General features: G+C 36.6%; 1 protein-coding gene and 1 long non-coding RNA gene across 4 annotated transcripts; one reads left to right on the plus strand and one right to left on the minus strand.

The window, feature by feature from the left end:
* Window positions 1–51429: 51429 nt before the first annotated feature.
* Window positions 51430–100572, plus strand: LOC147393162 (RNA methyltransferase family protein). Of its 3 annotated transcripts, XM_086455551.1 has the most exons (12): window positions 51430–51832; window positions 76684–76926; window positions 77076–77243; window positions 81397–81506; window positions 81782–81890; window positions 82481–82636; window positions 83013–83128; window positions 83219–83385; window positions 96418–96548; window positions 96641–96966; window positions 98358–98437; window positions 99694–100572. In XM_086455551.1, the coding sequence occupies exons 1-10, from the start codon at window positions 51509–51511 to the stop codon at window positions 96746–96748; spliced, it is 1632 nt and encodes a 543-aa protein (XP_086311677.1). In that variant the 5' UTR covers window positions 51430–51508; the 3' UTR covers window positions 96749–96966; window positions 98358–98437; window positions 99694–100572. The 3 variants fall into 3 exon arrangements, with proteins under 3 accessions (XP_086311677.1, XP_086311676.1, XP_086311678.1); XM_086455550.1 differs by lacking the exon at window positions 99694–100572 and having other exon boundaries at window positions 98358–98572; XM_086455552.1 differs by lacking the exons at window positions 98358–98437; window positions 99694–100572 and adding an exon at window positions 97913–98337.
* LOC147393163 (uncharacterized) lies at window positions 64188–65494 on the minus strand. The gene is made up of 2 exons (XR_015182005.1): window positions 64744–65494; window positions 64188–64428 (listed from the first exon to the last, which is right to left on the minus strand). It is a non-coding gene; the product is annotated as an uncharacterized LOC147393163 (long non-coding RNA).
* Window positions 100573–144179: the final 43607 nt, after the last annotated feature.

Here is a 144179-nt window from a genome sequence, read left to right on the forward strand (position 1 = left end):
TCGAAGCATCCAGATCCCAGAAAGAGACACCTTGCCTCGGAAATCAGAAATCAGATCCGGAGACAAAGCGAAGCAAGGAGTACGGTACAAGGAACTGTTTTTCAGATCTGAGGGAATAGTACTTTTGCAGATCGAAGGTAAGGTTTTTTATTATTTTTTTAAATCTAGGTTTTATCATTAGCGATGTAGTTATATTTGGTATAAGTAGAGACCGCATTGGCCGGGCGGGGTTGGTGCCTAACACCTTCCAACCCCGTAACATGATCTCCGGATTCAGATTTCTATAGTAGACTAGTTCTTTTTTTCCAGTGTAGGGTCAGTTTGGTTCCTAGACCATAATAACTAGGTGGCGACTCCCAAACCTCAAGGGTCAAAAGCGGATCCGCGCACCCCGCGGATCGAGGGCGCTTTCAGTGGCGACTCCACTAGGGACATTGAGGATCAGACTTGAAAAACCCCAAGTATGGGAGCATTGCCAACGACCTAGTTTTTTGTTTTAGTTTATTTTACTTAATTCTTAGTTAGTTTCTTTTTATTATTTGTTTATTATTTTTTTTAGTACATCATTAATTATCTGATTCTACTCGGAGCACTTTGATTTAACATGTTAATCTTTATGATTTAATCAAAGGCCATTCAGAATGATCCTAAATAGTGTGATATTTCAAGATGGATGGTTGTATCACGGATGGGAGGATAATGATGATGGATAAATGAATTTTTTTTATTTTATATTTCTTTTTAGATGCTTGTGTAGATATTTTTTAGAAAAAAAAAAAAGATTTTCCTTTTATTGTGTGCAATCTGTCTTTCGACAATATTTTGAGGGAGGGTATGATTTACCTTTCAACAATATTTGTTTTAAAGAAACAATAAATAATAAAATCTTTGGTGTTTGATCGGTTGACTGATTGTTTTTTTAGACAAGTCGTGCTGTCCATTGACAGCAAGAAAGGAAAATAAATAAATAAAAGTTTTTCTAACAGCAACAATGTGCTATTTTGGTTGGTGTGCCGCGAAAAATTTCTTCTTAAAAAATTTTCACACCACCTTAACAGCAACAATGTGCTGGTGGGATCGGTGTGCCACAAATAAAATCAATTTCTTTATTTTTTTACACCATCTTCTTAAAAGGTTTTTTTTTTTTTTTCTTCTACACTTGGTTTCATCGTTTTAACAGAGACCGATTCGGTCTCTATCTTCAATCGGTTGAAGTCGGCTCAGATCGACTTAAAACTTCACCAAAGCGTCGATTTCATTTCAGTGTAGAACCGTTATCCATTCTTGAAATCAATTCGAGTTGAAACAATTTTGCCGAGAGAAAATCGACTTTGTTTCTTTCTGTCGAAGAGAGATGCAAAGATTCATAATAAACTGGCATGATCTTGTTTGAAGAAGAGAGAAAGAGAGAGATCGGTGATCAGTACAGCCTTTATTGGAGGATTGTACATATGATTATAAGAATGATTTGCTAAGCAAATTAATCCTTTACAAGACCCACTAATTGGAACCTCGAAGGCGAAGGCTTAAATGGTGAATTAACGAGATGAGTGACTACATCATAAGTCTTGTAATCTGCTATAACATAGAATTCAGATGTGAACAAGCTTTGAAGTATGAGACAAAGGTTTTGATTTCGAGAAGATTGAATGAAGTCTGATCTGAAATCAGTAATGGGTGATTCGATTTGAATTTTTTTTCTCCTCAAATACTTTTTCCTCGATCTGAACTTTTTGAGTTTTTTGAACGATTATCGATGCTCGTGTTTGTTTTTAGGATCTAGATCTCATCTATTGTGTGGTTTTAAACTTCAAATATACCGTTGTGAAACCCGATCAGTCTAACAAAGATGCAATTCCAAGCAACGAAATTGAAAGTCTTAGAACACATCCGTGGTTTCCAAAAAGGAAAACCCGAATATTTCAAATTTTCATATCACTAGAATTGTTCGAAAAAAATTGGCTCATTCTTAATCTCGTTTTTCTCAATCTGATTTCAAATTAAGTGTTGCAATGTCAGAATAGGTTGGACGCCAATCAACATTTTAAATCGAAGTTTTTTTCGATGAGATTTTAATTTGAGTGCTGTAAGGACAGCACAAGTTGTTTGGACTTTTGGATCATTTCGGAGTGCTTCGTTTTTTTCCTTGATGAATTCCGAGAGAAGATATGTTGATCATTGTCAATCTCAGCAATTTTTTTTTTCGTTGGGGAATTCGGATTACAATCGCTGGATTTTTTTACTCAGTCTTTTAAAAAAAAAAATTTGGATGTATGTTATGACAGCAACATAAAACAAGAAAAATAAAAATCTAAAATGTGTGTTGCTAGCAATAATGTACACATAAAATTCTTGAAGTGCTGTATTGGCAACATGTGTGGGGTTGCAACATGACGATCTAAAATAGAGTGGTGTGTTGGTTGTGTGCTGGAAATTGAGGTACATGGTGTGCTGGCAGCAAAGAAAAATTGTGTTACATAATGTCACTTTCATTTTCTTTGTTGTGCTGCCAGCAATGTATAAATTTCTTTTTATTGTGTAATGGTAGCAACATATTAAAAACATGCTAATTGGGGTTTGCGTGTGGTTGGCAGCAACATGAAAATCAAATTTTAAATTTTTTTTTATGAGCTAATCTTACTAGCTTAGTAAGATTTCCTTCTTACTAAGAGTCATTGACTTCGCCACGTGGCATCCAAAAGTGATCCAATGCCACGTGCTTGTGGCGGATGAAATTCTAAAACTTTTTTTTTTTAAATTTCCAAAGTTAATTTTTATTTTGAATTTTGAATTAAAATTTGATTTTATAGCCACTCATTTTCAAAACATTGGATCAAAGTAAGAAAAAAAATGTGTGAATTTCACTTTTAGATCCGAGTTTTTCCATTAAAGTCTAGAAAGCTATGGTATTGGATTACCGATGAAATGACCACGTTGGCCTAGTGATCCTTAGTAAATTTTGAAATCTCTTTGTGTTGGCCAAATTAAATTATTTTTCAATTTAAAAAAAAAAAAAAAAGGGATTTTTCTTGTGATATGTCATTAATGTGCATGCCTAAATCTTGATCTTGATGCTTTCGATGATTGATATTCTTTTTAGTGCAATCCTGATTGATTGATCATCTGTATTCTCTTTTGCACTGCCTTGATCGATTACCTATCTGATATCATGGCCTTAATTGATATATATTTTGATGTGCATGCCTTATTTTTGATCTTGATGTTATGGATATTTATGCTTTATGATTGTGTTTTTTCTAATATCCATATTGTGATAGTGTGATCAGGCCTATGGGCCCATTTGTTCAAAAAAAAGAAAGGGCCCCGGGCACACCCCACCCTGTTTTGCACACACCACATGCACGTTTACTGTTTTGAGCACTTACACGTCCCATTTAGCCAACGTGGCACTAGTGCGTGGCCCGGTCTCTTCGAAGATGCGACGTCATTCATGAAAACCACAACTCCAGTCACGTACCTTAGGGTATATCAAACTGGGGGCATCAATACCGTCTGATCAGGTGATTCTGAGAGGTATATTGATGCACCCAGGCTGGAGCGACCTGAGCCTTTGACCTATTGTGAGCCACACAGTCACATGTCCCGATTGCCAACGTAGTACTAGTACGTAGTCGGTCCCCTCGTGGGATGCCAAACCATTTATGAAAGCTACACCCTTGACTCGTACCCGTAGGTATAAAAGATAATCTAAGTGTATCAATTGCACTTCTTGGTCAAAACCGGTGCCTAAGCAGATCTTGCCCCGCTGTACCCTACTGTACGAGGGGGATAGACTATGTCTATTCTAGACGAGAGGTATTTAAGTGGGCCCTTGCTCAGCATTGTGCGCCACCTCTCAACTGGAGATCAAACTGGCTGTTTTTGGCTTCAGAGAAGTGAATTGAGGTTTTAGATTATCACCTATACGGTATATCAAACCAAGTCACCACGTATCGAAAGGTATATAGGTGTGCTTGGGCAAGGGTGGCCAGATAAAAATGCATTGCACGTAGTAAGCTTAGAATCTAGAAACCTTCCCAGTAGGTCACGACTCGAACATATCGTGGGTGTTCCCGGGTTGTTCATTGAATGGAATCTTATGAGACTTTGTGATTGATATGAATGTATGTGAATGATGAGATCAGAATGCATGTGAATGATGAATGGATGTATGTGAATGATAAGATCAGAGTGTATGATTGTCCTCAAGGATAAAAAATGTTATTTTTGAAAATCAAAATGGATGCACCGACCCAATAAAAAATCCATCTCTTGCAAATGACCCAGCCCAACTCGATCCAACAATCCTGATGGACCGGGCCATTTAAATCGAAATAGAAATCAAATTTTCAAAGAAGAAAAATAGTTTACAAAGGGAAAGTAATTTCCAGAAAAAATATTTTCCAAAAGAAGTATTTTCCAAAAAAAGTATTATTCTCTAAAAAAAATGTTTTCTAAGAAAAAACGTTTTCCAAAAAATATTTTCCAAAAGAAGATACTTTCCAAATAAAAAACTATTTTCCAGAAAAAAAATATATTCTAGAAGAAAATGTTTTCCAAAAGAAAAGAAAAAGAAGGAAAAATAATTTGCAAAAGATCTATTTTTGCATGAAAAGTTTTTATGGACCTTGGAAAACTACCAAAAAAATGTTGCAAAAAAATAATCAGATTTGTGAAATAAAAACATTATTTTCCAATATTTTTCAAGAGTGCAACATAATTATTTTTCTTCTGAATAATCATTGAATGGATGAATTTTTTAATGGATTGGTGCACAAAATTCAATAAAATCTCAGGGTTCATTTAAAATGTTATCAAGGGGGTGACACTGAAATTAGTTAAATTCACCTTCAAAGAGGTTTAAGGGTTACCATTGTATCTAAGCTCAATCGTCTATCGTCTAGCTAGGGCTGTAAATCCGGTCAGTTAGAGTAAACGTCAATATCAAGTCAAACAGTCAGAAATGACCTCAAAATTTCTCACATCGTCCAGTTGTTCTTTAAAGATCATAGTGCTTCAATCCTACCGGTTATAAGCAATATCTCAGTCCTCAGTCCTAATGAAACTCGTGTGGGTACTTGTCTTGAGTTTTCATGAGTCATTTGGGTTAACTCGAGTCCTTTTTTCCAGCAAGGTCATGTCTTCCTTAGATTGAGTCTACTCTTTCCTATTGAGTCAGGTTAGTTCATCGAGTCTATAGAGGTGTCTGTTGCCCCATCTGAAATTGATCGGATAAAAGAAATTTTTGAATACCTCGAGCACATTAACGAATTAACTAATAATTCGATAGATTTCGTTTCTGAACAAGAAGATAAGAGTCGGGCTCAACCTTTAATCGAGAAAGGAAAGGTCTTTGATCTCGAAACAAAAAAAATAATTCCTAAAGAGATTCAAATAGAAACCGTCTTATCCCGAAAGGAACACGAGGGGATAATGAATTTACTCAGAAATTTCAAAAGACGTGTTCGCGTGGTCTTATGAGGATATGCGGGGAATAAGCATAGACATTATTCAACATCGGATTTCGTTATATCCAGATGCTCGACCCATTAAACAGAAACTTCGACGTATGAAGCCGGAATGGACTCTGAAAATAAAAGAAGAAGTTACGAAGCAGATTAACGCTGGGTTCTTGGAAGTAGTAGAATACCCTGAGTGGATTGCCAATGTCGTCCCGGTGCCGAAGAAGGATGGAAAAGTCAGGATGTGTGTGGACTTTAGAGATCTAAACAAAGCAAGCCCAAAGGATAGTTTTTCTTTACCACACATAGATGTTCTAGTATATAGTACAGCAGGGCACGCTTTATTGTCCTTCATGGATGGTTTTTCGGGGTACAATCAGATAAAAATGGATCCTCGGGATATGCAAAAGACGTCGTTTATCACACAGTGGGGAACCTTTTGCTACAAGGTTATGCCTTTTGGTCTGAAGAATGCCGGAGCCACTTATCAAAGAGCAGCCACGACTCTACTACATGACATGATACACAAGGAAGTCGAAGTCTATGTAGATGATATGATAGTCAAGTCAAAAGAACGACTGGAGCATGTTGCTGCGTTAGAAAAATTTCTCACAAGGATTCAAAAGTACAAACTCCGTCTCAACCCGTAGAAATGTGTGTTTGGAGTAACTTCTGGAAAATTGTTGGGATTTGTGGTCAGTCAAAGAGGGATCGAAGTAGACCCTGTGAAGATTAAAGCTATCCAAGAGATGCCACCGCCAGAAACCGAAAAGCAAATTCGAGGTTTTTTAGGCAGAATCCAGTATGTCAGCAGATTTATTGCTCAACTCACCAACGTCTGCGAACCTATTTTCAAGCTTCTCAAGAAGAATGAACCAACAGTTTGGAATGAGCAATGTCAAAAGGCCTTCGACCAAGTCAAGGAGTATCTCTTGAACCCACCTATTTTGGTTCCACCCACACCGGGTGAACCACTTCTTCTTTATCTGTCAGTCACAGAAGAAGCTATGGGATGCATGCTGGCACAGTATGACAAAGATACTCGCAAAGAAAGGGCTATCTACTACATCAGTAAGAAGATGTTAGAGTATGAACGAAAGTATTCAGCCCTGGAAAAAACTTGCTTGGCACTAGTATGGTCTACTCAGAGACTTCGACACTATATGCTATCTCATTCAATTATCTTGTTATCTAAGATGGATCCTCTCAAGTATCTTTTCGAGAAACCGGCACTAACAGGGAGAACTGCACGATGGTTATTGTTATTATCAGAGTTTGACATCACGCACGTTACGTAGAAATCTATCAAGGGGAGAGCTGTAGTAGAATACTTGGCAGATCACCCAGTAGCAGAAGGATTAAGGCCTATTGATCAGTTCCCAGATGAGAACATCTTACATGTTGAAGAAGAGCCTCAGAATCAAGCATGGCAGTTGTATTTCGATGGAGCCGCCAATCAGAATGGGTATGGAATAGGGGCAGTCCTGTTTTCTCCGGAAGGATGCCACATTCCGATCGCTATTAAGTTAGCCTTCTCTAATACCAATAACACAGCCGAATATGAGGCATGCATCGCTGGACTTGAAGCTGCTTTGAATCTGGGCATTACAGAAATCGAAGTTTTTGGGGATTCAGCCTTGGTCATACACCAATCATCGAAAGAATGGAAGACTAGGGATGAAAAGCTGAAGCCTTATCATGAATATCTGTTAAACTTAGTGAGTAAGTTTGAAGCTATTCTGTTCCAACACGTGTCAAGGGAAGATAATAGATTTGCTGACTCGTTAGCCACTCTATCTTCAATGATCCATTTGCCCCCTAGCATGGAATTGAGGCCGATCACTGTTGAAGTCAAAGACAAACCTGCATATTGCTGTCAGATCAATATTGCAACTCGACTACCCGATGGAAAGCCGTGGTACACGGATATTAAAAAGGTTTTGGAAAGACAAGAATTTCCAGAAGAAGCATCGAGGAGGAACGGCAAACCCTTTTAAGATTAGCATCTCAATTCATCCTATGCGCAGGAAGTTTGTACAAAAGGTCTTATGATGGGATTCATTTGTCGTGCGTCGATGAAGATCAAGCTGAACAGATAATGGTTGAACTACATTCAGGAGAATGCGGCCCTCACATGAGTGGGAAAATATTAGCTAAGAAAATTATGAGACAAGGGTACTACTGGCCTACGATGGAAACAGATTGTCATCACATGGTCAAGACCTGCTTCAAATGCCAAATACATGCAAATCTCATACATGTACACCTTCTCGATTAGTTGGTCTAACTTCACCATGGCCATTCTCAGTTTGGGGAATCGACATTATTGGTAAAATATCGCCTAAAGCATCAAATGGGCATGAATACATTTTGGGTTCTATCGATTATTTTACTAAGTGGGTCGAAGCTGCCTCTTATGCTGTTCTCACTGCGTCTCGAGTTGCAAAATTTATCCAAACGAACATCGTTAGCCGATACGGGGTACCTTCAGAACTGATTTCTGATAACGGATCACATTTCAAAGCTGAGGTTATTACTTTGTGTTCACAGTTCAAAATCTCACACCACAAATCATCTCCTTACCACCCTCAGACTAATGGAGCAGTCGAAGCAGCTAATAAGAATCTTAAGACTATCATTAGGAAAATGTGTCAATCACATAGAGATTGGTCTGAAAAACTGCCATTTGCACTATGGGCATATCGAACTTCAATTCGATCCTCTACTAGAGCTACTCCCTACTCCTTAGTGTATGGCATGGAAGCAGTCTTGCCAGTTGAAATGGAAATTCCATCTCTGAGGGTCTTGTTGGAAACTCAGTTGTCAGAAACAGATTGGGTTCGCCAGCGGTATGAAGAATTGAATTTGATTGAAGAAAAACGACTGAGAGCTTTGTATCACGTGCAAGCTTATCAAAGAAGAGTTGCCCGTGCATTTGATAAAAAGATCAAGGTTCGTCACTTACAGGTCGGGGATTTAGTACTCAAAGAGAATCGGGCACCTATCTTTGACCCTAGAGGGAAGTTCAAACCAAATTGGGGAGGTCCGTACATCATCAAGGAGATACTACCAGGAAAAGCTGTCAGGCTTCAAGATCATGATGGAATCGAGTTACCAGAACCAACCAACCTTGACCAAATTAAACGGTACTACATTTAAGGAGGCCATTTTTGGACGAATCAATTTTCCTATTACCTAATTCTTTATCTCATTTCTCAACCCCTTTGCAGCCTGTTCAAAAAGAGAAAAATTGTACCTTTTATTTCTTAGCCTGATCACCTAACCTAGGGGAGGGAAAAATCCGAACTACGTTTTGCTCTGATCCCAAAAATTTGGGGTACGTAGGCAACCTGAGAAGTTACTTCAGGCCCGACCACACCAAAAAATATATATAGATTCCCCGACAAAGGAAAAATCTAAAAAGAAAAAAATTCAAAAGAAAAAGAAATATCATCCAAAATGGGGAAGAAAGTTCAAGAAAAAAATTTTAAATAAAATGCCACACAAGGGGCATTTGGGTTTTTGAACCTCAAAATTCCTTTCTTTTTATGCCTAGTCCCAAGCCTACCTATAAAAGTCCTCCTAAGTACCGTGTGAAAAAGTCAAGGAGGGTAGTATAACATGATCAGACAGTGATTCTAGAAGGTCAGAGGAAAAGAAAAAAGATTAAAAAAAAATGATGAAGCCTGCTAAGTTGAAAACCCGAAAAGGGCGACTTAGGCAAAAATTAAGGCAAGCTCGCAAAGTTGAAAATCTGAAATGACAACTTTGGCAACAATCAGAGCCAAGAAAAAAAAAGAAAAAGCTCGCTAGATTGAAAACCTGAAAAGGCGATCTAGGCAAAAGTTAGAGCAAGCTCGATAGATTGAAAACCTGGAAAGGCGATCTAGGCAAAAATTAGAGCAAGAAAAAAAAACAGAAGAAAATCCCAAGCTGAGAGCAGTTCGAGCCGAAACGCCAGAAATCCGAATAATCAAGTTCAATACTCAGCTTAAACCAGGCATAGATTCAGAAGCCACAAGTATCTTGTCTACGATCGATCTGAAAATTCTTACTTCCCCAAGTAAACCAATGGAGAGAATGGTGAATTCTATGATGAGTCTCAAAAGGAAATATTTTGTTCTCTTGAGCCTGACTCAAAATCTTTAATCAAATTAAAAGTTGGATCTTTATTGCGCTTGTGGTAATCAAATATTTCAAACCTTCATACAAAGGGGCATTTTTTCTTTCTCCTCTAGATATGTAATTTCCCCCCTTTATACTAGGGGCATTTTTTAATGATGTGTTCAATTATTTTCAATGCCATGTTTATTGTCAAACTAGGGACATTTTGTTTTTGAGCAATGTTAATCCTAAAATGAGAACTCCAAACCTAAGGTTACCCTTTTGATAGCAGTTTTTCAAAAAACTCTTAAGGTTCAAACTCAGGTTTTAAATTTACAAAACTTTTTTGATAAAACCTTGAGGTTCAAACAAATGCATTCTGAATCTCACATAGGAGATAGGACATCCATTCTGTCCCAAATCTATTCATGCCCAGATTCAACCACTCTTCTCCAGACTCATTTTTGATCGTTTCTCTCCCAGATTTATTTCTTTGTTCTCAGTTTTACTCAGTCAGTCTCTACCAAGGGTTATCTTGGATTTTGCTCAGTTGCCGCCAAGGATTATCTTGGATTTTGCTCAGTCTCCGCCAAGGGTTATCTTGGATTTTGCTCAGTTTCCGCCAAGGGTTATCTTGGATTTTGCTCAGTTTCTGCCAAGGGTTAACTTGGATTTTGCTCAATTTCCGCCAAGGGTTATCTTGGATTTTGCTCAGTTGCCGCCAAGGGTTATCTTGGATTTTGCTCAGTTTCCGCCAAGGGTTAACTTGGATTTTGCTCAGTTTCCGCCAAGGGTTATCTTGGATTTCGCTCAGTTTCCGCCAAGGGTTAACTTGGATTTTGTTCAGTTTCCGCCAAGGGTTATCTTGGATTTTGCTCAGTCTCCGCCAAGGGTTATCTTGGATTTTGCTCAGATGCCGCCAAGGGTTATCTTGGATTTTGCTCAGTTGCCGCCAAGGGTTAACTTGGATTTTGTTCAGTTCCCGCCAAGGGTTATCTAGGATTTTGCTCAGTTTCCGCCAAGGGTTATCTTGGATTTTGCTCAGTCTCCGCCAAGGGTTATCTTGGATTTTGCTCAGATGCCGCCAAGGGTTATCTTGGATTTTGCTCAGTTTCCGCCAAGGGTTATCTTGGATTTTGCTCAGATGCCACCAAGGGTTATCTTGGATTTTGCTCAGATGCCGCCAAGGGTTATCTTGGATTTTGCTCAGTCTCCGCCAAGGGTTATCTTGGATTTTGCTCAGATGCCGCCAAGGGTTATCTTGGATTTTGCTCAGATGCCGCCAAGGGTTATCTTGGACTTTGCTCAGTTTCCGCCAATGGTTATCTTGGATCTTGCTCAGTTGCCGCCAAGGGTTATCTTGGACCTTGCTCGGTTGTCGCCAAGGGTTTTCTTGGATTTATGCTCAGTTTACACTCAGTTTAAATTTACTTCATTTTGACTCATTTCCAACTCAAACTCTTTGAAATCTATCTCAGATTTTGAGCCCACACACTTGCACAGTTGTTATATCAGTCAAGGAGAATTTTTTAAAATTCAAGGATCTGACACTGCCAGTGAGAGCTCGCGCTCAAGGACCTGACATTTTTCTAGTTCGGGGAGAGTTTCATGCTCAATGATCCGAATACCCCGACGCTTAGGAAAACCCACTCAAACACATAAAACAATAAATCGAAACCAAGTAAACCACTTCGCCAATTTTCACAAAATTTGACAAAATTATGAAAATACCCCTCATAAAGTTCACGATCATTTCATACAAAAAACTTTATAAATGATAAAAACCAACACTCCCATTGAATTCCTTACGAAAAACTGATTCCAAAATATCTTGGAACATTGAAAAACGACTTAAAACGTAAAAAATCCTCTCCGAGGGCAAAACGGTAATTTCACAATTTTCATAATTAAAAATTTTGAAATTAGTAAATAAAACATTAAATAATTAAAGTGAAACATTAATGAAATTAATTTAAAAAGTTGAACCTAAAAAATCGATTAATTGGACTCTCAGGCAAAATTGTTGAGGGTTCGTGGGATATTTCTTTAAGGACCCCTCCATTTGGGGGTCCAAAGAATTAAAGATATAATAGAAAGGGGTTCTCCAAAAATTTAAAATCAATCAAGCAAGACTAAAGTCAAGATATTAAAGTCAATCAAATAAGACCAAAGTCAAAATAAAAGTAAATCAAGCAAGACTGAAGTCAAGGTCAATCAAGTGAGACTGAAGTCAAAATTAAAGTCAATCAAGCAAGACTGAAGTCAAAATTAAAGTCAATCTCATAAGACTTAAGTCAAAACCCTAAATTAAAACCCTAATCTAAACTAATCAAGTCAATCTCATAAGACTAAGGTCAAAACCCTAAATCCAAACCCTAATCTAAAACTAATCAAGTCAATCTCATAAGACTAAAGTCAAAATCCTAAAACCCTAAAGACTAAGTCAAAACCCAAATTGAAACCCTAAAAGAAACCCTAATCAAACCCTAATGCTTCTAAAAACTGTATAAATAGGAGCCTCCACACCCTATTTTCGTATCAAAGAAAAAACCCTAGGAAAAGTAGGTGAAGAAGCCCCCACAACCCCTCCAAAACCCTAATTTTGGAGTCCCAACTCCTTTCCTAACACCCATACTCCGATTTTAGCCTAAAAAATATCCAAAAACCTTTCAAAAACACCCCAAAAATCCACCACAAATTCGAAGCATCCAGATCCCAGAAAGAGACACCTTGCCTCGGAGATCAGAAATCAGATCCGGAGACAAAGCGAAGCAAGGAGTACGGTACAAGGAACTGTTTTTCAGATCTGAGGGAATAGTACTTTTACAGATCGAAGGTAAGGTTTTTTATTATTTTTTTTAAATCTAGGTTTTATCATTAGCGATGTAGTTATATTTGGTATAAGTAGAGACCGGCATTGGCCGGGCGGGGTTGGTGCTTAACACCTTCCAACCCCGTAACATGATCTCCGGATTCAGATTTCTATAGTAGACTAGTTCTTTTTTATCCAGTGTAGGGTCAGTTTGGTTCCTAGACCATAATAACTAGGTGGCGACTCCCAAACCTCAAGGGTCAAAAGCGGATCCGCGCACCCCGCGGATCGAGGGCGCTTTCACTTGGCCTCAGGTATATCTATTGTTCTCGAAAACACGAAGTTTTGTCGGATGAGTCCTAGATTTGTCATCATTGGCCAAAATAGTAGTTTTGAAATGCAATTTTGATAAATGTCTTTATCAAATGAGTACGATAGATCCAGAGTTGTAAAATCTTCGATTATGATGATTTTGGTGTTTTTGCCAAACATGGGGGATATAAATGTCAATCGTTCTTTTGATCCCTTTAAAGTCATCCCCAGTGCCTTGGCATTCTGAAGGCTATCCTCTATTTGGGTCTCGGGATTTTGGATGGATTTCTCCATTCACAGTTTATACTCTTGCGGGCCAGGAGTTTTTTTTGTTTTGTTTTGTTTTTATTTTTTTTTTATTCACCTTTATTGCCCCTGGTGCCAGTTACGATTTTCATCGAACCCAGTTTCCACATTTTTACTCATCGATGTCCTTTTTGGGATTTCATTATGCCGGTGGTTTTGATCTTGCCATAGTCTGATTCTTTTACTCATAATGCCCTTTAAGGTTTTCATTATGCCTTTTCAGACTATGCTTGTATTTTTTGGATTTTTTTTTCATTACAATTCAGTTCGGAGTCTCTGTGGCTTTGTGACTCAAGTTGAGCTACAAGATCGGTGACTCTACTCTTGTAGTGGCACTCTTTCTTGAGTAATCAATCTAGATTTTCCTCTCGAGTTTGCTGACGACTATTCGTGGTTCGGCAACTCAAGTTGAGTCGCGAGATCGACTACTCTACACTTCGAGTACTCTTTTTTTTTTTAATATCTGACCTGGATTCCCCTCTCGAGTCTTCCAACGACTAATTAGACTTTGAGGTCCGGACCAAGTCGCAAAATCATTGGTGCTTCCATTGTCATTGTGTTGCCCTAAAACTTTCCCTGATCAAAAAGGACTTTTGTTAGGACGAAGCGTTGGCTTAGGCTTATGGTAGTAGAAAGTTACAAAAAGGTTATGGTCTGGAGGTATTTAGAGTGACTTAGACATGGGGCTTATCTATTTTTGTTTCAAAAAGATGATCTATGTCTCCTCCCAGCGTCTCTCAAACTTGTTTAGGCTGGAGATTTGGGTTGAGCTTAGATCAATTGTCCGAGTTTTTGACTTTTTTGATTTTTTTGTATTTTTAGCCATTCACAGTTTATCTTCATGCGGGCCAAGAGTATTTTGACGTATTTGCTTTGATTTTCTTTTGTCTCCCTTTTTTTTAATTTCTTTTTTTTTGTATTGTTTTGTAGTTGTTGACTTGCCCCAGTCTTAGGTTAAGAAATGAACGTGATGGCTCAAAAGGGCTGACTAGGGTTTGACAGTTTGTTTGGGATAGCAAAGATGGCCTTTTGTCATCTCAGGGTCACATCTCAGGTATAATATTTCTTGACAGTGTCAGCATTGATCGGTTGCGGGAATACTTGTCCATCCATCTCCGTAAGGATCAGAGCTCCTCCTGTCATCACCTTTTTTTATGATAAATGGTCCCTCATAATTCGGTCAAAATTTTCCTCTAGCATCTTCTTGGATCGGCAAGATCTTCTTCAGTACAAGGTCTCCTGATGAAAAATCCCTAGGTTTGACCTTCTTATTATAGGCGTAAGCTATTCGTCGTTGGTAGATCTATCCGTGGCAGATGGCTGCGAGTCGTTTCTCTTCAATTAGATTCAGTTGATCAAATCGATCTTGAATCCATTCAGTTTCATCTAACTCTGCTTCTTTTAAGATCCGGAGGGAGGGAATCTCAATCTCTACGGGTAAGACTGCTTCCATTCCGTAGACCAATGAATACGGAGTTGTCCTAGTCGAAGTTCTGAACGAGGTTCGATAGGCGTGAAGTGCAAAAGGCAACATGTCGTGCCAATCTTTATGCATAACCACCATCTTCTCGATGATTTTCTTGATATTCTTGTTGGCTGCCTCGACTGCTCCATTCATCTTAGGTCTGTAGGGTACAGAGTTATGGTGAGTAATCTAGAAATCTTCGCACATCTTGATCATATCTCTGTTCTTAAAGTTCTTGGCATTATCCGTTACTAGCCCGCTGGGAAGCCCATATTTGCAAATAATGCTGTTTTTGACAAATTTCAGGACGTTACTTTTTGTGACGTTGGCATACGAGGCAGCTTCTACCCATTTGGTGAAGTAGTCGATAGCCACTAAGATGAAGCGATGCCCATTCGCAGCCTTAGGTGAGATTGACCCGATGACGTCCATTCCCAGAACGAGAAAGGCCAAGGTGTAGTCATATTATGTAATTCTGATGGCGGAGCATTGATCTTATTGGTGTATATCTGGCATAGATGGCATTTGTGAACATGCTGATAGCAGTCACTTTCCATTGTCGACCAATAATACCCCATCCTCATAATCTTCTTGGCTAGCATGTGTCCATTCATGTGGGGCCCACAGACTCCACCATGTACAGTCTTGATTAATCGTTTTTCCTCTGCTTCTGCCACGCATTGGAACAAAATCTCGTGATGCGATTTCTTGTACAGGATGTCGTTACTTATGAAGAATTGCCCTGCCAATTTTTGGATAGTCCTTCTGTCATTAGGCGTTGCATCTGAGGGAAGGGTTCGATCATCGATATATGCCTTGATATCCGAATACCATGACTTTTCTTCAAATTCTTCAACTTCTATGGGTAGACAATAGGCTGGCTCGTCTTGAATCCCGATCTCAATTGGGTCGATGACTAGATCTTCTGAAATACTGATCATGGAAGCAAGCGTAGCTAGTGCGTCGGCGAACTGGTTCTTAGCTCTTGACATGTATGTGAATGAAATTCTGTCAAAGTGTGAGCTTAGTTCCTCTAGATACACTTGGTAAGGGACCAGTCTCTGTTCCCGAGTCTTCTATTCTCCAGTTGTCTGATAGACTACCAGACTTGAATCTCCAAAAACATCAATCTCCTCTACCTCAAGATCTAGTGTTGCTTTCAACCCTACTATGCATGCTTCGTATTCAACCTCGTTGTTAGAGCATTGGAACCTCAACCTGATTGCGATCGATACATGGGACCCATCTGGTTTAATCAAGACTGCCCCTATTCCATTTCCTTTCTGATTGGCTGCTCCTTCGAAGTACATCTTCCAGCCTGGTTCTTCGTCATCATCATCGTTTTCAATATCGGCAAATAGTATGGTTTCATCCGGGAAATTCGTCTTTAGCGGCTCGTAATCAGACAAAGGGTGTTCGGCGAGGTGGTCAGCGATGGCCTGTCCTTTGATGGCCTTTTGAGTGACATTGGTGATGTCGAACTCGGATAACAATAACTGCCATTTCGCTGTGTGGCCTTTTAGTGCTGGTTTTTCGAATAGGTATTTCAGGGGGTCCATCCTGGCGATAAGCATAGTCGAATAGCTGAACAAATAATGACGCAGTCGTTGAGATGCCCAGACTAATGCACAGCAAGTCTTCTCAAGTGTTGAGTATTTCACTTCGTAATCGGTGAATTTCTTGTTGAGATAGTAGATGGCCTGTTCCTTCCGTCCTGATTCATCATGCTGCCCTAGCACATACCCCATAGATGTTTCTTGTACTGAGATGTACATCAGCAGAGGTCGCCCTGGAGTAGGAGGGACTAAGACTGGTGGATTGAGCAAATATTGCTTGATCTTATCGAATGCTTATTAACAGTCTTTGTTCCATTTCTTCGACGTATCTTTCCTCAGTAGCTTGAAGATCGGTTCACAGATAGGCGTCAGTTGTGCTATAAACCGGCTGATATACTGTATTCTCCCCAGAAAGCCCCGAACGTCTTTTTCTGAAACAGGTGCCTTCATTTCAAGGATATATTTAGTCTTTGTTGGATCTATTTCAATACCTCTTCAGCTGACTATGAACCCTAGTAGCATGCCTGATGTTGTCCCGAACACGCACTTTGCCGGATTTAGCCTCAAGTTGTATTTTCTGAGTCTGTCAAACAACTTTTTCAGATTTACCAGATGGTCTTCTTCAATACCAGATTTAGCAATCATATCGTCTATGTAGACCTCCATTTCCTTATGGATCATGTCGTGGAATAAGGCGGTCATTGCCCGTTGGTAAGTCGCCCCAGCATTCTTCAATCCAAATGGCATGACTTTGTAGTGGAAAGTACCCCATGGTATGATGAATGCAGTCTTTTCCTGGTCTTCTTCAACCATTTTTATCTGATTATAGCCTGAGAAGCCATCCATGAACGAGAACATGCCGTGCCCCGCTGTACTATCAACTAGAGTGTCGATGTGTGGAAGTGAAAAATCGTCCTTAGGACTGGCTTTGTTCAAGTCTTGGTAATCAACACGCATGCGCACCTTCCCATCTTTCTTGGGTACTGGGACGACATTAGCCAACCACTCAAGGTACGTAGAAACTGCAAGAATTCCAGCTTCGAATTGTTTCATGACCTCGTCTTTGACCTTAAGTGTCCATTCTGATTTCAATCTTCTCAGTTTCTGCTTGATTGGCTTACTTCTGGAAGCAATTGGCAACTTGTGAACAAAGAGATCTGTATCTAATCCAGGCATATCTCTGTATGACCATGCGAAGACGTCCTGATAGTTTCGTAATAGTTCGACCATTTCTTCTTTTTGCTGTGATGTTAATAAAGTTCCGATCTTGACGACTCGTGGGTCCTCTTGAGTACCAAGATTAATTGAGTCTGTATCCTCGATGTTTGACTGAACACCTCTCTCATGACGTTCTACCAAATCTTTGATTTCTTTGGGTGGGTATTCTATTTCGTCTTCAGACTCTTCTTCTATCCCCATGAGGTCGAAGTTGAGTTCAAGATCGAAATCATACTCGTCCCTTTCAAATTCTGTTTTATCTGGGTACTCATTTGATGAAGACAGATCCCTTGAAAACTTTTTTTTTGGTTTTTGAAAAATATCTATTTTTTTATAATTTTGAAAGTTTTTTTATTTTTTTGATTTTTGAGAAATTTTTGATTTTTTTGTTTTTTGAGAAATGTTTGTTTTTTGTGATTTTTTGGATACCTGAAATAAGAAGAACAATCATGCAAACTTGTTAATAAAGATAAGGAGCCCCCAAAATAGTCTTTACCCTAGGACGAGGGCTCGTTATGATCCTCGGGCAAATTGATATCGCTTAACGGCATTTTTTTTTGAGGTCTCAACAGCCTCAAGAGTTAATGGGAACTCTTCCCAGTTGTGCAATGTCTCCCCTTCTCTGAGGGGGCGGATGAGATGAGCAAGTGATTCATTGGATGATTTGGATGGTAGTTCAAAGATGACCATGATCTCCGATTGATTGTTGTCAGATTGGGGCATAGTCCCTCCCAAGCTCGTGGGGATGATGACTGATGCTCAGTCAATGCCCGTTAAAAAATGTGAGTCTTCTTTTTGGTTGGTAGTGATTTCTACTTTGGTGGATTCTTGAGCTGTCTCTGATAGACTTTTGTTGGAATCCCCATTGAATAGAACATCAATGCCTTCTACGAAGGAGGATTGGGACTCAACAACTGAGTCTTTTTTAATGTGTACTGGTGCGAAATTGACCCTTTTCGACCTTTTTGCTGGTTGTGATAAATTGTCGGGTCTGGCATGTGATCTTGGGAAGCTAACACTGATGTGAGGGACTCGACCCAGATTCCAGATGTTCGATTCACGGTTTTGCCTTCTCGCTAGTCGAAGTTCTTTCTTCTTTTCGTTCATTTCTGCTATATCCCTTTTTGTGGGCCTAAACCCCAAACCAAAATAAGGATTATGCCTTTTTGCTTCGATTGGTGTAGCTCTTCCTCTTCCTCCCGGTCCTAATCCTTGCTTGGGTCGATAGCCTGCCATTTTCATGATCCGACCAATCATCAGACTTGTTCTTGATAGCTTTGCCTTTATCTTCTCCTCTCCTTTCTCGATGTGATTGACAGCAGCGAATTGGTATGAATGGTAGAGTGCCTTTTCATTTGTCATTTCAATATCGATGAATGGCACGTCTGGAGCTCTTTCAGCTGGGATCAAGTTCTCTGCCAGTATCGATATCATTCTCTGCCCCATGATGAATTTGACTCTCTGGTGTAGAAAAGAGGGTACAGCTCCGGCTATATGGATCCAAGGTCTGCCCAATAACAAGTTGAATGTCGTTGGTATCTCCATGACTTCAAATGTTACTTCGAAGGTGCAAGGACCTATCGTGATAGGTAAATCCACTTCGCCCAACGAATCTCTTCTTGAGCTATCAAAACCTCGTACAACCTTGTTGTTGGGTTTCACATGCGACCAATAGGCGTTGAGTTTTTGGAAGGTTTCAAGCGGACAGACGTTAAGCGCTGAGCCATTATCAATCAGTACTCTGACGACCATCATGCCCTTGCATATGACCATGATGTTCAATGGTTCGACGTGCCCCATTCCTTCAAGCATAAATTCGTTCTCTGTGAAGATAATAGGATTGGGGGCCATGATCTGGCCGACCATTTGCTCCAGCTATGCTGGTGAGGTAGTTACAGGTACATGTGATTTTCCCAGAACTCTCAGGAATGCCTCTTGGTGCTCTTCCGATTTTTGCATCAGTCCCAGGATACTGATTTGAGCTTGCTGTTTGTTTAATCTGTCCACTATATTATGCTCACTCTTGAAAATGAGCTTAACAAAGTCTACGGCTTCCTTGTCTGTAACTTTCACCTTTTCTTCCGTCTTCTCATCCTTATACAGCTTACCTTTTCCCTTCGTTTTCCTTTTTTCTTCATCTGTTTCCTCTTTTACTATCTCTTTGGTTTCTTCCTTAATATTTATCCCATTTTCTGGTAATTTTTGACATTTTCCTGCCCTTGTCATATGACCAATATCAGCCACTATTGTTTATTTTATTGCTTTGACCCCCGTGGTTGTGGTGATAGTGGTCTCATAGCTCCAAGGAATTGCCTGATCGGAGCTATAAGGGAATGGTTTAGGCGAGCGTATGGTTATTGGAGGTGGATCAGGTTTCATGTTGAGGATGAGAGGTGGTAGTGGCGATTTGGAGGTAGTGGTAGTATGAGGAGTTGTGTGAGGGGCTGATGGAGTATATGGAATGACAAGTGGTGGACGTGAGGACAAGGTGTATGGTATATGAAGGGGAGGTCGGGTTGATCCTTGAGGATTCGACGATGCGTATGGTATAACAAGGGGAGGCCGGGTCAAATTTTGATGATGGGGTGATCTGTAAGGTATGACTAAAGGTGGTCGGGTAGTAGTATTTTGATGAGTGGGATGGATGGTGATGTCGGCCAATCTGAGTGGTGGTAGTGAATTTTGGGATGGGTTTGTTGCATAATGGTTGACTGTATTAACCGTTGGCATCCTCGATTTCTGGGTTAAGTGGACCCTGATTTTCGTCCCAATAGGTGCTATCAGATCCGAAGGGTTAAAGTCGAGTTCTCCGCAGATGACATTTACCCTGTACCCACTCCCTTCCCCATTTTGAGTAGGTAGAGGATTTTGATTGATATTCTGTTATTGGGACGGGTTAGCAGGCCCATCTAGGATGAGAGCCTTCTTATCGATCAAGTTCTGTACTTGATGCTTGAGCTGCCAGCATTGGTCTGTAGAGTGTCCTGGTGCACCAATGTGGAATTCGCAAAATAAATTGGGGTTGTATCCTGGCCCTTTGACAGCCTCAGGATTTGGCGGACGTTTTGTAAGATACTCACCCCTGAGTAAGATTGGCAATAATTCCGATAGTGTCATGGGTAACCTGGTAAACACTCTGTTTACTCTGTTGGGTCGTGCCTGCTAGTTTTGCCCTTATAGTGGAGCCTACTGTGCAATCGGTGGAGGATTTGCCCTAAATTGGTTTTGCGGTGGAGGGTTCCATGTTGGCAGTGCTGGTGCCCATGATGTTGACGATGCTTGTGGTCTCAGTGCTGGTGAAGGGATGAAGAGGGGGCTGTTCGTTATTGACCTGAGTTTCTTCCCTCTTTTTTTTTGGAGACACTGACTTTCTCTGAGAAAGGATTCCTGTTGTTGTCCCTAGGCTCGTGAAATCGAAGATCAGACCGATTCGGATCCCGTCCTCGACCCGATCCGCCACTTGCACCAGGTTCAAGAATGTGCCTGTGGTGTGCCCTACTAGATGAGTATAGAAGGCGTGCCCTAGTGTCGAGATAAACGTAGTGTTCATCTCTTGCTCTGTCATTGCAGGCCTTACTTGTGAGGCGGACTCTCGCCATCTCTGTGCATACTCTTTCACCGTTTCCCGTTGTTTTCTTGTCATTTTGGCCATGTCGTTTCGATCTAGCCCCACATTAGTGTTGAACCGGTAATTTTGCCAGAACATTTCGGCTAAGTCTTGCTAGTTCTTAATGAGTGAGTGATCCAGTCCAGAAAACCATTTGAGTGCCGGCCCTGTTAAGCTCCTTTGAAACAACTGCACCAATAACCTGTCATCCTCGCCATACTGACATATGGATCCACAATACAACTTCAAATGCAACAGCGGATACCCCACTCCGTTATATTTTTCAAATTCTGGACACTTGAACTTGGCTGGTAATTGAGCATTGGGGTAGAAGCACAGATCCTTGAATCGGGTTCCGCTCATAGTGTTGAGGCCCTTCATCCTCCTCATTTCTTCTTGTAGAGATTCGATCTGCTAAGCCAATTTTTCATCTGTTGCATTTTTGGCTTCCATAGCCCTGTACTCATATTCATCGTCGGGAATGACCACGGGGGGTGGTCGATTCTGTGGAATATAGAGCGAAGGCCCCTGGTATTCAGGCACTGTAGGCGGTATTGTGGTCTATGGTCCCTGTGGAGGTTGCTCAGGTAACTCTTGATTCGACTCGGATGCGTGCTGCTGTATCATTTGAGCTTGTAGGATGCTGGCATTGGCTAACACAGTACTAACTATCTTTTCTTGCCTTTCGATTATTTTTAATAGTGCTGTTATTTGCGGGTCGATACCTGACACTTCAGTCACTAGAGGTTGTGTTAGTTCAGAAGAGCTCATGGTGACGATAGACAATCTGAGAAAATAGGGAGGCACTTCTGGCTGCTTGTATTTCTTTCGTTTGGCCACCTGTGGGTATAGACAACCAAGTGTTATTATCTTATTTACAAAAAGGAAGATGCATGATGTTTTATTAAGTCAGGTAAAGTTTGTTTATTACGAGTTTCAGTAAAAAGGTAATTTCTCGGCGTGGAGCCGGCATTAACACAGAGTTAGTAAAAATGTTTTACAAAAGAATTACATCAGCACGGAGCTAGCATCGACACGGAGTCGACATCAACACGGGGTTGGCATCCGCACGGAGCTGGCATCGACACGGAGTCGAGAAAACATTTTGAAAGAGTAATTTCATCAGCACGGAGTTGGCATCAACACGAGGTCAGGAAAACATTTTGAAAAGTAATTTCATCAGCACGGAGCTGGCATCAACACGGAGTCGAAAAAACATTTTGAAAGGGTAATTTCATCAGCAGGGAGCTGGCATAGACACGGAGTCGGGAGAACATTTGAAAAATAATTTCATTAGCACGAAGCTGGCATCGACACGGAGTCAGGAAAGCATTTTGAAAATATAACTTCATCAGCACGAAGCTGGCATCGACACGGAGTCGGGAAAATATTTAAAAAAGGTAGTTTCATCAACACGGAGCTGGCATCGACATGGAGTCGGGAAAATATTTTGAAAAAGGTAGTTTCATTAGCACGGAGCTGTCATCGACCCGGAGTCGAGAAAACACTTTGAAAAAGGTAGTTTCTGAGGTAGATCGAGTTGGAACAACCTATGTTTTTGGTGACCTCTAATTCAGTTATTTGAAATCACCGCCGGCCAGGCAGATCTCCAAGGAAGAGGTGGCGCACAATGGCACTCTTAAATCACCTTGTTTCCTAAATAGACGTAGTCTATCCCCCTCGTATCAAAAGGGTAAGATCTTTCTAGGCACCGACTTTGATCAAGGACTGTAATTGGTGCTTTTTGAAATCTGGTTTTGTTTTTTCTTTTTTTGAAAAATGATTGAATTCCCTTGGACCGATTGATTGGTTGTTTTCTCTGTTAGATCATGGACTTGGTTTGAAGTTCGATATAGATTCGGCTTATAGTGGATCTGGGACATGGACCTAGGCGAAACGGATCTAGGTCGTAACCCTGTTAAATATGGATCTGGGTCGTAGACCCAATTGAAACGGATCTGAGTCCTAAACCCAGTTGGAAGTGGATCTGGGTCATGGACCCAGTCGAAAATGGATATGGGTCGTGGACCCAGTTGGATCGGATCTGTGTCATGGACTCAGTTGGAAATGGATCTGGGTCGTGGACCTAATTGGATTGGACTTGGGTCGTAACCTAGTTGATAATGGATCTGGGTCGTAGACCCAGTCGAAAATGGATCTGAGTCGTGGACCAAGTCGGAACTGGATCTGGGTCATGGACCCAGTTGGAAATGGATCTGGGTTGTGGACCCAGTTGGATTGGACCTGGGTCGTAATCTAGTTGACAATGGATCTGGGTCGTGGACCCAGTTGGAAATGGATCTAGGTCGTAACCCAATTGGATTGGATCTGGGTCGTAACCCAGTTGGGAATGGATCTGGGTTGTTGACCCTATCTAGGTCTGATCTAGGTTGTGGACCCATTTGGACTGGATCTGGGTCGTGGACCCAGTTGAAAAATGGATCTGGGTCTTAACCCAGTTGGGTTGGCGTGGACCTGATTTAAATGGATGCAAGTGGGGGCTCGATTCACAACATTGTTTTAGGTCGGAAAATCCGCAAATTCGTCCCCCTTTTTTTTTTTTTTTTTTTTTGGTGGTACTTTGTCGAAAACATTGATTAATAACCATTTCACATGATTTTTTTTTTAAATTTAGGATTTTCCAAAAAGGATGCTTCCAATATTTGGTCAATGGTAAAGGGGGTGGCTCAAAAATGAACTGTCGAGCTCATATTGTAGGGTCGAGTTCACTCTGGTCCGTGTTAATGGCACGGATGAGGTCTACTTTCTGTCATCCGTGTTTTGGGCACGGATGAGGCTTTCACTGTTTCAATCGTGTTTCAAACACGGATAAGGCATATTCTATCTCAACCGTGTTTGGAACACGGATGACGTACATTTTGGTCTATCCGTGCCATGGACACGGACCAGAATGAAATCCAATTTCTGAAATTTCACAGAACTGTTTCTTTGCCCCTGTTTTCCATGCCTCCCCTCACTGTTTTTGCTTTTTCACTCCCTATTTTCTCTTTTTCTTTTGTTTGTGCACATGTATGATGCAACACACTTCCCTTTTCTTACCTAAGGGAAGGAAAATGAGAAAAATAAAAGCATCCTACGATCTATACAACCATGCCTTCTTGGGCTTACACTGTGGGCTCCGAGGCCCGACAACAATAATTGCATAAAACCTTGTTATGGGGATCGATGTAACATCAAAAACTTGTGTCCTAACTCATCTAGCCGGGCACATGCATGAGTTTAATAGGTGGCTTCAAGACTACCCGATCTTCAAACCTCGATGCATACCGAAGTACACACGTCGTCGATTGGTGATCGGATTTGATGTGTTCATTCCCAACACTTGAAATAACGATCTCAAGCCGTAGAACTACTAAGCATCGGGGCTATGTATATTGAGGGTAGGGTGGCTTGGAAGTGAGGCTATGTTCGCAAGTTCACATGTGCATTTTTTTCATTTCTTTTCATCGACCCCCTTACAAATACATCATACAAGCAACAAAAAATAAATAAATATTACAATGGACCTTGAAACAAAATAGAAAAGGAACATAAGAAACCACAAACAAATCATGTTAGTAAATACAAATCTATGCCCTTTTTTTTTTTTCAAAATGACCGAGTTGTCACGAGGGATGAGCCATGGGTCTCTAGTGGAGTCGCCAGCTGTACATATGTAGTTTTCATCATTACGACGACCACATCTACAATGATTTGGAGTCGCCACCATTCAAGTTGTAAGTGGGTATGAATGGTCACCCGATGTACATTTTTTGTAAAAAGTGACATTTTTGGCGTTAGTGACTCACAATGGATAAGGATTGATCGAACATAAAGATTCGGGTAAGTGGTTCGATTGGAGAAAAGGGAAGGTGTTAGGCACCCATTTCTCCTCGTCAAGTGGCGGTAACCTCAACATAATTCTGTCATTTTGATTTTAAGGAACATCGAAAAATAAAATGCCACGTGTGTGTATTTTGTTCCCTAGATAGGGATTCATTTTTGGCTCGATCATAGGGTCATTTCATTGATGGAAATGACCATTATGAACCTTTAGCCTTGGGGTCCACTCATTTAAAATAAAAATGAAAGAGAATGAGGGATGTTAGAAGAGGGAGAAGGAGAGGGTAAAGAGAAAGAGGGGGGAGTGTGCTTCGAACCCACCTTGTATCTTTGATCTCCTTTTCTTCTTCTTCTTCTTCTTCTTCTCCTTCTTCTTCTCTTGAGTCCTTAGTGAGTTATGAGAATGTAACTCATTTTAAATTGGTATGAGGAAGTAGTGAAGAGATGAGTAGAAAATGAAGAATAGAGAGTAGAGTAATTTTTGTGAGACTTTTTAAGAGGTTTTTTTTAGTGAGAATTGGGAACCATTTTTGGGATGAGGGGAGGGGTATTTATAGTGTTTGGAGGATGGTTTGAGAGGTATAATGGGGTTAAAGGTTGAGAGAAGAGAAAATGGCATGGATTTTAGAAGTGAAGGGTATGAAATTTGAAGTGGGATTGAGGGTAATTTTGTAATGAGTAAAAATGGGTGAGGTTTTGATCCAAATGATTTGGATCTTACTCAAACCATTTGGGTGAAGTGTTTGGTGAGATGAGATGATGGGTGTTTAAGAGAGTGGTTGATTGATTGAGTGGTGTTTGGTTTAAGAGAATGGAGGGTGTAAGAAGGTGGTCGAGAGGGTGAGGGAGATGGTGACATGTGGCAAGATGTGTGGATTTTAGGGGTTTAGATTTAATTGATGGAGAGATTGATTGTTTGATTTGAGAGAATGGGTATAGGTTTAGGTTGTAGAGATGGGTTTATAGGAGATGATGATGGTAGATTAGGGAGAAGTATGATGATGGTAGGTTAGGGGGAGGTGTGGGTTGGAGGTGTTTGATTTGAGAGAATAGGGGTTAGGGAGTTATGAGGGTAGGTTAGGGGAGGGTGTGGGTTGATGTGTTGATTTGAGAAAAAATGTGATGGGTTGATGTGTGGGTAGATGAGGTTTAAAGAGAATTAATGGGGTAGGTAGTTGGATGAGGGAGGTGAGATTGGGTGATGACATGTGTCATCTTTTGATGATAAAAGAGTGATTGGTTGATGTGGGTTGTGGTTTATGGGTTAGGGTTGTGGGTTGGATAATGAATTGGATATGGTTAATGATTTATGGGCTTTGTAGTATTGGGCTTGGGTTTTAGAAATGATTTTGGATTTTAGGGATTGGTTGATGGTTATTTTAGAATAGATTTGGAGGGTGTAGGTTGGTTTTAGATTTTAGGTGGTGTGGGATTAGGTTTAGGTTAGGGTTAAGATGAGGAAGATAGATTTTGAAGAATTGAGGGTTTATGGGCCTTAGGTGGGCTTAGGTTTTTTTTCGGATTCGAAGATGGAGCGGTGAAGGGATAGGTGTGGTAGGCGTCCCAAGTCTCGTTTTTTTTTTTTTTTTTTATTTTTTTGTGATTTTTGAACTCATTGATTTGATCAGAAATGTCACGTGTTGGCAAATCGAGCTTTTTGGGCCCGTTGAAGGATTTTATCGATTTTTTTGGATGTAAGCGTGGAGCGGTGAAGGTTGGGTCATCATAAGATGGGTCTGATCCCTTTGGTGGGTCCCTTAGACCATTGGGTGGTCTTGGGGACCTTGGTTCAATGAAATTGTCACTTTTTCTCTTTGGGTCTTTGAGGCCCGTTGGCCTATTTTGTTGGAAGATCGGTATTTCGAATGGAGCGGAGCATGCCGAGCTTTTGGTGGACCTACTAACCCATTGAGAGGTATTAGAGGCTTTGATTTATCAAAAATGTCAAATTTTAATGCTTCGGGCCATCGAGGCCCGTTGGCCAAATTTATCGAAAAATCACTGTTTTAGGGCCCTTTCGAGTGAGGGCCCGTTCAAATTGGGGTGTCTACAGCTGCCATGTTTGATTCTGCGGTTCTTCTTCAACATGCAAGATATTCTCATCTGGGAACTGATCAACAAGCCTTATTCATTCTACTACTGGATGATCCACCAAGTATTCTGCCACAACTCTCCCCTTGATAGATTTCTGTGTAACATGCGTGATCCCAAATTTTAATAACAACAACAGCCATCGTGAGGTTCTCCCTGTGTGTGTCGATTTCTCGAAGAGATATTTGAAAGGATCCATCCAAGATAACAAGATAACTGAATGAGATAGCATATAGTGCCGGAGTCTCTGAGTAACCTATTCCAGTGCCAAACAAATTTTTTCTAGGACTGAATACTTTTGTTCATACTCTAACATCTTTTTACTAATATAATAGATAGCCCTTTCTTTGTGATTACCTTTGTCATATTGTGCAAGCATGCATCCCATAACTTCTTCTGTGACTGACAGATAAAGAAGAAGTGGTTCACCCGATGTAGGTAGAACTAAAATAGACGGGTTCAAAAGACATTCCTTGACTTGATCGAAAGCCTTCTGACATTGTTCATTCCAAACTATTGGTTCATTCTTCTTGAGAAGCTTGAAAATAGGTTCGCAGATGTTAGTGAGTTGAGCAATGAATCTACTGACATACTGGATTCTACCTAAAAAATCTCGAATCTGCTTTTCAGTCTCAGGCAATGGCATTTCTTGGATGGCTTTAATCTTCACAAGGTCTACTTCAATCCCTCTTTAACTAACCATAAATCCCACAATTTTTCAGAAGTTACTCCAAATACACATTTCTGAGGGTTGAGACGGAGTTGGTACTTTTGAATCCTTGTGAGAAACTTTTCTAATATAGCAACGTGCCACATTCGTTCCTTAGATTTGACTATCATATCATCTACATAAACTTCGACTTCCTTGTGTATCATGTCGTGCAGTAAAATCGTGGCTGCTCTTTGATAGGTGGCTCCCGCGTTCTTCAAACTAAAAGGCATAACCTTGTAGCAAAAGGTTCCCCATTGTGTGATGAAGGACATTTTATGCATATCCCGATGATCAATTTTTATCTGATTGTACCCTGAAAAACCATCCATGAAAGACAACAAAGCGTGCCCTACCGTACTATCTACTAGAACATCTATGTGTGGTAAAGGAAAACTATCTTTTGGACTCACTTTGTTTAGGTCTCTAAAGTCCACACACATTCTGACTTTTTCATCATTTTTAGGCACTACGACGACATTAGCAATCCACTCAGGGTATTCTATTACTTCCAAAAATTCGGCATTAATCTACTTCGTAACTTCTTCTTTAATCTTTAGAGTCCATTCCGACTTCAAACGTCGAAGTTTCTATTTGATTGGTCGAGCATCAGGATATAATGGAATCCGATGTTGAAAAATATATGTGCTTACTCCTAGTATGTCCTCGTAAGACCACGCGAATACATCTTTGAATTTTCTGAGCAAGTCTACTATCCCTTTGCGTTCATCGGGAGATAAGGTAATCCCAATCTGAATCTCTTGAGGAATTTCTTTTGTTCTGAGGTTGATAACCTCCACTTCCTCTATTAGAAGTTGAGTCCGACGTTCATTTTCTTGTTCAAGTAATTTGATTATTTCAGGGGAAGGTTCTTCATTAGAAAACTCTCCCTCCGAAGTCAGATTATTAGTTAAATTATCACTGCGCTCAAGGTAATCAAAAATTTCTTTCATTTCATTAAAAAGATATGGGGTAACAGGACTCATTACAGACTTAATGGACTCACTTGACTCAGTAGGAAAAAAAGACTCACTAGAAATAACAGACTCACTTGACTCAGCAGAAACAACTAACTTATTTGACTCAACAGAAATAAAGGACTTACCAGACATGTCAGACTGAATAGGACTAATAGGACTGACAGAACCAGTCTAGACATGTAACACATGACTCATTACATGATAATTAGCCAGAAACCCAACCGCGGGTTTGATTACAGACTTAGGGGTTTGAGGTCCCCTTCGCAACTGACACCACTAAGATACTATGATCTTCAATAAATAATTGATCAATGTTGAGGGAGTTCAGGTTGAGTTGCCAATCTTCCGTTTCCTTTTCTTCCGCTCCTATGCTTGTTTCCTTTTCAGGCCAATCCATACCAAAGAAGATTTCAAAACCCGGCAAACGAGTACCCGTGATGTGATCAGTAAATGGCTCTGGGAACCCATAGTAACGGAAGTCTTCCCTTTCTTTCACAAAATATCCATTAAGAGTCTTACGATAAGGCTTCATTTTAATCAGATCCGTGGTGTGCCCTTGCCTCTCTGCACTTGCCCTGTCTCGCTTTGTTTTCCAATAACGGACCCAATCTTCCTTAGTAGGTTCATACCCTAACCCGAATGTGCCGATGATTTCTCTGATCACTGGAGCCTCTTTAATACCTTGGGTCTTGCGACCTAAGCCCATACTTGAAAAAAAATCTCATTTTCTTGAACATGTTAGCCATACAGCAATTGGAAGTATTCTCAATAAGAAATGTTCTTTCATAAAGTGATCCCATTGAACTGAGCAGATCTTCTCAAATTCAAACCCGCTAAGCTCTATCCCCTGTTGTTCTACCTGAATGTCAAGCAACGGCTCACTCTTAGCTTCAGTATTGTTTACAATTCTCACAATTTCAGCATCTCCATGAAGAGTAATCACTAGCCCATTTTTGATAAATTTGATCTTTTGGTGCAGTGTGGAAGGTATGGCTTTGATCTGGTGTAGCCATGGTCTTCCTAATAACAGATTAAAAGAAGACTAGATGTCTATGACCTTAAATTCTATAGGAAATTCAGTTATGCCCGTGGACAATCGGAGGTGTAAAATTTCCAGTACGTCCCTTTTGGTGTTATCATATGCCCTGACCCCTTGATTAGTGGGCTTGAGATCTTCAGCTTTAAACCCAAGGCAAGTAGCAGTCTTCAAAGGGCAAACATTCAGTGCACTCCCATTATCAATTAAAACCAGAGGTACCCTCATCCCGTTGCAGTCAACTTAATGTGTAACGGTTTAGTGTTGTTTGCTCCTTCTTTTGGGAGATCTGAGTCTGAGAAAGACAGTATACTCTCCACATAAGTTGCCCCTACTATACTGGCCAGCTGATAAAAAAAAGTATCGAGTGAAACTTGAGCTGTACTTAGCGCTTTGAGAACAGCCTCCCTATAGGCAGTGAAAGCCATGAGCAAACCCCAAACTGAGATATTGGCCCATGATCTCTTCAATTGCTTGATCACAGAGTCATTTTCTTCGATATTCTCTTTAATGGGATCTATTTCTTTTCTCACCAAGACTGTAGGATTGTCAACACATAGTTCTGGTGGCTTAAAGAATCTTTTCCCTCGGGTCATATGTCTAACTTTATCGTAGGAGACGGAGAAAGACCCATCTTCTTCAGTCAACAAGTATGGATTTTCATCTATCAAAGAGATAGGGCTTTTTGGATTCATTTGACCTAATAGCTAACTAGTGAATGTGGGACTACTGTAACGAGGTGGGGATAAATGGTATGTATCGTCTGAGGTTAGATCGAAGGGCTCGTAACTTGTGGTGAAGACTTTATCGGTGAAAGTTATTTTGACGATGGGGTAACTGGGTAGTTCGATTTGGATAGGATGGATGAAAAATACAGGGTCAAATGGTAATTGGGCATTGGAAACTATATTCAGGGTTGGTGGAGGTTGATAAGCAGGATGTTGGGCTAGGGATTGTGACCTTTTATTGTTAATAAGGTTTTGAATGGCATGGCGCAAGGTGATACATCGATCAGTGTAATGGCTAGGATTTTGATGAAATTCACAAAATAAGTTTAGGTTATGTCTGGCTGGCAAGAGATTTGGCAAAGATCGAGGTTGGATCGGGGTAAGAAGCCCTTTTTTCAACAGTTTTTGAAAGGCTACAGTAAGAGTCATCCCTAGATTAGTAAATTGACGTGGAGTTCGGGGTTGACTTGGGTGAGTTTGATTATTGGTCCGGACTGGAGGCTGAACTGGGGTAGCTGATGTGTTGGCTATATAAACATGGTTGGTACTAGGTTTAGGAATATAGGGTTTCTTAGACTTATTGTCCAAGGGGTTAGAAAGAACCCTAGAGGCAAAAGCATCATTGAGTTGGCTTCCGACTTACAATAGGGACTCAAAGGTAAGGAGATATTGGGCCACTAAATGCTAAGCATATCCTTGTGTGAAGTTCTTTAGGATAATCACTAGTTGTTCCTTCTCTGAGAGTCTATCCCACATTTGGGCATCTTTGGCTTTCCAGCAACCGATGAAATCAGTGATTGTTTCCCTTTTTTCTGTTTAGTTGACTCCAAATCCCTTCTAGAAGTCTCAATCTCGGTACTGTATTTATACTGATGCCAGAAAGCTTTTGACATATTTTCCTATATACCTACTACAGTTGGATCTTGAGACATCAACCATCGTAGAGCTGATCCCGATAGAATTTGCTGAAATAGCAATGTCATCTGTTCATCACTGAGCCCTATAGTGCGCATATTAGTAACATACACCTTAAGATGCATTTTTGCACAACCTACCCCATTGAACTTGTCCATTTTAGGCATTACAAATTTTTTTAGCAAATGAATTCTAGGGATATGGTTCAGAGCTTCAATGCCTGCTGTAATTTCATCGACACCCTTTATACTCTTCATAACTGACTCTAACTGAGACATTCTATTGGCTAACACTGGATTTTCATCGAAATATTTTTCATCTCCATCAAATTCAAAAACCTCATGCGTACGTCTCGTTGTATTTTCTTCTACCTTTTTTCCTTTTGGATCATCAAGGGGATTGCCCGTTCATTCTGAAATCTATTCTAAAAGTTCCACTTTGCCTTTTATACTATTGATATCATTGGCAAAAGTTGCCAAAATCTTACGGATTTCTATAAGCTCAGATTCTAAAGCCATTTGTGTTTGTTGACTTAGTGATGTCGTTCGTTCTAACCGACTGGACTTACGACTCCAACTAAGAGGTAGACGCTTGAGTTTGGGAGCAATGATAATCCTATACACTCTATCAAAGATAAATTTAATCAATTTCAATGTTACCCCCTTGATAACATTTTAATGAGTCCTTGAAGTTGTGCACCAATCCATTAAATAATCCATTTATGCAATGTCATCCAAAAGAAGAATAAATATTTATTCAAAAGGAAAAAATAACTTTATTGAAAATTATTGACAAAGAAATGTTCTCATTATAACATCTTTTAACAAATCTGACTTAAATTATTTTTTACATGGACGCTTGGCTTTGTCTTGATGGTCATCAGAATTACTATCAGACTTAATCATTTTGGCTCTAACAACTGGCTCTTTGAATTCTGCTGGTCCATCTGGATATCCTAAGGTGTGTTTGTTCCAAACCTTCTCAATGAGATGCACTAACTTTTCAGTCAATGGCTCGGGAGGGAAGAAAACTTTGTGTTGAGGTAAAGATAACTCTATATGTACGTCGTACTGCTCTAGGATCAATGTAAGTTTGTAAAAAGATGTTTCTTCTAGTCCGATCAAACGCATATAATAGGATCTTTTGGTTCTTAGAACAAGGGGATCAGTCATCCACCAAGGGCATCTTAACCCGATATGACGGGCAAGGCGAGAATCCAACCATTGGCTCCAAGCCTTGACTAAGTTGTGACGCACTAACAGGTTTCTTATGAAAAAGTGTTCTGGCCTATACTCGAGGTTTGAAGGGACATCTACAATTTTAAAACAGTCACAAAATCACATATAAAGTATGTGTGGACTTCCTTTGAAGCTTTCCTTCTCATCATTTTTTATGGCATTTAGACCTGAAAAAGTTTCAGCTAAGATAAGAGGTGCAGGGTTGGCTTTCCTTGAGAGTTGGGAGGCTATGTCTATGAAGGACTCAGGGATAGTCTGACCATCACTTTTGGAGGTCAATATGTATTGGGCTAGGATTCCTAGGCACATCGATAGTCCCTAGTGGCTCGCTAGGCTTCGGGTTTTACATTGACGGGATGACTACGGAAGTGATACGGGTCCAGTAAAGCTACTAAGTCCAATCTCCCGTTATGGACTAGGGCCTTGGCTTCTTCTTTTGAAATGTTTAGTCTTGTGGCGAGGTCACCAGAATATATCCTGTCTTCAATGAGGACCTGACTAGAGGTCCTGAAGTAGGTATCCCCATAATGCCACAATAATCCTCATTAGTGGGGCATAAGTGCATACGCTCAATATGGAATATGTGAAGGTAGGGGCTCCAGCGCTTAGCCATAGCACATAATAAGTTCTAGTCTATTTCAAACTCGTGGAAGTAGAGAACACATCTCAACATGAATTTTTCAAAGTTGATCTTCTCTACAGGGTGCATCCCTATGATGGTTGTTTTGACTAACTGGTCGATCGAGTTATTACCTGCGATTAACATCCTGGTTTGACACAAAAGGGTATCGTAGTACACTTCCAAAGTCCATGTAAAATATCTTTGTAAGTCATCTTTCAAACAAATCATTTTGTAAAGTTTTTCCTTTGGAAAACATTTTCTTTTGGAAAAGCATTCTTTTGGGAAAATATTTTTTCTAAAGAATACTTTTTCTGGAAAATGCTTTTATTTAGAGAACATTTTTTCTGGAAAATACTTTCCTTTTGGAAAACATTTTCTTCTTTTAAGATGGGTTGAAACTTGAATTAGAAAAGACTTTGATCTCCATTTTGATTTAAATGGCCTAACCCATCATAATCGTTGGATCAAGATGGACTTGGGTCATTATGAATTATTGCTAAAAATGGATTCTTTATTGGGTCAGTGCATCTATTTTAATTTCAAGTCAGGTTAGATAAAAATTTTGATTCTCGAGGACAACCATACATTCTGATCTCATCATTTACATATATACATTTATCATTCACAAGCTCCCATTTAATAAACAACCTGGGAACACCCACAATAAGTTTGAATCGTGACCTACAGGGGAGATTTCTAGACTCTAAGCTTAATACGTGCAATGCATTTTTATCTGGCCACCCTTGCCCAAGTACACCTATATACCTCTCGAGCGTAGACGGTACGTGGTGACTTGGTTTGATATACCGTATAGGTGATAATCTAAAACTTTAACCCACTTCTCTGAAACCAAAAGTAGCCAGTTTAATCCCCAGATCAGAGGTGGTCCACGATGCTTGAGCGAAGGCACTTTTAAATCACCTCTTTTCTAAAATAGATGTAGTCTATCCTTTTAGTACCATAGTACATCGGAGCAGGATCTCGCTTAGGCACTAGTTTTGATCAAGAAGTACAATTGATGTACTTATATTATCTTTGATATACATATGGGTACGAGTCAAGAGTTGTAGCTTTTAAAAATGGTTTGGCATCCCACAAGGGGACCGATCACGTACTAGTACTACATTAGCAAATGAGACATGAGACTGCGTGACTTACATAAGGTCAAAGGCTCAGGTCGCTCCAGCCTGGGTGCATTGATATACCTTTCAGAGTCACCTGATTAGACGGTATTGATGCCCTAGTTTAATATACCCTAAGGTACGTGACTGGAGTTGTGATTTTCATGAATGACGTCGCATCTCCGAAAAGACCGGACCACACACTAGTGCCACATTGGCTATATTGGGACATGCAAGCTTGCAAAACCGTAAACATGCTTGTGGTGCGTGCAACACAGGATGGGGTGTGCCCGGAGCCTTTTTCAAACAAATGGGCCCATGGGCCAGATCAAACAAATCAAAATATGGACATCACATAAAATCCATAGCATCGAGATCCATATCAAGACATGCACATCAAAGTGTATAATAATCAGGATCATGGCATATCTAATAGCAATTAATTAGGGAAGTGAAACAAAGAGCAATGATGATCAATCAATTAGAATAGCATGGAAATAATATCAATCATTTATCAAACATTGAGATGGGCACAAAAAATTTTCTTGTGGTCCAATCGGGGGATGACTCAAAATAATTTGAGATTTCTGTGAATATTGAATTGAGGGTAGGATGATAATTGTTGAGGTGAGGAGTGATATTTTTTTTTAACTAAAAAAAATCTTTTAAAAAAAAATACTAAGAAAAAAATAAAATCCTAAAAAAAATCATGAAAAGTGAGTCGCTATTGCCATACTACCTTTTACTAATGCCACACCAATTTTTATGTAAATCACTAAGTAATTGCCCACAATTGATGTAAAGTTAGAAAAAGTTGGTGTGCCAATTGTAACTCTCAAACAAAGAAAATGAACATTTTTTTATAAAAAAAAACTAGTACTAATCATAAAAAACTAAAAAAACAAAGTCCTCTAAAAAACTACTAATCACTAAATAATTGCACAAAATTGATGTAGCGTTAGAAAAAATTGGTGTGCCAATTGCAACCCTCAATCAACAAAGATGTTCTCTTTAGCAAGGAAACAACAGAGTGGTCTGTCATATATGTCTCTTACAAAAATTGACACATCCATTATTTACTTACAATACACCAATTCTTTCAAAAATAAATAGTTGTTTATGTGTAGAATGGTGCATTATAAGTAAAGATTGGTGTGTTAATAATAACTCCCAAAGTCTTTCATCAATAACCTTCCTATCCCTTTTTTAAAGATTCCATCAATCGAAGAAATTTTGCAAAGAAAAAAGATTATTTCTTTAGGGCTTTAATAGGAAAACATCATCTTCATCTTTGTTAGATAAACAAATTTGCGATTCAACAATATAATCAACTCATTGGCTGCTAGAGAAACCCCAAAACGAATTAAAAACCCATTTTTTATATTAGAAATCTGAATGCAATCTGATCACCTAGCATTACCATGCTGGTTTTTCTTACCCAAAGCGAGAAATTGGCCAACAATTCAATTGCCTGAAAGCCAGACTTGGCGGCAAATCGTCAGCTTGCTTTGATCGTGGATTTGATTTCGGTGATGAAATAATTGATGCCTTCCATAACAGATCCACCATAAAAACTACTTGAAAACCAGCGAACACATTGATCTAACCTCTGTTGTTGACTAAACTCACACACCTCCTACTAAATAAGTTCCTCTTTTGCGATGATGATCCTTCATTTTTCAATTATTCCTACTTTTTATCCACGTATAGAAAGAAGTTACAGCTATGAGAGAGAGAGAGAGAGAGAGAGAAAGAGGAAGAAGGAAACATTTTTCCTTCTTGGTGTCTTCTTTGGACGTTTGGAGAAGAAGATAGAAAGGGAAAAAATTTAAAATGCTAACAGCAAACCACCCACCATATTAAACACATTAGGTGTTTGACCATTAAAAATAGATTTTTACTGGGGAGACACTACCCTAAAAACAATTAAAACAAGGGGTTGCTGCTAACAGAACCTCAAAAGCCATTTTTTTTATTTTTGTTTTCCTTCTTACTATTAATGGGCAGCACGACTTGTCTAAAAAATTATTTTCTTTTTGAAAAAAAATCAACCAATAGATTAAACACACACTAAAAAAAAAAATTTAAAACTCAAAAAAAAAAAAAATGTTGTTGAAAGATATATCGCACACACCTAAAAAAACATTTTTATTTAAAAAAAAACATCTACACACGTTTCTTAAGAAAAATAAATAAAAATAAAAATTTCATAGTCCAACCATCATCATCCCATCTTCAATAAAACCATCCCTTTGAAAACTCACATTATTTAGGATCATTCTAAATGGCCCTTGATTAAACCATAGAAAATAATATGTTGGATGAAGGTACTCTAAGTAGAACCGAATGATTAATGATTGGAACAACAAGAATAAAAAAATCGATAAACAAACAATAAAAAGAAACTAACTAAAAATTAAATAAAAAAACTAGGTCATTAGCAATATTCTCATACTTGGGGCTTTTTAAGTCTGATCCTCAATAGTCCCTAGTGGAGTTGCCACTAAAAGCGTCCTCTATCTGCGGGGTGTGCGGATCCGCTTTTGACTTTGAGGTTTGGGAGTCGCCACCTAATTATTACGGTCTAGGAACCGAAAATCGACTCTAAACAGATAAGAAAAACTAATCTACAAAAGAAACTAGGTTCGATGATCATGTTACAGGGTTGGAAGGTGTTAGGCACCAACCCCGCCCGGTAAGTGCCAGTCTCTACTACTTCCCAAAAACGATTACATTTCAAAATAGACAAAAAACAACAAATAATAATAATAATAATAATAAAATAAAGTTACCTTGCCGATTACAACGATTCCCTCAGCATCAACGGAGAGTATCCTCGTATGTATTTCCTTGTTATTCTCCTGTCATCAGATCTGATTCTGATCTCCAAGTTGATGTATCTTCTTCTTAGATCTGTGAGTTTTCTGATCTTTTTATGGATTTCTAGGTGTTTTGGAATGATTTTTAGGAGTTTTTTGAACAAAAGTTTGGGGTTGGATGATAGGTAAGGGGTTAGGACTTCAAAATTAGGATTTTGGGAAGGTTGAGGAGGCTCATTAACCTACTTTTTCTAGGGTTTTCTCTTGGATACGAGATTAGGGTGTGGAGACCCCTTTTTATAGATTTTTTTAAGAGCGTTTTAGATAGAGTTAGAGTTAGATTATGTTTCTTTTAGATAGTTTTAGAGTTTAATTAGAATTCTTTTAGGATTAGGGTTTGAATTTGATCTTATTAGATTGATTAGGATTTTGACTTAAGTATCACTTGATTGACTAGAATTTAGGATTTTGACTTAAGTCTTACTTGACTCACTTGATTTTAGGGTTTTGACTTAAGTCTCACTTAATTTACTAGATTTTAGGATTTTGACTTAAGTCTCACTTGATTGACTAGATTTAAAAAAAAAATTAATTTTAATTAGGATTTCACTTTACATTAATTAATGCTTTAATTATTAATTTCAGAATTTTTTATTATTAAAATTATAAAATTACCGTTTTACCCTCGGAGAGGACTTTTTGCATTTTAAGTCGTTTTTCAATGTTCCAAGATGTTTCAGAATCAATTTTTCATAAGATATTCAATGGCAATATCGATTTGTGTTATTTATGAAATTTTTTGTAAGAAATGGTCGTGAATTTTATGAGGGGCATTTTCGTAATTTTGTCAAATTTTGTGAAAATTGACGAAATGATTTATTTGATTTCGATTTGTTGTTTTATGTGTTTGAAAGGATTTTCCTAAGCATAATGTAGGCTCTAGGGATGTTTTGAGATTAGGGGTACTTTGGTAATTTGATCATTTTTTAGTGATTTTTATTGTAAAACTTCTTTTTGTCTGAAAAATGGTGATTTCTAGGCTTTTGGGGTTATATTTTCCTGGCGTAGCGTGGTTTCTACTATTTTGTTAGTTTAAGATACCTCATCTGTGAAATCGCCTCGACCCCCGCGGCCGTCCGCTAAATAGCGGATTAGGGGTCCGATCTACGTATCTCGGGGATTTTTAAGAGAAAATGGAGTCGCCACCTAGTTTAGGTCTAGGAACCAAAATTAACTCCAAATGGATATGGGTCGGTCCGTGGATCATAGAGATGGGTAAGGGGTCAGGTTACGGATTTCGGAAGGTGTTAGGCACCGAACCCGCCTGATCAAGATGATCAGTCTCTACTCTGCGATCCAAAAATATCCTACGATCAACATTTAAAGACTAAAAGTCAAACTAGGGTCCAATCATCATCAATTGCATCGGATTTATTAAACAAATCCTACGGTTAAAATAATTACATGATTTAATGAGGCATTCATGACACCAAAAAATAATGGATCAACTCGATCATACTTTGAATAATAGAAAATTGATTTTCAATGCCACGTACATGAAATTAATGAATTGGCTCATTGATGATATTTATCAAAGAAATTTGATTTCTGAGTCGTCACGTGCATTAAATTCAGTGGGTTAACTCGCAAATTTTGAGTTGCCACATGTATTAAATCGGTGAGTTAACCACGTGCTTAAAAATAAAATCGATTCAAATTTTCAATGTCCCAAAAATCAGCGGGTAGACTCGCAATTTGTTAATCAAAAGGAACCTAATTTTTTTTTAAAAATTCGATTCGCATTCTCAATTCTCCAAAATCAGCGAGTCGACTCGCAATTTTTATATCATAATAATTTTTTTTTTTTTTGAATCGCCACGTGTATTAAATTGACGATTTAACCCACGTGCACAATTTCTAAAAAAAATTGAACCAAATTTCCAATGTACAAAAAATCAGCGAATCGATTCGCAATTTGTTAATCAAAATAATCTTTGATTATTTTTTTAAAATCGCCACATGTGTTAAATATGTGATTTAACTCACGTGCACAATTTCTAAAAAAAATCGAATCAAATTTCTAATGTACCAAAAATCAGCGAGTTGACTCGCAATTTGTTAATCAAAATAATCTTTGATTATTTTTAAAAATTGCCACATGTGTTAAATATGTGATTTAACCCACGTGCACAATTTCTAAAAAAAATTCGATTCGCATTCTCAATGGTCCCAAAATCAGCGAGTCGACTCACAATTTTTATCATAAGAATCCTTTTTTTTTTTTGAATCGCCACGTGTATTAAATCGGTGATTTAACCCACGTGTCTAATTTTTTAAAAACAATTCGATTCGCATTTTCAATGGCCCCAAAATCAGCGAGTCAACTCACCAATCTTGATAAGCAAAAAAAATCGATTTCTTTACCCTACACGTGTACCAAAATTCATGAATTAATCCACATATTAGTGAGTTGATTAATATCAATGTTAGCGGGTTGGCCCAATAACATCATAAATCGACAAATCGACCGGATAAATATCAACAATGAGCCGGTTCACTATCTTGATATTAACAAGTTGATTCAATCAATCTATCAACCAAAAAATGAGCGAATCGATCCACTAACATTTCGACAATTTCGAAAATTTAAAAGTGGCCATTAGTGCCATGTATACCCCGAAAAATCGATGAATTAATTTATGCATGAAATTACGCAATCAAGAGTAAAAATAAATAAATAAATAAACAAAAATAAAAATAAATAAATAAGAAAAAGAAAAATTACCTTCGCTTAATGATTTTGGAATCTTGGATTCCTTCAAAAAGAAACTCGAAATAGCGTGTTGCGCCAAAAGGTGTAGGAAGAAAATGATGACCGCTATGCGATGTTGCTGTTATGGGACAAGATGGAAAATTAAAACGGGATGGCTGAGGCCGTTTTGGACGTTCAAGAGAAGATGGGTGTAATGTTATGGTGGTAAAAAGTTGGGCGAGAATGGCGTTGCTGCTGTTAGGAATTGGAGGAGAAGGCCAAGATCGAAGATGGCCGAACCGTGGGGCGTTCAAAAGGAGAAAATGAAAACGGGTGAGGCTACGCTGTAGGGGCGTTTAGAAATAATAATGGAAGTGAGGCTACTGCTCTTTAATGATGAAGAAAGTGATGGGGAATGGTATGGCTGTGGAGGACATTAATGGAGGAGCTTGGTTGAGAAAAACGTTATAAATGGATTAAGGTTTAATGGAGATGAGAAGAAAAAAAAAACACAGCAAAGGGCCTTGATGGGACTGTTTTTGGTTGAGCATTAAAGAGAAGAACAAGTGGGAGAAGAAGTGGGACGTTTTTTTTTTATAGTTAAGAGCATGAGAGATAGAAGCAGTTGAGATAGTGGATAGTTATGGAGAGATGGGAGAAGAAGTGGGGAAGAAAGAGGGGGTAGTTGCTGTCCAACGTGAACATGGGAGAGAGAGAGAGATAGAGAAAAGGAGAGAGATAGAGAGAGACAATCATGAGGTAATGGAAGAGGGGGTGCGTTGGAGTGGAGAGGTATTAGAGAAGAAGAAGAGAACGTGGGGTAAGGGTGTGCGTTGGAGAAGAAGAATAAAAACGTGATTTTGTATTTTTATTTCTTATTTTATTTTTTTATTAAAAAAAAAATGAGAGAGGGGGATCTCACGCTACTCGGACTACGGTAATTCTCCGTCAATGAGTCGTAATTGGTCGGTTTAATTTTCCTTCCGATTGGTTGATTTCGAATTTTTTTTTTTAATTATTTTAGTCGATGTTTTGATTTAAAATTTAATTTGATGTTTTAAATTACATTTGAATTTGTATTTTATTTTAATTTTGAATTTCGATTAGAATTTAATTTGAATTTTGATATTAAATTTGGTTGTTGGTTGATTTGATTTCGTTTTTTTGATTGATTGATCGTTCGTTTTACATTTTAATTGGTTGGGTGATTCGATCTTAATTTGAGTTTTAATTGTTTAACTTGAATTTAATTTTTAATTTACATTTTGAATGGATTAATTAATTTGCATTTTAATTTGAAATTTAAATTGATTTCAATTTTTAATTGGTCGGTTGATTGGATTTCGATTTAAATGTGATCGAATGGATTTTGATTTGTTAATTACATTTTTGGTTGATTTGGTTGATTGATTTAAAATTTTAATTCAATTTTGCATTTTAATTGGTTGAGTGATTTTTAAATTGATTTTCAATTTGATTTTAATTTTGATTTTGTATTTTAATCGGTTTCTTGAAAATGTAATTTTTATTTTGTATTAAAATTTGATTTTACGATTTTAAATTAATTTTAAATTTTGGATTTTAGTTTAATTTTCAATTTAAATTTTATTTTGGTTTAATTTTTTTATTTTGAGTTTTATTTTCCTAGGGATCAAGGTCTCTATGTTAGGATTAGATGTTAAGGGGCGTTTTGGTCATTTTTACGATTTATGACGATTTTTCTTAAATTTCTCTGTTTTCATCGATTTGGATCCCGTTAGACTCGAAATCACGTTCTGAGTGTAATGGAGGTACTTTCGAGACTTTTCGGACATCCAAAATTTATGAGGGGTATTTTCGTCATTTTGATGATTTTTTACAAATTTTTACAAATTTCTCTGTTTTCATCGATTTGGGTCCCGTTAGACTCGAAATCATGTTTTGAATGCAATGGGGGTACTTTTGAGACTTTTCGGACATCAGAAATTTATGAAGGGTATTTTCGTCATTTTGATGATTTCTACAAATTTTTAGGAATTTCTGCGTGAGATTTCTTTCAGTCCCTGTGTGTTTGTTTCTAATCTAAATCAAATCCATATTTTCCTAGCGTAGCGAGGTCTCTAAATTATCGAAATGTGTAGCGAACCTATGTGTACGTGCTTGTTAAGTCGGGTGTAAGATGTAGCGATCCTAAGCGTGCGTAAATTTCTAGGTCAAGTCGTGATGAGTAGGGAGGATGAAAAGAAACTAGAAACAGAAGGAACCAAGCAGTACTCACAAGCCTTCGAGTTCTTTTATATTCATCATTAGGAATCCACCAAAATCGGGTGACGAATTGTCGAATTAGGCAAATGCAATAATGGGGTGTCTACAATCTGAATTTCTGAAACATATCTAGTAACAAATAAAGCATAGGAATAATCATCCATCATTGGGAATCGTCGCGATCAGGTTGACGAGTTGATTAATCAGGCGAGTGCAAAAATAGGGTGTCTACACCACGGTATTTACCTTTTAAGTGGGCTACATCAATCGATATAATGCCTCTTATGTTATTTTTGTAACTCTTAATACAATGACCAAAACTCCAAAAAAAATTTCGCAAGCTTTTCTTCCTCTCTACATACAAGTACAATGACGGCATCAAGATCAACACGCATTAACTCTACACAATATGATGGTAATATATGATATGACTCATCCTATGAACCAACCAACTCCAATATTGCAAACTCTTTTGCCCTGTACACCTTACGATATGAAATTGTAGCACCAAAGTATTTTTGAATATACGTGATAATTTGAGCACGTGTCATGTTGAGGTGATCCTTAAGAGTCGCCTTCACTCAAACTGCAATTTAACGACTACTGACCTGCTTATGGTCAAGACCACGTGTTGATAATGCACACATATGATTGGAGATTAACTTATTTATTTCAAAAGTTGGAACCCCATGGAGTTTAGCAGCATGAATGCGTTATGAACAACTTTAGACAACACACTTGGCTGAGATCATTGTGTGACAAATCCTTATGGGTTTAATTTGGAAGTTTGACAACATCACATACCCTTTCAAAGCTACTTGAAACAAATTTTTTGAACTATAAGTATTTTCAACTTTTAATTATATCCGTCTTCTAAAATGATTTTCAAGAGAAAACTTAAGAACTTCATCCTCGAAATATGGGTTATCGTATCCTTTATCATAATCTTTTCCCCACATACTATCAGATTCAACATCATCAGATCCTTTGTCAGAATCTAATCTCATGTCTACGTTGCAACTAAACTCCTCTTTTGGGTTGGAAATACGGCATGAACTATTTTCCGAGACTTTCTTTACGAATGAATTACATGACTCAAAGAATTTTTTTTTATGGGTCCAAACATCCTCATCCATATCAATATCCTCGCCATCAAATAGACAATTCATTATAGGAAAAAAATTGTACCTGAATATAGACGTGTTAAGTTTATAAACATTTCTAAGAGGATTAATTGAATAAAGTAACACGGGTAGACATACATAGGAGTTGAACGAAATATCGACGTGTAGGTCTGGATTGGGGGATCTGAATCTTGAACATTTCGCTATGCAGTTGGATAAACTGATCTCCAAACTTTACTGTAGACATGACAAAATGAATCAAAAAATCAAAGAAAAAATATATATGATTTTTTTAGATTCGAATCACCCTAGCGTATGCCTAGTTTCATATACAAACCTAATAGGTGATGAATTTGAAACTCATCTAGTATCATTGCATCCCTTGGTTGGGTTTGTTGAAATAGGATCATCTTGATCAATCATTTGTAAATGGGATTTAAAGAATAATTAGAGATGAATCGCATCGATATAACTTAAACTATAACTAGTTATTAACTTAAAATAAAATTAAAAAAGAACAAACCTTGTTGCACATCTTTCTATTTTTAACAACTTCGAACGGACCACACTCAGCTTTAACATTTTTTTTCATTCTGTATGTGTAAAATCGTAAATCATTCGAATCAATCACAAACAAAACATAACAAATAAATTTCTTACTATGATAGATACGAGTTCATGATGTCCCATACCTATTTTCAAACATATTCTGTGCATGCATATGATTGGTATCATTTTCCATTTCAACAAGGCGTCGAGATTTCGTGATGAAAACGTATATGGTTTGAATTCCAACTCTCTAATTCCACTACTCCACCATTGTGTATTATTTATCTATTGTCTTATTTTGGATTATAAAATGAAAAGCATCTTTACTATTTCAATTTTATCAATTAGATTCGTATAAAAAGAAAATGTTATAATGAGTATTGTTGATTGATGTAATGTGAAATGTTAATTATTTAGTTACTCATCCCTGGCTATATGTACTAGTTAATCATAGTTCATTCTGTAAAATGTTACATGTATTAAAATAATTCAAAATGCTTACTCATTTATGCTAGGATAAGGTTATTGGCAAGAATTATTTATTTTCCTACTAGATAATCATTGTTACTCACCATTCCTTCTCATTTTTTAATTTCAAGTTATGCACTTGACGAGGCTAATGTAGATTAGTATTAACAAGTGAGGATCACCTAGGTTGTCAAATAAACGACTAAATCTCGTTACTTAGAGAGTACTGGGGCTATACCCCCTAGTGGCATTAGTTCATTCATGTGGTATTATAGATTTTGGGTTAAGCATAAGGACTTTTGTTAGAGTGAGGAGTTTTTGTATAATTCTATATATTAATTTCTTCTTTCGCATTTTGATCTATCGTACGTAATAGATGTATATAGATAGACTTTCGCTATTATTCTATTTTGTATATATATACAGGATGTTATGTATATTGTTTATCAGGTGAAACAGGTTGAGTGCCTTGGAATACCAACATAAATAAAGGAAACCTTGCTTAAATTTCGAGACGCTACCTAGTGCCTTAAGATCTGATATGGGACTTTGTGTTAGTGTTTCGAGGGTGTTACACTGTACCTCTCAATTGTAGAAATCTCTTCAACTTTTTACCCACAAATGTCTTTCTCATCCATTTTCTTCAATATCTTGTAGAAGAAAATCTTTGATTTTCTTCACAAAATCTTTCTCTCTCTTCTCTCTAAATTTTGTAGTCTCCAATCTCCTGTAAAGAACTTTTGATTTTTCTTCCTTGTTTATGAATTACAATAATTTAAGATATTTGTTAACTATTTGTGTTCTTTAAGTTCATATTTTAACCTTGATAATTTGTTCTAATTATCTTAAATCTTTCTTTTCTTTTCTTATTAAATTTTGAGACTTTGCAAATTTGAGTTCAATTCTCATGGAAATCGTGGTGAGCACTTACAGAATTATTCATAATACTTTTACTGACAATCTATTTCATTAGGCTACTCAAATTGTTCCTTATAGATTTAATAGATTTTCCACTTTATTTTGTTGGAAAGCCTTATTGTCATATTTTATTTTTTCTAATAATAATTCATATTCCTCACATGGAATTAAAACTTTTTTTCGATCTTTCTCATGTGTAAGTTCTCATGCAATTGAATCAATAAGAATATTAGATAAATTTGTATCATTAGAAAATTTCAATTCATCCTTTTATGATAAAAAAACATGTACTATCTAATTTCTAAAATTGGATCTCTTCCCATCATATTTTTAGTAAAGAGTGTGGTGATGTCATTAAGTCTCTTCATATGCAGATGTTACAACTATTCATTAAGTATGTTTTGGTAGGGCAACACAAAAGACGTAGGTTCATCTCTTAAAAGAGCAAACAACTTATTTACAATGAGCATTATAATGAGATATTTGTATCTATTTGTTCCCTCTCCCTTTTGTTTACCATATGAATTTATTTTTGTAATGTATAGATTTTTCATAATAGTAATTATTACTTAGTTTTTTAATTTGTAAATTTTGATTAATCTAAGGTTAATGGATTTTTTTAGAACAATGGAGAATGGTTCAAACTTCAAAGAAAAGGGAAAAAGTGGGACATAAATGTCATTTTGAAAATATCTGAGAACCACAAAGCCCATAGTTCTCTCTTTAAAATTACATTTTCCCCCACATATTAGAATAGCTGGCTCTTATGATTATAAAGAAAATGGATCTCTAGAAAATACTTACATTTTTCTTGTAGCATTGTGTCTTTTTCTAGAGGTTAGTATAAATTTTCTTGGGACACAACACTTATTTTTCATAATAAGCATATTGAAAAGATATATTTACGAGATCTATTGAATGCAAGGTTATGATTGTTTGCCTTTCTATTGGATTATTATGAGTTGTTGATTCCTATTTATAATTGAAGAGATATTGCTTTACTTTATAAATTTCTTGATGTTCCATTGCTATGATTTTGTAACAAGATTGATGGGTTGCTCTTAGCAAGTCCAAGTTACCCACCAGAAATAAAAAAACCAAAAAAGAAGGTTGCTCTTAGAGTCTTCCAAGACAAAGCTTTTTATCCAATGATTTTTCTTGTGAATGAAGGATTTTGTTAACGCCTCAAATAACGAGAATTGAGACTCTTATTTTATGAACAACTGAGATGGGAAGGAAAACATGTTTCCTAAGGATCCATTTCTTCCCTAGGAATAATGTCTCATCTCAGTTATTGGTTTGATGGTATTTTATTCTCCCTTTCAACTATTGGTTTGGTGGTGAACCTCAAACATCGTCTATGATTAATATTTTCCTTTAGGTTTTTGATGTTCATGTGTGTATTTTTAGATATTTAAAGATAGACAATGTATACGGACTAAATTATATTGATTCTTGACATTTTTTCTCTTTGATTAGACATTATAAATTTTCTTCATTGTAGACAAATTATTGGGGGAAAATACTATTGTCTTTGTATATTTTTGTACAAATATTTGTGTTTCTTTCCTTTTTATTTAACTTGGTTGATTGGTGGTTTAGCGGGGATTCCTTCCTTCCTATCCCCTCTCCTTACAATTGATCTCCTATCATAACCTTTCGATTGGGTCACTTTGTACTTGCTTTTTGATCGAAATAGACTTTTTTTAATGAAAAAGTTACATCCACCGGGATATGTTTGTTATATATATATATATTCCGTATACACATAAAGCTCCTCATAAAGCTATAACGTGTTTTGTCTTATATGGGCAAAAATGTTTGGAATGGGCTGATTTTTTGTGAGGATGATCTCTATGGTGAGGAGATCATCCTTGCCAAAAATCAGCCTATTATGAAACTTCTAACCCCATGTTTACAAGTTGAAAAATTTTAGACCCGTCCAATTTTTGTAAATCACTTTTGATGGGGTTAGAAGTTTTGGAATGGGATGATTTTTTGCAAGGATGATCCCCTCACCATAGATATCATCCTCACAAAAAATCAACCTATTCCGAATCTTTTTAACCATATAAGACAAAAACGTTGTTGCTTTATGAGTAGCTTTATGTGTCTACAAAACCCGGCCCATATATATGTATAATTTTTAATTTTTCAGTTGCATGTGGCGAATTACTACAAAAATTCCAATTATTATTCCATACCAAGCAAAAAATCTGACAAAATATGCATTCTTTTTGGTGTGTGTGGATGGCTTGTTGGATACAAACCTATAACTCAACATCAAATATTCATAATTGTCTTATTTCATTATTCCAAGTTTGGTCATGTGATTACTCAATTTTCTAAATATAAAATATATAAAGATCCATAAAGGAGATGGGATGTAGCAAAAATTGGTACTTACCAATCATCTTAGGCAATTGGAGCAATAGAAATCGTAAATGAAACCTAAGTGATGGACATGGTGAAAATTAAGAAATGAAAGGTGAAAATTAAATCCTTTCCAATGTTCAATCTTAACTATGATATAAATATTATTTTGGCAATAAAAAAAAAGAATATGGTACAAGCCTTACAAGAGTGAGTAACCATTATATTAGTTGCCAATAATTTTCATTGAAAGGTTATCATTCTCAACCATAATATTTCACAAAGTTAGGCAATGGGTAAAACCTTGTAAATCTCTTGAAGTAAAAAGCTTGTTTGTTTGTTTCAAGGACTTTTTACAATGATCTTACAAGATCAATTTCTAACTTTTTGCACTCAGGTTAAAAATTAGAAAAGATCGAAAAAAAAAACACTTTACAAATATTAGTTTCACTTAAATAAACTATTGATGAATATATTATACTATACAATGTTTTATAAATAAAAATATAGTCACTTTTTAAAACAAAATAAATAATTTAACTAACATGTAACTATGAGTAAGGTTGTCAACGGATACCTATCCGATCGGATAGTGCTATATCCGAATTCGAATCCGAAAATAAATAATACTATCCGAATTCGAATTCGAATCCGATCGGATATCCTTAACAAACATTCGAATTCGAATTCGAAAATTATATCGGATATCCGATAATATTCGATCCGATAAAAAATCCTTCGAAATACCATCATCTTCAATCTGTCGGAGTTCGCACAGTCGAAACCCACATATTTCATTCGAAAAATCACTCTGATCGGATCGCATCGCAGAGAGAAAGAGAGAATAAGTACCTGGATGCTCGCCGGTCGGAGAAGACGTGTCGGAGTTCGCACAGTCGAAACCCACATATTTCATTCGAAAAATCACTCCGATCGGATCGCATCGCAGAGAGAAAGAGAGAATAAGTACCTGGATGCTCGCCGGCTGGAGAAGACGTGTCGGAGTTCGCACAGTCGAAACCCACATATTTCGTTTGAAAAATCACTCCGACTGGTTCAGATCAGAGAGAGAGAGAGAGAGAGAAAATACGTACCTGATGCTCGTCGACCGGAGAAATGGTGGTTATGGAGTTCGATTGAAACGACGAAACCCACCATTAACGTCGTCTGGTTCTTAAGGTGGTTGAGAGAAGATAAGTTTTGAAAATAGAATTTGTTGTATGACACGAATACATAACAATATATATTTATATATAAAAGTTTTGTTGTAAAACATAGATACATAATATATATATTATTATCGGAGCGGATATTATCGAATCAGATATCGCAATATCCGAATTTATATCCGAAACTCATTCGAATGTTAAAATGACATCCGAATCTGAATCCAATATCCGAAAATTTCGAATAATATCCAATTTTTCGAATTCGAATTCGAATTCAGATTCGGATATCGGCTATCCATTGACACCCCTAACTATGAGAAACATAATGATGTATGGTTTCAACTCCATCTTTTTTTAATATCTAAAAATTTATTACGATATAAAATAATATTAATGAGGCTATACATTTTATATAGGTTGATTTTTTAATTTTCCACGTGCACTTTACTAGTATCTAAAAAGAAGATTTTGTTAGATGACATGAATATATTAATTATGGGAGCGGTTTAGCGGCCCTAAAGAGAACCCAGCTTCTTGCCAAGTTTCGTGGTCCATTAGATATCAACTAATTCATCGGCTGAGATTTAATTTACGATTTTAAGTTAAAACACAACGTAATTACGTTCAGCCCCTTGTAAAAAATATTTATTCTGTTTTAAATTCCTCACAACTAAACCCTTTTCTTCCCATAACCCAACTTCTTCGAACTCCTAAGTTTCAGATCGAAAATTCTCCCTCTTCTTTGAACAAAATCCTCTTCCTCTCTCTCTCTCAAGTTTCAGATCGAAACCCCCTTAGAACGAAGCGCTTTATTTAAGAGCTTTAGGCAAAGAAGTGAGACAAAGTAAAATCTTTAGCACTTTACATAAAGAACTCCAATTTTTTTTTTCCCTCACAGGTTCCAACATTCACCAAAATTCAATCAACCAAGGGAAAGAACAGTATTAGAAGGGACCATTGGAAATTGGTGCTCCTCTCTTGATGCTATCCATATGAGTAGTTTCATAAACAGGTAGACCACTAGAATAAACACCAAAATCGTAGTTTTGTAATTCAAACAGATCAGAACTTGAATCACTTTCTGCACCATCATCTATTTCATCAATAACACTTCTAATATCGTTCTTCATTGATGAAAAGTCTGTTAGAAAAATAAATAGAACTTGAAAAAATTGCTCTGAGGCACGTAGTAATCTACGTTGTCTTATAGACAATAGACGCCCCCACTTTGATTGAACACGAAGATGCAAATGGGTTGCTAGCGAACTTGTCTTCAGGATACAACAGAGCCCAGTTCTAACACAACTATATATTTCCTCAAAATTTGTACTATTTTGAGAAAATCTATCACATAGAATCTCAGATACACGAATGCCTCTTTTTGTAGAAAATTTTTGAATTAATATATTTTAACAGAATTGATCTCCATAAATAGATAACAATGATAAAAATCACACCCATTCGTAAATGGTTTTTGAATCTCAATAGGTATGAAACCCATTGGAACTACTAGGCACCTATTCGGATCAAGGAATCCGTTAAGTACCCTTAGGCCCCTTCGACAACTTTCGGATCGGCCTTGGTGCCTATCCAAAAATGGACGGCTCTATTAAATATTTAATTTCTCTCTCTTTCTTTCTTTCTTATTTTATATATATATAAATAAAATAAAAAAGAATTATTAAATTTTCATATAGCTTAAAGCCATTAGAAGCTCTCAAGGAGAGAGTCTTTGAAATGAAGAAAGAGTTGAGAATAGGTTCTTATTTATAGGTTTAAAAATCCCTCCAAAATATTTAAAAAGCAATATGAGATTTATAAAATATTTGAAAAAAGGAGCCAAAAAGAACTTTTACAAATTTCAATCAATGTGAAAAGTTATCAACCAATAGAAATGTTCTTTTTAAAAATACTTACTTTTCTTTAACAAAAAGTACACCAACCATAAAGTAACTTTCAAATATCATTTTAAAATAAACTAAATTAATTTTATTTGAATCAATTTTAAATAAATATTAATCAACATTTATTAACATTTATTTTAACAAAGTCATCAACCAAAATCCTAACTTTATCAATCAACTTCTTGTTTTTGTCTGGAAACCTATCAATGAATTTGAATTTTTCATCCAACCAAGCTAAATCCATGTTTCTTTTCTCATCCAAAGCTACATCTTGTAAATCCATTGACCTTACTTGCTGCCCATTGCATTTTCGAACTACTTCTTTGAAACTTGCGAATGTTGGAACCTGTGAGAGGGTTTCGTTCCAAGGGAGTTTCGATCTGAAACTTGAGAGAAAGATAGAGAGAGAGGATTTTATTCGAAGAAGAGGGAGAAAGTTTTCGATCTGAAACTTGAAAGTTTGAAGAAACTGGGTTATGGGAAGAAGAAGGTTTAGTTGTGAGGGATTTAAAATAGAATAAATATTTTTTTATAGAGGGCCGAACATAATTATGTTATGTTTTAACTTAAAATCGTAAATTAAATCTCAGCCGATGGATTAGTTGATATCTAACGGACTACGAAGCTTGACTAGAAGTTGGGTTCCCTTTAGGGCTGCTGAACTGCTCTCATTAATTATATATTTAAATCGAATAAGATATTATCTATTCAGATTGGGGAACATTCGAATCCATATCCGAATCGAATTCGAAATCGGATCCGGATTTTCTAATCTCACATTTTTTCCTACCTATGATAAAAGGAAAATGCTGAAATGACTCAAACGGAGGCACGAAGGTGAAAAAAAAATATGATGTGGTGGCGCGCACATAACCGTAGATGCTTTTATCTAATATCTCGCGGAAAAACATCTACGGTAATGTGTACGACACCACGAGTTTTTGTTACCTCCGTGTCTCCACAGCGCGACTGGTGATAAAATAACCTTTTATCACTCAAAAATCAAAACCAAGCGCTACTCTGTTCGAGAGCGTGAGAGCATTGAGCTGAGAGAAAGAAAGAAATGGCAACGGTTCCTAGTTGCGGGCTTCTACGCCTAAACTCTCGTCCATGGCTTCAAAACATCCGTACATCCTCTTGTTTTTGCACTGCTTCTTTTTCTTCGATTGAGAAGAATTCTGAAGAATCTCAGCCGTCCATTACTCGATCTCCGTCCTTCTTTCCTAAGAAAAATCAGACATTGGAGCTTGTATGCGAAACCCTAGCCTTCAAGGGAAAGGGCGTCTGCAAGGTTTCTGATTCTGGGTTCGTCCTCATGTGCGATAGAGCGCTCCCGGGCGAACGTTTCATCGGCCGCGTCACTCGCAAGAAGGGTAACTACGCTGAGGTCCGTGATTTCTCTTCTTTAGTGGTTTCTGTATTTCTAAAATTAGATACTCGTTGGAGACTCAGATGAGTTGGGCGACTCACTCGAGCCTTGGTGGCTACTGGCTACCGGCTACTAGGTGAGATGGTTAATGTGAATAGTCCATCACCGATATTATATTGACTAATGCTGAAGTGACCTCAAGACTGTACCTCATATTTCACTAATTGACGTACGAACTATCGATGCTTTTTGACTCGTATCTGAATAAAATGCATCTATGGTTCCTACACACTTTCACTTCAAGATGTGAGATGTGAGGTACAATCTGGAGGTCACTCCAGCACGACTCTATTATATTTAAACTCACTCGGATTCCAAGGTGCTTTATTACCTACCTAGATGATTATAGGTGTAGGGAGTACTATAATATGATAGGTATTGCTACATAGTATTATTGTTAGTTGATTAGGATTTAGGTTAGGATTTTTATTAGATTTGGATTAGGGTAAAATTAGAATAAAATCAGATTTGGATCACAATGAATTTTGAATAAAATCAAGTTTGTTAGATTAGGGTTTTTATCTATAAATACCCTTGTATTCTGATTTGAAAGTCAATGAGAAAATTAATCAAAAATCCTTTTGGATTAAGGAGATTGACCATGTCGAATTGGTCGTTGTCCAATCTGCCTATAATCTTGTTCAAATTTTATTCTTTATTTTGTGGTTTGATCATCATGATACGATCTAGGATCATATCATGATTCAGTCTCCAGAGTCGATGGAACTAACTTGCCCTAGTCAACTTGGCTAATCATTGAGTCAAACTTGATCGAGCCAATTGGAAATGCACTGAGTGAGGTTAGAAACTCAATTGGGTTATTCTTCTCTATATAATATTTTTATGGAGAACAAAAAATAAATTTTTAGTTATTTTAAAATATTAAAACTTACTCTTTTTAAATATTACTAAAATTAATATATTTTTATTTGATTGTTCGAGTCGACTCATGTATTGTTGACTTGACTTGACTCAGTGGAGTTGCACCCTACAATGCCAAAACCGTATGAAATTAATTTTCTTTTCAAAATGTAAATCAATTGAACATTGATCAATTCGAAAATCCAAAATAATATTTTAAGAAATCTAATCTTTAATTCGGAAGGATCATCAATTCGATAAACTATTCGCTCTGATACCGACTACAAGCATTATTTCAATTATCCATTCATAAACTTACATGACCATACGATTATTATCAGACTTTAAGTGGAATAAATCGTTAATATATTTATGAATGAATCCAAGATCTAATTCGGATTGATTACCATTAATAAACATATAAACCATAAGTCATTATTGGCAAACTGTTACGTACCTAGAATGGTTGTTGTTAGAGTTCTGCCTGTGCGACAGAATTCTATTCTATTTTGTGCGATAGGTTTGTGCAACAGCCCTAGGGATGTGTTTTGGTTTTGCGGCAGCCCCTTGGGCTTTTATTGTTTCATGGTGGGCTTATTATGTAATGGGGACCACCTTATGTTATGAATATGGGCCCCACATACTTTTTTGTCAGTAGAATTTAATATATAGAGAGGAGAGTCCGTACCCTACTGTTTAGCGTGAGTTCGGTTCTCTTTCTCTTTCAAATCTTCTTCTTCTCTTTTTTCCTCCTCTACTTGCTCTAGGATTTTGGCATTTTACTTGGCATCAGAACAAAGCCTTTTTTTTTTCTTTTCTTCCATTTTTTGGGGGGTTTTAAACCCTTATTTCTACCATTGAACTTTTTTTTTTTTTTTTTTTTCAGCAGTTTAGTGGTAGAAAAAACTTCGGTTTGTTGTGGTGTTGCAAGTTAAACCCTAGATGTGTATCTAAGGCGTGGTTGTGTGCTTGTGGTTTGTTGTGTTGAGTTTTGGGGCTGTGTGGTGTTATTTTAAAGACTTTTTAGAAGGTTTCTTCGTGGTGGTTGGTGTCTAGGTCGGTTTGTTTTGGTTGAAATTGGCTTTTTGATTTACCCAAAATTAGTTTTTTTTTTGTGCTTGCTCGTCTACCTTCTTCTGGAGATCACTCCGCTATGCTTGCTCGTCTACCTTTTTCACAGTCTCCCAGTGGGTTTCTACCTACCCGTCAGCAGCATAAGTGTGATCATTGTGGAAAGTTGGGTCATGTGAAGGCTCGCTGTTATGCACTTCATGGTCGTCCTAACTAGCATCGTCAACAATCTCAACGGTCTTCAACTCGTGTAGTTTCTCAGCAAACGAATGATTTAGCACTTCTTTCAGCTACTACCTCCTCATCGGATTCAATATCTCTGTCCCAAGCCGAGCTTGACAAGTTCAGAAAATTCTTTAATCAGATAGAGACCTCATCTCAGCCAGTTTCTACCTTCGCTCACTCAGGTACCTTTGCATCTGCACACAGTGTTTCTACCACTTCCTTACCATGGATCATTGATTCTGGTGCCTCAGATAACATGACCGGTACGTCCTCCCTATTTAAAACCTATAGTGTTTGTTCTGGTCCTCGCAAGGTCCAACTGGCTGATGGTTCTTTATCTTCCATAGCTGGTTAAGGTCATTTACCCGTTACATCTTCTTTATCCTTAACTAACACACGTCATGTTTCTCAACATACTATTAACCTTGTATCTGTTAGTAGTTTTACAAAAAATTTGAACTGCAGTGTAACCTTTTATCCCTTTCATTGTGTCTTTCAGGATCTGGAGTTGAAGAAGTTGATTGGCACTGGACATGAAGTAAATGGATTATATCTCTTGGACGTTCTCGGTTCCCCTAGCACTCATTCTGCTCTTCAGTTTAGTAGTAGTCGTAGTCAGTCTAATAAGGCTCTTGTAATGCGTTGGCATTTACGTTTAGGTCATATTTCTTTTGGATATTTGAAACACATGTTCCCTACTTTATTTCATAATAACAATTTGCTTGATTTGTCTTGTGAAACTTGTCAATTAACTAAACATGTGCGTTTTTCTTATCCTATTAGTATGAATACTACTACACCTGCTATGTTTGACTTAATTCATTCTGATGTGTAGGGTCCTTCCCTTGTCACATCCACTCTTGGTTTTCGCTATTTTGTTTTGTTCATCGATGACCACAGTCGTACCACTTGGGTTTATCTTATGAAACACAAGAGTCAGGTTTATGGGATCTTCAAGCAATTTCTTGCTATGGTTCATACCCAATTTGGTTGTACCATCAAGACCTTCCGTTCTGATCATGATACTAAGTACACTTATAGTGAGGTCTTGAAACTTTGTTTAGAGTCTGGCATTGAGCATCAAATGTCCAATGTTAAGACCCCTCAGCAGAATGATCGTTCAAAACGCAAAAATCGTCATATTCTAGAGTTAGCTCGTGCCATTTCTATTGCATGAATGTGCCTCAATCCTATTGGGCCGATGCAGTTCTTACTGTTATTTACCTTATTAATCGGACCCCTTCTAGTGTTCTTCAGTTTGCCACACCCCTCTCTAAGCTCTCTCCAGATCGTCCTGTGTTTCCACTTCCTACGCGCGTGTTTGGGTATGTCTGCTTTGTTCAAATTCTTGCCCAAACTCGTACTAAACTTGACCCTAAGACCGTAAAATGTATCTTTCTGGGTTATTCCTCTACCCAGATAGGATACCGTTGTTACCATCCTCCTTCTCGACGGCGTTTCATTTCTCGAGATGTTTCTTTTTTTGAGCATACTCCTTACTATAGTGGGTCCGTTGGTATTCAATCTGAGTGGTTTCCTCTAGATTCACCTGATGATTCTTTTCTTTCTTTATTTCCCCTTCCCATGTCTGTTCCTCCCTCTCCACCCCCCGTCAGTTCGTCCTCTCTCTCCATTGCAGGTTTACTCTCGACGTCCTCGTGATACTACCATCACTTTTATGTCCGACCAGCTCGCCTCCTCGCCTCCAGCTCCGCCTCCGTCTGTTCCCTGTGATGATCGTCCTATTGCCACTCGTAAGGGTAAGCGCACTTGTACTGTTCGAATAAGTCTATTTATATGTCATTTTTAGTTTTTTCCTCTATTAATGATTATGTAATACCTTTTAAGCCTGATTAGGGCTAATTAATGATAACAATCTTTTTCTCTTAACTTCAATTTGGTATCAGAGCCTCTCTCTCTCTACCTCCATCGATCTTCCACTCCTTTTGCGACAAACCTATTGACTTCTCTTCATTAAAACAATACGCACACTCGTCTTCAATTCGTATCACCCTTACAGGGGTTCTCCGTCACGATACAACCCTATTACATCATGCGATAGGAAGTTCTTGCCCATTCAGAGCCTGCGATCAGGCTGTGTTCACAGTAGTAATGCTGTTTGAGGATTACGATGTCTATAGTGTTTTTGTCTAAGCCTTGCGATACCCAAAGTGGATGTCTTCGAGCCTTGCGACTCTGAAAGCACCTTTGTTCAACTCTTGCGACCACAGTCTGCCTCGTACGACGTTGGTAAGTGGCTGTTTCAGCCCTGCGATCACAGCAGGTGTATGATTCTGAGCAGGCGACACCAGTAGGTGGCTGCTCTAGTTTGTGCGATACTTGTGGGTGGCCATCTGGGCTTCGTTATCACAGTAGGTGACTTCCCTGTCCTGTACGAAACAACAAATTGCTGTTATAAGGCTGCTCTAGTTCGTGCGACACTTGTGGGTGGCCATTTGGGCTCCTAAATCACAGCAAGTGACTGTTCTTTATCGATTCGATCATCGTCAGGGTCATATGAGGATGGTGGCAGTTGTTTTGAACATCTACGGAGGTCTGTGATTACAGCTAGATGTTATTTGAGACTGTTCTACCAGCAGTGTTACTCTTAGAGACTTGGATAATCCATAGCAGTGTTTAATTAGATTTCATGGGTGTTGCGATCATTTTATCCTAGGGAGTTGTGTCCTTATCCTACTTGAACTCGTTTCCAACCATAGAATTCGGATTATTCGATGGCTTCTGAGACATCCTCGTCCTCGATCACTGGTATAGTAATGGATTGAGCGGTCCGCTTTCTCACTCAATTGACTTTCCAGGTATTCAGATTACTACAGTGAAATTAGGTGGTCCTAATTATCTCCTCTGGGCACAATCAGTTGAAATGTTCATTGGTGGAAAAGGGAAAATTGATTACCTCACAGGGGCGGATAAACAACCTTCACAGACTAACAACTCCTACTCCCATTGGTTTGCTAATGATTCTATGGTCCGTTCATGGCTGATTACTTCTATTCAACCACACATTGCCGCTGGTTTTATGTTTTTCTCGACAACAAAACAGATATGGGATTCTGCAAAGAGCATTTACTTGCAACGTCAAAACAATGTTATGATTTTCAACTTGGAGCGTGAGATTTCTCGTCTTTCACAAGGAGACTCTTCAGTTACCACCTATATATCACAGTTACGTGCTCGGTGGGAAGAGTTGTCTTTCTATTCCTCATCTTATGCTTGGAAGGACTCTTTTGACGAGACGTTATATATTCTTCGATCCTTGATAAGAATCGGGTCTTTCAGTTTTTAGCTGGTCTTCGGGATGAGTTTGAATATGTGAGAGTTTATTTGTTGGGTATGGATCCATTTCCGTCTTTACAGACCGCATATTCTTATGTCTTGACTGATGAGAGTCGTCGCGCAGCTGTCCTACCTCATTCTTCGGGAGATCATTCCGTTATGTTTGCTCGCCTATCGTCTCCACAAAACCCTAGTGGGTCTATGCCTACCCGTCAACGACATAAGTGTGATCATTGTGGAAAGTTGGGTCATGTGAAGGTCGATGTTATGCACTTCATGGTCGTCTTAATCAGCAACGACAATAGTCTCAACGATCTTCAGCTCATACAGTTTCTCAGTCGACTATTGATTCAACACCTCCTTCAGTTACTACATCTTCATCAGATTTGGTATCTTTATCCTAGGCTGATCTCGACAAGTTCAGGAAATTCTTCAATCAGATGGAGATTTCATTTCAGTCGGTCTCCACATTCGCTCACTTAGGTACTTTTGCATCTGCACACAATGTTTCCACCACTTCTTCACCATGGATCATTGATTCTGGTGCCTCCGATAACATGACCGGTACGTCATCCCTATTCAAAACTTATAGTGTTTGTTCTGGTCATCGCAAGGTTCGCCTTGCTGATGGTTCTTTGTCTTCTATAGTTGGTCAAGGTCATTTTCCTATTACATCTTTTTTATCCTTGATTAACACACTGCATGTTTCTCAACTCACTACTAATCTTATATCAGTTAGTAGTATTACCAAAACTTTGAATTGCAGTGTAACTTTTTATCCCTCTCATTGTATCTTTCAGGATCCGGAGTCGAAGAGGACAATTGACACTGGACGTGAAGAAAATGGACTGTATCTCTTGGACGTACCTGGTTTACCTAGCACCCATTCTGTTTCCTAGATTAGTTGTAGTAGTCAATCTAATAAGGCTCTTGTAATGCGTTGGCACTTACGTTTATGCCATATTTCTTGTGGATATTTGAAACACATGTTCCCTGTTTTATTTAATAATAATAATTTGCTTGATTTTTCTTGTGAAACTTGCTAATTAGCTAAACATGTGCGTTCTTCCTATCCTGTTAGTATAAATACGGTTGCCCCTGCTATATTTGACCTAATTCATTCTGATGTGTGGGGTCCTTCCCCGGTCCCATCCACTCTTGGTTTTCGTTACTTTGTCTTATTCATTGATGACCATAGTCGTACCACTTGGGTCTATCTTATGAAACACAAGAGTGAAGTTTGTGGAATCTTTAAGCAATTTCTTGCTATGGTTCATACCCAGTTTGGTCGTACCGTCAAGACTTTCCGTTCTGATCATGGTACTGAGTACACCTATAGTACGGTCTTAAAATTTTGTTTAGAGTATGGCATTGAGCATCAAATGTCTAATGTTAAGACTCCTCAGCAGAATGGTCGTTCAGAAAGAAAAAATCGTCATATTCTAGAGTTTGCTCGTGCCATTTCTATTGGTATGAATGTGCCCCAATCTTATTGGGCTGATGCTTTTCTTACTGCTGTTAACCTTATTAATCGTATCCCCTCCCGCGTTCTTCAGTTTGCCACGCCTTTTTCTCAGCTCGATCAGGATCGTCCCCTGTTTCCCCTTTCTTTACGTGTGTTTGGGTACGTATGTTTTGTTCAAATTCTTGACCAAACTCGTACTAAACTTGACCCTAAGGCTGTAAAATGTATTTTTTTGGGTTATTCCTCTACCCAGAAAGATTACCGGTGTTACCATCCTCCTTCTCGACGGCGGTTCATTTCTCGGGATGTTTCCTTCTTTGAGCACACCCCATACTACAATGGGTTAGTTGGCACTCAATCTGAGTGGTTTCCTCTCGATTTCCTGTATGATCCTCTTCCTGTTACCTTTCCTCTTCCCTTATCTGTACCCTTCTCTCCACCCCCTGTAAGTGTATCACCTCCTCCTCTGCAGGTTTACTCTCGGCGTCCACGCGATACTACCATCACTTCTATGCTAGACCAGCTCGCCTCTTTGCTTTCAGATCCGTCACCTTCTGTTCCCTGTGATGATCGTCCTATTGCTACTCGTAAGGGTAAACGCACTTGTACTTATCCTATTTCTAATTATGTATCTGATTCTGCACTATCACCCTCCTATTGGAGTTTTCTTGCCTCTGCATCTGCTGTTTCTCTTCCTACTACTGTTGCAGATGTTATTGCCCATCCTTAGTGGTGAGCAGTTATGATTGATGAGTTGAATGCTCTTGAAAAGACTCAGACTTGGGAACTTGTTCCTCTCCCGCTTGGAAGGAAAGCTGTGGGATGTCGTAGCATAATCCAGACGGTTCTATTGCTAGGTATAAGGCTCGTCTGGTGGCCAAAGGTTATGCTCAGACTTATGGAATTGATTATCAGGAGACATTTGCTCCGGTTGCCAAAATGACCACCATTTGCGTTCTTCTTTCTGCTGCCGCTATCAAAGGTTGGCCTCTTTATCAGTTAGATGTCAAGAATGCGTTTCTCAATGGTGATCTTCAGGAAGAGGTTTATATGGTCCAACCTCCTGGGTTTCTTACATCTGCCTTTCCTACACATGTCTGTCTTCTTCGCCGTTCTCTTTATGGTCTGAAGCAGTCTCCCCGTGCATGGTCTGAGCGTTTTACTAAGGTCATGTATCAGTTTTGCTTTCATCAGAGCTCTGCCGATCACGCCCTTTTCTTGCGTCACTCCCATGGAAAAACTGTTGCTCTGATTGTTTATATTGATGATATTGTTTTTACTGGAGATGATACGGCTGGTATTACTGAGGTAAAATCTTACTTAGGCCTTTAATTTGATATTAAGGATCTTGGGTATCTTCGTTATTTTCTGGGTATTGAGGTGGCGATCCAAGTCTGGTATATTTGTTTCTCAGCGAAAGTATGTCCTTGATTTACTCAGTGACTCCGGTCAGTTTGGTTCTTGTCCCGTTGATACTCCTATTGAGCAGAATCACATGTTGGCTGATTCTGAGGGGGAGTGTGTGTCAGATATTGGGCAGTATCAGCGACTTGTGGGAAAATTGATTTATTTGTCTATGACTCGTCCATATATTTTTTATGCTGTTAGTGTTGTTAGTCAGTTTATGCACTCGCCTCGAACATCTCATCTTATTGCAGTCTATCGTATTATTAGATATCTGAAGGGATGCCCAGGTCGAGGTATTTTGTTCAGTAATCATGGCCATTTGCATGTTGAGGCCTGGACAGATGTAGACTATGCTGGTTCAGTGACTGATAGACGTTCTACTTCTGGGTACTGTACTAAAGTTGGTGGTAACTTGGTAACTTGGCACAGTAAAAAACAGGATGTGGTTACTCGGTCGAGTGCTGAGTCTGAATACAGAGCTATGGCATTTGGAGTGTGTGAGTTGTTGTGGCTCAAGATCTTATTAGCTGACCTGTGTCTTCCTGTGCCAGTCCCATTCTTACTATATTGCGATAATAAGTTAGCTATTAACATAGCAGCAAATCCAGTTCAACATGACAGAACGAAGCATATCGAAGTTGATCGTCATTTTATTAGAGAAAAGATTATTTTTGGACAAATTTGTACTCCCTTTGTTCCTACATCTCAACAACTCGCTGATGTTCTTACTAAATGTGTTAGTAAAATTACCTTTGAAGGTGTACTGTCTAAGTTGGGTGTTATTGACATTCACGCACCAACTTGAGGGGCAGTGTTGGAATAAGTCTATTTATATGTCATTTTTAGTCTTTTCCTCTATTAATGATTATTTAATACCTTTTAAGCCTGATTAGGGCTAATTAATGATAACAATATTTTTTTCTTAACTTCAATTTGTACTTATCCCATTTCAAATTATATATCTGATTCTGCACTATCACCCTCCTATCGGAGTTTTCTTGCTTCTGTTTCCGCTGTTTCTCTTCCTACTACTGTTGCAGATGCTATTGCTCATCCTGAGTGGCGCGCAACTATGATTGATGAGTTGACTGCTCTTGAAAAGACTCAAACTTGGGAAATTGTTCCTCTTCCGCCTGGACGGAAAGCTGTGGGTTGTCGCTGGGTCTTCATGCTTAAGCATAATCCGGACGGAGTTAAAATTAAGAGATTATTGATTTTAATTAATTAGCCCTAATTAGGCTATATAAGATTACATAAGATAAATAAGAAGGTGAAAAGTCTAAACTACCCTTACAGACTAAACTACCCTTACAGACTTATTTAACACTCCCCCTCAAGTTGGTGCGTGGATATCAACAATGCCCAACTTGGACAAAACATCTTCAAAGGAGGTTTTACTAACACCTTTAGTAAGAACATCAGCAAGTTGTTGAGAGGTAGGAACAAAGGGAGTACAAATCTGTCCAGAAACTATCTTTTCTCTAATGAAATGACGATCAACTTCTATGTGCTTTGTTCTGTCATGCTGAACCGGATTTGCAGCTATGTTAATAGCTGATTTATTATCGCAATATAGTAAGAAGGGGACCGGCACAGAAAGACGTAAATCAGCTAGTAAGATTTTGAGCCACAACATTCGCATACTCCAAGTGCCATGGCTCTGTATTCTGACTCAGCACTCGACCGAGAAACCACATCCTGCTTCTTACTACGCCAAGTTACCAAATTACCACCAACTTTAGTACAATATCCAGAAGTAGACCGTCTATCAGTCACTGAACCAGCATAATCTGCATCTGTCCATGCCTCAATGCGAAAATGACCATGATTGTTGAATAAAATACCTCGACCAGGACATCCCTTAAGGTATCTAAGAATACGATAAACAGCAGCAAGATGAGATGTTCGAGGCGAGTGCATAAACTGACTTACAACACTAACAGCATAGGCAATGTCAGGGCGAGTCATAGACAAGTAGATCAATTTTCCCACAAGACGCTGATATTGGCCAATATCTGACACACACTCCCCCTCAGAATCAGCCAACCTGTGATTCTGCTCAATAGGAGTATCAGCTGGACGAGAGCCAAGCTGACCGGAGGCACGGAGTAAGTCAAGAACATACTTACGCTGAGAAATAAATATACCAGACTGGGACCGGGCAACCTCAATACCCAGAAAATAACGAAGATGTCCCAGGTCCTTAATCTCAAATTGACGGCCTAAGTAAGTTTTGACTTCGGTGAGGCCATCGGCATCATCTCCAGTAAGAACAATATCATCCACATATACAATCAAAGCAACAGTTTTGCCTTGGGAGTGACGCAAAAACAAGGTGTGATCAGCAGAACTCTGATGGAAACCAAACTGATGCATGGCCTTAGTGAAGCGCTCAGACCAAGCACGAGGAGACTGCTTCAGACCATAAAGAGACCGGCGAAGACGGCAAACATGTGTAGGAGAAGCAGAAGGAAGAAACCCAGGAGGTTGGACCATATAAACTTCTTCCTGAAGATCACCATTGAGAAAAGCATTCTTGACATCTAACTGAAAAAGAGGCCATCCTCGGATAGCAGCAACAGAAAGTAGAACGCGAATAGTGGTCATCTTGGCAACTGGAGCAAAAGTTTCCTGATAATCAATCCCATAAGTTTGAGCATAACCTTTGGCCACCAGACGGGCCTTATAACGAGCAATGGAACCATCCTGATTATGCTTAAGCGTGAATACCCAGCGACAACCCACAGCTTTCCTTCCAGGCGGAAGAGGCACAATTTCCCAAGTTTGAGTCTTTTCAAGAGCAGTCAACTCATCAATCATAGCGGCGCGCCACTCAGGATGAGCAATAGCATCTGCAACAGTAGTAGGAAGAGAAACAGCGGAAACAGAAGCAAGAAAACTCCGATAGGAGGGTGATAGTGCAGAGTCAGATACATAATTGAAATGGGATAAGTACAAGTACGCTTACCCTTACGAGTGGCAATAGGAAGATCATCACAGGGAACAGACGAAGGCGGAGCTGGAGGCGAGGAGGCGAGCTGGTCGGACATAGAAGTGATGGTAGTATCACGTGGACGTCGAGAGTAAACCTGCAATGGAGGAGAGGACGAACTGACAGGGGGTGGAGAGGGAGGAACAGGCAGAGGAAGGGGAAATAAAGAAGGAAAATGATCATCAGGTGAATCCAAAGGAAACCACTCAGATTGAATGCCAACGGACCCATTATAATAAGGAGTATGCTCAAAAAAAGAAACATCTCGAGAAATGAAACGTCGTCGAGAAGGAGGGTGGTAACAACGGTATCCTTTCTGGGTAGAGGAATAACCTAGAAAGATACATTTGACGGCTTTAGGGTCAAGTTTAGAACGATTTTGGTCAAGAAGTTGAACAAAACAGACACACCCAAAAACACGCGGGGGAAGTGGAAACACGGGACGATCTGGAGAGAGCTTAGAGAGAGGTATGAAAAATTGAAGAACACTGGAGGGGGTCCGATTAATAAGGTAAACAGCAGTAAGAACTGCATCAGCCCAATAGGATTGGGGCACGTTCATGCCAATCGAAATAGCACGGGCTAACTCTAGAATATGACGATTTTTTCTTTCGGATCGGCCGTTCTGCTGAGGGGTCTTAACATTGGACATTTGATGCTCAATGCCAGACTCTAAACAAAGTTTCAAGACCTCACTATAGGTATATTCAGTACCATGATCAGAACGGAAGGTCCTGATGGTACGACCAAATTGGGTTTGAACCATAGCAAGAAATTGCTTAAAGATCCCATAAACCTCATTCTTGTGTTTCATAAGATAAACCCAAGTGGTGCGACTGTAATCATCAATAACAAAACAAAATAACGAAAACCAAGAGTAGATGTGACAGGGGAAGGACCCCACACATCAGAATGAATTAAGTCAAACATAGCAGGTGTAGTAGGATTCATACTAATAGGATAAGAAGAACGCACATGTTTAGCTAATTGACAAGTTTCACAAGAAAAATCAAGCACATTGTTATTATTAAATAAATTAGGGAACATGTGTTTCAAATATCCAAAAGAAATATGGCCTAAGCGTAAATGCCAACGCATTACAAGAGCCTTATTAGATTGACTACTAAAACTACTAAGCTGAAGAGCAGAATGGGTGCTAGGGGAACCGGGAACATCCAGGAGATACAAGCCATTCACTTCACGTCCAGTGCCAATCGTCCTCTTCGACTCCAGATCCTGAAAGACACAATGAGAGGAATAAAAGGTTACACTGCAGTTCAAATTTTTAGTAAGACTACTAACGGATACCAGGTTAGTAGTAAGTTGAGGAACATGTAGTGTTTTAGTTAAGGATAAAGAGGATGTAACAGGTAAAAGACCTTGACCAGCTATGGAAGACAAAGAACCATCAGCGAGGCGAACCTTGCGATGACCAGAGCAAACACTATAGGTTTGAAAAGGAGGACATACCGGTCATGTTATCTGAGGCACCAGAATCAATGATCCAAGGTGAGGAAGTGGTGGAAACACTGTTTGCAGATGCAAAGGTACCTGAGTGTGCGAAGGTAGAAACCGGCTGAGATGAAGTCTCTATCTGATTGAAGAATTTTCTGAACTTGTCAAGCTCTACTTGGGATAGAGATACTGAGTCTGATGAGGATGTATTAACTGAAAGAGGTGCTGAATCAGTAGTCGACTGAGAAACTATATGAGCTGAAGATCGTTGAGACTGTTTACGTTGCTGATTAGGATGACCATGAAGCGCATAACATCGAGCCTTCACATGACCTAACTTTCCACAATAATCACACTTATGTCGTTGACGGGTAGGAATAGACCACTGGGGGGTTGCGGAGAAGATAGACGAGTAAGCATAGCCGAATGATCCCCTGAAGAATGAGGTAGGACAGCTGCACGACGACTCTCATCCGCTAAGACATATGAATAAGCAGTCTGAAGCGACGGAAAAGGATCCATACCCAATAAATGAACTCGCGCATACTCAAATTCGTCCCGGAGACCCGCTAGAAACTGAAAAACCCGATTCTTATCCAGAATTGACGAATATAATGTCTCATCAAGAGGGTCCTTCCAAGCATAGGATGAGGAATAGAAAGTCAGCTCTTCCCACCGAGCACGTAACTGTGAGATATAAGTGGTAACGGAAGCGTCTCCTTGGGAAAGACGAGAAATCTCACGCTCCAAATTAAAGATCCTGACATTATTCTGACGTTGTGAGTAAATACTCTTTGCGGAATCCCATATCTGTTTTGCTGTCGAGGAAAACATAAAACCAGCCGCAATGTGTGGTGCATAGAAGTAACTAACCAAGAACGGACCATAGAATCATTAGCAAACCAATGGGAGTAAGAACTGTCAGTCTGTGCAGGTTGTTTGTCTGTCCCAGTGAGGTAACCGATTTTCCTTTTTCCACCAATGAACATTTCAACTGATCGTGCCCAAAGGAGATAATTAGGACCATCTAACTTTACGGTAGTGATCTGAATACCTGGAAAATCGGTTGAGTGAGAAAGAGAACCACTCGATCCATTACTATTACCAGTGATCGAGGAGGAGGATGTCTCAGAGGCCATCAAAGAATCCGAGTGCTCTGATTAGAAGGAAAAAATTCAACTTCCTAGGATCAAATGACCGCAGCACCCGCTATCAGAAAAATCCCAAACAGCACCTTGCTGTAATCACAGCCTTCCGTACGTATAAAAAAAAAAAACAACTGTTATACCCTCGTATAACCCGTTCGATAATCAAAAATAAGAACAAAATCAATCACTTGCTGTGATCCCAAGACTACTAACAGCAAACTGCTGTGTCGCACAGGTCAGGGCAGTCACCTAATGGTGTCGCCTGCTAAAAACTAACTCCTACTGTGATCGAACAAGAAGGAGGAGCCCAAACAGCAACCCACTGGCGTCGCACAAGGCAGAGCATCGCCTGCTGTGGTCAAAAAAGCCTAGATGGCTACCCACAAGGGTCGTACAGGCCCCTGCTGTGATCGCAAGGTTCTGGCGGAGACCAACCAGCGTCGTGTGAGGCAGAGCAACCTCTACTGGTGTTGTCTGCTCAGAAACTATCGCCTGTTGCGATCGTAGAGGTCGAACCGAGTTGATTAGGGAGTCGTAAGTCTCAAAGACAGCCACTGTGGGTGTCGAAAATCTTATACAAGACCACTAGAGATGTCGTAAGTCCTCAACAGCATCACTGCTGTGAATACAGCCTGATCGCAGGCTCTAACTAACTGTTATCTCCCTATCGCATGATGCGATTAGGGTATGTTGCGACGGAGAACCCCCGTAGGGGTGATCTGAATCGAAGATGAGAAGTATAGATTGCTGTTTTTGATGAAAAACTTGTAAATGGAGTTGTCGCAGAAGGAGTAGAGATCGAGAGTTCGCTCTGATACCAAGTTAAAATTAAGAGATTATTGATTTTAATTAATTAGCCCTAATTAGGCTATATAAGATTACATAAGATAAATAAGAAGGTGAAAAGTCTAAACTACCCTTACAGACTAAACTACCCTTACAGACTTATTTAACAGTTCCATTGCTCGTTATAAGGCTCGTCTGGTGGCCAAAGGTTATGCTCAGACTTATGGGACTGATTATCAGGAAACTTTTGCTCCGATTGCCAAGATGACCACCATTTGTGTTCTCCTTTTTGTTGCTGCTATCCGAAGATGGCTTCTCTTTCAGTTAGATGTCAATAATGCTTTTCTCAATGGTGATCTTCAAGAAGAAGTCTATATGGTCCAACCTCCTAGGTTTCTTCCTTCTGCTTTTCCTGCACATGTTTGTCGTCTTCGCCGGTCCCTTTATGGTCTGAAGCAGTCTCCTCGTACTTGGTTTGAGGCTTCACTAAGGCCATGTATCAGTTTGGTTTCCATCAGAGTTCTGCTGATCACACCTTGTTCTTGCGTCACTCCCAAGGCAAAACTGTTGCTCTGATTGTGTATGTGGATGATATTGTTCTTACTGGAGATGATGCCGATTGCTTTACCAAGGTCAAAACTTACTTAGGACGTCAATTTGAGATTAAGGACCTTGGCCATCTTCGCTATTTTCTGGGTATTGAGGTTGTTTGGTCCCAGTCTGGTATATTTATTTCTCAGCGTAAGTATGTTCTTGATATACTCAATGCCTCTGGTCAGCTTGGATCTCGTCCAGCTGATACTCCTATTGAGTAGAATCACAGGTTGGCTGATTCTGAGGGGGAGTGTGTGTCAGATATTGGCCAATATCAGCGTCTTGTGGGAAAGTTGATCTACTTGTCTATGACTTGCCCTGACATTGCCTATGCTGTTAGTGTTGTAAGTCAGTTTATGCACTCGCCTCGAACATCTCATCTTGTTGCTGTTTATCGTATTCTTAGATACCTTAAGGGATATCCTGGTCGAGGTATTTTATTCAATAATCATGGTCATCTTCGCAATTGAGGCATGGATAGATGCAGATTATGCTAGTTCAGTGACTGATAGAAGGTCTACTTCTGGGTATTGTACTAAAGTTGGTGGTAACTTGGCGTAGTAAGAAGCAGGATGTGGTTTCTCGGTCGAGTGCTGAGTCAGAATACAGAGCTATGGCACTTAGAGTATGCGAGTTGTTGTGGCTCAAAATCTTACTAGCTGATTTATGTCTTCCTGTGTCGGTCCCCTTCTTATTATATTACGATAATAAATCAGCTATTAATATAGCTGCAAATCTGGTTTAGCATAACAGAACGAAGCACATAGAAGTTGATCGTCATTTAATTAGAAAAAATATAGTTTCTGGACAGATTTGTACTCCCTTTGTTCCTACCTCTCAACAACTTGTTAATGTTCTTACTAAATGTGTTAGTAAAACTTCCTTTGAAGATGTCTTGTCCAAGTTGGGCATTGTTGATATCTACGCACCAACTTGAGGGGGAGTGTTAAATAAGTATGTAGGGTTATTTTAGTCTTTTCCCTTCTTTAGTTATCTTATGTAATTCTTATATAGCCTAATTAGGGCTGATTAATCAATCTTAATCTTCTCTCTCTATTTTGAACTTGAACATTACAGTAATCTAAAAGGTATGTGAGAAGAATTACTGCTCTATCAACTTCTTAACATTGATTTAAAAGTTCAGTGATGCCAACGAGAAGAATTCCAAGTTGCTTTGTTGTTGTCCAGTCTTAGCTCAGATTATAATATCTTCAATGATCAGACTTTGGATGTTGAACGGCTTCCTACTGCAATGAATGCATATTCTTGCCTTCAGAGGGTCTCTATTACATACTCAGCTCATTCTTCTCTTAAGAAGTCATCTGCCTTAATGACTAGTGATGGTACTCGTGAGGCTCCTTGTAGTAGATGCATTGGTACTCGCAATGGTAGTTGTAGTGGTAATTGTGATGGAACATGTGGGGGTGGTGGTGGTAATGTTTTTGGTCGTGGTACTAATAGGTCCAATTGGGAATGTAATTATTGTCGTAAGAAAAGACATACCGAGGATTATTGTTTAGACAATGGGGACGTCCTAACTATGCTCACAATGCATATGTTGATACGTCTTCCACATCTATTACTCAACCATCTGCTTTCAGACCCCCGATTGCTGATTCTGAGTCTCAGGACAATCTTACTCCTCAACTTAGTCAGATCCTTCAAAAGTTGTTGAGTCTACCATCTCCTTCATTTGCTCCCACATCAACTATGATCCATACAGATAATTCTGCTTGTGTAGTTGTTCTATCCCCTTCATTTTTCTAAGTTATTGACTCTGGTGCTAGTACTCACATGTCTGATATTTCTCCCATTTTTTCTAATTTTCACTCATCTAGATCTCATATTGTTTTAGCTGATGGTTCTTCTCATTGGTGATCTTCACCCTGTCCTTGGCACTGGTGATCTTCACCCTACCAATTCCATGACATTCACTTTTGACTTATTTGTTCCTGAATTTCCTTTTAATCTTCTATATGTAAGTCAGCTAACAAATTCACTAAATTGTTTTGGAACCTTTTCTCGTATTTCTTGTGTTTTTCAGGACCTTAGGATGAATAAGGTGATTGGTTTAGGGCATGAACGGAATGTGTTGTATTTTCTGGACTGTGATAAGTCAATTTTTACTTGCTGCCATCTTTCCTCTACAATGGCATTATTGCTTGGGTCACTTGTCATTGCAAAAATTGTATCAAGTTGTTCCCACATTGAGTCCTATTTCAATATTAGAATGTGTGGCTTGTCAGTCAGGCAAGTATCACCGTAGTATTTTTCCTTAGTTTAAAGAGTCGTTAGTTAAGTCCTTTTGATATATTCCATTCGAACATTTGGGGTCTTGCAAGAATAAAAAATACTTTTGATTTTTTTTATTTTGTCATTTTTGGGGATGATTATTCTAGATTTACTTGCCTTTATTTATTTATTTATTAATGAAAGTCCATGTTGAACTACCCAAAATTTTCTTAGCTTTTCATAAAGAGATATTTGTTCAGTTTGAACATCGTGTTAAAATTTTTCGTTTTAACAATGCCCTCGACTATACCCAAAATTGTATGTCTGATTTCTGCAGAGATCATGGTATTATCAATCAGACTACATGTCCACATACTTTCCAACAGAATGATTTCGGTGAACGTAAATTTTGTCATCTTTTGGATGTGACTTGTATTTTATTGTTTAACATTTCAGTTCCGAAACTTTATTGGGCCGCTGACATTCTTATTGCTTGTTACCTCATTAACCGAGTTCCTACACCTGTTTGGGGTAGCTGGACACCTTTCTCGTTGTTATATTCTAAGACCAAATCCTTTTTTCTTGTTTCATGTGTTTTTGGGTATGTGTCCTTCCACATTCTTGGGACTAGTCATAATAAGTTGTGTCCTCGTGTTGTTAAGTATGTCTACTTGTGTTATTCTAGGACTCAAAAGGGCTATCATTGTTATAATCCTTTAGGGCTTCGGTATTATATTAGTGCTGATGTTACATTTTTTGATTTGACATTTTTTTTCTCCACTTTGGGCGTTAGTTCGATTTTGATTTGGTTCATTCTCATCAGGGGAAGTTAGTTTTGCCTTGTATTCCTCTTTGAGTGTCTTCTCCTTGTTTGTAGGTTTATCAGCACTTTCAACATCGCACAATTGTATCTTATGGTCCAGTTGCAGTCGAACCATCTCCTGCTTCTCTTGAGGACTTTCCACCGCCTCTCACAACACTCTTATCCTCCACTCTACCTATTGCATTACGGAAAAGGTATTCGCTCCTGCACTAACAATCTTATTTCTAATTTTGTATCTTTTCATAACCTTTCATCTATTTTTCACTCCTTTACATTTTTGTTGCCCACTATTTTTGTTCTTAGTACTTATTGCCAGGCTCTGACTTCCTCTGGATGGAAACTTGTTATGGATGTCGAGATGTATGCCCTTTATGAGAATCATACATGGCATCTCACCACTCTTCCTTCTGGGAAGATCATTGTTGGTTGTTGTTGGGTGTACACAGTGCAGTATCAACTTGATGGCTCGGTTGATCATCTTAAGGCTCGTTTGGTGGATAAAGGGTATACTCAAACTTATGGTGTGGATTATTGTGAAACCTTTTCACTTGTTGCTCGTCTCAACTCTGTTATAATTCTTCTATTTGTCGTAGTAAGTTCTAATTGGCCACTTTACCAATAAGACATTAAAAATATTTTTCTTCATGGAGATTTACAGGAGGAAGTTTATATGGATTAGCCCCCAGGTTATGTAGTTGAAGGGGAAGAACATCTTGTGTGTAGACTATGGACTAAAACAGTCTCCACGTGCGTGGTTTGACAAACTTAGCCTATGTTGCTTTGGAATGAGTTTCAGTGTTCCACTTATGATGATGGGGACATCAAATCTTGAAGAGTAGATTTTAGTTTTTATTTAGATTTATGTTTTAAGACTTTAATTTTATGTTTTTTGGGTTTATTTTGATGTATTATTAGCCCATGGTCTTAGTATAATATTTAGTGGTAATTTAATAACTTTAATTTATCTTATATTTAAGTTTATTAGGGTTTGAAAATTAGGAGAGAGAAAGTTACGAAAATTAGGTTTATTTATTTGGTATTTTAGTTTGACTAGGATTCTTGATTTATTTTCTTTGTATAGATTGTATTAAAGTTTTTTTTCTTAATAAACAATGAAGATTTTGATGAATAAAGAATAAGTTTCTTTCATGGAGTGAAGTGAGTTCTCTACCATTCTTGGTGTGATTCCAAGATTCTATCTTTCTATCTCTGTTTTAATTTTGTTGGTTAGGTGTCTAAGGGGCTTTGGCTCTTTATCATTCGTTTCCTTTTCAATAGCATCTTCTTTTTGACAATTGTAATTCAATATAGATTCCAAATAATTAAGAACTAAATATATCGATAATATAAACAATCATAGTTCAATATTGACAATAATTAAGAACTAAATATATCAACAATATATCCATTAATATATTGATTATAATTAAGAACTATATTTGACAATAATTAAGAAATAAATATATTTATCAATATATTGTCAATAATTAATCAAACAATCCATCAATATCAACAATAATTTAAGAACAAATATCAAATTTATTGACAATGGAGAAGAAATATGTTTATTGTTAGAATCTATTGGATTTTTTTCAAGAAATGTTTTTAAACCACACATTTGAAATGGAGTTAAATTAATCGTGGGATTTTCTAAAACCTGACATGGATTTCATAGGGGTTTCGAAAATCTATGGGTTTATACACACTCATACGAAAATCTGAAGTGGGGTTTAGAGGGGTTTTGAAAATCAATGCAATTCAAGGCCTCACTGGAGCTTTGAAAATGGGTATGGGTTTCAATGCCATCAAACCACATGTTTCATGAGGGTTTCGAAAACCTGAAATGGGTTACTGCCATAAAACAATGTATTTCATGGGGGTTTCGAAAATCTGAAATGGATCTCAAGGGGTTTTGAAAATCTGAAATGGGTATGAGTTTGAAAATAAAAAAAGAATAGATCATGGGGGTTTCAAAAACATGAATGGGTTGTAAGGGGAGTTCAAAAATCTGAAATATTGCAGGTTTCACGAGGTTACACACAAAATAGAGATGAGAATGGTGAGATTAGACTTACCTCGAGGTTGTAGTTGCAGTCATTGTAATGGTGAAGCTTACTTTCGGTCCTTACTCCTTAGAATGGTGGAGAAGAATGGGTGTATAGGGTTTTCTGTTTTGATTGTGAAGGAACAAAGTGTGTATAATTTCTCATTAAGATGAGGGGTATAATAGTAAAAATATTAGAACTTTACATTGTAAAAAAAAAGCTCCGCAAACGCAATTAGTAAAATACACAATCGCTTGTCAAATGTGCAATTTTGTAATGAAAAAATCAAATGAAAATTTGAAAACAAGCAGCTGAACGAGCGCCAAAAGTGATTTTTTTAACTGCAAAAGCGCAAAAAGCGCTTTCCGAGAACAATATCATATAACACCTAAATAACAATGACATTCAAAGTTGTAACATCACCATCACCATCACCACAACTAATAGATTTGAGGAGATCTCAGAGGCCAAAGAGACTTGCCATTTTGGATGATTATGTGGTGAATGTACATGAATCTGAATTTGATATTGGGATTCATAAAGATCCGATCTCGTTTTCACAAGCTATGGTAAATAGTGATTTGGTAAATGGTTAGATGCCATAAAATAAGACTTAAAATCAATGAAGCATTTATCGGGAATTAGGTTTAGAGTGGGGAGGAATGAGATGATTAGGTTCGAGAGGATTGCCGGTGTGATGCATTCCCTTTGTGCCGGTGATTCCCTTGCCTTTATAGTTTATCCTCAAAAAGTTTATGCTAGTGAAAGCCTTTTTGATCCACAATGGAACTCATGGGGTTTAAAACTTTAGGTAGAATTTCAACGGTTGAGAGCTTCAAGAGTTGGCAAATCTAACTAACCGGCTTGATCAAACTTCATGGGATCCATCTAGGATCAACAAGTGGGAATGGATTTGTACCAGAGGTAATCGTTTTTTTTTGGTTAAATCATTCTCTTCAACTTTGCATCTCTCTCCCCAAGTTGCTCACTTCTAGGACTCCTTTGTTTGGGGTTCTAAGGTGCCCCTCCAAAGTTTCCTTTTTCATTTAGTTAGTTTCTCTTGACATAATTCTCATGTTTGATCATCTAATAAATCAAGGTCTTGTTTTGCCAAATTTTTTGCTTCCTCTGAAAGCCAATGGTGAATCAGTAGACCACCTTATACTGCATGGTCCTTTCACTTGGCTTCTTTGGTCTCATTTATTAGTTTTGTTCGATTCTTGTTGGGCAGTTCTTTTTTCAGTCTTGTGCCTTTTCCAAGGTTGGGATCGATCGTTGTTCTCAGGTAAGAAAGAAATCCTTTGAGGCTTCTCCCCTTTGCTATGTGCTAGGGGACTGGTTGGAGATTAACAAAGGAGTTTTCAAAGGACCAAATCGTCTTTTCAAGAGATTTGTTATTTCTTTGGTGCAAACTTTACTCGGCTTTTAAAGGTGGTTTTTTTGGATGAATTTGTGTTTAAGTGGAGAGCAATTTGTAGTTCTTAGTATGTAGTTATTTGGGTGGTCATCTTGACTGCCCATTTACATTCTATCTTTCATCAATACAATTTTACTTATAAAAAAAATCAATGGATCACAACGAAGCTTGGGATCTCATTGAATTACCCAGGAAATGTAAGAAAGTTGAGTGTAAATTGGTCTTTAAGACCAAACACGGCACAAGGGGTAATGTTGAACTATTCGAAGTCAGACTAGTGCCAAATGTTTTACTCAAAAGGAAGGCATTGAGTACAAAGAGACTTTCAATATCCAAGAAAGATTCTCTTAGAATCATCATGGCCTTGGTAGCTTATTTTAATTAAGAACTCCATGAAATGGATGTCCAAACCGAACCGCTTTCTAAATGGAGATTTAAATGAAGAGATGTATATGGAACAAGGTGAAGGGTTCTTAGAAAAAGAAATAAAACATCTAACTTGCAAGTTAAAGAAGTTTATCTACGAATTTAAACAAGCTTCCAGGCAATGATACATGAAGTTTAATGATAACATCACATTCTTTGGATTTAAGGAAAACACCATTGATCATTGTATCTATTTGAAGGTCAGTGGGAGCACGTTTATCATGTTATTCTTTTACGTAAATGGCTTTTTATTGGCTAGTAGTGATTTTGGTTTGTTATACGAAACCAAGGAATATCTCTTCAAGAACTTTAAGATGGTTGATATAGGTAAGACAAACTATGTTATTGATATAAAAATCATCAGAGATAGATCTCGAGGATTGTTATGATTGTCTCAGAAAGGATATATTAATCGAATATTGGAGATATATAGTATGTCTAGCTGCTCAGTCAGTGATATTCCATGTGTCAGTCATAGATAGTTTAAGATATCTTAAATATGTACCAGACTAGATATCGATTTTACAATTGGAGTGTTGGGTAGATATCAAAGTTACCTAGGCATGGGTCATTAGTAGGCTGCAAAGGTCACAAGGTAACTTCATTGATCAAAGAATCATATGCTCATGTACAGGAGATCAGATTATTTGGAGGTGATTGGAAACTCAGTCTTGGACTTCATTGGATGCCCATGTAGCATGAAGTCTACTTTAAGATTTGTTTTTTTGTGGGCTGGTGGGGCAAATTCGTGGAAGAACATAAGACCATCAATAACTGCTTCATCTAAATTAGAAGTCGAGTTCGTGACATGCTTTGAAACCATGAGGCATGCTCTATACTTGCAAAATTTTATCTTAGGACTTGGTGTTGTTGAGTCTATCGCTAGGCTGCTGAAGCTATATTGGGATAATGCCATAACACATTTCTTTTTTAAGAATGACAAGTGTTCGAATGGTGAGAAACACATGGAGGTGAAATACTTGGTGGTTAGAGAAAGAGTCTAGAAACTGCTGGTGTCGATTGAAAATATTGATACTGCATCAATGATTGTAAATCCATTGACAAAAGTGTTATCCAAAGGTTTAAGGAACATGTTATTAGGATGAGTCTTTTTAATAACCAATGATTGTAATGGGTGCACATTTTTCATTGTTTGGTATTTATTGTAATAGACGTTAACCATTCGTGAAATAAATATTGTTTTTGCTTTTCCTGTTTTAATTAAAAATTATGTTTAATATGGATGAATGGGTATGTGATTACAAGAAAATCTTGACAAGACAAATTATAAGGATCATTATGTTTTGGCTAGGCGACAACTTAATTATATTTCCAAATTAAGGATTGCATTAGGGAGAGTTACCAATGGTGTAGTACATGGAAGGGAGCATGCCATCGATGACATGACTTACTTTGTTACATTAGCCGAAGGACTATGTTATTGTGTTTCTAACTCAATTAGTGTTACTGACAAGTTTGAAAATTGTGTACGCATGTCAGTTTTTGAAAGGAGAAAACCCAATTGCAATTTTGATAAAAGTTTTTTTTTTAATCCAAAATTAACTTAACTTGATTGACTTAATAATAGGCCAAGTGGGAGATTGTTGGACTTATCGTCCATTTAGGTGGCCCATTAAGCCTGTGAAGCTGTCCCAACTTTTTAGTATTTTTTTTTCTTTGGGTTTTCTTGTAAGAGAAGTTATGTCAATCACACAAGTTTCTAATTAAGAGTTATATCTTATTTGGGAAACCTCTATTTAGAAAGGACAAGGATCCTTTGATGAGTTTGATATTTATCTTAAACAATCTAGGCCCTTTACTCCTATCTAATAAATGAATGGATCGGCCTCCCTTATTGGTATGGTTATGATTGATTTTCTAGAGGAAAATCAAGGTATTCTCACATAAAAAGCCTAAATGATTTTTATCTAGAAATCGGGATAGAGAACATAGGTTATTGAGAATCCAAATTGCATCATTGAAGGTTATATGGATCCATAAATGGTAGATCAAGGAGGAGAAGGTGAGTCAAAATTTAAGGATTATTCACGAAGGGGATCATTCTATTTATTTTAATTTGGATTAATGGCTATGGCAGCCATTCCAGATATGTAACAATTTACCCATAATGGCGTATGGTTTATATTTTTGTTAATGGTAATCAATCCTAATAGATCTTGGATTCATTCATGCACATATTAACGATTTATTCTGCATTAAAGTCTGATAATTGTTGTATGGTCATGCAAGTTTATGAATGGATAATTGAAATAATGCTTACATTTTTGATATTATACTATGTACAATCAAACTATGCTATTCATTTTCCCTAGGAACTCAAATTTCCATGTCCATTTTCCTAAGGAATTCATATTCCATTGAAAACAAATTCCATGCAATCATACAAAACCTTAATGTAGAATTATGATCCTATTTACGGCCTTCATTAATTTTGTCAACCTGTATTCTTCACAATTTGCAATTTGAATGCATATTTAGATGACTAATCTGTTTACTGCATTTTTTTTCCTCTTTTTATTTTGATTTGTATATAAACTTATGCAGGTAAAAAAGATAAAGACAATTTCTCCACATTGGGACTTTGTGAGTGCCCCATGTGAGTATGCTTCAGATTGTGGAGGGTGTAAAACGCAAAACTTATTGTACAAGGCTCAGGTTAGAGCCAAAGAAGAACAAGCCCATGAGTTGATAATTCATGTCGGGAAGTTTTCTAATAATAACCCACAGTTCTCTACCGTGATAAAGCCCATTGTTCCATGTGATATTCAATTTCATTATCGGAATAAGGTTGGTCTAGCACTTTATTAGGGCATCATGCTGTTAATGCGTCCCCAGTCTTGTTATCCTTCTATCTTATATGTTATGCTCTAAGCACATTTCTGTGTTATCATGACAATTATTTTTATTCTAACTTTCTATTTTTCCTAGTTCTGCAGATGGAGTTTTCCTTTAGTACTAAAAAGTGGCTACCTCGAGATGAAGATGAAGTGCATGGGGAACAAGATAGTGTGAATGGTTATGCACTCGGATTGCATGCTCCCGGATTTTTCGATAAGATCCTCAATGTTGAGAGGTGCTTGTTACAAAGTGAGGCTGCTAATAGGGTATGGTGTTTCATTATTTCAATTATTGGAAATATGTAATAGCTTCTGCAAAACTGTTTTTCTCTGGTGAATTAGCAGTAAAATCAGATTTTTTTTTTTCATGATTTAACCTTTTATTTTCTTTCATTTATGATAGTTTTTTTTTTGACAAGTGTAAAGCTTTACTGATAAAAAAATGGGAAAAGGGGACGAGGCCCTAAACAAGCAAAGCAAAAACAACAAAAAATCCAAAAAAGAAAAGAAAAGCGCAAGGCTCAAAGGAGCCCAAAAAACAACCAACATACTACAAACTACAAAGAAGATCCGACTTGAAGACAAAGTCTTTGAAAAACACCCCCTTGAACACTTTGCTTAACTTGCACCAGAAGAATAGTGAGCCCATGATGTCCAATACAAGCATGAGTATTTTTTTCTTCCCTTTGGAACACCCTTCGATTTCTCTCTTTCCAAATCCCCCAACACACTGCAAAGGGAAGTATAGCATGTATCTTTTTTTAGAGAAAAAGTTAAGGGTCCAACCAAGGAAAAGAAAAAGGATCGAATCCGACATCTCTTGTGATAGATGTTTTAACTTTTTAAATTTTCTTTCCTCTGATGAAGGTGTCAGTTATCTTAGTTGGTAAACTTTATGGATATGATACTATATACTTTGTTTCAATTCCCGACATCACTAAGTTAACTTGATCTCATTAACAACAGGTTTACCAATAAAAAAAGTTGGATGTTGGTCTTATTCATTTTGGAGGATCCATGAAAGATCATGACAATTTGTGCATATTAACTATAAATAGTGGGACCTATTAGAAATTGGATAAGGAAACAATTAATTTGAATTAATCAGAGACAATCTAATTGATTAACCAAACTAGGAAAATAATAAATTGACTCGAATTTGAAGAGTCTCCAGAAATATATATCCAATAGAACAATAACACGCTACAAGTATGTTGATCTTCATTGTAGAGAATGTCTAGAACATAAATAGGGATGTAATAATATCCTGAGGCACGTGCTATGTATGTTGGCCTAAAGGAAATAATCACCCCACTTGAGTGCTTCAGGGTTGTTTGACTTTCCTCCTAGGATTCAACGGTTAGATCTTCGATTATCAGCACAATAATGAAGATGCCAGAACTCTCAGATGTACTCTAGTGACAGACTAAATAATAGAACGAAGAAGTAGAGATTTTGTTACGTTTTAAAACCCTATACAAACCTTGGTTAAATAGAGATTAGAAAATAAAAGAGATCTATTCTCTCTAAACCCCTTACCCACTAACTCCGAAGGACTACCTCAACGAGTAGCAAAACAATGACACGTTTTTGATCTGTTAAATAAGTCAAAGAAAAGAGAAAAGGAGTTAGATAAAATATTTAAAAGAAAGTTTTAGCAAAAAGATACAGGATATGCCTACAACCCACAGCCTTGGGCTCACGGCCGACCCGACTCGGCTCGGCGTGGCATGCATGTGCGCGCGTGTGGCATTTTGGAGAGACTTTTGAATGCTTTTAACAAGAGTATTACTCAACAATACTTATGAGGAGATACTCACTCTTGTTATTTCCTGATGTGGGACTAAAAGAAGAGTGGTTTTAAAGAACCAACTACACCAAAAGAGATAAAGCAAAGAGCAACTTGCAATAAAGGGGACACAGTAAAAGGAGGTCTTGGGATCAAAACTTCCAAGTACCAAAAAAAAGAAATTTCATTCAAACTAACTTTTTGTAAAGTTATTTGACTTTTACTTTTACGAAAAGGTTAACAGGACCTGTTATTATTATTTTGCTTGGATACATATTATGGTGTTGGGCTTATGGTTATAGCTAAATTGGTTGACATTTTTCTTGGACCAATGAGATGTGGATACATTCTCAGCTACTTCAAGAAAGAAAGGACCTGTTTGACTGCAACAAAAAACACTTTAAATATCCAAAACTGGATTTTCCTTGACCCTATCGTGGTAAACGCTGGGGCAGTTTAGCTTCCATGCTGTTTGTTTGCCATTGATCTTGATATAGGTTTAGTTTGCATGTTATTTGTTTGACAATGATGCAAGTCTATTCTGATGTAATATGTAATTCAAATCCAAATTTCACATTAAATTTTAACTGCAAATTAAGTATCATAATGTAAAATCTTAACGCAAACATGGATCAAAACCCATTCCTTACTTCTTACTTCTCAAACATGACTTCTAGCTGTTTTGAAGTCTCTCAAAGTCAGTCATATTTCTTTGTTTTTGATGGTGCTTTTTTGGTATAAGGATATGAACTTCTCTGTTTTATTTTGGGTTTAACAAGTTTGGCTGATATAGTTTGTTTTTTATAGTTTATTTTGGGTCTATTTCTATTTTGTAACAGACTTGGCTAACTAGTAACAGTTTGCCTCTTTTCAATTCGGTAATGTTCTTTGTTTGAGACTGAGGAAACCCACCATTCCCCCTATAGTTCCAACAAGATCAGAGATGGATGTTAACCTCAGCCAAACTAGAAATGGAGGTACTCTAACAGGAAAGAAGCCTTAGCCAACAAGATCAATTTTGTAATTTGGTCAAAAAAATGAGCTGAGACATACAGCAACCAAGAAGGAAAGCAAAAAACCTATTTGCAGAGGCATAGAGGTGGACTGACTTGAAGGTTTTACTCCCTTTCTCGAGCTCAAAGCGAGAATGGGTTTTTCTGACCTAGCATAGTAAAAAAAGGTGGTGATTGGGGCATAATCCTCCATGTTTCGTAAATATTTGGTGTTTTCAAGTTGGTGACATGCCCCCTTGACCTCGGTCTCCTTTGATAGAGTAAGGAAAAATGACCTAAATACCCTAGTCATCAACCTCTAGGCAAAAATCCTTGTTTTTTTCTTCCCAAAACCAGTCACCTTCACCTCTTCGATAAAATTTGTTACTATCGTCTTCAACCTTAAGATACTCACTCTTTCAACCTTCAAACCTTGAGAACAAGTTAGGATTTTCGTGGAAGTAAAAAGACAAGGGAGTTTTAATTAGAAAAATCTAAGGTTTTTAAAAGAGGTTATGACGATGTTGGATAGGTTAAAAATAATTTATCATAGAAGATGAAGAGCTTAAAGATGATTGATTTTTGGGAGAAATATTTAGTGTTTTTAGATAAAGGTTGAAGATGAGGGCATTTATGTCATTATATTGTGGGAAAACCAAAATTGGTTTTAAAATTAGTAAGGGGAGTTAATATGGGGAGGGGGATCAATGTTTCATTATTAAGTTTGGAGTGCCTATATAAGCACTATGCTAGTGACATTCAAGGTAGACTAGAATTGGAATTATTTGAAGTCTTTTGATCAAGGTTTCGTTAGGAATTCTTATGTGTAAGTGATTCAAATTACCATTGAGTCGAGTGTTCTTATGTGGCTAAATTTCAGTTTGGGCTCTTGTAAATTTATTTGTTTTTCTAGAATTTTCTAGTACTTTGGTTTGTCAAATCGTCATTTCAATTCTCTCCATACCTCTAGATACATGTGGGTTCTCTGCCTTTTTAATTAAGTCAAATCTTTTTTTTTATTGGGAGTTAGCTATAAATCTAAGGCCATATGCGATCCCATTGTCAAAAGGATGCTCAAAATGTTGTCCTTATGGAAGGTAATTACATCTCCAAAGGAAGAAGGATGACCTTTATGAAAATGGTTTGGCAAGTATCTCGGTGTGTTTCATCTTCTCCTCTGTGCTAGTAGTGTTGAAAGGATACTATGGAAATTCTCATGGAATGATGAAGAGGGCTTCTTCAGATATCACGTTAAGAGACGGGATAAAAATTGTACATCTAGCTCTAAGTTGAAGGTTGGTTTGTGCATTAGGAGGATTAGATCCATGAATAAGTTGCTATGAACAAGATTAATAGTGGTCCCAACAACGTCATGGATCATTATTCGACAGGAAATTGGAAGCTTTTTTTCACTTTAATTCCTTATATGGTTGAGATCTACTTCCTCTACATGTTAGTGATTTTCGTGTGTGGCTACTTGGTTATGACTGATATTTATACTTTCATTATTTATTTGATTGGTAAAAACATTTTCTTTCCTCTCCATTTTTTGTTTTTATCTTTTCTCCTTTTAATATTTCAATTTGTATTAGTGTTGTTTGTTCCTTCGTGTCATTTGAATTACATTTCTAATTTATAGGTTCTTGCGATTATTCAAGATCTTTGGAGAGATCCAAAATTTGGCCTTACACCGTATGATGTTCACACTCATGATGGATTTCTTAAGCATCTGATGCTAAGAACTGGCAGGTATACATATTGTTATGTATCTCTAGTGATTGCAATTGGCTTTAACTTCAAGCATGTTAAGCTAATTATCATTCTTGGGGATTAATATGAATATTCATTAGTTTTTGGGATTCTATATCAAAATATATATAAGCATCCATGAAATTATTATGAGTAGAAAATATATATTATGACAAAAATATTATATTTTATTTTGAATTTCTGATATGCAGATGACAGGCATGTTGAAATTCACACTATTTTAGCTTCTATTACAAATTTGATTTCTGTTTCAGAGATGTCAAGACTGGCCTAGCTGAGCTTATGATTAATTTTGTGACGTCATCTTACAAGCCAAAGCTTCTAGAGACTATTGTTGAGAAGATTTCAGCTATTCCTGAAGTGGTTTGTATTTTAGTCCTATGTTTTCGTTGAAAGTCTCACAAATGGTAAAATAGTCATGAAAACACCCTCACAAATCGTTGAACTATAATAAATAAAACAACCATAAGAAGTGTGAAAATGAAGATCATTAGATTTCTGCTACATGTTGGCAGACATATATGAGAGCCTAACGACCAGATCATGTTAGTTGCGTACGTGTCTTAATATGTAAAACACCTAACTATTTAGTGCCATATTCACACATTATTGTATTTTTATTTATTTATTTATTTTTTAAGTTTTAAGCATGTATAAATAAAAGGTTGGGATCCATAGACACGTGAAAGAAACTCATAAACACACAATCTGTACTGTTAGAATGCAAAATCCAACTGTTGAGATTTTATCTTAGGATACATGAAATATTCTCAAAGATACATTTTTTTATCAGGATTGTTAGATTTCATATTTTAATGGTTGGGATTGCATGTTTGTTCATGAGTTCCATTTTCAGGAGTTTACTGATCCCAATCTCTAGATAATAATTTATTAATGTATCCAAATAATCAGAACATGTGTTTTTTACTTATGTTTGTTGATGACCAGCACAGGTAAGCATCATAAACAATGTTAATACTTCAGTCGGTAACACATCTGTTGGAGAGGAGGAATATACTTTATATGGAAAATCTTCCATCACAGAGACTTTAAGGGGAGTTAATTTTCAAATTTCAGCCAATTCTTTCTTCCAGACAAATACACACCAGGTAAGCGGTATGAATGATGTAATCTTACGGTTTTAATTGTCAGAAATAACAAAAATGTGCTTTTTTATTTTTCCAATATGTGCTCAAATTTCTCAGCTGGATATAAACATATGGGTTCAAAACTGTATGTAATTTTTTATTCTGCTAAATTCTCATCTTTATTATTGATTTCTTGAGGGAAATGCCTAAAGAAAATCTGTCTATTAGAATAAAATTCTACAGATGGCAGACTTTATCTCGGACAAGTTTATCAATGGGTGAATCTGTTGCAAACAAGCCACCATAATTTTTATTCCTAGCAAGCCAGAAAGCTTTTCAATTCAAAAAATGTTATGTAATGATAGAAAAACCATAAAGGCAATTTGTCCTTGTTCAGGCGGAGGTGCTGTACAAGCTTATTGAAGACTGTGCTACTCTCAGAGGAGATGGCTCGGAAATTGTTCTCGACTTATTTTGTGGAACTGGAACTATTGGTCTGACTCTTGCGAGAAAGTAAATATCTTTTCTTGATTCAGAATGCAATTATATAGTTATACCTATTTAGCTTTGTGATTTGAGTCTTTGTTGGTTTCTCCTTGTCAGGGTCAGCCATGTTTACGGCTATGAAGTTGTCCCTCAAGCCATCTTAGATGCTCGTAGAAATGCAGTGCAGAATGACATCCATAATGCAACATTTGTCCAAGGAGATCTTAATAAAATTAGTGACAGTTTTGGTGACGAGTTTCCTAAGCCTGACATTGTCATTTCAGGTGACTTCTTCTCGGATGTGATTTTTTTTAATAAGTATATTTTTTTGTATATTAATAGATCCAAAGGCAGTTGAGATCACCAAAGAATACTCCTTTGAGCTTAGGAGCTAATTTACACAAAAAATACAGCGACTCTAGAATTTCCAACATCAGACCATGGAAATTACTCTCCTCCCATTGGAAGACTCTCCTATTCGTCTCCTTCCACGTTCCTCAGCAAATGGCATAAAGGATAAGTGCTCAAATAATCCTTTTCCTTCCCGAGAACTCATTTTGTCTCCAAATGTGGAATAGAGAAAAAAATGCGGTTTGGAAATACCCAACTGTTGAAAAATAGGCCTTTTTGTTTTGTTTGTTATGATAATAAAATCTGAAGTTAGTGATAAGATATTTAGGGATAGGTTGTTATATTAGTTAAGTTAGTAATAAGATATTTAGGGATAAGTTGTTACATTGGTTCAGATTCTATCGCTCTAATTTGTTAGGCTGTTGAGACTTTCTAGGCAGAGTTCTCTATTTATTTTGTAATCTGCTATTTGTTGAAGATAAATAGAATATTTTTCTTCCCCTAAAATTCTTCATGGTATCAGAGCTACGGCTCTCAGTTAGGATTTCTTGATGGCCAAAATGGCGATGATTGGTGCCACCAAATCCAGTGACTCCACCAAAGTAACGACGGAGGAAACACAAATTAGCCCTGCTGTCTCATTCAACAATTCTGAAAATTCAAGCTCCCTTAAGATAACTCTTCATAGATTCAATGGCAAGAATTATTTAGAGTGGGTTCAATCGGTGAAACTAGTGATTGATGGCAAAGGCAAACTTGGCTATCTCACTGGCGAATTGACAAAACCAACAGAACAAGACCCCAAATTCAAGACATGGAGGTCCAAAAACTCCATGATTATGGCGTGGTTAATCAACTCTATGGAGTCTGCCCTTGGAAAGCCATTTATGTTCCTCCCAACAGCCAAACATGTTTGGGATGTGATCTGAGAAACATATTCAGATTTGAAAAATTCGTCTCAGATTTTTGAATTGAAGACCAAGTTGTGCCAATCAAAGCAAGGAAATCAAGATGTGACAACGTATTATAACGAGATGATGATGCTTTGGCAAGAATTGGACTTGTGCTATGATGACCATTGTGACTGCCCTAATGACAGTGCAAGACATATGAAGAGAAAGGAGAATGATATAGCGTATGTCTTTCTTGCTGGGCTCAACAAGGAATTGAATGAAGTCAGGGGGCGGATTTTTGGGAGAAAACCTTTGCCAAATATTTGGGAAGTGTTCTCAGAAGTTAGGCGAGAAGAAGCTTGGCGGAAGGTGATGCTTAGGGATGCTGATTTGAGGTCACAACCGAGCTTGAAGGTTTTGTCTTGGCCTCTAAAGGCTTTGAATATGATAGCGATAAGTGGAATAATAGACGGTCAGAAAAACCGTAGTGTGATTATTGCAAGTGGCCTTGGCACACGAGGGAGACCTGCTGGAAGATACACGGCAAGCCACAGAATTGGAAGAAAAAATCCAGCAATGAAGGACACGCATTTCAGGTCAACATTAATGATCAAGGGTCAAAAATCTCTTCAGAAATACTTCCTTTCACTAAGGAACAAATAGAGCAACTATGTCAACTTTTCCAATCCCCAAAAAAAGTTTCCTTCTTATTTATTGACTAAAAAAGGTAATTCTTATTCCATTGCACTTGCTAGTGTCAATTTCGGCTGTCCATGGATCATAGATTTTGGTGCAACAAATCACATGACAGGTTTATCAAAATTATTTTTGTCCTATAGTCCTTGTGTAGGGACTCAAAAAATCAAAATAGCCGATGGATCTCTTTCAACTATAGCAAGAAAAGGGTCAATAGTCATTTCTCCTTCACTAACCCTTCACAATGTTCTTAATGTTCCTAACTTATCATATGAATCTTTTGTCTGCCAGTAAAATAACACAAGATCAAAATTGTCGTGCCTACTTTCTTCCATCTCATTGTGAATTTCAGGATTTGAATTAGGGAGGACAATTGGCAATGCTAGGCAAAGTGGAGGACTCTATTCCTTCAAAGATGGGACAAAATTAAGAAACCAACATCAACGTACTTGTTTTGAATCAGTGTCTATTTCTCTTGACAATAAAATAATGCTATGGCATTTTAGATTAGGTTGTCCTAATTTTCAGTATTTCAAATACTTGTTTCCAAGTCTGTTTAAGAATAAAGACCCATCTTTATTTCAAATTGAAATTTGTGAATTATCAAAACATCATCGTGTATCATTTCCATTGCAACCCTACAAACCCACTAAACCCTTTTCTATTATTCATAGTGACATTTGGGGGCCATCTAGGGTTAGTACAATTTTTGGAAAGAGATGGTTTGTTACATTCATTGAGGATCACATAAGAATTTGTTGGGTATATTTGTTAAAGGACAAATCGGAAGTAGGAAAGGTTTCAAAGATTTTCACAAAATGATTCAAACACAATTTCAGGGAAAAATTAAGGTTTTCAAGAGTGATAATGGGAGAGAATTTTTTAGTCTAGCCGTAGGGAAATATTTTCTTGAAAATGGTATTGTGCATCAAAGCTCCTGTAATGATACGCCACAACAGAACGGAGTGGTTGAAAGAAAAAACAAACATATTTTAAAGGTTGTTAGATCTTTACTGTTTTCAACTAATGTCCCTAAATACTTGTGGGGAGAGGCAATTTTGACAGCAACTTAATTAATAGGATGCCTACAAGAGTTCTAAAATTTCGAACTCCATTTGACGTTTTCAAAAAATTATTTCCCACATCACGGATTTCCTCTAATTTACATTTGAAAATTTTCGGTTGCACTGCATTTGTCCACATTCATAAGCATAACCGTGGAAAATTTGATCCAAGGGCTAGGAAGTGTATCTTTGTTGGGTATTCTCCTACACAAAAGGGATATAAGTGCTTTGAATCATTTAAAAAAAAAAAAACGCATGTTACCATGGATGTGATTTTTTTTGAAACAAAATCATTTTTTCATAATGCTCATCTTCAGGGGGAGAAACCATGTGAAGATTTGGATCCCATGAGTTTTTGACGGAGAGCAATTAGGCAAGGACAGTGTAGAGGTGTAGAAGATGAGGAATTAGACAATGACAAGTTAAACCAATGCATGGGTAGTCAGGATAATGTAGGTTTGGATCAGGGCACAAGTGATGTAGAAAAGATGGTGCAGACCTCTAATGACCCACGGCTAACCTTAGAGGGTGATATTCCAAGTCTAGGAAATAGTAGACAGCCACAACCAAGTCCAGTACAACCGAGTCTGGAACTAGGTATTTTAGGATCTGAAAGTGAGGGACAATCTACTAATATGTAAAAAAATGATCAAAACACTAGAGAAATAAACATTGATAAGAATACAGGTAAAAAGGTGATGGTTTACTCAAGGAAGACCTGGATGCGAAGAAAGGATGACTCAACTTTGCCACAAGGCCAAGACTCAAACCTGAGGACAGATCATCTGAAGACTTGTAAGTCAGGTAAAAATACCTTCAAATCCGATCCTTCTGTGTCACATCATGATCTTAATGTTCCAATTGCCAATAGGAAAGGTAGTAGGTCTTGTACTAAACATCTTTTGTCAAATTTTGTCATATGAGCATTTGTCTCCTTTGTTTGTTGTATTCACTTCACAACTCTTTAGTGTAGAAATTTTCAAAAATGTGCAGGATGCTCTAATTGTTCCTAAATGGAAGAAAGCTGTTTTTGAGGAGATGAGTGGACTTGAGAGGAACAAGACCTGGGATGTAATAACCTTACCAAAGGGGAAGACAACTGTTGGATGCAAATGGGTGTTTACAGTCAAGTACAACTCTGATGGCTTGCTACAGAGATATAAAGCTTGACTTATTGCCAAAGGTTTCACTCAGACCTATGGCATAGACTATTCTAAAACTTTTGCACCTGTAGCAAAATTGAATACAGTAAGAGTACTTTTTTCAATTGCTGCAAATCTAGGTTGGCCGTTACAATAGCTAGACATTAAAAATGCTTTTCTCAACAGCGACTTAGAAGAAGAGGTATATATGGATTCCCCTCCGGTTTTGAAAACAAATTTAGTTCGAAACTGTGCAGATTGAAGAAGTCCTTATACGAGCTCAAACAGTCTCCAAGAGCTTGGTTTGAGAAGTTCACTTGTTCTGTGAAGAAGTAAGGAAACTCGCAGGGTCAAACTGATCTTACCACGTTCATGAAGTTTTCAGCCGAAGGGAAGATAGCAATATTGATAGTGTACGTCAATGATATCATTTTTACAGGAGATGACTTGACAGAGATGAACAAATTGAAGACTTGCTTGGCGCTAGAATTTGAAATAAAAGACTTTGCCTCACTAAGATACTTCCTCGGTATGGACGTGGCTCGTTAAAAAGGGGGATTGTTGTGTCACAACGGAAGTACATTTTAGACCTTTTGGAAGAGACAGGGATGAGTGGCTGCAAACCTGCTGACACACCTATGAATTCAAACGTAAAAATGTGGGAATAGGGTGAAAGAACTCCAGTGGATACTACTCGATACCAAAAATTGGTAGGTAAACTGATTTACTTATCTCATACACGTCCTGACATTTCTTTTACAGTTAGTGTGGTAAGTCAGTTTATGCATACCCCTTATGAGGAACATATTGAAGCCGTCTACATAATTCTCAGGTACTTGAAGAATACACCTGGGAAAGGACTTTTCTGTAGTAAAAGTGAGTAAAGGAGTATAGAAGTTTATACAGATGCAGATTGGACTGGATCTGTCACAGATAAAAGATCAACTTCTGGATATTGCACGTTCCTATGGGGGAAATTAAGTGACTTGGAGAAGTAAAAAGCAGAATGTAGTGGCTTGAAGCAGTGCTGAAGTTGAGTTTAGAGCAATGGCACACAAAATATGTGAACTATTGTGGTTAAGGCGAGTCCTAGAAGAGCTACAGAAGGAGGCAAAGTATCCAATGAAACTGTATTGTGATAATGAGGCTGCAATTAGCATTGCCCATAATCCTGTTCAGCATGATCGAACTAAGCACGTGGAGATTGACCAACACTTCATAAAAGAGAAGCTTGAAGCTCGCATCATTTGTTTGCCATTTGCTCCTACAATTCAACAAACTGCTGATATTTTGACAAAGGGACTTCCTCGAGCTAATTTTGAGCATTTAATCAGCAAGTTGGGCATGATAGACATCTATACTCCAACTTGAGGGGGAGTGCTGAAAAATAAGCCTTTTTATTTTGTTTGTTATGATAATAAAATCTGAAGTTAGTAATAAGATATTTAGGGATAGGTTGTTATGTTGGTTAAGTTAGTGATCAGATATTTAGGGATAAGTTATTATGTTGGTTCAGATTCTATTGCTCTAATTTGTTAGGTTGAGACTTTTTAGGCAGAGCTCTCTATTTATTTTGTAATCTGTTATTTGTTTAAGATAAGAATAATATTTTTCTTCCCCTAAAATTCTTCACCAACCAATTCAGAAAAGAGAGAGAAAGTGAGATCAAACCCTATTGGCGAAAGAGCAATGCAACAAAATATGTTCCACCGATTCTCCATTTATCTTACAAAAGTAGTAGAAATTTGGCATAGTGAGGATTTTACTAGACATGGCTAACTAGATAAAGAAAGATACCTTGGAAGGGACTTTTGTCCCCCAAATGAGTGTTGCTGGGAAAGAAGGGGAACTATGGTTTAGGACAGCCGAAAGGAAAGAGCTTACTGAAAATAGCTCTCCTTTGAAAGGGTCCATTCCTGCATATCAATCCGAGATTGCTCAAAAGGTATGTGATTGAGTTTGTTGGTTAGATCTGCGAGCTTTTGGATCACCTATCATTGAAACCCTTCCTAAACCCCAAGTCTCTGGAGGACACACTCCTATTAAATCTCAAGAAATCAACAATTGGCCAATTCTTCTTTGAGGATTTAGCAAATAGCAAAGGAAATCGTAATGATAAAGGTGAGCCTCCATAATATGCTTTTAAGCCGTATCTTGTTGGGCTATCATCCTAAAGGGTACTTTGATTCTAATCCTACTAAAACTAGATTAATTAATGAAACTCACTTACCACCTATCTTCTCAAAACCAAATCTGATCACACCCCTACCTACTTTGAAAGCCACCCACTTCTAAATTCGTGGAACACCTTCGTGATACCTTTCCAAAGCCTACACCCGAACGAGGACTTCACCTCTTCACTCTCCCACCCAAAAGGCTTCTTTCCATATTTTGTCTTAGTATCTCTTTTCCACAATAATATTTCTAAATCAAAATTAAATGGTTAATCTAACATGCTTGAATTTGGCAAAATACATACCTTGAACAATTTTTTTGAAACAAAAACATTTTAAAAATGAATCTGCAAATTTGATGTTCCCTACCTCAATTTATTCAATTCTTAGCCTCTGAACTCGACGTTTTGAATCTTTATTCAACTAGTCCAATTTTTTATTCACTTTCTAAAGAGATAAAAACCTAAATTAAAAGTAAATGAGCAAACAATTTTTTAAATTCGACTTCTCTCAAAGGCTTAACAGGAAACAAATATGAATTTGCTCGTTATATACCTATATATGCATTCATATTCTTCTAAAATATTTTTTGGGCTAACGAACTTAAACTATCAAATTGAGCTAACACAAGACCATTTTTTTCAATTGTTCGATATTTAATGACAAGACTGATGAGACTATCGTTGTTCTTCTCACCGGAGTTAATAATAATATTAGTTAAGTAGGGGATCGAACCCAAGACAAAGGAGGAATAGAGCTGAGCTAAGAAGATAAAATTCAAATTAACTAAAAGGAATTAAAACTGTTTTTCTTTGTATTTTTGAACTTATAAGAAGATGTAAAATTGCTAGAAAATAAACTAAAGTAAATGAAATTAAAAGCAAGTAAACTTATGAATTAAAACACCATTGGAGGTGGATCTACCTAAAACATGTTAATGAGCAATTCCTAGTCTCTAGCCTTTTTATAACTCAATCATAAGGGCTTGGTGTTAGCTCCTTAGATCGGAAAGTTTTGCAAATAAAATGAAATAAGGGAACAAAAACAAAGTAGAATTCTTTGAAAATTTCTTACTACAAATTATCTAATTTAAGCATACTTTATCTTGATTTAATCTAAGCATATAGTATCTATATTAAGAATAAAATGTGCAAGAAACTTAAAGAGAATTCATAAGCATTTTAAATAAAAGAAAGGCATAAAATTAAAAATAACACAAGAACTTGCTCTAGGTTTTTCCACTCTCCAATGGAGGGGAACTTAGCCTAATGTCATTGCAAGAGAGGGAAGATAAGAGATGAAGGAACTTTTCTTCATTTCATGGAGAAAATTACAACTTCTTCTTCTTCTACTTCTCACAAGACTATTTAACCAAAAGAAAATAACTAGAAGATGAAAATACAAAATATAAGAGAATAGGCTAAGAGCCTTAGATTAAAGGAGTCTTAGATAAGAGAACCAAGATGGGACCCTTTCTCTAGAAATGAAGGCTCTATTTATAGAGAGAATGTGTGTAGAAGAGTCTAAAAGTAGCCTCCACTTTTCTTTGCACAAAAAGACAAAAGAGGAGAATATGAGTTAAGGATTAGGGCATTCCAAAGTGGGCCCAAATGCTTTTGTCTTGAGATTTTAATTCCAATTTGTTGATTTTCTGCACAAGAAACACACGTAATTAGATTTATTTAGTAAATGAATTTATTTATATATAATTAAGCCTAATTAACATGCAACGTGGTGATTTGAGGCTTATCATGATTATTATCTTAATATGGATAAATAGGTACAAAAATCAAGATAAATATCCAAAAAATGTGTGTATAATTGAGTGTTTGGAAACACTCATCAAAGACTTGATTGACTCAAAATCTTTACTATCACAACTTTGATTAATAAGAAGCAAATTTCATAAAATGTATTTCTTGATGTACATAATGAATTTTCTGGGAGTTACAAAATTGTTTTCCACCTTGGCCAAAGCTTCAACTAGACTTTTCCAACCTTGTTGGTCTTTTCCTTCCAGAATGAAAATTGCAGGGTATCCTTTTCGATTTCTAAGATTAGCAACTCTCAGGTAGGCTTCCACCCCGTCGCATATTCAAAACCCTTTCAGCGATTTTAATACCTAGTTGGGAAGAGAAAATTTTCCATAACGATTTCTCCAACGGCTTTACCAAAGCTTCTTTCACGAAGCCCCTAAGACACTCTATCTCCTTTGGGAGGAAGGAAAGAGATGAGTGACCAAACCTATTCTCTCTTCCATCGTAATCACTTGGAAATTCTTTAACCAACCTTTCTTCAGCAAGAAACTCTTAGCTTCTCCATAGATTTCAAGTATCCTTAAATCCGGGACATAAGAGTTATCCTAAAATTCTATCAAGACATTATATTATAAACAATACAACGTATAATAAAGCATCCATAAAAGAAGAATATTCTTAGCTAAGAAATCATGGTAGATGCTTGGATGTGATTTTGCTTATGTATGTTAGGTTCACCTCTTTCTATATAATATAATTTTTTGGGATGGGGTTTTCATGATGATGATGGTGACATCACCTTTCCTATTTCTCTTTTAGAAGTAGGATTCAACTAGAGCAACTGTCTTTAATTTCAGGGAAATTAATAATATCAATAAAACCTTGACTTGTATAGGAGTGGAAGAATGTTTGACACTGAAGCACCATGATTTTTTACATGTGATCATGGTTCTACTTTCTCAATGTTGATTGTAAACTCCAATCAAGAATTCCTCTCGTTTATTTTTCTCTATTATATATTACATGTGTATCATAGTGTCTCTCTTTATAATGAGTGCGGAAATAGATTTGTTTCTCTTATAGTTATTTTTATTAGATGAACATTTTCCGATCATCTCGACAAAACTGAAGAGGACCACATTTATTAATACTTGTTTCCAAATGTTACCCCATAATGACATTCCTTTTTTGGCCCAATTTTGTATAAAGATGGAGAGATTGGTGAGGATGTGACCTATAAATTAGTGCTCCAATGGCTACAATGAAACGCTTTTGAAATATTATGTCTATATATGCTCTGAAAAGAAAGGATAGCCCGAAGTTAGAAGCTATAGGATCTGCTACTTCCACCCCCTCCTCTGCCCACGCAACTTCTGAGAACGTAATTAGTAGGCAATGATCCCATTGAACAAGCATCGAACCAAGCATCAAAGCAAGGGATTTGACCCATTTGTAACTATCAAAAAGTTTTGGGAAGAATTGGATGATGTGAGTGCGCGTTGGGGTCTTCCTTGGTGCATTGGTGGTGAGTTTAATGTTATTCGCTTCTCCTTTGAAAAGATACCGGGGGGGGGGGGGGTCGAGGGTAACTTCTCGGATGAGGAGATTTGGGGAGTTTGTGAATAGAAATGGGCTGTTGATATTCCTCTTTGCAGTGGGAAATTTACTTGGTTAAATAGGCAAGAAGCTCCAATTCTCAATGAGTTGGATCGGTGCTTGATTTCTTCATATTGGGTGGAGGGGTTTGGAACTTTAAGAATCTGTCCCAAATCCAGCTTCTAATCATTGCCCAACTTGTTTAAAGGCGGGAGAATATGTGGTTATTGTATCCAAACTTTATAGACTTGGTAAAATCTTGGTGGGATGTTTTTCCTTCTTGTGGAAGATCAGGTGTGGTGTTTAGAAATAAGTTAAAGGCAATTCAAGAAGATTTGAAAAGGTGGAACAAAGAGGTTTTTGGCTCGATGGATGCATAATCAAAGGTTTTAATGGGGGAGATTGAAGTTCTTGATAGGAAGGAGGAGCTAGTTAGAGAGGAGAGGGTAAAAAGGAAAGATTTAAGAGCTCAATTTCAAAGGTTGGTGGCTATGAATGAAATCTTTTGAAAACAAAAGTTAAGGGTGAAGTGGCTCAAGGAGGGAGACGACAACACCAAACTTTTTCATTGTATGGCAAGCTATTATAGTAGAGTGAACTTTATTTCTAGATTACAGGTCCGAGGTACTTGGAGAGTGGGAGATGAATAAGTGGCTTTAGGTGTGGTAGATTATTATAGGGGGTACACTGACAATTTTTCGATGAGACCTTTGCTTGATAATCTTCCTTTTGATAGTATTTTAGTGGATCAACACTCGTGGCTTGAGAGCCCGTTTGACGAGGAGGAGGTTTGTTGTATTGTGAGTGGGATGGCAGATGATAAAGTTTCAGGGCCAGATTTTTTCTCAATGGGTTTCTTCAAATTCTGTTGGGAGGTGATTAAGTTTGATTTATTGGCGTTTCTTGAGTTCTTCTAGGAGAGTTTTCTTGATCATGGGTTAACTGTACTTTTGAGCATTGATTCCCAAATTAGAAGGGGTGGAACATATTATAGATTTACGTCCGATCGATCTTGTTGGTTTGGTGTGTAAGATATTGTCCAAAGTTATCGCTCTAAGATCAAAGAAAGTAATCCAGGATGTAATCGGTTCTTCTCAACGGGTGTTTCTTGTGGGTCGTCAGATTCTTGATGGTGTTCTTATTGCTAACGAGTGTATTGATTCAAGAAGGAAGCAAAAAGAACCGGGGTTAGTTTGCAAGAAAGACTTGGAGCAAGCTTACGATCATGTAAGTTGGTCATTCCTTGAGTATTTGTTGAGGAGAATGGGGTTTGGGGAGAAATGGATCTTTTGGATTTTGAACTGTGTTTCCTCTCCTTTTTCTATCTTGGTAAATGAGGCTCCTAAAGGCTATTTTAGAACTCAAGGGGCTTAAGGCAAAGGGACTTGCTATCGTCCTATTTATTCTTGATGGTGATGGAAGCGCTTAGTAAAATGTTGAAATGGGTGGTGAACGAGAATTTGTTGGGTTTCAAAATGGGAAATCATCTTGTCTCTCATTTGCACTTTGCAAATGATACTTTGACTTTGATGTTGGATTTTTCAGTCGCCCAATTAAGAATTCTTAGCGGCATTCTTGGGTGCTTTTAGGTAGCGTTAGGAATTTTTTTTAACTTAAGGAAGAGCAAGTTCTTTGGGATTTGTGTAGATCACAGGGTGGATGTGATGGCAGCTTTGACTGGCTTTCATGTGAGAGTGCTTCCATCCACTAACCTAGGTCTTCCACTTGGCACTAATTAAAGAAGCAAGGAGATTTGGGACCTGGTGCTTGAAAGAATGGGGAAAAGGTTGAGCTCATGGAAAACGAGTCATCTGTTGAAAGGGGGGTAAATTACTTTGATTCAAGAGTACCCTGACTAGCATACCTAATTACCTTTTGCCTTTATTCTCCTAGCCCCGTAGTGTGGAGTTAAAAAAATGGATAAGATTCGTAGGGACTTTTTTTGGCACGATAAAGAGGATAGGAGGAAATATCATATGATAAGTTGGAAAAAGATTTGCTTGCCTAAGATGAAAGGAGGCCTGGGTTTTGGATCATTTGCTGCAATGAACTCTTCTTTGCTTGCTAAGTGGTTTTGGAGGTTTGGAGAGGAAGTTGATAGTCATTGGAGAATTGCGGTGGCTCAAAAGTTCAATGTGCAGGAGTTTGGGTGGGAGAGCGGAGATGCAGAAGAGTACTTTGGGTATGGGGTTTGGAAGGGTATTCTTAGAAGACTTCCATTATTCCACAAGATCAAATTCAAAGTTTGAAGAGGTAATAGGATACGCCTTTGCAAAGACAGGTGGTGTGGGGATGTACCTCTTTTGGAGCTTTTCCCTGATTTATATAGAGCGTCCACGAAGAAGGGAAGGACTATTGACTCTTTTTTGGTGGGTGGGGGTAATTATCTGCGGTGGGATTTTAGCTTCAGATGATATACTTCAACAACTGGGTGATGAGTAGTGTGGACCGGCTTTTAGAGTTACTTGGACTATTTCCAGTTGATGCAGATTTTGAAAGATAAACCTTGGGATGATTCAAGGGATGGGAGCTTTTCGGTTCGATTTGTGTATGTTGTTGGGATGTCGAGGTCTAACTATTGTTTCCTGGTTTCTTTTATTTGGGGTCTCAAAGTTCCGTAACAAATCTTGGTGTTGGTTGGGCTAGTTGCTTTGGGTATATTGACCACCATGGATCAATTGATCATCAAAGGTTTTCATTCCCTTCATTGTTGTTTGTTATACTTGCAAAAAATGGGGAGACTACCATTCACCTCCTATTGCGTTGTGCTTTTGCTTGCCATGTATGGTATCATTTCCTTGGTCCCTATGGAGTGGTTGGGTGCTTTCCAAGTACTATCAAGGAGCTCTTTGAGTCTTGGCTTATAGTTGGTGTTTTTCAGAGCAGCTAAGCAAATCTTGTGGAATCTACTTCTTTTTTCCATTTGTTGGGGTTTGTGGAGGGAGAGGAATAGACGTACCTTTGATGGGATGGAAATGCAGCTACAGGATTTCATTCTATCAAATTTGGGTTTGTTTTTCTAGGGAAAAGTGTTTAAGGGGACATTTTTCGAGGATTTTGTTATGAGATGGGATCATGTTTGTAATTTTGAGGGGACTTAGAAGGTTGTACTGTTCTTTCTTCCTTTTGATAAGTGGTTCATCTCGACTCCATCTTCCTTTTCTTTTTCTCTAATAATTTTTCAACTTATCAAAACAAAAAAAAAATAGAAAGAGAAAATTTACAAGGCAACAATAGGTTAGTCATGCACTTTGAGCTGAATGTTGGTCATTCTAAAAAGATGTTCATAGAATTGTTGTTGTGGATGTTGAAATGAATTAGACATAATAAAAGAATCAGTCATTAGAGGTTGCAAAGAGCCTGAAAAAGACGCGGATTGATGTAGAGAGCAAAATATGAAGTTAAATTCCCTGATACAACATAAGTTTTAGATATAATTGGGTATTGTAATCGGATTCTTGTTGTTGACTTGAACAGAACAATGATTTGAGAAATGTGAATCCACATTTGTCTTGTTCTATCTAAAGCTTTGGAACCTTGATTTGCATCCTAAAGCCCTAATTGAAAGCAGTTCTCTATTTCTTTTTCTTCATTTGATAGGATTGTTATTTTTCAATGTCTCACTACACACAAACTCCTGCAGATCCTAACCGTCCAGGCATGCACCTGAAGCTGATAAAGTTTCTATTGAAGTTACAGTCCCCACGTATAATATATGTGTCTTGTAATCCTGCAACTTGTGCACGCGACCTTGATTATTTGTGCCATGGCGTGGTATGTATCATCATTGTTATTTTTAGATGGATAGGTATCATCTTTATTAAATATTTTGGTCCTCCTCTGAAACTGCTGGATAATTTATGCAGGTAGAGCAAAATATAAGAGGATGTTACAAACTGAAAAGTTTCCAACCAGTTGACATGTTCCCTCACACTCCTCATATTGAGTGTGTTTGCTTGTTGGAGCTTAATTGACCCACCGTTCATTGTTATCTTGCTACCCCCGGTGCCATGGTCACAAATATATTTGACTTTTCTTTCTTTTTCCTATAACCACTTTTTCTTTGTGGAACTGAAAAACTACTTCATGACTATGTACAATTGCTTTGAATGCCCTTAAACAGTTCTCTGCAGGAGAAGTGACCAGATCCTGCATGCATGTGGGTAGAAACAATTGTATAGTCAAGCAATTGGTAAGTAGATTTCTCTCTCTTATATAACACTTTTTGTCAATCAAATTTAAAATTCCATTTTTCATTTTAATTCTCATCATTGTCATGCTGCATTTCTCTACTTGTATTGATGATGTCTTTCATATGTTCAAAGAATTATACTGGAAAATAGTCTTGGGTTGCATTGGATTGGACTTCACCTTGTTGGGTCAAACAAGGAATGAAATTTGATGCACTCTTTTTATTATTGTTATTATGTTATTATTTTTAATGAGCAAAACAATTTCATAAACTAGGAACGAGGGATGCAAAGCCAAAAAAAAACGAGTGATTTTAGAGTATATCATGATTATAGGGTTTTTAGAAAGCGTTGGGAAGAGTTTAGGTGATTTTTGGGGGAAAATCGGAGAAATACCCCCACTATATAGGATTTCTAGTTCGAAGTCAGTAATGGCACTGCCAAAAAGAGGGCTTTTGTTACTGAGAATTTCTCTGCAACGGTGGCACCGCCACCGACCACCAAAATCAATGGTGCTACCCACCACTACTTCTGACTCTGCCAGGATCAATTTCAACATGGTTTGTTTAGACAACACAATGTATAAATACAGCACCTTATTTTCCCAAAAAAAGAAGGAACCTCCCTATTCCAGCACAATCTGTTCATATTTAGTTTTTCTTTTCTATTTATGTTAAGTTACTAATGAAAACAAGGGACTACCCCATTTGGATTCAATAAAAATGATTAAAAAAAAAAAAAAATCAAAGAATCAAAATCTAATTTTTGATTTTAGGAATAAAACCCGAAATTCTGCTTTTTTAGTAGAATTTTCAATCTATAACTTCTCTAATCTTTTCTGTAAAACCAAGTTTTAAAAATTATATGATCTCAATGCTCTTAATTAGGATTTCCATAACCTGTTTTTCGTTTGAGGGATCAGACTTACTGATTGAAGGACATACTTAGGTTTCTATGGAGCAATCTTCAAGGACAATGGAAGCATTTTAGAATCTACTCGAAACCCTAGCTCTCAAATGGGAAAACATTCATTAGTAGGCCTACTTGGTCAATGGTTGGTTTCTATGTGGAAACATTGGATGACAGATTGGATGGATTTGGACTTACGGACCAGTTGGACGTCTGATATCCTTTAACTCACCAGCTATTTTTCCTTGGATAGGTTTCACAATGTTGGTGTTTTGGCAGAGTAATCGCATGTATCCCTAGTTTGGGTTGTTATGTTTTGTTTATATGTCATGAGTTAGTGTTAAGACATAATCGGTTCAGACATTACATACTGATATACCTCTTGAACTTGCGAAATGTTCTAGTGCAATAGTTTTATGTACCCTGGAAGAGAAGTACATGACTGAAATCCATAACCATTGTAAGTTGCAATTTTTTTTTGTAGGGGAACTAAGCAAGCTCGATGCTGTCAGTGATTGTGGAACGATTCATGTGCAAATCCTAGAATATGACAAACGGATGCTGGTAGGGTGTGTGGCTTGGGCCTTTTTGTGAAGGCTTCCTTTTTTTATTGTATGTGTTTCATGGGCAGCATGTATGAAAAAATGATCAAAACAATAATATACTCTTAACAAAAATTGATTGGAATATTTTTATTTATTTTTTTGAGTATTTAAATACTATTATTATGCAAAAGAAATGATAAAAAAAATCCCTAACAATGATTTCTGGTGCTAGATGAATATTTAAGCAACCTACATTTTAAAACAGCTCATTATGTGTAGGTGTTTCATGGCTTCATCAAAGAGAAATCGGAAAGTTGACATATTTAACATGCTTAACATACCCCTAAACATGTAAAAACAATCTCTTAATTACACAAGCATACAATAACTATATCCAAGCATGAAAAATACAACAATAAGAAATTGATGATTTTGGAAATTATTTTGACTATGATAAATGATGCAAAAAACAATAAACAAACTAAGCTGAACTAATCCTAAAAATTAGAAAGTTCACTGCACTAAAAACTGAAAAAATTATATTTTCCACGTGATTAAGAACATTATCTCTTGGTCATCCTCCCAGTCTGTACAACCTTATTTCTCATAACTAGAATATCAGGGAAATTTATTTTTAGGTGACGAGAGCTAATGAGATTTTTTTCTGTTTGTCCCCTTTTTACTACTTTTTGTAGATTGCATGGTTTAAATATTGAAATGTATTGGTATCAGTCGAGATTGATACAAAACATTGAGAACATAGATTGGAAGATAATTCATTGAGGATCGATCACATGAAAAAGAACCAAGGCCATGGCTTCTTCCACAAGAGAACTTAGGTCTCAATGACTAATTATCTAGGTTAAGCATAATTCATCTTGATTTAATCTAAGAATGAGTTATCAAGGTAAAGCATCACAAGTAAGGAAAGCTATATCAAGCATGAGAGAAAATTAATTGAGACAATTAAAACTAGATTAAAGGAGTTGAAATGAAAATGACATTAAAGCTTCCTCAACCTCTCTCCCGGAGGGAATTGGCCTCTCATCCTTGCAAGATCAAGACGATAGAAAATATAACGACAAAGATAAAGCAAATCAATCTTCATTGATTCATAAGGTCTAGAGTACAACACTTCTTGTCTCTCAATTTTAGAAAATTATAGAGAAATAGGAGAAGACAACTTACTTCTACTAATTACAAAAGAATTAGATTTTCGATGGATGAGATCTTGTCCAATTGATCCCCAATAGGTTTATTTGTATTTTTCTGCAGAACTTTCTTGAGTGGCATACATGTGAGCTCATCAATTGCCATCATCAGCAAGTGAGAATCAGTTCTCGAAAGCAAGTAGGCTAGATGACATCAACCAACTGTGCCTTGGTGCTTTCTTGGTGCGCTAATGTGAAGCTGACCTTGATTTGCCTCCATTTTGGTTTGATCACTTGGTCTGATTACTTGATTGTAAAGGGGTTCTCACTGTTTTTATTTTGGCTCCTTATTCTTGCTTAAATGGATTGAGAATCCTAAAAAATAAATCGTAAACAAGTAGGCACTCATCACACCCTAAACCTAATTTTTTTGCTTGTCCCAAGCAAAAAGGGACAATAAGAAGATAATGTTACATTCATAGGCAGCACGACTGTATGTAACGTATTGAGTAAGCCCTTAAATCCCTAGGTTCTTCTTAGTGGACGAGTTTGGCTCATGAGAGTATGTAGTAAATATATCCACAAAATTCAAACGGTACTGTAATATAATTATCAAGATCAAAATACATATTCATAAGCACATGTTAATTTAGATTTAATGGTCAAATGGATGAAATACTTGAGATAGTCCCAATTACTATTCCTCTCTTGTAAAACTCTAGAAGTCAATTACACCTTGTGTGTAAGTGCATTTTTGACTGGAACTTTGAGGTTTGATTTCCTAGAATGAGGCTTAACTCCAAATTAAAAATAATGGCTGGGTTAGCCTAAGATCTATGTATTTGAATCCAAACTAAACATCCTATCTAGGTTAGCAAGAGGTGTGGATGTTCACTTTAATACCTTTAAGGGGCGTTATCTATGATATTCCAGTTTATCCAGATTTTTTTACACTTGATGATTTTCATCTTACAAAATACAAAACTTCTACTTTTCAGCTTTCTCACCCTCAGTTTCTTTTCGAACTTTTTCGATATTACCTTTTTGCCTCTACATTTCTTTTACTTTTTTTTCTCACTTTTCACTTTTTTTTTTTTTTTTTTTTTTTATAATTTTAAAGAAAAGAAGGTAATCCTTTTCAAGATACCCAATGTAATTCATTGGTCACTGTCTAAGACGTATTTTTGATTTAGTTTTATTTTTCTTCTAATAAGCCAACCAAATGAAGAAGGAAATCAAAGTTCATAAGATTTGATCTTTCCTAACACTCTAGGCAAAAAAGAGGGTCAACATTCACTCTATTTGACCTAGACACTTGCCAACTAATCAGAAGTGTGTAGACATCCCATTTTTTGTATCTGCCTAATGCGACAATTTGTCACCTGACTGTAATAGATTCCTAATGAGAAGCGTAAAGAACTCGAAAGTTGGAGAGTACCTTTCCCAAATTTCTCGTTTCTAACTCTTTCATCTCTTTCATTCATTATGATTCAACATAGAAGTTTGCACACACTTAGAATCGTTACATCTTGTACTCGATTTAGCAAGTATGTACACTTAAGTTTACTACATATTTTAATAATCTAGAAACTTCACAACGCTAGGAAAATATAACTTCGAGACTTATAAATAATTATGTTGGGACTGAAAGAAGCCTGACGCCGAAATTCATAAAATTTGCAAAACTTAACAAAATGATAAAAATACCCCTCATGAATCTTGTACCTCTAGAAAGTCTTGAAAGTACCTTCATTGCCTTTAGAATATCATTTCGAGTCTAACAAAACTCAAATCGGCAAAAAACAGAGAAATTTATAAGAAATCACAAAAATGATCAAAACGCCCCTCAATGTTTGACTTTTTACCTAGAGACTGACTCTTAGGAAAATGTGATAAAAAAATTATCAACAGATTTATGTGCATAAAAAATAAAATTAAAAATTAAAAATTAAAATTCTCACATTGAAAATTTTAATTGATCAACAACCGACAAATGACTCAAATCAAATAATAAAAAATCAAATTAAAATTTAATTGATCAAAATTAAAATTAAAATTCAATCAACCAATCAAAAATCAAATTAAAATTAAGATTCAATCAACTAATTAAATCCAAATTAAATTTAATTAACCAATCAAATTCAAATAAAACTTCAATCAATTGATCAAGTTAAAATTAAACAAAGGGCTATCAAATTATGACAAATGTGGGATTATTCCCCATTTGTTAAAAAAACGTGGAAACAAAGATAAAAGAAGAAAAAAATTTCATAAGGAAAAACAAAAACATTCAAAAAAAAGAGGGAAGGAAAAGAGAAAAAGGAAAGAAAAAAAATATAAACAAATTTTTTTATAAAAAATCTCCTTGTCTCTTACGTTTTGGGCTCTTGCTAGACATACTCTCTCCCCACGTATCTACTCCCTCTCACTCTCCACGTTCTCCTCTCTATATTATTTTTTCTCATTTCTTTAAAAAAAATAAAAAATAAAAACCAGAAAAAAATAGAAGGAAAAGAAGAGAAGGAATCTCTCCGAGGACTCACATTCTTCATCCTCTTCCATCACACCTCTTGCAATTTCCTCAGATCGCACTTAAAGGAATCTTACACAACTATTTTTTTAGATGTGAGTTTAGCTTCTTATTTTTTTCACTCTTAATTCTTCTTCTCTTCCATCCCCCTATTTTTCTCAAATTGATATTATTTTTATCATCATACTGTTTTCTTCTTATCGTTGACAATTCTTCAATTTCAAAATTTCTTACATTATCATAATTTTTTTATTTCCAAATTCTAAATATGATTGTACTCTTCAATTTCAAAATTTTACATATTTTCAAAACTTGTCAATATAAAAATTAAGAATTTTACACATGTTCATTTTTTAATGATTTGAGAATGTTACATGATATTGGTTTTTACAGATTTTGTGATTTATGCGTGTTCAAAATTTTCAAAATTTCAAATTTTACTTGATACTGATTTTTACCAATTTTGTGATTTATGAATATTCATTTTCTAGACTTGATATTCTTATATGATATTGATTTTCATCAATTTTGTGATTTATGCATATTCATAATTTTTCAGATTTGATAGTTTTATATGACATTGATTTTCACCAATTTTGTGATTTAAGTATATTCATATTTTCCAGATTTGATAATTTTACATTATATTGATTTTCTTTTGAGATTTATGTATGATCGTATTTTCCTGATTTGTAAAATCATTTTACGTGATATTAATTTTTACAAGCTTTGAAATTCATGTGTATTCATATTTGGTAGTTTTGTGTGATATTAAAACTTGTCAATTCGTCGAGTTGCCATATATTCATAACGTTCTAATTCAAAAAATTCATATTTATATTTTTCTATTTTTGAAATTTCATATTCATAAATTCTCAATTTTGAAAGTTCATATTCATAATTTCCCAATTTGAAAGTTTATGTTCATAAATTTCTAATTTGGAAATTTCATATTCATAACTTTCTAATTTGGAATTCCATTCATAATTTTCTAATTAGGAATTCTACCAAAAGCAATGTTTTCCAATTTTAAAGATTCATACAAAATCAGATTTTTATTGATTTAATAATTTTGCTAATCTCAATGATTTCCAATTTGAAAAGTTCATGTACATTTATACATTCTTGATTTAGCAATTTTCTTGACTCAGAGCGTTTACATATCCTACCAATTTGGCAATATTTTTTTTATTTGATTCGTATTTCACCAATTAGGTAATTTGGCTTCAAATTGTTTACACATGAACTTTAGAATATGAGATGTGATAAGGCCTTTTTTCATTTTTTTCCCTTTTACGTCAAATTCAAAGAATTATGTGATGTTTGAAAAATTTTTAGCCATAGGATCTGTTTAGAAAATTTGGCATAAATTGATGATGATTGGATCTTAGTTTGACTCTAGTCTTGGACCATTGACCATAGGATAATTTTGGATCTTAGTAGAGATAGATCATCTCGATCGAGTGGTTTTGGTGCCTAACACTTTCTGAAAACCCGTAATATGATCCCATATCCATTTCTCTTATCCGTGGATCGATTCGAATCCGTTTTGGAGTTATTTTTTGTTCCTAAAACTAAACTAGGTGGCGACTCCCAATTCTTAGAAAATCTCCCATTTACCAATCAAATATCTTTTTACTATTTAGTGAAACAGGGTTGAGACGATTTCAATAACGACACTACTAGGGACTTTAGTGTCAAATTTGACCTGATTCAAGACTATCCTTAGGTTGACTTTTTCACTCAAGTTAACCAGGGATAGACTCGTGACTAACCTTTCTTACATTTGTAGTCACTATAGACTTATAATGCATTTGGACTCAATATTTACCATCGGACTTAGGTTAATTTATATCAAATTTTTAATCATGTGATTAAGAGTCAAGCTTTCAAAATCAATGATTAATCTTGGTTTACTTTGATTAAGTAATAATTGCTCCTAGACATTCTAAATCGTCGTCGATGCCATTTTGGGTCCGTCAAAAGAGTTGTCTTGTTAGAGTACTATTGTTAAATTCAAGTAGTCAACCCTTGCTACAAGAAATAACAAATACCATGGATGAAGCAGCATTCTATTAGATTTTGGAATCCTTTTATGTGCAAATTATTGCCTCTATTCAAACACAAATTGAGGGCCTGAAGAATGAAAAGAAAAAATATAAAGCTATACAACCTCAGCTTATGTTTGACCTCGTCGAAGACTAAGAAGATGATCAATTACCCATTGACCCTATCTTAGCCCATCGAATAACTCTGGTTGAAACTTTCATGAAGAATATCAAGGACCTCGATGATCTTACCCTTAGATTAGGTGCAATGGAGTTATTCCCTACTGTTCGTCTAATAGAGAAATTCACAATATAAGATAGAGATAAGTTTAACGAGATTGAATGCACTAGGACTTACTTGAGAGTATATGTTGGCATCATGCAATTTCAAGGATTGAACGAGAAACATATGACTTAACTTTTTTAAAGAACTTTCATAGGACTTGCCTTACGTTGGCTCATGTTACTAGACTCATTTTGTGTAAGAACATGACATGAATTGATAAAGGAGTTTATTGGTCGATATTCACTCAACACAGACATTGAACTCACAAGAAGATATTTATAAACGACCAAACAGAAGTTCAGAGAAACCTTCATTAAGTTCTTTGCTCGATGGAGAGCGAAAGTTGCTCAATTGTGGGATCAACTTCAAGAGAGGGAATAAGTCAAGATCATCTTCAAGAACCTTACTCCAAATTATGCCAAGTACTTGATACTTGAGTACCTTCCCATTTTTCAGTCACTCCTTAAGGTTGGAAATCAAGTTGAATATACATACTCTTTGGATTTCTTTGATAACTCGTCTGAGTCAAAATCCAAAAATTCAAACTTAATGCCAATTCCTTATAAGTGGCCAATACCTCTCTTATAACACCATGAAATTTATTACGTATATCGAGAAATTAAATCAACAATATTGACCTATTTTCCTATTAAATTTTAAAATAAAAACTATTAAAAATAAATCGTGATATTATCGATCTAAAATAATAATTTTTAGAAAGATAATTTGTTAAATAAAATATACAATTCAGAAAACCTTATCATGATTATGATTGAAGAATTATAATTTTTAGTCGAAAGTAGATAAAATTCAAAATTTTATAGAAAGTTTTTTTGGACAAACGAATGTTATCGTTGAATTCAAAAGAATAAAAAAATATAGTTTAGATTGTCAACATGCTTAAATCCGAGTTTAATATAACAAGTTATGAAAATATTAATTTTATCAAGAAAAGTTAGGGCATAAGAGGTATTTTGGTCAATAGAGAAAAATCGATGCGGAATTTCGAGAATTCGAGATACACAATTCAAATTGGTTTAATATAACGAACATAATGAAAAACAGAAAAATATATGAAAAAAATTATATTATTTAATTATTTTTATATTATTAAAATATTAAAATAAATTATTTTATTAAAATTGGATTTAATTATAATTATTTATATAAAAGGGATAGGTTTAAAATTATTAAAGTGTTAAAGGGGAAGAGTGTAATTAATATAAATATAAATATTATTATATTATATTATTTTCTATATTATAAGTTAAAATGCGTTAAAAGATTTGAGATACAGTTGTATTCCGTTTACATATTATAATATAAAATATTATGTTCGTTATACCTATGAGATTGAAATCAAAACAGAGACGGGTGAGTTTGAAAGTGGGTTCATGCATGTTGCATTCAATCAAGATTTAAACACGTTTAGGATGAGAATTAAGTTTCAACACTGAAGAAGAAAATATCCACGATTTCGAGATCTACTTAGTCATCGGATTATTTAGTTGAATCTTCGAGGAAATTAGGTTAAAAAAATATTTTTATATCGTAGAGACATGTAAAACTCTATTGGGAAGGTAGAAAACTTATAATTTCAAATTCGTATCATACTTTTCAAGGAAATCTATTTTATTTCAATTTTTATATTTCATTTCAAATTTATTATGATCTAAATTAAAAAATCATACATCGAATTGTAGAATAATTCGTTTTATATATTTTCTTTGATATTTAAATATGGTGAAATAAAACTAAATAAATTTGGGTGAGTGTAACCATAAAATAAATTTGTTTATCAAATTATTTTTCATAGTAATTTTCGTAAAGTGTTCATTTTAAAAACTATTAAAATGCATTATTTTGAAAATGTATTTTCATTAGATGATTATCTATAAAAAATGAAATATTTAAGTTTCAATTTGAAATGGAAAATGAAAGTCTCAATTGTTTATAATCAAGAATGAGATTTTCGATTGGTGGGAATCGAGAATGGGATTCTCGGCTCTATGTGCTTATGTTGAGGAATTTATATGTTTAGAGTGTTTTTGAGCACTGTGTAATAGAGCATGGGATGCAATTAGGACAGTAACCATGTGACGGTATACTTGCAAGTTTATTGTTTTATGATTTATTACTTTTGATATAATGTTGCATGTTTATAATTTTAAAAAACTTGAAAATATCATCACACTTGCAAATTTATTTCAAATGAATTTTGAAAAATATAATTATTATTTTTGTTATCCATTAAAAAGGTAATGAATGCTCATAAGATTAATCAAAAGTACTTTCCGGAAGCAACCAATTAATTGAGAATAATAGGGGTTTGATATTCTCTCCGATTGTATGGGATACCACTTGAGAATATCTTTGTATTTATTATTGAGAAAATTCTTATTTTATCTTTATTGAAAAAAAAAATTGTACTATAAATATGATTTGTAGATGACTAGATTGATTGACGACACATGCATACCACAGAGGTACGATGAAGCTAGCTTGTCAAATGATTATTTACAGTTTATAGTAGTCAAACAATTGATCTTCGTTAAGGATTAACGACCAACCTGAACCAGAGAACACGATCAACTAATTATGGGAAATTGTCAGATCGATCATAAAATCAGGACTTAACAGTGAGTTCCACACTGGTTAAGTATTGGAGCATCGATATATAGATCAGTACTTTTGTATCAGTCGTGTACCTCGTCATTCTTATCAAATACATCACTAGGATTGATATTCTTATGACATGTTTATGTTTCTTTTTTTATATTATGAGATATAGATATTTCATTACTGTTTTATTAAAAAATAGTTTGTTTTGAGTGTTATTCATTTTGTTTATTTATTTAAAAACTTGTATTATATAAATATATTGTAGACACCCCATTTTTTCATCTGTTTAATTCGATAATTTGTCACTTGGTTGTTGTGGATTCCTAATGATGAACATAAAAGAACTCGAAGGCTTGTGTGTACTGTTTGATTCCTTCTGTTTCTAGTTTCTTTTCATCCCCCTACTTGTCACGACTCGACATAAAAGTTTACGCATGCTTAGGATCGCTACATCTTACACCCGACTTAACAAGCACATACGCATAGGTTCGCTATATAGTTCGATAAGTTAGATACTTCGCTGCACTAGGAAAATATAAATTTGGAACTTAGAAATACTTACACAGTGACTAAAAGAAACCACACGCTAAAATTCAAAATTTTTTTATAAAAAATTATCAAAATGACGAAAATACCCCTCATAAATTTTGGACCTCTGAAAAATCTCGAAAGTACCTCCATTGTACTCAGATTGTGATTTCGAGTCTAACGAGATCGAAATCGATGAAAACAGAGAAATTCAAGAAAAATCGTCAAAAATCGTAAAAATGACCAAAACGCCCCTTAACATCCAACTCTAACAATGAGACCTTGATCCCTAGGAAAATAAAATTTAAATAAAAAATTAAACCAAAATAAAATTTAAATTGAAAATTAAACTAACATTTAACTAATATCCAATTAAAATCCAAAATTTAAAATCAATTTACAATCGTAAAATCAAATTAAATTTCAATTAAAATATAAAATAAAAATTATATTTAAATTAAAAATCAAGAAACCAATTAAAAATACAAAATCAAAATAAAAAAATAAATTGAAAATCAAGTTAAAAATCATTCAATTAATCAAAATGCAAAATTGAATTTTAAAATCAATCAACCAAATCGACCAATTAAAATACATTCGATCAAATCAAAATCCAATTAATCAACCAATTAAAATACAAAATCAAAATCAAATTAAAATTGAATTAACCATATCAAATTTTAAAATTAAATTTAAATATAAAATCAAAATCAAAATTTAAATATCAAACTTAAATATCAACAAAAACCAATCGAAATTCAATTCAAAATCAAATTCAAATTCAAAATCAAGGTTAAAATTATTTGAATCAATCAAATCGATCAACTAATCAAAATAAAATAAAAATAAAATTAAAATTGAATCAATCAAATCAAATTTTAAAATCAAAATTTAAATTCAAAATCAAATTAAAAAAATTCAAAATCAAATCATAATCAAACAAAAGTCAAATTAAAATTCAATTGATTAAGCAAAGTGAAAATTAAAATCAATCAAACTTTTAAATCAAAATTCAATCCATCGATTAACATTGAAATTAAAATCTAATAGACCAATTAATATTGATTAACCAAATTCAAAATTAAAATCGACCAATCGAATTCAAAATTAAATCAATCAACAAAAAAAAAAAAAAATCCACTCGATCAAATTGAAACCAAATCCGATTGAATGAAAATCGAGTTCCAACCGACAAATCAATTTAATAGTCTATGAGAGATCATTAAGGCGAGTAGCGTGGGATCACCACCCCCCATTCTCAAAAAATAAAAAAATAAAAAATAAAAAATTAGAAAAAGAAAAAAAACGTGAACATACATTTTCTTTTCTAACTCTCTCTTCCCCATGTCCTCCACTCATTCTCTCCAATTTCTCATAACTACCCATGTCCTCCACCATCTCTCCCATCTCTCCCTATCTCATATTTTGATGATAGAACCACCATAAAAGGAGATCAAAGGAACCATTAAAGAAAACAAAATGTTTTTGAGGCTACCATTCAAAAAAACAGCAACATTTTTTTTACCATTAAACTTACTACCTTCTTCTTCCTTCTAGAAAAAAAGAAGCCACACCTTCTTCTCCATTAACGTCTTCAACTCTTCTTTCTCACGTTGGACGACAATCTCACTTCTTCTTCTTCTCCATTTTAAAAAAAAATGTTTTAGAGACTACCTTTTAAAAATAACAGCAACATTTTTTTTACCATTAAACCTACAACCTTTTTCTTCCTTCTTGAAAAAAAAACCACACTTTCTCCATTAACGTCTTCAACTCTTCTCTCCCACGTTGGACGGCAATCCCACTTCTTCTTCTTCTCTTCCTTTAAAAAAAAAATGTTTTTAAAATTACCCTAAAAAAAAAACAGCAATATTATTTTTACCATTAAATCTACAACCTTCTTCTTCCTTATTGAAAAAAATAACCACACCTTCTTCTCCATTAACGTCTTCAACTCTTCTTTCTCACGTTGGACGACAATCCTAATTTTTCTTCTTCTTTATTTAAAAAAAAAAAATCCTACAACAATCATCTTCTTCCATTAATATTTTTTTGTCCTCTTTAAAAAAAAATCAAGAATAGAAGATACCCCCAATCATCTTCTTTCTTTCATTCTCTCTATTTTTCTTCTTCTTCACTACATCTTTCTTTCAACTATATAAAAAAAAAAAAAAAAAAAAATTTGGAGGAAAATTTCCACATCAAACTCGCAAGATCACGACACTACTCATAAGCTATTTCGAGTTTTCGTTGAAGGAATCTAAGCATTCGAAATCATTCGACAAAGATAATTTTTTTATTTACTTTTATTTATTTATTTTATTTACTTAATCTTGATTTCATAATTTTTTATGTACCCGAATGGATTCGTCGATTTTTTAAGTATACGTGGCATTAATGACAATTTTTAAAGTTTTTGAAATATTGATGGATCAACCAATTGATTATTAATATTATTGGATCGATTTCCTCATTTTCTAATATTAATGGATTAATTTGTTGATTTTACGAAATGTATAGGCTAATTCATTAAGTTTGGTGCACGTAGCGATTTTGAAAAATCAAAATTTTTTTGATCAAAATTATTGAAGTGGACTCACTGATTTTGGGTACATTAGAAATTTGAATCGATTTTTTTTCTATAAAATAGATATTTGAGTTAAATAAATGATTTTTGCGCATGTGACGATTTTAGAAAATTAAGATTTTCTTGATCAAAATTGTGAGTCAACTCACTAATTTTGTGTACATTGGAAGTTTCAAATAGAAATTTTCTATGAAATGGGCACGTGAGTCAACTCACTGATTTTGTGTACATTGGAGGTTTAAAATCGAAATTTTTTATTAAATAGGCACGTGAGTCAATTCACTAATTTTGTGTACATTGAAAGTTTAAAATCGAAATTTTTTACGAAATGGACACGTGAATCAACTCACTGATTTTGGTTCACGTGGCAATTCGAAAAAATCAATTATTTGATTAATAATTTGTAGGTTAACTCACTGATTTTAGTTCACGTGGCAATTCGAAAAAATCAATTCTTTGATTAATAATTTGTGGGTTAACTCAATGATTTTAGTTCACATGGCGATTCAAGAAATCGAATTTCTTGATTAATAATTTATGGGTTAATTCACTGATTTTGATGCATGTGGTAATTAAAAAAGAAAATGAAATCTTTGATTAATAATTTGTGGGTTAACTCACTGATTTTAGTTCACGTGATAATTTAAAAAATCAAATTTCTTTGATTAAAATTGATGAGTCGACTCATTGATTTTGGCGCACATGGCATTAAAATTCGAATTCATATTTTTCAAAATGTGATTGAATTGATCTATTAATTTTTTGTGCCACGTAAGCCTTACTAAATTATGGGGTTCCATCATGCGAAATGCAAGAATTCATGTATTTATTTTAGCCGTAAGATTCGTTTAATAAATCCGATGTAATTTGATGATGATTGGACCTTAGTTTGACTTTTAGTGTTTGAATGTTTACCATATGATATTTTTGGATCATAGTAGAGACTAATTATCTTGATCAGATGGGTTCGGTGCCTAACACCTTCCGAAACCCGTAACCTGACCCCTTACCCATCTCTCTGATCCGTGGACCGACCCATATCCATTTGAAGTTAATTTTGGTTCTTAGACCTAAACTAGGTGGCGACTCTCTATTTTTTAAAAATTCTCGAGATACGTAGATCAGACCCCTAATCCACTATTTAGCAGACGGTCGTCGGGTCGAGGCGATTTCAGTGACGACTCTACTAATCATCTTGATCAGACGGGTTTGGTGCCTAACACCTTCTGAAATCCATAACCTGATCCCTTACCCATCTCTCTAATCCGTGGACCGACACATATATATTTGGAGTTAATTTTGGTTCCTAAACCTAAACTTGGTGGAGACTTCCTATTTTTTAAAAATTCTCGAGATACGTAGATCGAACTCCTAATCAGCTATTTAGCGTACGATCATCTGGTCGACGCGATTTCAACGGCAACTCCACTAAGTCTATATTTGATTCAAACTGGGTATTGTTTGACATGTCAAAGTAGAGTTTTCACTGAAATCGCCTCGACCCGACGACCGTCTGCTAAATAGTGGATTAGGGGTCTGATCTACGTATCTCGAGAATTTTTAAAAAATAGAGAGTCGCCACCTAGTTTAGGTCTAAGAACCAAAATTAACTTCAAATGGATATGGGTCGGTCCACGGATCAGAGAGATGGGTAAGGGGTCAGGTTACGGGTTTCGGAAGGTGTTAGGCACCGAACCCATCTGATCAAGATAATTAGTCTCTATTACGATCCAAAAATATCATATGGTAAACATTCAAACACTAAAAGTCAAATTAGGGTCCAATCATCATCAAATTACATCGGATTTATTAAACGAATCTTACGGCTAAAATAAATACATGAATTCTTGCATTTCGCATGATGGAACCCCATAATTTAGTAAGGCTTACGTGGCACAAAAAATTAATGGATCAATTCTGTGGCGCCCCGCCGAATGCTAACACAAATCCCCATGTCAAATCTCGAGGTATTATGTAACACCTCGAAATTTCGGCATGGTCTCCTCTGTTTATGTTAGCATTCCAAGGCGTTCAACCTGCACCTGATAACCGACATACAATCCTGCATACATATATAAAATATAATACTAACGGAAGCTTATACACATCTAATAACGTACGAATTATCAGAGTGCGGAAGAAGAAAATTTACGGGATTATACAAAATTTTCTCACTCTAACAAGAGTCCTAACGCTCAATACAAATCTATAATACTCCTAGACAAATGGAGTATAACTCCAATACTTACCAGGTGACGGACTCTGGCTGTCTATCTGACCCACCAGATGATTCTCACTCATGTTCTACTCCTGCTCGCTAAGCTTCGGATCTGAAACTAAAAAAATGGATGATGAAAGGGTGAGTAACAATGGTCACCCAGTAAGGAAACAACAATTTCTGCCAATAACCTCTCCTAACATGAACGAATAAACATACTGAATCATTTTAAAATAAACAAAGTTTTACAGAAGAAAACTACGATTAACTGGCACATATAGCCAGGGATGAGCAACTAAACATTTTAAAACTCACATTACATCGATCAGCAGTACTCACTATAACATTCTCTTTTTATACAAATCTAATTGATCAAATGGAAACAATAAACATGCATTTCATTTTATATATCAAAATAAGCAACAGATAGATAATACACGATGGTGGAGTATTGGAATTAGAGAGTTGGGATTCACGACTGGATCGCTCCCAGTCGGGACATGATGTTACAATTCCTTTCTAGCTTTTAGTTCCTGATTTTGTGGCCGGTCGCTGCCCTTACCACGTTTGGTTGACCATTTATCCGGCTCAGGCTGGCCGTTTGACGTGACCGTAAGCAATGGGTCTCTTTTCGATGTGTCAGAACGTTCGACTACTATAGATTGTTAGTGATCACTGACTAATCATCTTCGTCTATGCCTATCAGGCGTACATGTGATTCCCAAAGATACAAACCATTCGTATACGACCACCTTTACATTACAAGTTCACTGGTAAAGATAGAGAGGAATAAACCCGGATTCCAGTTGTGACTCCACTCTCATACGCGTCCCATACCACGTATGAGCTTGGTGGTCCCTACCGTACATCCCAGGATAGTACACCACTCCGGATGATATGACGCACTATCCCTTCAGGCATTCACAGACTCTTTAACAGCTCACAAAATAGCTACATATATATTATTTTCATTTGAAAACAAAAGAGAAATTAACAATACAAGGTTGAGAATAGATATCCAGTTTCCTACCATGCAAGTGTGGCCACCCGGCCTAAAATAAATAACATAACAGAGCGCCTCGCGCTAACAGAAAGTAAATAAACATGCAACCAGTAACATTATCCCTGGATATCCGTTCACCAACTTGCATACAACACAACAACGTAAAATGCAGACATCACCCCTCGGGTGTGACTCTGACATTTTACCGTTTCATACCCTTTTTCCCTTTTTTTCGACTTTTACAGTTTTCAATCTCTTCATAAAATATCCATTTTCTGATATTCATCAACTCAATATGAGTTCATTGAATATTAAATCACATTTTTCAACTATAGAATTTATTTCTATCAATAATATTGAAAAAAAAATACAAATTTCATATCAAAATGGGGTCCGAGCAGTGCACAAGACCCAATTATGGCAATAACCCGTTAAAATACCCTACCCACGTATAATTTATTAAAAATACAATTAAACATATCAAACATGCAATTTCTGGCGTGAATTTTTGAAATAACAAAATAATTCTATATTTTAAAAATACATCCAAATTTTTCGATAAAATCCTAAATGCAATTTTCACAATCTAGATTACTAATAGAAATTGAGAGTTCCTTACAATCACCAGGCGACGGAATTGAAGCACATGCGCGGAAATCGAGGTGATTGGTGCGGTAATCGAGATGGACAGAACTTCGAAGCGGCTGATTTTTGAAATCGACCTGGTGGTTTTGAAGATCTCGATGTGCTCGTCTCTTCTCCCTTCTACAGCGAAAGGCGGTTTGACCCCGAAATCGATGAAAACTGAGGTCGAAGTTAAGAAAATCTCCGTATAAAAATACGGCTGATTTTTGACTATACGGGGTGAAAAAGACGAGAAAACGGAAGGAACTTGGTTGGGTTATGTAGAGAATGAGGCTGCGGACGTTTCTCCCTTCTGCGTCGGAAAGCGATTTGACCCCGAAACGGACGAAATTCGAGGTCAAAGTTTCGAAATTTTCGTATCTAAATACGGTTGATTTTTGACGATATCGGGTGAAATAGAAAGTGAAATGAAGATAGGTTAGGTGGGTTTTGTAGAGAACGAAGCTGTGGACCTTTTTCTCTTCTGCGGCTATCGTCGAAAGTGGACCGTTTGCGAGAGATCTGAAGTGGAAAAATCGGAGGAAAAATAAATTTCTTTTTTTTTTCGTTTTTTTTTTTCGCACTGTTTGGACGAGTGGGGAAGATGAGATTAAATTTTTTTTTTTTAATATTATTTATATAATATTTGGGACGAATTCGGTATTTCGCCTATTGTTTTGATCGACGATAACTTGGTCATTCGGTCTCCAAAACTGACAAACGAATACTCTATTTCGCCTAATTTTTCATTCCGGATCTAATGGTATAGTCAATTTCTACAAATTATGTCTCCATCAAAAATTTACATTTTTGGCCTGACGTGACCCATAAACTTGATGTCGTTTTCGTTTTTGGCGATAATTCAACTCCCTGATCTCCAAAAATGACAAATAAATAGTCCATCTTGAATAATTTTTCGTTATGAATCCAATGGTGTGATCGAATTTTAAAAATTATTGCTCTAACAAAAAATCACTGTTTTAGCCTGGTCCGACCCGATAATCGAGGATTTTGCAACTTTTATATTCGGACTCGCATTTGAGCATGCTTACAGGCTAAACTATGTTTTTCGATCATTTTGAATCTAATGGTGAGGTCAGATTCTATTAAAAATGATCAAAACAAGGTCCCACAGTTTTACCCTAAGTCCCACTTTCAAGATTTTCTTAAAATTCCACTATTTATTTTCCTCGAGATACGAATTAAAAATTCGGGGTGTTACAAATTCAATCACATTTTGAAAAATATGAATTCGATCTTTAGTGCCATGTGCGCCAAAATCAATGAGTCGACTCATCAATTTTAATCAAAGAAATTTGATTTTTTAAATTATCACGTGAACTAAAATCAGTGAGTTAACCCACAAATTATTAATCAAAGATTTGATTTTCTTTTTTAATTACCACATGCATCAAAATCAGTGAATTAACCCATAAATTATTAATCAAGAAATTCGATTTCTTGAATCGCCATGTGAACTAAAATCATTGAGTTAACCCACAAATTATTAATCAAATAATTGATTTTTTCGAATTGCCACGTGAACTAAAATCAGTGAGTTAACGCACAAATTACTAATCAAAGAATTGATTTTTTCAAATTTCCACGTGAACCAAAATCAGTGAGTTGATTCACGTGCCCATTTCATAAAAATTTCGATTTTAAACTTTTAATGTACACAAAATTAGTGAGTTGACTCACGTGTCCATTTAATAGAAAATTTCGATTTTAAACCTCCAATGTACACAAAATCAATGAGTTGACTCACGTACCCATTTCATAGAAAATTTCTATTTTAAACTTCCAATGTACACTAAATCATTGAGTTGACTCACATGCCCATTTCATAAAAAATTTCTACTTGAAACTTCCAATGTACACAAAATCAGTGAGTTCACTCACAATTTTGATCAAGGAAATCTTGATTTTCTAAAATCGTCACGTGCGCCAAAATCATTGATTTAACTCACATATCCATTTTATAGAAAAAAATCTTTTCAAATTTCTAATGTACCCAAAATCAGTGAGTCGACTTCAATAATTTTGATCAAAAAAATTTTGATTTTTCAAAATCGTCACGTGCATCAAACTTAATGAATTAGCCTATACATTTCGTAAAATCAATGAATTGATCCATTAATATTAGAAAATGAGGAAATCGATCCGATAATATTAATAATCAATTGGTTGATCCATCAATATTTCAAAAACTTTAAAAATTATCATTAGTGCTACATATACTTAAAAAATTGATGAATTCATTCGAGTACATAAAAAATTATGAAATCAAGAATAAATAAATAAAATAAATAAATAAAAGTAAATAAAAAAAATTACCATTGCTGAATGATTTCGAATGCTTAGATTCCTTCAACAAAAACTCGAAATATCTTATGAGTAGTGCCGTGATCTTACGAGTTTGATGTGTGAATTTTCCTCCAAAATTAATTTTTTTTTTTTGTTGTTTGTATGGATGAAAGAAAGATGTAGTGAAGATGAAGAAAAATAGAGAGAGTGAAAGAAAGAAGATGATTGGGGGGTATCTTTTATTCTTGATTTTTTTTTTGTTTAAAGAGGATGAAAAAATGTTAATGGAAGAAGATGATTGTTGTAGGTTTTTTATTTTTATTTTTATTTTTTAAAAAAATGGAGGAGAAGAAGAAGTGGGATTGCCGTCCAACGTGGGAGAGAAGAGTTGAAGACGTTAATTAAGAAGGTGTGACTTTTTTTTTTTTCAAGAAAGAAGAAGAAGGTTGTTGGTTTAATGGTAAAAAAATATTGCTATTTTTTTTGAAGGGTAGCCTTAAAAATGGTTTTTTTTTTTAAAAAAAAAAAAAATTGGTGAAGAAGAAGAAGTGGGATTGCCGTCCACCGTGAGAGAGAAGAGTTGAAGACGTTAATGGAGAAGTAGGTGTGGTTTCTTTTTTTTTTTTTCAAGAAGAAAGAAGAAGGTTGTAGGTTTAATGGTAAAAAAAATGTTGCTATTTTTTTTCAAGGGTATATTTGATTCTCACCCTTGACATGTCAAACTTCAACTCAACTTTCATGCGGACTACTCAAGGTTTTATGTTATGTGGCATGAAAGGAAGTTTTTGAAATGGAAAGTTTATTCCTTAAAGTGTGAATAAAAAAATCAATCGTCAGAAGCAAATTTGATTTATCGTCATGAATCATTTGTGTTTTGATAAGAAAGTGAAGATGCGGGACATGCAATTCGAAGATTTAGCCTTCAAAGAAAATCGAGCACTGTCTCAAATTTAAATAAAGAAAATTGTAAATCCAACAAGGAAGGTCCTTTCATCACCAAGATAAAATTGTTTGGAAAAGCTGTTAGACTTCAAAGATCATAACGACGCCAAAATGCTGGAATTATTCAACCTTTGCCAAATTAAGCGGTAATATATTTAAGAAGGCCTGCTCAGATTTTGCTGAGACCGGCAGAGATTATTCTCGGAGTTTTGCTCAGATTTTGCTCAATTTATGCTCAGATTTTACTCACTTTTATCCAATTTTTTTTTCAAACGTTGCTCGGATTTTATGTTGACCTTACACAATTTGCTATCCTCTTAGCATGAATGTATAGAATAGATGTGTACATTTTCAAAATCATCACATAATGGCACACACGTGCACTCTCATTGCATTTGCATTAGTCAAGGAGAATTTTCCAAAATTCAAGGATCTGACATTTTTCCAAGGAGAGGTTATCCTCAAGGATCTGGACGCTTCGACAAATTGTAGAATCAGACTGCAAAATGAACTGTCACTAGCTTTGGCATTCGGATGTCACACTATCTACCACAATAGATTGGGCATCTAGTTTGCTTCCACCCTCTGCCAAAGAGGGGCATCTATATACACCCCATTTTTTCATTTGTCTAATTCGATAATTCGTCACCTGGTTATTGTGGATTCCTAATGATGAACATAAAAGAACTCGAAGGCTTGTGAGTACTGCTTGATTCCTTCTGTTTCTAGTTTCTTTTCATCCCCTTACTCGTCACGACTCGATATAGAAGTTTACGCATGCTTAGGATCACTACATCTTACGCCTGACTTAGCAAACACTTACGAATAGGTTCGCTACATAGTTCAATAAGTTAGATACTTCGCTACACTAGGAAAATATAAATTTGAAATTTAGAAATAGTTACAGAGTGACTGAAAGAAATCTCACGCTAAAATTCTAAAAAAATCCATAAAAAATCATCAAAATGACGAAAATACCCCTCATAAATTTTGAACCTCCAAAAAATCTCGAAAGTACTTCCATTGAACTCAGAATGTGATTTCGAGTTTAACAGGACTCAAATCGATGAAAACAAAGAAATTCAAGAAAAATTATCAAAAATCGTAAAAATGACCAAAACCCCCCTTAACATCCAACTTTAACATAAAGACCTTGATCCCTATGAAAATAAAATTTAAATAAAAAATTAAACCAAAATAAAATTCAAATTGAAAATTAAACTAAGATCTAATTGAAATCCAAAATTTAAAATCAATTTAAAATCATAAAATCAAATTAAATTTCAATTAAAATACAAAATAAATATTATATTTAAATTAAAAATCAAGAAATCAATTAAAAATATAAAATCAAAATAAAAAAATAAATTAAAAATCAAGTTAAAAATCATTCAACCAATCAAAATGTAAAATTAAATTTTAAAATCAATCAACCAAATCGACCAATTAAATATATTATATAAAATCAAAATCCAATTAATCAACCAATTAAAATACAAAATCAAAATCAAATTAAAATTAAATCAACAAAATCAAATTTAAAAATTAAATTAAAATATAAAATCAAAATCAAAATTTAAATATCAAACTTAAATATCAAATTAAAATATCGACAAAAATCAATCGAAATTTAATTCAAAATCAAATTGAAAATCAAGTTGAAAATCATTCGAATCAATCAAATCGATCAACCAATCAAAATAAAATCAAAATGAAATTAAAATTGAATCAATCAAATCAAATTGAAATTCAAAGTCAAATTAAAAAAATTCAAAATCAAATCATAATCAAACAAAAGTCAAATTAAAATTCAATTGATTAAGCAAAGTGAAAATTAAAATCTATAAAAATTTTAAATCAAAATCCAATCCATCGATTAACATTGAAATTAAAATTCAATCGACCAATTAAAATCGATCAACCAAATTCAAAATTAAAATCGACCAATCGAATTCAAAATTAAATCAATCAATAAAAAAAAAAATTCACTCGATCAAATTGAAATTCAAATCCGATTGAATTAAAATCGAGTTCCAACAGACCGATCAATTTAATGGTCTATGAAAGATCATTAAGGCGAGTGGCGTGGGATCACCACCCCCCATTCTCAAAAAATAAAAAAATAAAAAATAAAAAATGAAAGAAAGAAAAAAAACGTGGACACACATTTTCTTTTCCAACTCTCTCTTCCCCATGTCTTCCATCTCCTTCTCTCCAATTTCTCATAACTACCCTTGTCCTTCACCATCTCTTCCATCTCTCATGTTTTGATGGTAGAACCACCATTAAACTTATAACATTCTTCTTCCTTTTTGAAAAAAAAATCACACCTTCTTCACCATTAACGTCTTCAACTTTTCTCTCCCACGTTGTATGGCAATCCCATTTCTTCTTCTTCTCCATTAAAAAAAAATATTTTTGAGGCTACCCTTAAAAAAAATAACAACATTTTTTTACCATTAAACCTACAACCTTCTTCTTCCTTCTTGAAAATAAAATAAAAAATTCACACCTTCTTCTCCATTAACGTCTTCAACTCTTCTCTTCCACGTTGGACGACAATCCTACTTTTTCTTCTTCTCCATTTAAAAAAAAATATTTTTGAGGCTACCCTTAAAAAAAATAACAACATTTTTTTTATCATTAAACTTACAACCTTCTTCTTTCTTCTTAAAAAAAAAAAAGAAAAACCATACCTTCTTTTCCATTAACATATTCAACTCTTCTCTCCCACGTTGGACGACAATCCCACTTCTTCTTCTTCTCCATTTAAAAAAAAAAAAAATCTACAATAATCAACTTCTTCCATTAACATTTTTTCGTCATCTTTAAAAAAACAAAATCAAGAATAGAAGATACCCCCCCAATTATCTTCTTTCTTTCACTCTCTCTATTTTTCTTCCTCTTCACTACATCTTTCTTTCAACCATTCAAACAAAAAAAAAAAATGAATTTTAGAGAAAAATTCACACATCAAACACGCAAGATCACGATACTAGTCATAAATTATTTCGAGTTTTTGTTAAAGGAATCTAAGCATTCGAAATCATTCGACAAAGGTAATTTTTTATTTATTTTTATTTATTTATTTATTTATTTTATTTATTCTTGATTTCATAATTTTTTATGTACCCAATGGATTCGTCGATTTTTTAAGTATACATGGCACTAATGATAATTTTTAAAGTTTTTGAAATTTTGATGGATCAACCAATTGATTATTAATATTATCGGATTGATTTTCTCATTTTTTAATATTAATGGATCAATTCGTTGATTTTACTAAATGTATAGGCTAATTCATTAAGTTTGGCGTACGTGGCTGTTTTGGAAAATCAAAATTTTCTTGATCAAAATTATTGAAGTAGACTCACTGGTTTTTGGTACATTAGAAATTTGAATCGATTTTTTTCTATAAAATGAATATGTGAGTTTAATCAATGATTTTGATGCACGTGAAGATTTTAGAAAATCAAGATTTTCTTGATCAAAATTGTGAGTCAACTCACTGATTTTGTGTACATTGGAAGTTTCAAATAGAAATTTTTTATGAAATGGGTACATGAGTCAACTCACTGATTTTGTGTACATTGGAAGTTTCAAATAGAAATTTTTTATGAAATGGGTACGTGAGTCAACTTACTAATTTAGTGTACATTGGAGGTTAAAAATAAAAATTTTCTATTAAATGTGCACATGAGTCAACTCACTGATTTTGTATACATTGGAGGTTTAAAATCGAAATTTTCTATGAAATGGACACGTGAGTCAACTCACTAATTTTGTGTACATTAAAAGTTTAAAATCGAATTTTTTTATGAAACGGGCACGTGAATCAACTCACGGATTTTGGTTCACGTGGTAATTCGAAAAAATCAATTCTTTGATTAATAATTTGTAGGTTAACTCACTGATTTTATTTCACGTGACAATTTGAAAAAATCAAATCTTTGATTAATAGTTTGTGGGTTAACTTACTGATTTTAGTTCACGTGACTATTCAAGAAATCAAATTTCTTGATTAATAATTTGTGGGTAAATTCACTGATTTTGATGCATGTGGTAATTAAAAAAAAAAAAATCAATTCTTTGATTAATAATTTGTGGGTTAACTCACTGATTTTAGTTCACGTGGTAATTTAAAAAATCAGATTTCTTTGATTAAAATTGATGAGTCGACTCATTGATTTTGACGCACATGGCATTAAAGATCGAATTCAACTTTTCAAAATGTGATTGAATTGATCCATTAATTTTTGGTGCCACGTAAGTCTTACTAAATCGTGGGATTCCATCATGCGAAATTCGAGAATCTATGTATTTATTTTAGCCATAAGATTCGTTTAGTAAATCTGATGTAATTTGATGATGATTGGACCATAGTTTGACTTTTAGTGTTTGAATTTGATCATAAGATACGTTTGGATCGTAGTAGAGACTGATCATCTTGATCAGATGGGTTCGGTGCCTAACTGAAAGCGCCCTCAATCCGCGGGGTGCGCGGATCCGCTTGGTGCGCGGATCCGCTTTTGACCCTTGAGGTTTGCGAGTCGCCACCTAGTTATTACGGTCTAGGAACCGAATACTGACTGTAAACGGATAAAAAACTAATCTACTAAAGAAAAACTGAATCCGAGGATCACATTACAGGGTTGGAAGGTGTTAGGCACCAACCCTGCCCGGTCAATGCCAGTCTCTACTTATCCCAAATAAGACTACATTGCTAACAACAAAACCTAGATAAAAAATAACAAAAATTTTACCTTCGATATGCAAAGATTCTTTTCCCTCAGATCTGATAAAACTGCTCCTTGTATCATACTCCTTACTTCGTTCTGTCTCCGGATCTGATTTCTGATCTCCGAGATAAGGTATCTCTTTCTTGGATCTAGATTGTTCGAATTTTCTATGAATTTTGGGATGCTTTTGAAGGGCTTCTAAGTGTTTTTCAAGCTAAAATTGAAGTATGGGTGTTAGGTAAGGAGTTGGGGCTTCGAAATTGAGGTTTATGAGAGGCTAAGGAGGTTTTTTGACCTACTTCTCCTAGGGTTTATGATTTGATACGAAAATAGGGTGTGAAGACCCCTATTTATAGATTTTTTTTAAGGATTGATTTAGATATAATTAATGTTTAATTAGAATTCTTTTAGTTAAAGTTGTATTTTAGTTAGAATTGTTTTAGGTAGAGTTGTATTTTAATTAGAATTGCTTTAGGTAGAGTTATATTTTAGTTAGAATTCTATTAAATAGAGTTATTATTTAATTAGAACTCTATTAGGATTTTGACTTTTGGTCTTATTTGATTGACTTTAAGATTTTGACTTTAATATCTTGACTTTAGTTTTATTTAATTGACTTTAGTCTTACTTGATTGACTTTTGACTTTAATATCTTGACTTTAGTTTTATTTAATTGACTTTAGTCTTACTTGATTGACTTTAATACCTTGAATTTAGTCTTGCTTGATTGAATTTAATTTTTTGGAGAACCCCCTCTATTATATCTTTAATTCTTTGGACCCCCAAATGGAGGAATCCTTGAAGAAATATCTTGGCAACCCTCAACAATTTTGCCTGAGAGCCTAATTGATCGATTTTTTTAGTTTAAATTTTTAAATTAATTTTATTAATGTTTCACTTTAATTATTTAATGTATTATTTATTAATTTTGAAATTTTTAATTATAAAAATTATGAAATTATCATTTTGCCCTTGAAGAGGACTTTTCACGTTTTAAGTCGATTTTTTATGTTTTAGGATGTTTTAGAATCGATTTTCGTAAGGAATTCAATGAAAATATTGGTTTGTGTCATTTATAAAAAATTTTATGTGGAATGATCGTGAACTTTATGAGGGGCATTTTCATAATTTTGTCAAATTCTGTGAAAATTGGCGAGATGATTTATTTGATTTCGATTTGTTATTTTATGTGTTCGAAAGGATTTTTCTAAGCGTAATGTAGGCTCTAGGGTTGTTTTGATGTGAAGAGTAGTTTGGTAATTTGGTCATTTTTTAGTGATTTTTATCGTGAAGCTTCTTTTTGTCTGAAAATGATGATTTCTATGTTTCTAGGGTCATATTTTCCTAGCGTAGCGTGGTTTCTACAGTTTTGTCAATTCGAGATACCTCATCTAGATTTCTGAAACATATCTGGTAGTAAAATAAAGTAGTGGAATAAACATCTATCATTGGGAACCATTGCGATCGGGTTGACGAGTTGATTAATCAGGCGAATGCAAAAATGGGGTGTCTACACTAACACCTTCCGAAACCCGTAACCTGACCCCTTACCCATCTCTCTGATCTGTGGACTGACCCATATCTATTTGAAGTTAATTTTGGTTCCTAGACCTAAACTAGGTGGCAACTTCCTATTTTTTAAAAATCCCCGAGATACGTAGTGGGACCCCTAATCCGCTATTTTGCGGACGGCCGTCGGGTCGAGGCGATTTCATATATCAGTTTGTTTATCCATTCATATTAAGATTATTAATTTGAAATGTGAGTTTACTATTAAGTAACTTCCCTGTCACTTACTCTACCAACAAAAATTTATAGATGTCCTAACTATCGGGATGCCTATTCCTAATGAAGAATATTATATAGAGAGATTACAAGATCATGATGATAAACACTATTTCTGTTATATGTGAGCTTAGATTTGAGTTTAGTGAAATTATTTTGTGTAGTTTTGGACTTCTTTATATATAATAACATCATGGGTGTTGTGTATTTTTGTATGTATATGTCTAGAGAGTTAGAGTTAATATTTATGACGTGGATACCTTCTAATCCCATAATTTCTTTATTGTTTTGTGTGTCTTATCTATTTACAGTCATCTTTGATTAAAACTAGGTGGCGACTCTCAAAAAACTTAAATCCACACCCGCGGATTGAGGCGCTTGCAATTACATGAGCTCCCTTTCTTCTTTTACAATGGCTTATTGGTCTTCAAAAGAAAATTCTAAAAAAAGTCCTAATCCTAATTAAATTATAGTTGACATAATTACCCTTTACTTGAATTAATAATTACATAAAAGGAGAAGAATCTTCTTAAATTGGGATTCTTTCCTAATAAGATAGAGTCCTCTTCAAAAGATGTCCCATGTTTGCCTCGAGATGCACATTAATGGAATGAATGAATGGTCTAGATGAGAAATGATTTGATCTCTCTACCCTTTTAGGTTTTCAAGCTAGTAACCTCTTATTTCTTTGTTACACCCTAGAGATTTTTGATAATGTCTAAAATCCTTACACCTTAACCAAGTCAATTAATATTCAATAAGACTTTGTAGATAGACTTATGATAAGTTTAGAAAGAAATGAGATAAAGGCTCAAATTTTCAAAATACCCCTAATTTGGCATTATCTAATAAGCTTAGATGTTTTTCTTGAAATAACTCTTGATTCAGCGAGAAAACTAAATTCCAAATATGCCCCCAATTTAACAATTTTTTTATGGACTGGATTATTCAAATTTTCAAAATGCCCCTAGTTTGGCATCTTCTTCATAAATCGATGATTCTTTGAAGGCTTTCAAATTTTTTTTTGAGAATTGATTTTTGTTACTTTTATTTTTTATTTTTTTTAGATAGGGCCAAAAATAACTTCTTAGGCTGTCTACGCACCCCATTTTTTTCTTTTGGGATCAGGTCTGAATGTAGTTCTACCTAAACTACCCTTCCTTTGGTTAAGTTGGTGTGGTTTAAAAAGAAAATGCTAACTATTAACATAAATTTTGATTGATTGACCGGTTATTTGGACGTCAAAAGATACAATGCTAGACAACATTAGTGCTTATGCTTGATGTATCCTCATTGGATTATGCAAAAACATCTTTGAACTTCAAAACTAAGCTCACTTATTTTCCATATTCCTCTAGGGATAGGGCAGTCTGATTCACACTTTTTGAGGATCATCTTAACTCTCAAAATTTGTTAATACAACATTTAAAGTTCAAAGTTAAAATTCTCATTATTGAGCATAGGATAATAAAAAATTCTTTTATTTCAACTTGAACAACATAATGGACTGGAAGAAAGACACTTGGAAATTTGACTAAAAAATATATTACCTAAAAACTGACACAACTTTAGAAAATTGGAACTAATCTACGAATAATCCTATAGAAATTATTATCTTGACTACTTGAGAATGAAAAATACAAACTACTGACTTAGACCAATGGAAATAACTATTATACTAGAATCTACATCTTCGAGGAAGACTTGCTGAATGTCAAGGGAATCTATTTTTTGCATACTAATCATGAACGTCTTCTTGGGCTTCTATTTCTACTTCAGTTTCTGAATTCCTAATGATGAGTGGAAGAACTCGAAGGCTTGAGAGTATTGTCCCTAGTTTTCATGTCTAGTCCTTTCATATCCCTTTTTCATTACGACTTGACATAGAAATTTACACATGTTTAGGATCATTACACCTTACACACGATTTAGCAAGTATGTACAGTTAGGTTCGCTACACATTTTGATAACTTAGAGATATCACGACACCAGGAAAATGTGATCTCAAGATTTAAAAATAATCGTGTTGGGATTGAAAGAAAGCTCATACTAAAATTTATAAAAAAAAATTCAAAATCTAACAAAATGATGAAAATACATTTCATAAATTTTGAACTACAAAAAAAAATCTCAAAAATACCTTAATTGCATTCAGAATATGATTTTGAGTCTAACGAGACTAAAAATGATGAAAACAGAGAATTCTACGAAGAACTACAAAAATAATCAAAATGCCCCTTGATGCTTGACTGAAAACCCAATTAGAAAGAGAATTGACCACAAAATGTGGGATCATATTCCCTTGCATTTAAACCCAATTAGAAAGAGAATTATTTCTTTGGTTCGATAAAATAAAAAAAATTAAAAAGATATTCAAAAGGGATAAACCTTTGTAAATACACTCCTTCTCAGGTTAGGGGGAAGAGGGGAGAGTCTCACATTTTTGGAATAACAAAAAGCGAGAGAGCATCAAGAGAAGTTTTTTTTGGCTCTCTCTCATTCATGTCTGGGCAAAGACTCTCTCCTTTTGGATGGCAACCAAAAGGAAAACAAAAGAAAAAAAAAAAGGAAAGAAGAAGAGAAGAAAAAAGAAGAAGAAAAAAAAAACTTACCTGGGTAGTAACCAATGCTCCAATCTTTGTTCTTCTTCTCTTGAACACAATAGCCACCAGCAACTTCAACCTTTTATTCTCTTGAACCACCCAATAGCAGCAACTTCAACCTTCTTTCTTCTTCTTTTGGGACGTCCCCAACATCAACAACTCCCAGCCATTATCATCCTATCTTCTTCTGCTCAAGAACTCCATTATAGTAGCCATTCCAACTCTCTTCTTAATCTTTAACACAACAGTCACTCCTCTCTCTTCACCACATTCAAACGCAACCACCACTACCTCTGCAATCTTTTTTCTTCATCACGTTCAACGCAACAACACCAATTTTGCACTCTTATCTTTTTATCATGTTCTAACAGCCACGACACAACCACTACTTTTCCTTTATTTTCTTTTTTCTTGAACCCCCTATAACATCGTCGTTGCTATGGTTTTTCTTCTCTTCTTCGTGCCCCCAACGTCGGCCATCTACAAACAACACTTTCTCGATGCAGCGATTGTTATCTTTTCCTTCTTCTATCGACGACACTTGCAAGCCATCTTGAGTTTCATCTCAAGGAACGCATAACAGCCATCATTCACAGGGGCAAGTTAAAGCTTGCTCTTGATTTCCTACTCTTCATCAATTCATTTTTTTGGACTTTTTTTCTTCATTATTTGTCTATTTTATTTTCGAAAGATTGCGTTTTTCTTCATCATGAATGTTCATATTCTTCATATTTGTTGATTTCACGTGACATTGATTTTCACCAAATTTACGATTTATGAATGTTCATATTTTCCAGATTTGAAAATTTCATATGATATTGATTTTTACCAATTTTTCGATTTATGAATATTCATATTTTCATTAATGTTTTATATAATACTTTCACCAATTTCATATGGTATTTTATAGGATAGTGATTTTCACTAATTTTGTGATTTATTAATGTTCATATTTCTTAGATTCCATATTTTTATATAACATTGATTTTCACAAAACTTATGGTATATGAATGTTCATGTTTTTCAGATTTGATATCTTTACATGATATTGATTTTCTTTTGAGATGCATGAATGTTCACGTTTTTCCGATTTGATGATTTTAGATAATAATGGTTTTTGTCAATTGTGAGATCCATGTGTGTTCATATTTTCTAGATTTGGTAATTTCACGTGGTATTGATGTTTGCTGATTTGTTGAGTTACCATATGTTTGTAAAATCCTAATTATGAAAATTTCATATTCGAAATTTCTATTTTGGGAAATTCATTTTTGTAACTTTCTAATTTGGGAACTTTGTAAAATTCTATTTTGAAAAATCTATATTCATAATTTTCAATTTTGGAAAATTCATATTTGTAAATTTTTAATTTAGGAACTCGTCATATATTGGCAATTTTTTATTTTAAAAAATTTATTTTTATAAATTTCTAATTTGGAAATTCATCATATGTTCTTAACTTTCAAATTTGGGAAATTTCTAATTTCTAATTTAGAACTTCATAAGTTGCCAATTTAGCAGTTTCACATTCATGATTCTCTAACTTAGAAAATGTCACAAATTCCTATTTTTACTAATTTGAAAAGTATTTACATATGTAGATTTTTAGTTGAAGAATATCGCCATGTCAATTTTAGAATATGAGATGAAATTAATTTTTTTTCATATGTTTCCATTTTTATACGAAATTCGACAAATCATGTAATATTTGGGAAAATATTAACCGTAAGATTTGTTTAGTACATTCGATATAAATTGATGATATTGAGACCCTAGCTTGACTCTAGTTTTTACCCATTGACCGTAGGATAGTTTTGGATTGCAATAGAGATCGATCACCTTAATTGGGCGGGTTTGGTGCCTAATACCTTCTGAAACCTGTAATCTGACCCCTTACCCATTTCTCTTGCTCGTGGACTGACCAGATCCATTTTGGAGTTGTCCATTGTTCCTTGATCTAAACTAGGTGGTTACTCACAGTTCTTAGAAAATCTCCTATTTATCAATCAGACTTCTCTTCACTAGTTAGTGAAAATAGGTCGAGGCAATTTCAATGCCCAAAAAAGATTTCAATCCTTGGAACACGACACCTTGTTATCTGATCAACGAAAGGTTATAGGAATCCTATATATAGCTAATTACCCAAAGAATACCTTGGAACAATGAAAAAAAAGATATCTCGATAATGAAAACTATAAGGGGATTTTTTGGTAAGGTATAATCTTGATAGCATCAAATGGGAGACCTTGCTCTTTTGTTTCTATTTTTTCTCTTGGTTCTCCAATATAAGGCCCAATCTTCTTTGGTTGGTTTATATCCAAGCCCAAATGTTGCCACAACTTCCTTTATCTTGGGAATGAATCTAATCCTTTGTTGGTGTCAACCTAGATCCATCATTGGAAAGAAATGCATGTCTTGAAACATAGCAACAACGTCGCCATTCAAGATTTCTCCTACGGGGAGATATTGCTTGTGCAATTCAACTTGATGACGGTTGAAGAATCTACCCCCTAGTCATTTGTCTTACCTCATCACAAAGGAGATGATATAGGTCAAATTTAGGTTCAATCACAAATGATGAAGGATCTTCCTCTTGAAATAAGTGGTAAGTTGACATGGAAAGTTTAGTTGAGTGGGTAGGAGACAGACATTATAGCTCTTCGGGACTATGAGCAATTGGTGGATAACTTAACATATATATTCCAAATAGGTCGTTGACATATGGTTGAGGACATGGTTTGGAAGCGATTGGATGAATTGATAAAGAAGGATCAAATAGATGGGATTTTGTGTATAATATCATGTTTAAGGTTGGGGTGGTTGATTTTGGTAATTTGGCAAAGGATTGGTAGTGACGCTAGGTTTCAAAGGAGGTATTGTAACCTTCTTCTGATCAATAAGATCTTGAATAATATGTCATAAGGTTATGTATATGTTAGTAAGATGGCATATCCCTAAGTGGTACTTATAGAATTGGTCAGTTTTATAATTGTATTGGAAAGAATTGGGTATTGGTTGAGGTTTGCAACGTGTAAGAAGGCCCTTTTTCATAAGTTTTTGCAAGACAATGATTAAAGACATCCTCAATTTAGAAAATTGCCTTTTAGGCCTAGGCTGCACAACTTATGGGTTAAAAGATTGGTAAAATGATTAGATTGGCTATTGATGGATTGTGGCTTGGTTAAAATTGTTGGACTGCTTATTGGCTAAGTTATTGGATAAAGGGCTTGATTGAATCGTTAAGCTGGTATAATAGAGGTGTTGGCCAATTGCAATATGTTTGCATTGATGAGGGAATAGTTGGTGAGTTTCTTGCCTCTCAAATCAGAGGAAATATCAAAGATTCCTGAGGACAGTGCATCCTTCACTCGACTCCCAACTTTTAGAAGATACTCAAAAGTTGGGAAGTGTTGCATTATTAGGAGTTGGGCATAGGCTGGATTTAGGTTTTTTAGAATTATCTTGATTTGTTCCTTCTCTAGGGGACGATCTCATAATTGGGCAGCTTTATCCCTCCATTGAGCGATGTATGCCGTGAATTTTTTTCCTATTTGCTATCTTGTCTCCTCAAAATCTCTTCGTGACAATTCTAACCCTACAATGTATTTATACTACCATAAAAACTCTCTCATCAAATCAATCCACAATCTAACCCGAGAATATTCAAGTGACATCAATCAACATAGTACGGATCTAGATAAGATCCTTTGAAATAATTGTGCCATTTCTTCCTCACTTAGCGCTTGTGATGGCGTATTCTCGATGTAAACCTTAAGATGAGTTTTTGCACACCCTAGACCGTTAAAACTTTTCAATTCAAGCATGATGAACTTCTTTGGCAATCGAACTTTAAGGAATAAAGTCATTACTTCTAGGCTCAAAGATAGGTCATCCACGATGTTCACATTTTTAGTGCAGTTTCCATTTTAGCCATCCAACAGGACAATGCAAGGTTTGTGACCTCATCTTTATCATTCAATCTAAGAGGATTGTGACTTGTTGTGGGTTCTAATCGTCAACTTGTGCCTAAGGTGGATCCTTCTTGGCTTTAAGATCGTCCAACTAGTGAACATCTCATGCTATCTTTATCCTTGAATGACGAAACTTAATCTATTACGATCGGCTGAAGGACTCAAGTCGGCTTTGAAATGCACTCATCATTTGTTGAAATTCCTCCATCTCGTTTCCATTGCAAAATTTGCCTGGTGATTTTACGATACGCGTATTTGGTGGTTTCTTAACACCAATGATGATATCCTTTCGAGATGTTTTTTATGACGGACCCAAAGTGACACAAATAGTACATTGGGATGCCTTGGAACAATTACAGCCTGATTCGAGAGATCATTGAGTTAAACCTCTAATTTGAAAAATTGGGTGAATTTTTCTAAGTCTAAAGTTATTATGAATCAAGATACAGCATGAATTGAACTTGGGCTTATCAAAAGGATGAGGTATACCAATTTAAAAAACTTGGGCCTTGTCAATTTATCCAATCAATTGATTGCTTTGAAAAATGAATCAAAATTAAAATGATGCCCCAACAATGATATTTTATTACATTAAATGACTTGGCATTTACAAGAAAAGTATTGAACTATTAAATTCAAAACTAGAAAAGAAGGGCATACCCTTCCTATTACAAATACTTTCTAACTTGAACTAAGTACTTGAACATCCTCTTCTATTTATTCGTCTTTGTTTCCTTTTTAGAATTTGAAGTAAATTGTTTTGCGTTAGGATCATTAACAAAATATCCTAAGCCATTCCAATTGATTTCTGATTGATGCATTCACTAATTTGATTCAATTTCACAAATCCACTTGGTTTCCATTTAAATTAATCCACAAAATTAGATCAGTTGGAATAAAATAAATGGACCAATTGACCCAATTGGTTCAATATGAATTTTTTATCCACATGCCAATTGGGTTAACTAGTTGGAATTATAATCGATCTGGTCCAATAAATTAAAGTAGGTACCCTTGTTACATTGATTCACTTGGTTGGCATAACCCAATGGGCTGAATTAAATGTTTCGAGTAATCAACTAGTCTATTTGGTTTTACAATAATATATCAAATTTAATTGTCTAAATGAGCGAACTGATTAGGTATGAACTGACCTGACCCATTAGATTAAACTGGATTGAATACTTTGAACCTAAAAGCAATTAGTCTAACTAGTTTAATGTAAACCAGTTAGCTTCATTTTTCAATTACACCAACTAGTTTAGCTTGAACTAGTATATTATATCAGTTGGATTGGGCAATGGGACTATCATTGTCCTTCCCATAGAAATTAATATGTTTATAACTTTTCTTGACTTGTGGAGAAAGTGATATGTTAGGGTATGGGTGGGTGATGGGTTGAGGTGTGGGTGGTTGATGATATTAGAGAATGGTGGTAGGTTAGAGTATGTAGGATATGGGTTGTGATGTGGGTGGTTGATGAATGGGGATAGGTTAGGTTAGGTTAGGGTAGGGTATGGGTTGACGTGATTTTGGAGAGAAGTGATGTGGTTTAGATGATTTATTTAGAGAATAGTGATGGGGGTAGATGATTAGATGAGGGAGGTGAATGGTGGTGATGACATGTGTCACGTTTTGATGTTTGAGAAGGTGATTGGTTGATGTGGGTAGTGGTTAATGGGTTAAGGTTGTGGGTTGGATAATGAATTGGGTATGAATAATAATTAGTGGGCTTTTAGTGTCGGGCTTGGGATTTAGAAATGATTTTGGATTATTTCGGATTGATTAGGATTTGTTTTGGGTTGGATTTTTGAGGGAGGGTAGGTGTTAAGGTTTAGGTGATATGGGATTAATTTTGGGTTAGGGGCAAGGTAAGAAATAAATTTAGGAAATAGTTGAGGTTTTGTGGGCCTTAGTTGGGTTTAGGATATTTACGAATTTTGAGGCGGAGCGGTGGAGGATAGATGAAGGGTAGGTATCCCAAGTATCACATTTTTAAAATTTTAAATTTTTTATGTTTTTTTGAAATAATTGATTTGATAAAAAATGCCACGTGTTGGCAAATCGGGCTTTTTGGGCCCATTGGGGAATTTTATCGAGGTTTCGATATTTTTTTGGATGCAAGCGTGGAGCGATGAAGTTTGGGAAAACGTAGGATGGGTCCGATCCCTTCGATGGGTCCCTTAGACCCTTGAGAGGTTTTAGGGGGCCTTGGTTCAATCAAAACGTCACTTTTTAGTGATTCGGGCTTTTGAAGCCCGTTGGCCAATTATGTTGAAAAATTGATGTTTCGAATGGAACGGGGTAGATAGGAGTTTGCCAAGTCCCTTTATGTGGACCCGTTAGACCCTTAAGGGGTCTTAGGGGTCTCGATTTGATGAAACTATCAAATTTCGACGCTTTGGGCCTTCGAGGCCCGTTGGCCTAGTTTATTTAGAGAATTATTATTTTTGGGCCCTTTCGAGTGAGGGCCCGTTGAAATTGGAGTGTCTACAGCTGCCCTTCTTTGCAGGAATTGCGTGCAAAGAATAAACTAAACCCCTATTTGTACGGGCCAGACGAAATTTGGTAAAATACGACCTGAGTTACCGGTTGAATTGATGACTTTTGTAGAAAATGGTTACTCAAGCACGGAGTTTGACAGAGTTACCTTATTGATTCCTTGGTCTCGATGGCGCGGAGCTCGTGTGAGACCTTGGATTTGATGAAGATTTAGTGATTTTTGAAATTTGGGCATTTCTCGATCGTGTTTTAACAAATCGAAATTGAGCGCAACTCGAAAGGATTTTTGAAATTTTTTTGATTTTTTGATTTTTTTGATTTTTTGATTTTTTTTATTAATTTTTACTTGATTTTTTTGATTTTTTGATTTTTTATTAATTTTTACTTGATTTTTTTATTTTATTTATTGATTGATCCGTGCTTGAGGCACGGATAACTTTTGATTCAGTCCCATCCGTTTTTGAACCACAGATTACTTTGTCACTTCTTACATCCGTTCCAGGAACACTGATCCAACTTATTTTCCCTCATCCATACTGGTAACACGGACCAATACGAATTTCAAACGATTTAATGCTCGCGTCCCCTCATTTTTTGATTTCTTTCGATTTCTCTTCCTTTCTTCATCCTCTTTGGCGATTTCTCTCCCTTTTCTTCATTTTCTTCTTGCTCTTTGTTGGTTTGAGCATTTGTCGTGATCGTTGGGATTACTTGGAGACTACGAGCATTGAGACACTTGTGGGAGGTTCGAAATTTCGAAGAGTCCGATCGGTCTGCGATTTTGCGTTTGAGGTATGTTTTTCATTGATCTTTCTCTTTTTAATTTTCTTTTGCTTGCTTATTTGTGTGAGGCCATTTACTTGCAAACCACGCCCCTACTTTGTGCCTCCCATTTTCCTTTTATCTTTGCCTTATGTGCTACACATGCAAAATTTCTCTAATTTTTCAAGTATTTGCATTTACTTTCCTTTGCCTTTTAGAGTGTAATCATGATGTAGATTATCTTGCCAACCTTTCTGTTTTCCAAGAATGTATGGTTATGGGCATGATTAGCGGCTTGTGAATTGGATTTGGAAATGAATTTGTGTGGTGTGATTGTGGAGAGTGATGGTGGAGGGATTTTCCCCAGGATGTTTGGACTTTGATAGGGCAGTGATGGTGTTGTTTTGGATGGTAGGATGGGTGAATTTTGGATTGATATGGGGTTGTTTTGATGAGAATTCTGACGGGGGATTGGACTATTTGGGTGGGTAATGGGGGTGACTGTTACCGAGTCTAGAACTTCGATGAGAAGATGTGAATGGCTTGGCTTGGATCAATGTTAGGTGCACTTCTAGGGTTGTCGAGTGGAATTAGTGGACTGATTTTTGGGTAACTTAGGCGAGTTTCAATGGGTCTTGGGGACTATTGGGAGATGATTTTGGGGATTATTTTAGATGAGGTAAATGGACGATTAGGGGCTGTCTGGGAGTGAGAATAGGGTTGAGTTTATAGACGGTTTCGGTGGGAAAAATTTTGATGAGGTTTTGGGACTGTTTCAGAGATGATTTTGGACTGTTTGGGGGTTGCTTGGGTGAAAGATAGGGTGGTTTGGGTTGAGTTGGACTGTTGGTAGCGTAGGGACTGAGTTGGTTTTTCCTTTTTTCCTTTCTCTCTTTTTAGCATGCTTTTGATTTGGAGTTTTCTATCTATCATGCTTGTCGGATGCCCACATATAATATCTTGACATGTTGTGATGATTGAATTTTGTGGGTTTGGCCGAGTATGCTGGGTTTGTTAAGTTAAGTAGGTTGAGTAGGTTGATTGGGTTGGGTTGGGTTTTGACCAGGTTTGACTAGGATTTAACAAGGTTGACCGGATTGGTTATGACTGACTGGTTTGACCATAATTGACCATGTTTACTGGGTTTGACCGGTTTTGACAGAGTTGGATGGGTTAGCTTGGATTGAATTTGGTTGACTAAATTGAATGGGTTAAACTGGGTTAAATGGGCTAGATGAGTTAAACTGGGTTGACTGGTTTTGACAGAATTGGATGGGTTAGCTTGGATTGAATTTGGTTGACTAAATTGAATGGGTTAAACTGGGTTAAATGGGCTAAATGGGTTAAATTGGGTTGACTGAGTGACCGTGGTTGATCGAGTTTGACTGTGGTTGACTGAGTCGACTAGGTTAGACTAGACTTTGACTGGGGTTGATCGAGTTAACTGGGTTTTGATTGAGTTGGATTGGATTTTGGCTTTGGTTGACTGAGTTGGGTAGGTTTGACTACTTTGACTGAGTTGACTCAGATTTGACTGGATTGACCCGGGTTTGATTGAATTGACCCGGGTTTGACTGGGTTTAATGGGTGGTCTAGGTTGATTGAGTTGCATTAGGTTGACTGGGGTTGGGTTTTAGATTGAGTTGACTTGGTTGGATAGGTCTGACTTAAATTAGATTGGTTTAGACTGGGTTACCTCGAGATAGGCAAATAGGACACTTTCCTTTGTTGGCTTAGCATTTTATTATCTTGCAGATGGGTAGAGAGAGGAGGAGTCGAGTAGTGCATCAATCGTTCGACGAGGAGGAGGAGGCGAGACCCAAGACCCGAGCTCGGTGGAGACGGAGTATGGCTGGCCTAGACAACCTTCACGGAGGCTTGATTCAGCGTCGGTAGCTGGTTCTTCGTCTGGGAGCAGGGCAGATGAGGCCATCACTTCTCAGAGCAGTCCAGCTGAGGATCTTCCCAGTGCTAGTAGAGGGAGAGGCAGACGTGGTAGCCAAGGCTGGGCGGATAGGGCTGTAGGTGCCGACTGAGTAGGCCGTGAGGTTCCCAGGGTGGAGATCCCTGCGGAGGAGAGCGAGAGGGTCCCAAATACCTTTCTGCTTCGTGGTCTAGGGAGGCACGTTTCAATGCTCGTGTGATTGGACATCCCTACCCCCTACCCTTCAGCCAGTTTCAGGGGGAGATGGATTGCATTTCTGTCTACTGCTGCTTCATTCTCAGATGACATCCAGACTCAGTTTGCTACCGTGGGCTTCGGAGCCTTCTTGCAGATATCGGTTTTCAAGGCAAATCGACCTCTGTTTCTAGCCATGGTAGAGAGGTGGTTCCCAGCGACTCATTCTTTCCACATGCCTGAGGTGGAGATAGGCATCCAGCCTTCAGATTTTGTCGCCATTACAGGCATTGCGATGGATGGAGAGCCTTTGCCTTTGACCATGCTGACGATGTAGGAGGTGGGAGAGTTGTTGGGCATTACTAGAGTCCCTACCTCCATGGTGGGGAAGTAGGGACGTATCAACACAGAGGTATTGATGGGCCTGCTGTTGATAGAGGGAGAGAACGGGGCCCCTTATACCTATCGAGAGAGATCTGCTCGATTTGGAGATAGGGATTTTGACATCATCTTCCGCATTTGCTTTCTTCTCCTCATCGGCAGTTGCTTCTTCCTAGAGGATGATTCTTATGTATCTACCAGTTTTCTTTCGGTGATGCATGATATCGATCGTATTGGAGATTTTGACTGGGGGAGTCTGATCTACGGTACCATTTTGGAGGGCCTTGATCGGGTCGTGAAGGGGATCACTACGCCCCGTGGAGCTGGGATCTCCACACGATTCTTTTGGCACTTTATCGAGGTGATGAGATCTTGACTTCATTTCTTTGTTTCTTTCCTATCATATCATTCATGGTTTGACATTTCACACCTTTTCTTTCAGATTTTTGTTCATATTTACTTTCTTTTCTATCTACCCACTCGTCGCAACCCTGATGAGGGCTATCCATTGGGCTACGAGAGATGCTAAGGCTATTAGAAACAGCCCTAGGAGTGTTCGGGCCCACATTGATTAATGTCGACTTCGAGATGTGAGTAATCTAACCTTTTCCTCTCTGTTTGACTTTGAAGTTATCCGTATCTATTATCTGACTATCTCTTTTGTAGATATTTTTTGTTGCTTTGCGAGACCTTTCCCGTACTGTCAGCGGGAGGCAGGAGGTGCGGAACGACTATAGGCGTAACACCAGATGACAGCGCTACCCCTTCTTTATCGGAGAGCAGAGGTATACATTTTACCTGGGAGAGTGCTGTTCTTCCAGCATGACGGGAGCCTTCGTATCCCTGTCACTCCACCTGAGCCTATCTCAGGGGCTATGACGGTAGATGAGTATCTCGCCCAGGTGATGGGTGTAGATGCTGCTGGACTGGTGAGAGCAGGTGATTACCAGGTTGGTTCCGAGAGGCATCCATTGGGTGTCTCATGCCTGTAATCACTGCTCGGGCCGGGATTACGGAGATAGGAGGGGTCCTTCTACAAGAGCATGCCGTCATGGTATACGTTTTATCATTATCTCTTTTCCGTATAAATTTCTGCGTTTCATTATATCCTTGTCTCACTTGATTGATGTTCTTATTTTCAGGCCGATGATCTTCGTCATCTCCACGAGGGTTACGATGTCATCGAGGCTCAGGCAGCAAGGGCCATGGAGATGGAGAATAGGTAGAGGGCCTCTAGGGCGGAGGTGGAGGAGTAGGTTGCTCGTATCGAGGAGTAGGAGGCTCGCATAGAGGCACAGGCTGCCAGGATCCAGGAACTGGAGCTGGAGATGGCCCTGAGGGAGTCTCGTCTTCAGGCTGAGATGGTATGTTCTTTCTATTTCATTTCTCTTGTGCTTTATAGATCATAACTCATAGTATTATGTTTTGATTGATTTCCTCATGTGATCTTTTCAGGATTATCATCGACGCCGAGACTGAGCGAGCACCTCTGCACAGCTTCCGACACCTCCTAGGGTAAGCATTTCCCTTTTAGTTATTCACCTCCGTGCATATTCTATATATACTTCTGCCTGTGTTCTAATCTGTTATGTTTCTTTCTTTTTAGGCTTCACCCTCCACTGGCCCTCCTGTCCCGGGCGCTGATCTCGCGAGTACCACAGAGTAGGATGCTGTCCTGGACACGGAGCTTTTCTTCACAGATTCGGAGGGACTACTGCGATTGCACGGTCTACCTTCTTCTGGGGTGTCTGGCTCGGGTGCAGTGGCCAGATCTTCTTCTGGAGCGATCCCAGAGACCCAGAACGCCCGGGAAGATGCTCCCCCATCGATTTGATTATTGATGTACCTTGTAAAAACACAGACGTTTTATATTAGTTTTTTGGACATTGTGTGTAAACATTTCAAACTTTTGTATATATGTGTATTTGTGTTCATATCTCCTTACATTTGTTTGTATTATCATGATCATATGTCCAATTGATTCAGGCTCCAACGAGCTTCTTGGGCGTGATGTCAATCATCAGAGCTTTTGAGCCCTTTTGAGTGTTGGTGAGCCTATGGGCGGGTAAAGGGTGCGATTAGGGTCCAAAGGACCCTTCGAGTGTGTTCTTGAGTGGTGTGATTCATTTGGGATCCATGGTGAGTGAGGTGGTCCTTGGAGGTCTGATTTGGCCCAGCATGATTTTGGCAAGTTCCTACGTGCCCGGTATGTATTTGGAAAGTTTATGAGAGTTTTGAACGCATTTATCGAGCATGTAGGAATTTTTATCATTTCTGTGTGATTCTAAGATATCGAGCCCATTATGTAGTCCGAAATTATCGAAATCTCAACTGACTCAGGCCTCAAGGCTTAAAATGTTCTAGTTTGTGCTCTCAACACGGATAGCTTTGTCAAGCGTTTATCCATGCCAAGAGCACGGATGAGTCATTGTTGCTTTTATCCGTGCCAAGAACACGGATAAGTCACATTTTGCTTCATCCGTGTTACCAGCACGGATAAGCTAATGTTGATTTTATTCGTGTTTTGGGCACGAATAACTTAACGTTTGTCCTCATCCATGTTTCCAACACGGACTAGTATGATTACTTTCCCTTTTAAGCCTATTTCAACTTCATTTTGCCCTAACATTTTACTTTTCACGATTTTTCACTTCCTTTTTCACTTTTGGCCGATTTTTTACTCTCCTTCTCCCTTAAAACTTCTTCTCAAGCTCCATGGAGGTGCTTTCTACTCTCCCCAACTTGAAAATGTATGGCATTGTTGATCCTTTCTTGAGTAGTTGGATAGATAGTATGGATAATGAAGATAGAGCTTAATAGTGCTTAAATAAGTTGGGATTCACTCTTTCTTTGCCCAAGGTTCCATTGCAATGGAGCTTGATTGAGGCCATGTTGGGGTATCGGATCCCCGAGTTTAATCTTTTTCGATTTCTGGAGCCGGGAAATGACTCCCACTGTTGAGGAGCTTGCAGTGTTGTTGGGACTTGATATATCGGGCTCGGTTGTGATTCCACCATTGCGTGATGGATACCGAGGTGAGGCTTCTGACTTCTTGGGGATAAGCTGCAAGTTTTGAAGATTCCGGATGGTGGATCGATTTTGAAGACAATGTCCAAGTCTTTCTTGGTTGAATGCCTCACGGATCCCTCGAAGCCATTGATTCACTTTAACGCTGTTACTTTGATGGTGGTGAGTCAACTCCTGTTTCTAGGTGGTGGAGACATCATAGATCTTTCTCTCATTCACGTGATTCAACAAGTCCGGGAAAGACGCCGGTTGGCACCGATGCTTTTGAGTGAGATGTTCCAATCTCTCATGGCTTGTTCTTCCGGTCGTAATCGAATCTTTCGAGGATGTGTTCCACTCCTGCAGGTAAATTCCAGACTTAGCTCAATTTTTGATTTAAACTTGAATTTGCTAGTTTCCAAGGTTTAGAATGCTCCTGTTTTTGTAGCTTTGGTTTATGGATCATCTGGCTTTCACCGAAGTTGTTAGTCATCCCTTTTGCGTTAATGTCGATCTCGTACTCATCTTGGGTGGCAAAAAAGAATGGTATTCTTTTATTGGTGTAGACACCTCAATTTGAACGGGCCCTCACTCGAAGGGGCCCAAAAACAATAATGTTTCGATAAATTCGACCCACGGGCCTTAATGGCCCGAATCATCGAAAAATGATATTGTCACCGAAACCCAAGCCCTAACACCTCTCAATGGGTTAGTAGGCTCACCAAAAGGGTTCGGCACACTCCCATCTACCCCGCTCCATGTGAAATACCGATTTCCCAACAAAAGGGGGCCAACGGGCCCTAAGGCCCAAAACACCAAAAGTAGTAACCACGGTTAAATCAATGCCCCTAAGACCACCCCGTGGTCTCAAGGACCCGCAAAAAAGGTAGTGACCCATCCCACGGTCGTTCAACATCGTCGCTCCGCACACGCATGCAAAAATCGATAAATTCCCCAACGGGCCCAAAAGCCCGATTCGCCAACACGTGGCATTTTGATTAAATCAATAGTTTCAAAAAATCAAAAAAATCAAAAAATAAAATGCGAGACTTGGGATGCCTACCCCTTCATCCAACCTTCATCGTTCCATCTCCAAATCCACAACACCTTAAACCCACTCAAGGCCCACGAACCATTAACTCATTTTTAGAATTTTTTCACCTCACCCCTAAGCTAAAAATCAATCCTACATCATTTAAACCTTAAAAACCAACCTACCTTATCAAAATTCAATCCAAAATGAGCCTTGTCCAATCCAAAACAACCTACATCTCCTATAAGCCTAAGCCCAACCCATAAAAAAGCCCTCTAACCATTATCCATACCCCATTCACGATCCAACCCACAACCCAACCCATCAACCCTTACTCACATCAACCAATCAACCCCTCAACATCAAAAGATGACACTTGTCATCACCATCCTTCACCTCCCTCATCCAATCACCCACTTCCATCACCATGCTCTAAACAACTCATCTAACCTATCTCACTTCTCTCCAAAATCACCTCAACCCATACCCTACCCTAACCTAACCTACCCCCATCCTCTAACATCAACAACCAACTACACCTTCACCCATACCCTAACCCATCACCATCCTCTAACATCATCAACCACCCACACCTCCATCCATACCTCTACCCATCATCTTCCTTAAAACACTCCAATAAAATCAACTCAACCCATACTTCATTCATCATCAATCAACTAATCCATTTCTCTCTCCCTAATCAAACAACCCCCATCAACCAATCAACCAATCTCATTCCTCACCCTCTCATCATGATTGCCACATGGCATCATCTCCTTTCTCCTCCCAAAACTAACTTAACAACCTCTTACACAACCCATTCCCCTAAATCTACACACCTCACCTCATCAACCAACCTAACACTCATTCTCTAAACCACTCTCTTACACCCCCACTCCACCACCAACCATCACTCATGTCAACCCATCCAACACTCTACCCAAATGGGTTTGGGTAGGATCCAACCCATTTGGGTCTAAACCTCACCCATTTTCATTCATTACACATTTACCCTCCATTTCACCTTAAATTTCACACCCCTCACTCCTAAATCCTATACCATTACCCCTTCTCTCACATTTTAACCCCATTATACCCCCAAACCCCCTCCAAACACCTATATATACCTCCCCTCTCACCCCAAAAAGGGTGACACCAAGTCTCATAAAAAAAATACTCCCTCTATTTGTCTCCATCACTCTCTTACACCATCTTCAAAAAAATAATCACACTCTCATACTTCACTAAGGACTTAAGAAGGATAGAAGAAGGAGAAGAAATGAAGAAAGAAGGGTGAACCCGAAGCTTCAAAGTGGGTCAAGGATCAACTTCCCCCCTTCTCTCTCTCTCCCTCTCCTACTACCCCCTTTCCCTTTTTCATTTATTTTTATGATGTAAAATGAATGGACCCCAAGGCAAAGATTCATAGGGGTCATCTCAACTAATGAAATGACCCTATGATCAAGCCAAAATTAAATCCCTACTTAGGGAACAAATGCACCCACGTGGCACATTTTTTACCTTCTTTTAAAAATCAAAATGATCGAGTTATTTGAGGTTACCGCCACGTGGCGGGGAGGAAAGGGTGCCTAACACCTTCCCTTTTCTCCAACCGAGCCGCTTACCCAAATCTCGAGGTTTGACTACCCCTTATCCATCGAGAGTCACTAAAATGCCAAAATCTCATCTTTTGGAAAATGTACCTCGGGTGACCATTCACACCCACTTCCAACTTGAATGGTGGCGACTCCAATTTTAGTAGTTGTGGCCGTCATAATGACGAAAGCCACGTAGCTACAGCTGGCGACTCCACTGGGGACTTTTCGGCTCATCCCTCGCGAGTAACTCGATCATTTGAAAAAAAAAAAAAAACAGATTTTTAGTTTACTAATGTTGTTTCTTGTTGTTGTGTGTATTTTGTTTTTCTTTCGATGGCATTCTTGTATCCACAATTGTAATATTTTTACATTCTTGTTTATGACATTTGTAAGGGGGTCGATGAAAAAAATAATGAATATGAAAATGCACACTGCACTTGCGAGCATAGCCTCACTTCCAAGCCACCCCACCCATAACATACTTAGCCCCGATGCTTAGTAGTTCCACGGCTTGAGATCGTTATTTCAAGTGTCAGGAATGAACACATCAAACCCGATCACCAACCAACGACGTGTGTATTTCGGTATGCATCGAGGTTTGAAGATCGGGTAGCCGTGAAGCCACCTATTAAACTCATGCATTTGCCCGGCTAGATGAGCTAGGAGGACACAAAATTGTAATGTTACATCGACCCCCAAGGTAAAGTTGTACGTGTTTGATGTATTCGGGCCTCGAAGCCCAAGTTGTAAGCCCAAAGAGGCACACGTAGACCGTAGGATTTATCTTTGTTTCTTTCTCACCTCCCCTAGGTAAAGGGGAGAGAATGCTTGTTGCATCATGTTCAAAAAAGAAGAGAAAAACAGTGAGCAAGGGACTTAAAACAGGGCGACATGGAAAAACAAGGGCCAAAAGAAACAGTCCTGTGAAATTCCAGAAACTGGATTTCATTCTGGTCCGTGCCCATGACACGGATACACTAAAATGTGTGTCATCCGTGTTGGGAACACGGTTGAAACAGAAAATGTCTCATCCGTTCCCAAGACACGGATAACAAAAGATAAATTACAATCCGCGCCATTGACACGGACCAGAGTGAACTCAACGCTACCAAATGAACTCGACAGCCCATGTTGAAAGGGCCCGCTCACTATCGATCAAACGGTGATGACACCCTTAAGAAAATCCTAAGTTTCGGGACAAATCGAGTAAAATGGATTTTGGCAATCAATGTTTTCAAAAGCAAAAAAAAAAAGATGAACAAAAGAAATATAGAATATAAAAAAAAAAATGAACAAAAGAAATATAGAAATATAAAAAAAAAATAAAAAAATAAAAAAAAAATAAAAAATAAAAAAAAAAATAAAAAAAAAAGGAACGGAGGAGTTTGCGGGTTTGCCAACTCGAAACAATGTTGTGAGTCGGGTCCCCACTTGGTCCACGACCCAGATCCATTCAAACTGGGTTCACAACCCAGATCCGTTCAACTGGGTCCACGACCCAGATCCAACCCAACTGGGTCCACGACCCAGATCCATTTCAAACTGGGTCCACGACCCAGATCCACTCAAACTGGGTTCACAACCCAAATCCGCCCAATTGGGTCCACGACCCAGATCCATTTCCAAACTGGGTCCACGACCCAGATCCACTCAAACTGGGTTCACAACCCAGATCCGCCCAACTGGGTCCACGACCCAGATCCATTTCCAAACTGGGTCCACGACCCAGATCCATTCAAACTGGGTTCACAACCCAGATCCGTCCAAGCTGGGTCCACGACCCAGATCCATTCAAACTGGGTTCACAACCCAGATCCGTCCAAACTGGGTCCACGACCCAGATCCATTCAAACTGGGTCCACGACCCAGATCCATTTTCAACCGGGTTTGCGACCTAGATCCATTTTCAAACTGGGTTTACAACCCAGATCCATTTCAAACATGGTCTTCGACCAGATCCATATCCATACCAACTGGGCCCAAGACCCAGATCCAAATCCTTTTCAATTAGGACTACAACCTGGATCCGTTTTTGACTAGGCCTAAGACCCGGATCTAGACCCAATTTCGAACCAAGTTCACGATCTAGCAAAGATAACAACCAATCAATCAAATCCAAGGGAATTCAAAAAAAAAAAAAAAAACAAAAAAAAAAAAAAAAAAACAAAGAACAAAGGATTTCAGAAAGCACTAATTGCAGTCCTTGATCAAAGTCGGTGCCTAGAAAGATCTTACCCTGTTGATACGAGGGGGATAGACCACGTCTATTCAGGGAACAAGGTGATTTAAGAGTGCCATTGTGCGCCGCCTCTTCCTTGGAGATCCGCCTGGCCGACGATGATTTCATAGAACTGAATTGGAGGCTACCAAATATGAGTTATTCCAACTCGATTTACCTCAGAAATTACTTTTAAAA

This window comes from Akebia trifoliata, chromosome 10 (genome assembly GCF_017979445.1).
Source record: "Akebia trifoliata isolate Shusen 1 chromosome 10, ASM1797944v1, whole genome shotgun sequence".
Lineage (NCBI taxonomy): Eukaryota > Viridiplantae > Streptophyta > Magnoliopsida > Ranunculales > Lardizabalaceae > Akebia > Akebia trifoliata.

What these genes read in the sequence shown, in the direction of transcription:
- LOC147393162 (XM_086455551.1), top strand. Translation starts at nt 51,509, where the DNA reads ATGGCAACGGTTCCTAGTTGCGGGCTTCTACGCCTAAACTCTCGTCCA. An exon ending in AATTTCATTATCGGAATAAG is followed by an intron (nt 76,927 to 77,075) that starts GTTGGTCTAGCA and finishes CTAGTTCTGCAG; the next exon opens with ATGGAGTTTTCCTTTAGTAC. An exon ending in TTTCAGCTATTCCTGAAGTG is followed by an intron (nt 81,891 to 82,480) that starts GTTTGTATTTTA and finishes TGACCAGCACAG; the next exon opens with GTAAGCATCATAAACAATGT.